Source organism: Pseudopodoces humilis, chromosome 1, assembly GCF_049639895.1.
Source record: "Pseudopodoces humilis isolate 2021_Gansu_Grassland_sample_001 chromosome 1, ASM4963989v1, whole genome shotgun sequence".
NCBI lineage: Eukaryota > Metazoa > Chordata > Aves > Passeriformes > Paridae > Pseudopodoces > Pseudopodoces humilis.
The window spans coordinates 16,464,123-16,608,301 of record NC_142200.1 but is presented as its reverse complement, the minus strand read 5'-3'; positions in this window follow the sequence as shown (position 1 = coordinate 16,608,301).

The window sequence follows — 144,179 nt, the reverse complement described above, 5'->3', positions numbered from 1 at the left end:
ACATCCAATTGCGGTACTCCTTCAGGCAAAGAGATTATTATTTTCTTTGACATATGTGAAAATCAGAAACTGTTTCTTTAGACTACTGAGTCAAAGGAGAGAACCTAAAGATTCAAACTTCAACAAGCTGGCCAGTATTGGGGACAAGCAGTCATTTATCCACCAAGGATGTCCAAAGGAAAAAAAACCTTTTCAGGGTTTATATACACTGCAACACAAAGGCTTCCCATACCCCTCTTTCCTTTGTCAAGTTCAAATTTTTTTATCTTATTGTTTCAGCTACTACTAAACATTTAATCCATCTCTAGTTAAAGAATAACTTAAAGATCGGCTTGTTTAACAATACTATATTAATTTAAATTTTTTACCTAAGCAATTCAATATTAAGTTCTGCAGGTGGATTACATTATTAAAACTTTTGGAGTGTATAAGTTTTGAGATACTCCCTAGTTTTTCTATAATATCTATCTTATTTTATTAGAACAAAGTTATCTATTAACTAAAACTAAGAGCAGCTAAAACAACAGGATTAAAAAAGCTAAAATAGCAAAATCACAGAAACACAAATTTCTTAACTAATTTAAAATACATACATATTTAAAATGCATGCATATTCCAAGTGCACTTATGAATATGTAGAATTCTGACCTTAAGCCATGAGTATTACATTAGCTCTTTTTTGCTGTCTCTTTTATGTTGTTTCATATAGATTTATGCCTTCAATGTAGAAAAGTACCTGAAAAAAATGTAGAAATTTCCTATTGTTTCTAAATTATTTATTTTAATCTTTTATAAAGATCAAATGTGCTGCATATATTTCTTATTATTTAAAAATCCAAAAGTCATGACAAGAGAAGTCTGAAAATCCAATTGTTATGACTCTTTAAGAAGATGACATTTATTGTTTCTCAAACAGCAAAAGTATTTTATGAATTTCAGGATAAATTTGGACACATTGAGATATGAATAAATTATTTCATGTATGCAGCCACATATTTTTTATACTTTATTACATTTTCTTTGCAGTCAGTGTATTTATTCTTTTTTTTTTTTTTAATGTAAGAAGTCTGTATTTATGGCAAATTCAGAATAAATATGGTGTATATAAATTTTGCTAATAATGATCTTTTTTTAACTGTGTCTTTAAATATTTGATTCCAATTTAGTGAACAAAATTACTGTATACCTATGAATTCATTCCAGATTCTTCTTCCAAGATGAGGCACTGTGTTATCCTCTGTCTCATGTCCTTTTGGTCTTTCTCAAATTTCATTCCATACATCCATTAAAGATTTCCTTCCACTTCTAGGTTGCCTTGGCTGGCTACCAGATCCCTAAGAAGTTGCTCTCTCACTCCCCTCTTCCACAGGACAAGATGAGAAAATAGGGTGAAAAACTCCCAGACTGGGAAAAGGAGAGGGAGTTTGCCAATTACCATCACAGGCAAAACAAACTTGACTTAGGAAAATTAATTTGATTTATTCCCCATTAGAAATAGAACAGAATGGTTAGAATGAGAGACAAAGCCAAAAATGTGTTTCTCCCTCATGAATTCTCTTTGTATCCAGTTATTAGAGTTTATTTAACTGTATTTTATGGAATTTATGTTTTGGAGTAGCTACTTAAGTAATTGGATTTTTATTATAAATATAAAAAGTCATAGGGTGCTTGCATTGAAGTCTAGATATTCATCAGACTGGGGAATTCCATGCTCACCAGGCTGTACTGCCATTCTTTCTTAATCTTCATATATCTAAAAATTAAAGCTTACATGGCTTCAACAGTAGAGGACAATATGCAAAAATAACAGCCTAAATAAGGTTTTCCTGGATGAAAATGCATGTACTTTAGGTTTTCCCAAAAAGAATATTCTTTGATCTTCTCTTTTATGACTTTCTCACTGTAGTTTTCTTTACTGGGCTCTGAAAAAAGTTTGAAGACTAAATTCCCCATGGAGCCTGAAAAGGGTGAGTGCTTTGCTGTATTTTTAATCTCTGAAACAGCTGATTGCGAGTCTCACAAGTGCTTTCTGCTGCACAGACAGCTCCTGTACACTAATTCTGCTCTTCTGTCCCAGCCCACTAGGCAATATTTCTGTTTAATCTAAGAGTGCTATATGAGGTCTTCCTAAATCCTTTGATCACCATAAAGAGAAATGTACTATCAAATGTAGTAAAATGGTAATAATGCACGAAGAATACATAGAAAATACAACTCAGTGTATAATGATGAAAGCAATATGCGATATTAAGTTATACACAATTAAAATGATGTTACATTGCACTATGTTTATTTTATGAGTTGTGTGTAAATTATGCATAATCTACAGGTGTGTACACTTTAATTTTCTCCTTTTTCTGAGCAAGTAGATTAAATGCTTGCATATTCACATTTTCACTCTTCTGTCTGAGAACTAAAGAAAGTTTGCCCTCTGCCCCCATTATCTGACACTGTCTCTCACAATTATGTAATGCTACTAAACCATATTACACTATTGCACACAGGAGTTTTCTTTTGGATGAAGGACAAATAGAAAAAAAAAAAAATACCTGACATTAACTTCTCACATTGCTTAGTGCTCCTTTGCAAGGAAGTTTGGTAGATAAGCCACTAAAAAATGTTGACAGTGTTTCAATGTCTTTTGTGTCTTTAATAATGCTTGTACCATCAGACACCTGTGTATATGTATGGTTTTTTGGTCTAAATGTGTGTGTAAGGATTTAGGTTGCATTTGGACACCATGCATTATTTATGTTCACCTCAGATTTGTGTCTAATTTATAGAATTGCTTAAACATGTCAGTCTTTCTAAATTACAGAGTTAGATAAAGGATTACTTGCTTTATGTTAAGAAAACAAATTCCTCCTGGAGATGAAAATAGCAGCACAAATCAGGAAGGGTAGGGTAAGAATTGTGATTATAGGCTTCTAGACTCTTATTTATCCCACTTCAGGACCCTATTTTCTATTTTTTGTACAAGTCTAATACTTTGAAAATCCTGCTGCTTTATGTTTTTTTATGTTCAAGCCTGAGGTGGTAATAGTGGAAAACCTCTGGCAGGCTTTAAAAATATTTAAATTTTTTTTCACATTTTGAACGTTATCTGATCTAATTAAATGTCGAGCTTTTCAAAGCAAGGACTGCACTTAACCATGCACCCAGTACAATGGGATTTCCAATCTTAGCCTGAGTTTATAGACAATGGTATAATAAAAATGATTAAGAAGAGTAGAAGGTTTAAGTAATGCTGATGACATGGCTTTGATGGCTTCCCTGGAGAGATTATTCATCACAGACTAATGACATCATTAGGAGGAAAAGTTTCTTGTTTCAGTATACAGCCAACAAAATTTTGATTTGATCAATACAAAGTCCAAGTGGCTGTAAACTGTGATGGTGCTGTTATGACTCTCTCTGTGAGTCAGGATTGGATGGTCACCTAAGCTCAGGGAGAAGAAGACACAAAGTTGTACAAGTAACTTCACACAGAGAGAATTATAAAATTATTATCCTATTCATCACATATGCTCATTGGAAGTGTTAACATTACTTTATTACTATATTCTGTCCATACCAAAGTTGTTGGTTTTATTTTGTTTATTTACACTATTTGCATTAAATTGGTAGAAAAACCTTGTTAATTTTGCTAATTCATGCCTATATTTGAGGTATGATTGTGTTGTGGTAGATAACAAAGTAGCTGTATATACAACACCTTTGTGCTTCAAAATATATTTATAATTTTTAATATATTTTTAAATGAAAACATTGTTTCAGAGAGGTTTAAAAAAATCCCAAATCTTGGGGGTGTGGGGAGTAGTTATCAATTATATTTTTAATGGAAATCCCAACAACTGAAGTAAAGTCTTAAAGTCTTTGACCTGAGTGAATTTTTTTTTTTTTTTTAATGGAATTTTCTTTGAGTGATATCTGAGTAATGGTGATGGAATTGGGCCTGATGCTTATCAAAAGAATATACTGTAGCAGTTAAAACAAATAGCAAGACAGACAGAAAGATAAAATTCTTCCATTTCATGTGTTAGTCAGATTGTGAAAATTAAGTTTTATCACTACAATTTTCCTTCTAATCTTTAGATTCTAGAGATAGACATATTAAAAATACATGGATTCAAAACTACTGTGTGTCGTTTTTAATTCAGTGTCTTCAAATATAATTATAAAAATCTATTTTAGGTTTTTTAAAGTATGAAATCACAGAGACATTCTTACTTTATGGAAAAACACCACATATTTTAAAAGTATATAGTAGTCAGATTTACTTTCCTTTTCTTTCACTGGTATAACGAAATTGACTGTTGAAAGAACCAAAATTCATAGGACTTGATTTGGTAGCACATGGAATGTTACATTTTTGCACCCAGAAAATAGCTACTTACAATAGTAATCACCTTATTTTAGAAATGAAAATTTAGGCAACACTATGATAATCTCTCTTGTCTTCTCTCAGCAAGTTGAATACAAAATTACACCTTCTGGTGAAGCAAGAAGAGAGTCTTTTTGAAAGGCTGGTAAATAGAAATTTAACCTTAATAGAAAATAAATCCTGTGAAGAATTAAAATTTTATAATTCCATGGCCAACAGCTACAGAAAGAAGTAATCAGGAGCTTTCATAGCTAAAAAAAACTCTGCCTAGATATGTACCTAAAGAATTAAACCTGCTCTAATGTCTAGCTGGTGGCCCTTGTATTTATGGAAGGGACACTCTTGTTTGATAGGTAGAGCAAAGTTGAATATAAAAGAGAAAGGAAAGGTTGTTGATAGGAATTATTATTTAAGTGTATTTGAACAGTAAGAAAAGCAGAAAATCAGAAATGTATCCAGACCATTTTGGTTCCCAAACTGTGTTGATAACGTTTCATGAATGTTGCGATTGTGTAAGAGCCTTCTGAAAAAAGTTCTTTTTGGAAGTGAAAATGTGACAATCTCACACCAATGGTGGATAGCCAAAGAAATCTATTATAATAACAAAAATAAGGTTTTAAGGTTCAGTCTTCCATAACAGACATAACATAGTCTTGCTCATTTTTATATTGATGTTCAATACTTTGATTTCTGGTATTGAGGAAATAACTAGAAAGACATAGTAATTCCTTTTGTAAATTTGAATATGGTTTCATTAATAGATTTTGAAGATATGAATATTTTGATGTATGGTTTATATGAAAGCTTTCGGAATAATGGATACAAATGGCTACACAAGCATAAACCAATTATATTTTTTAATTACTTACCTAAGTCCTATTAGTTTCTTATGGCAGAAACAAATATATGACCTTGGATGGAAATATATGGGAGCTACATGAGAAAAGGTTTATGCTTTTGGCAGATGCAGCTAGCCTGTTCATTTAAATGTGTGTTGAGAAGATAAAAGTTAAGTGTCAATACCAAAGTTCATTTTAAATGTAGTTTAAGTGGGGTTATATTCATATGAGCAACAATTAAAATAATTATTCATTAGTCAGTACTTTTTAAGTAAAGTCATATTGCAAAATAGAGTGCTATCAAAATAAAATTATCAACAGAAGTAGATTTAAAAACACTCTTCATATTAGTAAAAATAATTTTTAATATATGTGTGGTCTTCATTATTTCAGAAGATTAAAAAACATGTGGAGGAATATTTAAAGAATGTTAAAGTGATACCATTAGTGTCTGTAATATGTCTTATCCCTGTCAAGTTGGAGAAGCTTAGAATGCAATTACATTAGAATTTTTCCTGATAATGTTAGTATAATGTTTTACATTAGTAATAAAATATGAAATTGATATAATCTGGTGACTGGAACAAATGAAATTAAAATATAATAAATTAAATTTATCTACTTTCATTTAACAGTCAACAAGCAGAGAGTGTTTCTGTTACAAAACAGGCCTTGAAATTTCTAAACTACCTTAGTGGAAAATTTTCTCATCATTGTGTCTTTGTTCATTTAAATATATAAAAGTTTTCAGCATTAAATGTTTTATGCTAGAAGAATATTTCCAAAACTTTTATTCTGTTTTAGTCAACACTGAGAAATTTTGACTTGTTGCTCTCATTAAAAAATATTCTTCAGAATGCACTTTTTTTTTCTCTGACTGGTACTATCTGCAAATAAAAATTGTTGAGATTACTGTATCAAAGAGAAAATAAAGAGAAAATGGGAACCAGAACTAGTCTACTCTTGAACCCATATAATAGTACACTGTCTACTACAAGACCAAGACCATGTCTAAGGTCTTTGTATTGTTTGTGTTCTTAAATGTATTCCTATTTTTGTCCCTGATGCTGCACAACTTATACACATTTCCAACACTCCCAAAAAAAAGGTAGATTCACTATCGGAAACCACAAGGATACATGTGATATTACTCAATGTGGCCAAGAAATCCTTAGAGTTTCAACAAAAGACAAAGATAATGCACTGATTTTAAGAGGTGAAATTATAAAGCAATTAAAGCAAAAGAAAACTGCATTATATATATTTGAAGACAGAAAGGAAGGCACATTTACACATTTCAACTTTCTTAAAAAAAAAAAAGATATTTGCAATACAAGCACCACCAAAAAGGAGTTACTCTCACATGTAAGTCTATCAGCGGATAAGAGAATAAAATAAGGAGATAGCCATGCTACACATGCTTTTTACTTCCAATTTTTCTTTAGTTCTTAGATTGAGATGGTCATTGAAGAGGTAGAAGAAGCATATTCTTGATGTTAAGAGGACTTAACTAGTCAAAGATGCAAAGTCATACTTTGATGTAAAATTTAGGTGTTTTCTGATTTATAGCTTTACACCTTCTAATACAAGTTGGTTGGAACATCAAATGAACCAAAACTGTATTATTGTGGTATTTCATAGACTGATTATTTAGCAGAATCACAGAATAATCTGAGTTGAAAGGGACCCACAAGGACCATCAAAGTCCAGCTCTGGGCCCTACACAAGACAGGCCAAGAGTCACACCATGTGCCTGAGAGTATGGTCCAAACACAATATTAAACATATCAGTTCAAAATATCATGAACAAAAGAAGAATGCTTATGCTCTAGAAGGGTTGTTCTCAGAATAAAGGGAAATACATAGCATCGTTTTTAAAATTTGCTGGAAGTTCATAAACCCACTAAATACTAACACCAGCTCATATGACAGAAGTGAATCCTCTGAACACTGCTGATATTGGCCCCTGCCTGTTGCATAGCCAATAAAAGATATCCACTAGATAATAGGGTATATTGTGAGATTTTTGGGTTTCTTTTCACCCTAAAATTCTTTTGCTCTTCATTATAGTTAAATATGAATACAATTAACTGAAACATGAGGGGTTTTATTGTTGTTTTTTTTGGTTTTTTTTTTTAATGCACTGTGTGTGATCTATTTCATCAGGGAATGAGACTGCCTTATATGTACCTGTAGATTTTTCTTACAGTGAGCTTATGCTAAAAAAACCAAAAAGTTTAAACAGCTGTGATTCCTGCATTGTATAGATCTCTCAAAAAGTAAAATATTTTTTAAAAAAATACTAAACTCCCTTGACATGGAATTTTGCTTTGCTGCAGTTCTTTTCATGAAGGGAATGACCTTGTTACAATTGTCTTCAGAGACAGGGAACTTTGTGACCAAGTGATCTCTTCAAATATTAAATTCCTGTGGAAAATGAGAATTTTAAACTTCAGGAAGAGATGTAAACAGATGCCAGCTTAGTAGTAAATCAAATGAGTTTTTGACCTTTACCATAATTTTGGCTGAATCATCTTTCTGTAAAATGATATTGCAAATTATATATTTAAGAGTTGACAGACAATGTGATGTAAAAAGTGCAAAGGCTTGAGTGATAATGGAGAATGAGTAGATATGACCAAAAAGTATGAATTCAGGGAACTATCAGTATGTGCCACCAGTTAGCCAAAGCATTTTAAAAAATGTTTATATGCCTTGATTTTAATAGTGAACTTTGTAAGTCAACCACTGAAATATGGAAATCACAGAAAATTAAGGCTTATGTGAATAATCATGAAAAATATGTTCAGATTTATGCTTATGAGAACAGTTTCATTAATCCCAGCAAAATAGAAATTCTAGTGATTGAAATACTGGTGTAACACCCTGATGTGGTATTAGGAACTAACCAAAAATTCCCATTCATACAGAAATTTATAGATAAAAAAATTATAATTATTTCTTCTCTCTCTGGCAAGTTGCAATTGCAAAGAAGTTGCAACTTGCAATTAAAGCAAGTTAATTAAGTTAATTAAAAAATTAACTTGCAAGTAAGAATCAAATAAATATTTTTAAGGTGTTCAAAATATCAAATATTATCAGGGTAAAAATAATAGTTTTTTTTTCTTTATGCTAAAACTCATCCTGATTACTATACTTTATATTTTGCATATGACACTTGGTTTGCTCATTCAAAATTAAGTGTCTGCTACAAGAAATAGCAAATAATATTTTATTTTTTAATTTCTCATTTTTGTTTACAACTCTGTAGTACATTGATAGATGCAATCACCTTCTTCTTGAGCTGAAGAATCCTGGTTTTCCATACATTTATTCTGTACTTCTGAAAAACCTTATCATGTTGTTTTATCTTGTGTATATTTTGAGAAGGTACTATAGCTTTAGACAGCAGAATATCTTTTTCTATACTCTGCTTAAAGAAACTGAAATTTTACCAAATATGGAAAGAATTAATATTTAACTTCCAATAATTCTTTCCAGAAATGGTAATATCCTCACGCCATATTTAAATTCTTATTGAATGTCTCAAAGGTCTAAAATAATTTTGAATTCTTAACAAAATACTATATTTTTCTAAATATTTATAGATTCTAAATATTCTATTCTACCTATCTGCCTTCTTATTATATTTCTGATTTTCCTATTGAAAAATCACACTTTTTTTCCTATATTTTCCAGTTCTTCTTCAGAGAAATCATTTGAATGTGCATGCATGGGTATCTATTCCTGATGTCCACAGTATCTATTAAATAAGAATAAACAAGTTGATGATATTTTTAAATAGTATTTGTTCCAAATAACTTCTTTTCAGTTTATTCATCTTCATCTTCAGGAAGATATTATTCCTTAAGATGGTACTACAAAGAAAGCCTCTGGAAAGAAATCGCCTTTGACTTGTTTGTATTAAACTCCAAGGTGAAGAAGTATTTTAGATTTTTTTTCACCCATTTCCTTGAATGGTCCTTTTCATCAATTACCCACCAGCCCTCAATTTCTCTCAAGTGTTTCTTACAGAGCTGTGAAAAAGATTTTTCACATTCCTCCTACATCTTCTGGACTCAATTTTTACAGTTTTACTGTTGTCAGAAATTTCTTTTTTTTTTTACCTTTTACATGGTTTGGGAATGACTTCCACTTTTTGAAGGACATATTATACTTCTAATCTTCCCCTTTATTCTGCTATGTAAGCTTTTATTTTGTCCCTTTACTTTTCCTCTGAACTTCTCTTATGGTGTGTCTCAAAAAGATTCTCTTATACTTCATTCTGCTTCTTCCAGATTTCCCTGTGAGGCATTCATATTTTAACTAAGTTCCCGTTCTGAATTAACTATGAATCCAGTCATTACCTGAGACAGTAATAAGTTGTAGTGGTCTCAGCTTATGACATATTTTGACTAGTCTAACTATCTCTTAAAATCTTAAACAGATATAAAATTAACTAAAGTACCTAATTGCAAATTCTTTGCTATAAAATTAACCCAGATTCAGTTCATTTTCTATTTATAAAAAAGATTAAATATATGCTGGAGTTTTATTAGGGTGATGCAGGAGGAAGACAAAGGCAAGAAAGAGAAGGCCAAGCAAGGCAGGGTAAGCAAAGAACAAGAAGGTAGCTACTGTTGAGATTAATTTTCGTCAAAGCAGAATACATTGGAGCATTTTTGGTTTGTAATTTGAATCACTGTTATAATTCCCATATATTTAGCACTTTTTTTTTTTATAGTGAAAACAAATTCAGTTTCTCACTGTCTTCTTCTGAGAAGCTCTTTATCCTAAAGAGAAAATCTAGGAAAAAAAAGAAAAAGTTGGAGGAAATGGAATAGATCTTTTTTGCCTGCACATTGCATACTTGCTTAAACAACTACAGGTCACCAATGTGCTGACTTAGCACCTCTGCTCAGGACAGTCTGCTCAGGGACAGCTGTGAACCTACATCTGCCCTCCGTGCCTGTAGTTTCCTCATACCACCTCAGCTTTTTCTTTGTACTTTTCTGTCTGACAGATTAAGAAACAGCAAACCCCATTTTGCACAGCTTGATTCACACAGGACTCTCATTACCTATTCTCACATGTACACTCCCCTTATTTATTCTGTCTTCTGAGGAAATATCAGAGAAATGACTCATGCACAGAAGGGAGCACCCATCCAGCTATTCTGGAGGGAGCTGATAGACCCACTACCTGTTAAATGATCAGCTCAGTTGCAGTTGCTTCAATTCAAGAATATAGTCACAACATGTGGGAAGAATCATGAATCAGAAATTACTAAATTCAGAGCTATTACCATGAATCATGCTGTCACCTCAGTGCAGGAATTGTCATTCTAGTGCTGCTCCCAGCATGCAGAAAGAGAGTGAGCTGTATTAATTTAGAAAAAAAATGCCCTTTGCAGAGTGTGATTTTCAGAAATATCTTAGACCAATAGGTGCCACCATTGCACTGTGACAGTCACACAAAGTCTGAAAGAAAAAATGAGAGGAACTCTTTTGTTTCATAGTTCAGAAAATGAATTTTCTGGGGGAAAAAGTAAGGCTTTTTTCCCCCTTGGAAAAAGCAATTTTGGAAATGTAATTTTGTTGTTGGGATTCTTCCTTTCATTTCTTTTTCTTCTTGTCTTATTTTTTCTGATTTATTCTAGCCACAATGTCACAACCTTGACATTTCTTTGTAATTGTTCAAAGCCTTTGATCACAAGTATCCAGATGAATTAAGCTTTAGTAAACTGTGGATGTGCCTTTGTGTCATTTTGCTGCTGAGCCAACACTACCACAAAATAACTTCATTTGATTAATTTCTCATTCCTTTGGTGACCTAAATAGGGCTACTCTTACAATCCTTTATTGGATTTTTTTTTATGGAAGTCACACCAGATATACTGTTGCAAGTTACAAGGTACCATGGAAAATTCTGTTGAGAACAGAATGTTTTGATATTGGTATTCCTTTGTTCCAAATGTAATGAATGGAAGTATGGGTTTTGGATATATTACTGGCTTCTGTGCCCATACTAGATTATGTTTCAAAGCCTCTGAGTACTGCTGTTTACTAGGTAAAGATTGAAGAGAACAGCACTCTTCACAGTTAGAAATTCTGGTACTTAATTTTCCACTTAGATGACTTAGATGACTTTAGAGTGTACCATATTAAATGCAATTTATTTTCATATTTGTAGGCAACTGTAATATAATGGTACTGAGAAATGGCTTATACATATATGCTTGCGCAGCCAATTTAGATGATAAGGGAAGTTTCTTATACTACCCAACTTACTTGTCTGAACCGAATTTAGTTTGAATCTCCAAGATGAGAAGAAAAATCCATAATCAATATCTTTTCAGTTCTGATCTTTCAGTTTTTAACTCTTCCAGATGAGTCAGTAATTATTGAAAGTTTGTGTGTAATTGAAATGGATATAGAAAATATGATAAAATAACTTCACTTTGTAGTAATTCTAAAATAATTTGCTAGCAGTAAATCAATACCAGTATGACCTGAATTACACCAAACAACATAAAGATGAAAGACTTGCCCTACTTTCTTTAGTTATTTAGTCTTATCTGCATGAATGCATTTTATTTGGTTTTATTTTGCTTAATCCTGTAATGTGTCACTAATGTACTAGTTGGAATGCCCCACTCAATCACCTTCACATTGCAAAGGTATCTGGGGAGCCTAAGTTTTTCCCAGTAAACAAACCAGTTTTTCCACCTTTTCCATGAAATCATTGTCAGGGAAGAAAAACAGATCTATAAGGTTCCACATCTTAGTGACTCAATGCCAGTGTGGTGAGGAGTGGAAACCTTAAGAACACCCTGCTTTATTTGCTGACAACAGTCCAAAAGAAGTGCTTGCACACATCAGGGCAGCATGATGTCTGGACCACTATGCATTATTTTTAAAAAAGAGTTTAATTAATCAAAATTCATTTCTGCTATACCTCGGCCTTATCCAAAATAAGCATGCCATATGTTGTTGGTTGCTTTTTTCCCAGTAATTTTATGCTAGCTCATGTATCTCTGCATTGTTTTCCTTACAGAAGGCTGCTTGAAAATATGTGCAACAGTAAACTAAATGGGGTAAAGAAATGTGCTGATACACCATTGTTTTTATCATTTGCTCAACTACAAATTGGCAGTTTTGGTCTTTGTCATCAGTACAGCAGCACCCCCCGAGGCAGTGTCTGGCTGCAGCCTGGGGGTTAGCTCAGTGTTGTGGTTTGACCCTGGCCAAACACCAGCCACCCATGAAAGTCCCTCACTCACTCAGTCCGCTGCCACAGATTGGCAGAGGAGGGAAAAATTTAATGAAGGGTTAATAAGTTGAGATAAGGACCAGGAGAAAACACTCCAAGGGCAAAACAGGCCCATTCTAGAGATACAAAGTGAGTTTATTACTTACAAAATCAGAGGAGAATAATGAGAAGTAAAATAAACACTTAAAGAACACTTTTTTCCCCAGCCCTACCTCCTTCCCATTTGTCAGGTCATCACCCAAGGTTTTCTTCGGCTTGACTCCAGGAGAGGAGTCCTTCCCCTGCTTCACCGTGGGGTCCTTCCCACAAGAGACAGTTCTCCATGAACTTCTCCGGTGTGGCTCCAGATCTTATGAGCAGCAGTCCTCCCAAAGCTGCTGCAACATGAATTCCCCGCACAGGCAGACGGTCTTTCCAAAACTGCTGCAGCATGGGTCACTTTTTCACGGGATGCAGTCCTCCAAGGACAGGCTGCTCCAGCCTGGAAGCAGGGGGCCTCTCTCTCCACCAGGTCTCCCACTGGATCACAGCCTCCTCCAGGCCTCCACCCGCTCGGCGTGGGCACCTCCCGCATGGGCTGCGGGTGGATCCCTGCATCCCTCATGGATCCCTGCATCCCTCATGGATCCCTGCACCCCTCATGGATCCCTGGGCCGCAGCTGCTTCACCACGGTCTCACCACGGGCTGAGAGGAATGTCGGCTCCGGCGCCTGGAACTCCTCCTCCCCCTCCTTCTCCACTGACCTTGGTGTCGCCGTATTGTTTCCATCACGTGTTCACACCTCCTCTTCTTCTCTGATTAGGAGAAAAACCTGACTTTGTTCTGATTTCCTTCTCAAATATATCATCACAGAGCCGTTACCAACCTCTTTCATTGGCCTGGTTTTGGGCGGCAGCATGTCCATCTCCAGAGCCATCCAGGATTGGCTCCATTGGACGTGGGGGAAGCTTCCAGCACCTTCCCACGGGAGCCACCTCTGTAGTCCCCCCGCTACCAAAAACCAGGCTGTGCAAAACCAACACCCTCAGAAGGACCATCAAACCTGGGAGAGAGAAATCCAAGTCTAAAGAGAGGGGAAACCTGAAATGTTTCCACATTGGCAGTCAGACTTTGGTTACAAAACATGTTTTTATTTCATATTAAATACTCATGATGCACAAACCTTCCTTTGTTTCTGTCAGCTAATATTTCCACTAAAAATACAGGTAGCTTTTGCTGAGGAAATTTCAGAATCTGCATCTGTCTGTCAGCTCATACATCAGGAAAGGCAGGCATACCATCAGTAAGTGACAGAGAAGCTCAACTCAGATGCAAAAGGCAATCTTAGAAGAAAAGATGTGTCAATGAGGTGGGCAATCAAGATTATTTAATGTACCAGGCTGTCAGTTCTCAGTGAAGTTGACTAGACTTCTAACTCCAGGATAAGGGTAATAATGAAAGAGACCCTAAACATACCAAAACACCTGCTCTGCTTTCCAGTCTGTGCTCTGGCCAGGAAAACCAATTCCACTGCTTTCGTGCTCACTCTTTCACACAGACTTTCCTTGATTTGCATACAAGAAGCCATCTACTTTTTCTAAACCGTCAAGACTTTTCTAAAGTATTGCAGGGGTCTGCTTTGGTCAATCATTTCAATGTTTTTTCTACTAATTGCAACATATCATAAAATAGTAAGCCAGAAAAATCTACAGTGTGTTTCCAAACTCTTCTTGCAGTAAACTCCATAACAAATCCAGATCTTTTGTTTGTTAGTGTTTTACAGCACTGAATGTTGGTGCAGAACAATTATAGAAGCCTCTCTCTTCTCTTTCAGCAACATAATTATAGCTCTTCTGGAACTGTGTTTTACGCCGAGGATTATCAGCTCCGGTTCCTAAAGAGACAGTAAGGTTAAAAATAAAAGGCTCTTCTAAAACATATCTTCTGAAAACAAAAAGAGACATCTAGAAACAAAAGTGGTAAAATATTTTAAAATAAATATTACAGATTCTTGTAGCTCATGGATCATCATTTTACAGAACTTTGTGATGCACTTTTGATTAAAATCACTGACATCATTGATATCACTGAAACAGCTGTCATATAAAAATAAGTACATCAGTTTTCTGGACTTCTCAAGTATGTCCTTCCTCTTGCATGTCTTTGTGATTACCAGTATTTTGAAGGAATCCTCTGCTACTTTTATCAACATCTTAAAGAGAAGTATTTAAAGAACATTTTTCTGCCATTTTTGGAAAGTTTTCTCTCAGACTACAGCATAAGTGGAAAGATTTGCCAATTTCATTTTTTTTCTTGGAAAAGATCTTAGTTAATGGAATGTTCAGATCTCGTGTCTAATTGCTTCTATATCTCTGCATCTCTCACTGTCTCTTTTTACTTGGACCAATTTCAGGAAACATTTGAGCAAATGGTCCTTGTCATAAAGAAGATGTCATCTGATGTCTAAATCAGAATGCATGTATAGCTTTAGTTGAGTGGAAATTAGTTGGGTGCTTAAAATAAGCTAACTGATTAAAGACTTATTTTGTGTCTATATGGTCCAAACCAAAATCTATCCTTCTTGTCCACTTAAGATATATGAAATCAGAATGTCTATTGTACTGCTATTCAATACCACATTTCTTGAAAACCTTCCTTATATTTAACTTCCATGTATGGATGGTCCCATTGAAATCAGAGCATTTGATCACATGGCAATGTTTTATGAAATATTAAGTGATCTCAGATCCTTTTGTATTTCTAGCATATCAGGATATTGACAGTCGAATGATTGGTTTTAGTACACTTGTTTTTCCGGTTGTCTGGGAGAAATCCTAAATGAAACAGCAAGAGTCAATGCAGGTGCTCAGTGTGGCATCTCTCTCTTTCACTGTAATTATAGATTAGGTGTTTCTTCATGTGTAAAAATCTCTATAAAGAGGTTTTTATAAGAATTCATTCAGGGGTTTTTGTTTGTTTGCTTTGGCTTTTTCTTTTCTTTCAGGATCTTTAGATAAGCCTTAGGCATCAAAAGATTCTGTGTTAAGGATACTTCCATTCACAGTCCCTTCATATAAATTATAGATATTTTTTAAAATATATTGTTTTATGTTTCAACAAAGGTGAAAGGTATTTCTGAAAAAAAAAATCATTATAAGGGCAATCATTGCAATCATACGGCAAAAATGGTTTGCTGCTGGTTGCTGATAGCTGATTAGAGTTACATGAAGCATGTTCTTAATTACATTACTAATTAAATTTTGTTCAGTAGGGTTAACTCAGGAAATTTAGGACAGTGAGTATTCATGAAACTTTTCTGTTTTAGAGCACTTCAGTCTTCAAACCAGAGTCTCATAATGAAACTTGTAGAAATTTCATTTTTAACTACACTCTTTGTAGTTTGGTAGTTTTTTCTGAAGCTCTCATCCAGATATTGGTCCAAACTTAAAGTTCACATCTCTTTTTAGCTCTACTACAAGTGTACAGCAGTATTACAGCAGCGTAGAGCCTTCTGACACCCAGATCATCCTGAGATCTGACAGCAGCCTGAGGCTGCTGAGCCAGCGTGGGGGAGACCCAAAATAAGGACTTGGACCTGTTGGAGTGAGCCCAGAGGAGGGGCAGAAGAGGATCAGAGGGCTGGAGCACCTCTCCTATGAAGAAGTCTCTTTGCTGGGGAAGTTGGGGTTACTCAGCTTGGAGAAGAGAAGGCGCTGGGGAGACGTTAGAAGTCTCCCAGTACTTGAAGGGGGCCTACAAGAGAGTGGAAAAGGGGCTTTTGAGAAGAGTTTGTAATGATATGACAAAGGGGAATGGCTTTAAACAGAAAGAGGGTAAAATTTGATTAGATATCAGGAAAAAATCTTTGCTGTGAGGGTGGTGAGGCACTAAAACAGGTTGCCTGAGAGGTTATGGGTGCCCCATCCATGGAACTTTTCAAGGCCAGGTGTGATGGGGCTTTGAGCAACCTTGTCTTGTGGTTTTGTTCCCTTGGCTGAATACCAGAAGCGAAGTCATCTAGTCCATGAAGACACTGTTTGGCATTTTATGTAGAGATTTCACTGACTGATTCACTTTTCCAGTATTGCTACAAGAAAATATTTAAATAAATTATACCATTACAAATAGAGGGCAGATGTTTACAGACGATGTTTACTTCATACAACTTACAAGAGGAGAGTATGATTGAAGTTGTAAAGACTGGCTACCAGTCTAAAAAAATAAGATTCAGAATTTTAGCCTCTTTTACATTTCAGATATTTTATATCTGATCCTAGAGAAACAGAAGAATAGAGAAGAATTAAGGAAATATTTTATTTGTTTTGGGCAAATATTAAATGAGCAGAGTGAGATTCATAAGCCTACTCATAAAAAGTTTATAAAAAGTAAGAATAAGTGTCTTAGATTTAAATATATCTTCCTATATCCCTCAAAAAATCTTTGCCATGGAACCAGCTAGAAAAACCAAACAAAGCAGCAGGTATTCCTCTGTAATTAAAATCTGCACGCTGAAAATTACAGAGCAGTAACAGTAATGAACAATTATGCAATGAATTGCTGCTTTGCATAGCTGAGACACAGAGCTCACAAACTTTTACTAAATCAGTTCATGAGTCAAAGAGAGTCCAGGTGACATTTTTCATAGCTAGGACTGTGTATGCACCAACAGTGGAAAATCTGGCATGAGCTCAGATGTCTCAGAACAATCTACTTAAAGTGAACAGAGTGAAGTAAAAATGTTTTGATGGAGTGCTTTGATTCTAAAAAGAAAACATTTCAATGGTTCAAGAAATACTAATAATGTATTAATTACATTTTACTAGATTAATAATTATTTTTGAGAGACTGAGGCCCCCAGATTTTTAACTGCACAAACATGGCTAAAGGGAAAAAGGAACAGACTATTATTTATGCCACCAGTTCCATTGAACCAGTAATTCACCTAACTAAGAACTAACACTCACTGTTGGGTCAGTTAAAGGAATTGTGATTTGACTAGGTAAAAAGGAAAGGGGAGGGGAAGTGGAACACTGGTTGTAAAAGATTTGTATCTATATCTAAGCTGTTCACATTTGAACAGGCATGAAGGAATGAGTCGTAGATGCATTGAATCATAGAATGGCTTGGTTTAGAAGGAATCATGAAGATATCAAGTCCCTTGCCATGCCCAGGGACACCTCCCACTAGCTCAGGTTGCTTAAAGCCCTGCCCAGCCAGGCCTTGAACACTTCAGGAACAGGGCATCAGCCCTGTCATAGCAAATAATTTCTTGCTAACATCTAATTCAAATGGCTCTTTTTAGTTTAAAATTGTCCCCTATTGTCCTATTGCTAACAGTCCATATTAAATAATTGTGCTATTCCACTGGGACAGTGCTTTCCTATAGGAAAATGCTGTGCATTTTACTGTCCTGTATGGCAATTCCCTCTGCCCAGTTAAGTGTGAGAAATAACAAGTTCCCCATCTGAACCCGTCCCTGCACATTCAGGTTAGTCAGGATTGATCTACACAGTGTATGACAAGAAGAGTGAGGCAGCTGTCCTCACGTACATGCCAAGTCCCCAGCTCCCAGACCTAGGAAAGGCAATACCTTCTGTGCAAGCAGTCCTTCTGAACAGATGTTGTGCACCCTGGAGTTCCTTGAGTTTTCTTACACAAGGAGTAATAAAAGCTTATCTCATCTTCATTCCCTTGAACTCTCTGCCATAGAAACACCATGTCATTGGCTTCAGGAAGTTACTTGCTGCAGTTTCTAAATTTATAAGAAATACTACATCAAAGAACACAATAAGGGACATCAGTTTGGAGGGGTTTTCTTTGGTATGTTTGGGGTTATTCTGGTAAGTTGGTTGATTGGTTGACTGGAGTTTTTTGGTTATATATATATGTATAAATGAAATGTTGATTTCCCTTATGGATTGATTTGGAGACTACCTCAAGAGGTTCTAGCTAGTGAGTTCTTGCTTTGATTTTTTTTTTCCTCTGTAGCAGATTAAGTATTGACCAAGGGATTTGATAAGGAAGATAATGAAATTCAGTAGAGGTCTGTCAACCTGAACTAAAACTGTATTGTTTAATACTCCCTCTTTAAAAGTAATAAAGATTTGATTTTTTCTTTAATTGAACCTTCTAAATTGAAATATGCACTGATGGTTTAAACAGTTTCAGTAATAAAATCATCAGTCTCAATAAATGTAATTGTTGTTAACTCTGTGAATTTTATAGGAGCACCAGTTTTATGTATTTGTATAAATATTTTTACATACTTTTTGATGTATAAAATTTGAAAGTAATTTCTTTAGTGTTCTAAAAACACCTGAAGTAATTTGATTTTTTTTATAACGTGACTAAGAGCATATCCAAGCAATGATGTGTTACATACAAATACATCATGTTATATATGACTGTCTCAGAGGCAAAGCACTGTCAGGAGATCTAGACAAGCTGATTGATAGCAAAATAAAACGAAGACTTTTGTGCCAGATCGGCATTTCATGGATTTAAGGTGACTTTTTTTTCCCCTTTCTTTTTAATTAAAACTATGAGACAAAAGAACAATGTACCCAAATTGATTGGGATTTCATTGGACACAGAATAGATACAAGATAGTCTGGTTTTGCAAAAGATATTACTTTTCAGTTATCCAGATGAAAATTATTTCTCATCTGAAAGTGTATAGCATTTGGCAGATAATTTTCAGTTTTCTGAAAAAACATCCAGTACTAGACCAATTACTCAAATCTAAACACAAATTAGTGAAAAGATTGACAGAAACCTGCTTGGGGAGAACCACTGCTGGTGCCAATGACCTATGAATTGATACATAAGTAGCTGATTTATGGTTTTGTGCTTTTTATGACTTATTCAAGTCTTAGAGACTGATATATAAACTTTTTGAAAGCAATTTTAAATTATCTCAAAAATGCTATCAATGTCAGCAAGTTCTCCACATAACTCATTTCAGATCTCTGCTCATTGTTCTTTCCTTTCTGGGACTTCCTGGACCTGATTTCCAGAAACCGAGATGTGACTGCTTAGACTGTAGTTTCCCCACAATCTCTGTCTTTCCTTTTTTTAAAAAAAGGTGTAAAGATATCAGCCAGCTCCATCAGCACCTGCAACTGCAAACCATCCTGTGCTGTGGGCTTGTGTTAGACCAAGTGGGATAAGTGATCTCTCACTCTGCCTTGACTTTGACTTCCACAAAGACACAAAGGATCAGGAGCCTCAAAGATCTAGGAATAAAGCTTTCAAAAAACCCCATTTTGTACCTCAGCTTTCTCTATCACCAGGTCCTCTTCTCACTAAGCAGTGGAGAGCAGTTAGCTCCACATTCCTTCTCCTGCCAGTGAATTTCCATAAGCTTGTCTTCCTGCCCTTGACATCTGTTCTGAGTGCTAACTCTCACCCTATTTTGGCATTTGGGTCTCCAACCCAGCACATACAAGCAAGGTCTCTTTGAAACCACTCAAAGTGGCCTCCACCCCTCCTTGCACCTTCTTTCTGCATCTGAGCTCAGTCAGGAGTTCCTTGTTTTTCACCAGTGATTTTCTGCCTCACCTGATCAATGTCAGAAGGAATCCTTCTGTGTTTTGAGAACATTGTCCTTGGAATTAACCACCTCTCTGGTGCCATTTTTCTTTTCAGGACAGTCTCCCACAGGATCTCACTAAGCAGAGCACTAAACACACTGAGACCCTCTCCAGAGGCTTCTGGCTGTAGATCTGCTATTTTTCTTGCCCATTTTTCTCAGGATCTCAAACAGCATTGTCTCATAGTAACTGCAGTCAAGGCTGTCCTCAGTAGGCGCTTCACCAATCAATTCGTCTTTATCCATGTGAAATAAACCCAGCACAACTACTTCTGTAGATTCCTGGCATCAAAAAGATGTTTTGGCTCTCAGAAGAAACTTTGTGTAAAGTTCTTCTCTCAAAGTTAGCAAGCCAAAATGGAGTGTGTATGTCTGTGTTAGTTGTTAATTAACTATTCTCACAAATAATTGCCAACTTGTTTGTGAGCCACAAGACTTTGCTGTACCTGACATTCTGGTATTAACTTATTTGTATGATTGTCTTTCTTCCAATAAAGAATCAAATAAGAATAAAAATATTTAAGACATTTAAAATATTTTTTTTTTTTTAAATAAAATTAATTTGCTTTTCATAAAAGTTTAAGAAAAAGAGGAAAAAATGTAAGCATGAAACAATTAATTTCTAATTTTTACACTATTTTCAACATAAATATACAACAACAACAAAAAATCATTCTTGCACCTTTCCTCCTAGGCATAATTGTTTCAGATTGAATATGGAGAGGATACTTTGTGTGGTCTTTCTCATATTTTTTTATGCTTACTGAAATATGCATATGAATTTTTGACCTTTAAGTATAGAGCTGTATTAATGTAATTTAATTTTCAAAAGAATTTGCATTTTAGATGTTAGCAGTGCCTTATGAAATATTTGTACTCCACAGCTATCAAAAGTAAGGTTTTTTTTGACTTAGAGTGAATAGAAAGAAGGTCAAAATATACCTTCCAAATTAAAAAAAAAAAGAAGAAAACCCAAAAACCCTTAGAATTTTTCTATTCTATTAATACTGTTGAAAACAAAGTAAAAATCAGTGTTTTTCAGGTGTTTTTAAATTTATACTGCATATAAGCTAAGCTGGAACTTTAAAAAGGGTGCCATTTGTACAAAGCTACCTTTTTATAACTTTTTCTACTGAAAGGCTTAAGAATTTTAACAGTAAACAGTTAAATTAATTTGACTCAAGGCCCTTTTTTTTTCTTTTGGTTATGATGGTAGACAGGTTCTTTTCCTTCCCTCTTTAGGAATAAAGTTGAAACTTTCAACATTCAGGATTTATTCAAGTAGAAAACATTGAATAATATGTAAGAAATCCTGAGTAACATCTGTGATTTAGTCAGTTTGCTAATAAAACATGACAAGGTACATACAGAGTGTCTACTCTCTAGGAACTGTCTGGACATTAGATATTGCATGAGCATTGGACATAAATAATAAATCTTTTGGCTTTGCTTCACTTTTCCATGTAGCCTTGCTTTTCTTCATTAAACCGACTTTATCTTAACCAATGAATTTTTGATCTTATTTTCTCTGCTGTCCTGCAGAGGAGGGCGAGTGAGAGAGTGGCTCAGTGGGAACTTAGCAGCCAGACAAAGTCAACCCATCACACTAAAAAGTAAAAAAAAGAAAAAAAGGGTTTTAATAACCCCATACATATAAAAGAGATTATAATGAAATTATTAAATTAATGTTGATAGGTCATGCAGTAACACAAAATCTAAGTAACACTTAGATCACTTAAACATATATTTCGGTAAACATTTGTTAAATCCTTTCTTTAAAATATACACTGATAAAGCTTTAGCAGTTTTCTATAACCTGAACAGTGGTGGTGGCGATCAATTAGGTGTTGGATCAAGAAGGCATTCGTAATACATCATCATAAAAAAAGATGCCTTAAAATTAATTCAAAGAATTTTTTGCTAAGATGGAGACAAGTGAAATTGCTTTGATTCTGATAGCATTTTCGTGAATGACAGAGTTAAATTTTTATGTTCTTTATATGTATAGATTTAAATATATATATAATTTATAGAAAATTAATATGCAGAGTTTATGTGCAGTTAATATTTTCTGAGGAAATGTATTGTAAATCTATATGAAACCCTTAGTAACAAGTGATGATAGGAAATACTAAACAGTAGTTAATTAGATTACAACTATTGGCAACAAAATATTATATAAATTCAGAACCAGAGTTCCTGTCTACTTGCACATTTTATAAAGTGTGTATTCATTAAAGCTCTTACTAAAGCATAAGAAAACTGCATCTATGAAAAAAGATTTTGTTAAACAACTATTTAAATGTTCGATTGTGTGTCTAGTCACATGTTAATCCATTAATTTCTTAGTACAAACTTTATATTTTCTCTTTTTTCTGTTTTTATTAGGTTGAAATGAGAAATATCTAATACCGTGGGATACTTGTCTGTCCCATGCATGCTGTAATAAATATTTGCATAGATAAATAATTTCTTCTAAGTCTCATGAGATTTTACCTCTGCTTCAAATATGCAAATGACTGTATAAGGAATCATCAGATCAGTGTGCTTCCACCATTTCCTGAAAACATGTCTAATTCATCCTTCCTAATTCCTTTCCTCAGTATGCACAAGATTTCAGTCAGCATTGCAATTCTATCATGGCACTCCATGAAACAATGAGAATAAACTCTGCTTATAATACATTGCACTTCATACATCAAAGTGCAGTTGAGCTTGAGCACTTTTATAGAAAGGGAACAAAAAGCTGAAGGTAGTGGCAAAGTCCCTCATTATTTAAATGGCACAGGATTAGGCCACTAGTGGATTCTGCATGTTGGAGTTTATATGTTGTATTAAAACTTGTTAATGATTGAATTTGTAAAAGCCAGAATATCATGAGAAGAAAAATTCCAAGATTTCAGTCAATAGATTTATTTTATAATTTGGTGCCAAAACATACAGTAACAGTTATCTGTTCAGCTGACCAACAAGAAAACTCTCCCACCATTTAGGAGCTGAAGATACAGGCAAAACACATGAAATTCCCATAAGTTTAGTAACTTCTTAGTGTGTTTAGATAGAAGCAATGCCCTGTCAGAAACTACATAATATTAATACTACGTGACAAATTGTAATTCATTGTAACGGGATGTGATGAGCTAATAAAATACAATTTGTAAATGTGTATTACCTATGGCAAACTAAGTCCTGTCAAAATGAATGAAAATTAAAATATTTGCCTGTCACTGATGAATAGAATTTATTTTTATGCTATTTCTTTCTGAGATGTAAACACATTGGGGTACTGACAAAGTAAGTCTAAAAACTATTTCTGTCTAAAGATGTGGAATTTAGAGAAAGAGCAAAACAGTTTGGAGAAAGTTGGAATTCATGAAAGGGAGGCACAGGATGAAAATGTTGCACTTGGCTGGCTGAGGTCATATATGACACGGCATAACCTATACACCTGCACTGAGATGCTACTGAGTTTCTCATATCATGCCTGAATAGTGTCCTCAGAAACATTGTTGTCAAAAGAGATTCAGCTGAAATAAAATGTTGATTAACAGACATAGTGACATTTTCCCATGAGTAGAACCTGTGGCAGTTCTACGTCTGGATGGTATTTGGAAAATATTTAAGCTATTTTTCAAGTTCATCTCCAGTTGAAGATGAATAATGTGCTAACTATAAAGGATTGCTGGAAGCTAAGCCCTGGGGCTGCTTGAGAGCACAACTTGAGCTCATAGTTAATCTGACCAGACTTCCAAGTAAGGAACAGGTATAGGAAATGGTTTCTGAATATTGTGTGCTTGGGAAGATCACCATGCATGCCAGCAAATCTGACTGCTAGAAGCCTTTGCCCACTTCCCAAAATTTAATTCTCTGTCACTCTCTTCTAAATCCTCTAAAACTTTATGCCTAAGCTCACACACATATTGGTGTGCACACTTAAGCTGCTCCTTTTTCTTTCTTAAGTTCCAGCCAGCATTGATCTTCTATGGGCTTCATATCATACTTGCTGTTTTATTTTAGCTTTTGTGGCAAGTGAGGTTAATTTTCCCTACTAAAATATATTTACTAAGACATTCCTTACACATTTCTTGTGTCTAAAGGAATTATGCAAAATTAAGAATCATAGTAATGATCACTGCATATTGTGTACACATATGTAAGCAAATACACACATACACATGTACAAATATATGCCTACTATGGTATCTAACTGCTTTACTAATGAAAGATCTCTTATCTTCCAAAGAGATCCAAAAGACCCAAAGAGGGAACACAGTTTCCAGAGATGAGTTTTTTAAAGTAGGGAAGCTGAGTTGCAGGATATGGTTCATGAACAGGGCTGGTCTTCCCAGGAAAGTGCCAAAACAGCAGATGACTACATACAAAGTGAATGATCTAGGCTGGAGGTGCCATACCACTCATAATCAGGAAGGATAAAAATATTAAACCTTCAGTTAAAACACTTGAATTTCCCACTTGACATTTTAATTTGATCTTCCCTAGTACAAAATTTGGTTGGTTAAAACATGGAGATCCAAAATACTGGAATGGGAAAATCTTTGACATACCTCATGTATTCCAGTCTTGGTCATCTTTTTTCTCTGATGTTACAAGTAGACTTACAAAACTAATTTCACAAAATCCCTTTCTAAGCTTAATAATTGTGCATACATTTGAATTGTATTCTAAATTCTTTGTAGTTGTATGGTGTATACTTTTGTGGAAGAGGTTTTGATGGAAGTTTTGAACTCTGTATCTACTAAAAAGCTGATTTTGATAAAAGGGCATAATTTAGCTAGTACACACAGTAAGTTATTTTCTTTGCTTTTTCGTTTTAGAAGAGAGTGTTTCAGAGAAATTTTGAGAAAGACTGACTGCTGTTCTGTTTACAAGTAAATAGAAGTAAGAAGCAACCTCGTGGTAAATGAACTCTTCTCTGTGGTCACCAGCAAGAGAACCAAAAGGAATGGCCTGAATTTGTGTAAGTTTGGATATAAGAAAAAGGTTTTTCACCCCAGAGGGTGACTGGGCACTGGAACAGGCTCCCCAGGGAAGAACCAAGCTTGAGACAATTAGAGAAGCATTTGGAGAATGCTCTCAGGAACATGGAGTGACTCTTGGGGACTGTCCTATGTAGGGCCAGGGGTTCGACTCAATGGTCCTTGAGTGTCCCTTCCAACTCAGCTTATTCCATGATTCTAATCTATTCCATAATCTATTTGAGTTTAAAGATTAAATGAGAGTACAGAGAATCAGAAACTAAACATCAATACTGTGTCATGGTAGTGAATAAAGTTTGAACTAAACTGAAATTTAAGGGAGAAGAATCATCAGATTAATTAAAAGTCAGATGAGCAACTCCTGAAGAGCAAAACATTGGAGAGCTTGTCTAAGTAATCTTAAAGTAATTAATACTGAAATTAATATTTAATTTTTTCTTACACATGGCACAAAAGCACTTTTTTCTTCAACTGGCCCTGGCCACTATCATCTCTAAAAGAGAAGATGAACACTACAAACTGGACTGAATCAGGCCTGCCAGTGTATGAGACTGTCTAAATGTGTGAACACTTCTTCTAAGGAAATATTTCACAGATCTCATCCCATGAGTGTGAACTTCCTTGCAACTACTAGTCAGTCACTAAAACAAAAATTTTGAAAATATTTAAATTATTTTGTCCTTAATCAGGAGGAGTAATAAGGCAATCAAGACAAGGTGAGCATGAAAATGCATAAAATGTGCTGATATACTACCAAATTATTTGACTTAATAAAAATTAAGTTTTTATTCCTACTGAAATTCTTTGTGCTTTAGTATTAGAGTTACAATGGAACAATTGTGTTAATGTTCATGGTCATTGATCTTTGCTTCACTGGAAAAACAGCTATGGTAAGAAATTTATGAAAATACATCACATCTAAAAATACAAATTAAATCTATTAAACTGCAAATTAAACTTCCATTCATAACATCACAACAGATTATTACCTATAATTTCTGCGTTTTAAATGTCCCAGAGTTATGTCCTGGCAGAATAAGACTTAGAGTGGAGAAAAGACCATAAAGCGAAGTAATAAAGAGATAAAAATTGAGATGTGCTATTGAAAGTCTAGCAGAATTTTAATTATTATGACATTAATACCATATAATGGAAAAAGATTTCTTTTCCTGATTAAAAATTTCAAGTGGAGTGATTAGGAAATTTACAAGTTACAGACAAACAGGGTTTTTAGTTTGGGGTTTGTTTTGTTGTAGGGTTTTATTTTTTTTTTAAGTGAAGTCTCCCTATGAAATGAAAATATTTTTTATTCTATGGTGAACATCTTGTTACATGTAGATTTCTAATTGGAAATAAAGGAGCCTTTATATTCACTACATGAATATTCATTCTTATCATATCTAATTTTTTGGAGAAGACAGTTGTAATTTTATGAATGTGTAATCCCTACATCTGTTAAATTGTGATTGGTTTCATTATGTGTGACTGATTTGTCATCCACAAAATTAAGCAATATAACTTCCTTAACTGCTATTATACTGAGATTGAAATAGTTATTTACCATCACCATTTACTTTAGGCTGTAGTATATTAATGGTCAACACTTCTAATTATTTTACGTTGCACTCCTGGTTTTGGCTGGGATGGAGATAATATTTTGTCCTAGTACTTGACTGGTATTAAACTACAAGTGCCTTTTCATAGATTTTACTTTATTTTGTAATTACTTAGCTCAGTCTGGTGAAGAAAAATGAGTGGGAGCCTTTCTTTTAGGACAACTCGAGAAATAAACTATACTGAAATAGAACTGTGGTAAGAATTTGCAGCATAAATAAGGGCTTCTTGCAACATAACCATAGACGGCAGAAAATAAAGCAAAAAAAAATTTAAAAAAATATAGTTTTTAGCAGGATGAAGAAGGGAAATGAGATTATTCATAATGTACATCAATTTTTCCTTTAAATTACTAGAAAAGACCCTGGAAAACAGTACAAGACTTTTACTATCATTTATGAGCAGCATATTTTGAATATGAACTATAGTACCTATTACAATATTAAGAGAAGAGCTATCTTTAAAAAGAAAACACACTTCAGCTTCACATTTTGTAATTTATCTATGGACCCTTTCCCAGCTACATCTCCTATGAACATAGGTTTGTTTGTTCAATTTATTGCATTCTTCACAAACAGGATCTAGTACTTCCAGCTTTCACTTGGGATTCCACAGATGGGCTTAACTTGCCACTTCTGCCACAGATTTCCAGTGTAATGTAACACAAGATGACTGCAAGAAGTGAGCTGAAAGTGATACCTCTCTGTGCTTCTTGGAGAAATGAGGTTCCCTGCTCTGCCACTGTGTGTGAGGGGTAGAAAACATTGTCCTCTCCTCATTCCACTGGGATTTGGGAACCAAAACACACCTTACAGGAGGACTCAACTTTCATGTTGCTAAAAGTGAGATGAATTCTTGGTTCTGTCATACAGTATCATAGACAAGGTCATTCTCAGACCAAGGAAATATATTTGAAATAGAATATTAGGACACACTTCTGATGTTTGCAAGAAAAATTGAAAGATAATGATCTTTAATGATTTTCTTTAATACTGAAGGAAGACTTTCAAAATCCAAGAAATCTTCAGGCAAAATAAGGGACAGAAGACCTTACTTTGTGAGCTAAAAATGAGAAAGGATCAGACTTCCTCTTCCAGATAATCTTATTTTCTTTGACTTTTGTTTCTTTTATTTTTTTATGTAGAGACAGTTCTAAGTCAGAGGGGCTATAGAAAGTCTTGTGAAACAGCTTGCATTTAGATACCTTAACATAACAAAGAACCAGTTTAAAACTGTAAATTCCATCCTTTCGAGTTTATATTCAAGTGAAAAAAGAATTTGTGAAATGAAAAATGGGGATTATCTTAAATCTGTAGAACTGTTTAAATGCTGTTATATTTTGGTCTAAAAATTATCAAAGAAAATTAAGAATACATGTGACTAACCAGTGTCAATAGCATACAAAGTTTAATTACCTCACCCTGAAGTACATCAAATATCAAATTCAATTAACAATGCCATCTGAAAAATGCTTTCATAATTAATTTCAAAAAATTGACTTATCTTTTAATAATAGTTGATGGTTAGGCATTCCAAAGGCCAGTGGGAAAGCATTGCCTTTTAATGAGGAAAATTAAAGCAACATTGAATTTAGTAGTGCTATTTTTTTTTTCTTTGAAAGGTCTTCTACAACAAAATAATAAATTTGAGCAGAATCATAGAACAATCAGACATGAGTCAAGGCTTCTTTGCCTAAGACACAAAATAAATGTAGTCTGTTCAAATTGGACAAAGTAGTTTTCTAAGTTTTGACTGATTTCAGAAGACAGATATTTAAATATTACTGAATCTATTGGAAGTGTCTTGGACCGTTTTTGAAGTAGAAACCCTTCAGAAAAACCTAAAGGAAAAAAATGAACAAATTCTAGTGAATTTAATTCTAAGTAAAAAAGAAGTCATACATGTACAATGGATGTGATTGAAAAGAAGTTAAGTGTAAGGGGGGGATCTTTAGGGTTTTTTTGGAAGAAACACCTTTATAACAATTTCCGCCCTTATAGCTTTTATTGCTGAGCAGATGTCACAGGTATGAAATATCCCTTTGGTCAGTTTGGGTCAGCTCCCCAGCAGTGTCCCTTCCCATCCTCTACTCCACCCCCAGCCTCTCCCTGTTGGGGAGGGACTCCTGGAGACACAGCCTTGATGCTCTGTGAGTGCAGCTGAGCACCAGCCAAGACACTGTCGTGTTATCAACACTCTTTTACCTACAAATGCAAAAGAACGGTGATGTAAGTATTGCAGTCTTTGGTTTTGGTTAGCTTGCAACCTAAACAGCAGCCTACAAAAAGTTTCCCTGTTTTTACATCCCTAGAACATTATATTATCTCACATCAATTATATACTGTGTATCATTTAAAGTATTTTAAAATTCTAACATGAAAATTGCTATATGCTCATTATCATTACAAAAGAGGAAATAACATGTTATAACAATTTAAATTCAAGGAAGGGAACTCGGCATTTGTGGTTCTTGTAAAAAATCTTCTTTGGATAATAATAATTTTTATCATAGCTGTTATTTAATGTATTATATGCCATAGCTTGGAAATGTCAAGTGATACCATAATAAATTGCAAATCCACTCAAATTCTACCTTTTACAAAGTGGTTACTCCTCCTCAAATCTGAAATATGACTAGATAATATAAAGGAAATGCTGATATCCTTTAACTACAGGCTGGGAGAAAAAATCACTGAGGATTTAAGGAAAACAATCCTAAGGAACAAGATCCAAATGCTTTTTTTTAATCCTCAGCAATGTGTTTGTATACCAAGGCTAATAATTTGATTTATGTTGTATTTAAAAGCAAAGAAGATGACCTTGAAGAATTTGGACCCAAGTGAGAGGTAAAGCTAAGATGAACATTCTGTAATAGTCTTGCAACAAATCCTTTAGTTTAGAACAGTGCTTTATTCTCTAATCCATTGTTCTCCCTGCATTCACCTCTACTTTAGTTAAAAAGTAACCGAACAAAAAAAATCCAGCCATAAAAGAAGCAAAAAAAGCCAAACATGAGACTATGAGATCAATCCTATAAATTTCTTGTTAAGAATAACTAGAAGACATCAGAACTGTGAAAAATCCTTTCATTAGCATTCTTAATTGATGAACTTAACACGTAGTCCATACCTTTTTTGTATGCACTGCACATAGTACAGCAGTGATGCATATTGAGAAGGAAAGATATTATTTACCATTATAAAATGTCATGTCTTTTCCTGTCAAAACTCTTTGCCCATCTTTAAAGTAATTAGTTTTGTCACGACTATTCAGAAGTCATTAACAGAAAATTCTGGCTGATTAAGCACGTCCAGGGCCAAGACTCACAAATAGTGATTCCTCTGATTTACATGGATTCCCAGAGTAAATGTTTATCTGATACTGAGCCAAATTGCCTACATCCTTTGAATTATGTTATTAAAGATTACTTTCGGTCTTGATCACACAATTTCACTGCCCTTATAAAAAATGGGAGAGAAGGCATAAATATTACTTACCTGTGGGGACCAAAGTCTAAATGCATTTTAGCCATTGTTCAAGAGATAGCATTTCCAATTGCTCTTGTGTTTCCTTGTTGGTAGGAGAGAAAAATCTGACAAATTAGCACAAAACCTGTTTTTTTAAAAAAAGGGCTCCCACTCCACACAATAAACCAAGAGCATGTAGTCTCTGTTGAGTATTTTCCTTCTTCCCCATCTACCGATTTCATATATTCTATTGACGAGCCTACAGAGAAATACTGGTTACACTGCATTTCTTACATTTTGAAAACATCTGCAAATTAACCACTGCCAAGGTTAAGAACATGTAAGTGTAGTCTGCATTCAAAAAAGGGGAAAACAAACAAGGAAACAAGCTTCTATGATGGGAATACAAAGGTTAATTCTTAGAAATTAATTTTCTTCTGAAATTCATATCATTACTTAAATTGCTTCTTTCAACAGATTGTTTTCTAGATTTTTCTACAAAGGCACATGAGTTCATTAAGAGATAAACTTGAAAACTATCTATTACATTCTGTGTGTGTTGTGGAACTGTTTGCTGATTAAGCTGAAATTAGGACTTTTATATTCAAAAGTTGCTTCCAGCCAGACAAAGAACATCATGAATCATTCTTAAATTGTGGAGGTGGTGTTTCTACGTATTTTTAATTATGTTCTGTGATGCCTTATCTATAGGAAGAAATACCAATCAAATTCTATGTGTGTGGGAAATGCAGACACTGAAAGCTCTCAAGGCCTTGAGCATACAGGCTCAGAGACAGAGATGGATACAAAGTTTGACCTAAGACCTTGGAAAAGGTTTGAAGATTCGGAACAAAAAAGCTACACATACATGAAGTGAGAATGTGGGTTTGTAGTTTAAGCAGAAATACGTTCTAAGCAAGTAGAAATATGCCTCATGTAAGCGAATAAATATGTTAAGCAAGATAGTAGAATATTTTAAAGTTTTAACAATAGTACATATTATAAAGTCAGTTAGAAACTAAAGATGTAGCACTGTAAGTTTCTGTAGTGTTACATGATTGGATGAGAAAAGATGCATTGCAGTAGAATCGTGTGAGACGAAGCAATGATTGGTTTATGAAGATGCTAGTGAGCATTGTGTAAGCTGTTGATTGGCTAAGAAATTTATAAAAGACATTTAACTAGAGTTAGGATGGCTTCTGATGTGATGGCATTGAATGCAACACCTTAAATGTCTCATCTTTCCATGAGATTGATTATGCAATAAAACACCTTTTGTAATGTCTCTCAGTTGACCCCAGCTACTCTGTATCCCAATATATGTGCACTGTTATGAATCACCTAATAATTTTAGTCTAAATATTTGTTAAAAATGTATTTCTCTGTTGTGAGTTTATAAGATTCCAGCTTAGTATTACAGATAATGTATTAATAATGCCTGTTTTCTATTAAACAAAGGAGCCAATAAATTGCCTTTATTACTGTGAATAAGATAAAAGAGTGAGGGAAGCTATATAGTGAAAATCATGCTGAACAGAAAGCTTTTAAAATGGCACTGGCAATGCAGCAATGGAAGCACGCTGGGATTTGGATTAATATTCTAAAAGTTAGAGAACACAGGTGGAAAATAACATTTTGAAAGATTTCTACTCCCATTAGACCTGTAAAGTTAAAGAAGGTTTGAGAAGTTTTGTACATTTGGATAAGCAAAATGTTTAAGACAATTTCCCATGACAGTTTTGCTCACAGCTACAAGAACATGACAAATAAGTCATTCACATGGTAGTAGTGATGCAACCTAGGAATAAAACAAAATTCTCTTTCTGTCTTTCATCTTCTTGCCAGACTGAAACACAGTTTATATACTACCTTTTTCTAAATTTTTTTTCATAAACCTCCCAAGACTTAGCTCATATCAATTTTCATTAAAGTGATAGCTGTTTTGTTAGAGTAACATGAAAGTGTAAGTAAAAATAACTTGAAGATTATGTAAATCAGGGCATTTTATAACGAATATTTCATATATAGAATGAAACTTAGTCTCTCTTAAAGCAAATTATTAAGGACCATACATTTGATAACATAAATATGCACATTTATATTGTTGTCAGCAAAACAAAATTTAAGTTATTTACAATAGCAAAAATGGTCTTTCATGTTAGTTTTTGAACACTTTGGAATTTTTCATTTCCTGACTACTGTCTCTGTCAGCATTCTGGAAGTGAAAGAGTCAGAGAGACATTGCTTCAGCATCCAACCAGATGTGTCTTTCTCTTCTGAACTTAGTTTTGTGAAGTGTATAAAAGCAAATAATAGAATCGATTACTCAGCTCCATAATGAATATTCATTGTGCATTGTTTGATTGCAGCCCCTGGCAGGAAGAAATAAAAATAGTACAGAGGCCTTCAGAGGATATATTTTCACTCATTTCCATACTTCTCCTTTGACATCCTGTACTAGTTTCACTGCTGCTTCAAAGAGTGAGAACATTATTGGGGTTTAGATAAAGAATCTCACTCAAAATCTATTGTGAGATACTGGTGTGGTTTCAGTTTAACAGCTTCGAAAAAATGGGCTTTCTAAGCTTTAGTTCATTTTATGAAAAAATAAAATGCAAGACAAACATTCAAAGTGGTATTCAGTACTATTACAGTAAATTTTGAAATTTTATTATAGTTGTATTGAACAAATAAATTACTAAATATAACAAATAAATATATAAGCAGTATAAATAAATATAATATATAAATAAATTTCTGAATTTAACATTAATCACCATGTGATGTCAGGTTAAAAACCTGTGCATATTTTTTTTTTTCTTGCTTTTCCAGAAGTCCATTTTGTGACTTAACATTAAGACAATAAAATCCATGTTTCCACATGTGCAGGCAAGCTACCTGTTTAAGTTCCCATTATAGCCAACTGATATTTAGTTGGGTAGTTAATGTAATTTAGACTTGCACAACTTGTCTCTTGCACAGGTGAAGGTTAACCTCCATAGTAAATTGGATTAACTTCATGAGCTGTCATTTAGAGGTGATGAACATCTGTATTTCCTGCTTTATCTCATGCTTTCTTATATTTAGGCAGTATTGTAATCAGAACCAGAATATCTTAGTGCTAATATCTTAGACTAAGATATTCTCATTTCAAATGGTAGTACTCAGATAAATATAGAAAATGTGGAGATTGACACAGAAAATATATTTGTGATATCAGAGGTGATTTATCTACCTTGTGGAAAAATGGAATAAGATTGCCTGTAGACAGCCTCTAGGCCAGGAGATTGCTGGTGTGTGTCCTGATGGCAATACTGAATTGTCCTTTAGAACCACCAGCAAGGCACGAGACATGGATATAATATAGCAAATTCCATAATTTCCCTGAAAATTCTTTAAGAAGATAACTTTATGTCATTGTGAGTTTTTCTGCCCACTTTTCTGCCCATTTTCTGCCCTTTCTTATAAGGAAACCTAGAGAATCACTTTTCTCTGTTATTACATTTCTACTTGTACATCCAAAACATGTTGTTATTTGTGACCTGACATGATTATTTAATTTGTGATGTAAGATCAGTAATTTTGTAAAAAATTGTATTTTTCATTCTAGAGGATTCTGTACATTGTTCAGCTAGTTAATTGTAAACATGTAGAGATTGGTAAAGAGCAGATTTCCATGTATAATGTGCAGCATTAGACCATATTAGTCCTACAATTCATTGTATCCCAGAGGGCCCCAATTCTGTGTAATTTTATTCTTACTGGAGTCCTCTTACTTCTTTAGGATAAGTCTAAAATATTCCTAATAAGATCTGGAAATTTGTCATACTCATTTTGATAAAACAATTTACATCTGCACAAGGGAAAATAAGACCAGGTGAGGAAATCATTCAATCATCCATTTAAGATGATAAGAAATACATTGAAATCAGTTTGCTCCTCAACTACAACACTGCAGATACTGAACAGAATTATAATCTCAAAGAAACAAAATATATTTTGCTATTAACTAGCATATATAACCAAATGTCTTTACCCATTGCCTCAAAACTTTCCAGTAAGCTGCTAACAATATACAACTCTTTGTTACCTTTCTCTCTACATCCTTACCTGTATTTTTCAAACTAAAGCAAGAAAAATTGAGCTCTTATTTATGTATTTTATCTTGAGTGACTAACACTTTTCTTAGTGATCTGAAAGTGTTCTAGCGCTGCTAGGTACCCCATATTCTTTTGTCATGGCCTGGACAATGGTCTGGGTGCCACAACCTTCTCAGAAAAGTATCCTTAGAAGGACACTCTCAGGTGCACAGGTACTGCCTGCCCTGCCAAGAGCTCTCAGCTCTGAGCCCTAAAGTGGGCTGTTGAGTGATTGCAGCTCTTTGGGATACAAATGAACATGGACACCCAGCTTCCATCTGGAGTTCCTCAGGAGGCTTTATTCAGCTTCTTCCTCAGAGGGGTCCAGAGGGGACAAGCGCCAGGGAGTCAGATGGAGCAGGGGCTTATATAGGAGGATCAGGACCAGTCAGCTAAGGGTTCAGGGGTGGAACAAAGGGGAAAGACCAATGGGATACATATAATCTGCATGAGTTACACAAAATTTGCATGGGCTGCAAGGCATGCTGGGAGGGCTGTCACTGTTGGACATGAAATGATTGACATGGATGCAGCTCGAGGTGTGGTGAAAGAAGAATTCTTGCTTATTTGTTCTTTCAGTATTTATAGGTTTCCGACCACAACCAGGGATTGGACAGTCAGGTTACCACCTTCCCAACTGCACTGGCCAAGAGAGACGTCCATCAAAAGGCATATCTTTACTGGAATGTATAAACATCTATGTTTATAGTTACTTTCCTGGGAAAGTGGCTAAAACTGGTGAAAAACAATATTGAAAGGCCTGGTTCTCATGGTGACAGAGGGTGACTGCTTTTTCCATGCCACAAATGCAAAGGCTATTGGCTAGGGTTTCTCCCCCGGGGGAGTGTGGCAAGTTGGAGCCAAAGGGCTTTCTCTTCAGAGGAGTGGTTATGTTGTTGGCTAGATCATTTGCCTCCACATTTTTTCTGCTTCATCAGCTCAATTTGTGACTCAGGGTTGTAGCATTGTTACTGAGTCTGTCTTTTAGTTTCTTGGTTGTCTCTTGGTTGACAGAAAATGACATGAGCTGGCAATGTACACTTGCAGCCCAGAAAGCCAACTGTATTCTGGGCTGCATCAACAGGGATACGGGCAAGAGGTCAAAGGAGGTGATTCTGCCCCTCTACTCAGCTTTTGTGACACCCCACCTGGAGTCCTGCATCCAGCTCTGGTGTCCTCAACATAAGGAGGACATGGAACTTCTGGAGCAAGTCCAAAAATAAAATTTGTAATCTTTGCTACAGTACTCTGGTCAGAATATTGTGGGGTTTTTACCACCTGAAATTTTTCACAAAAGCTATAAAAATTCTGCTAGAACATTACTTTTAATAGACAAAAGTATACACTGATATATTCATATATCAGACACAAGGGGATTGTTGGAGTTTCTGTCTATGACCATTGTTACATGTCAGTGAAGCAGTGAATGAATTAAAGAAGTGAGCATGGAATAATGAAAACTAACTGTATCCTGGGAAACTAACTAGGGATATGCATACTATTAAAAGTTAAAAGATTAATAGCCTTATTGTGTTCCAATAATCATTGAAAGGGTTTAGCTCATGACTCTAAAGACTCTAAGGAAGTTATTGTCTCTTCAAATTGAGTACAATTTGTTGAAGAAGTAGGAAATAATAAGGACTAGCAAGAGAACACAAAGACCAGTAAAAAACAGGGATGAAGTAGAAAGATAGTTTTATAATTAAGACTTTAATTTACAACCAATAAGGTGAATCTTGCACTTGTCTCTTCTGTGAGCTCTGGGACAAATTATTCCACATAGTACTCATCTCAGCAAATGCTATCTGTAGTCATAATCAATACAGGGAAAGAGGTGCTGAGTTTATCAGAATGCTTGAACAGATGTTTATGGTCCCTAGATGTATCCCTTTGGCTGTAGAACCACCTCATGATTAGTGATGGCTTGATAAAGCAGCTTGGTGTGTCTCCCAGAGAGCACTTACAGTACTAAGTGTAGCAGATAAAAAGACAGGCTAGGATAGCAGCCAATCAGAGTTCAGACAACTAATTAAATATAGTGATATAGGCACTTAAACCTAAGACCTGGAGTTCACCAGACTTCAGGCTGCACAGTCTGAGTGGTATAGCTAATGCTTCTAAGACCCCAGGCATAAAACTGGAATATCCAGCAGTTTGCTATCCCGTGGGGAAGAGCAGGAGAATCAGTAACCACACAGTGGTAATCAGTATTAGAAACAGTAAATCCTACTTAATGTTGATACAGTAAGACTCATAGGCAAAATTTTTGTCTAAGAGAGGGTGGAAGAAAATATAAATCCAAGGATTAGGATGTTTATCTTAATCCATACCAGAATGACTGGTAAAAAAGGAGCAGAATTATCATTAAGTGAATCTACTGAAAAATAAGTAACTCTCATCAGTGAAAGCAGCTAATTATATAACTTACAGTAAAGAATAAAGAGCTGTAACTTTGATTTCTCCAACTTTTCCTTTTCTTTTTTTTCTCCCAAGGATAGCTCTGCAAAGCCATTAATAAGTTTTTGCTTGCATAAGCTGCCTAAGAAACAAAATGTCTGACCCACAAAACATATATAACATTTACAAATGGCTGCAACCTAATTCAAGCCATGAGAAGTTAAAAAAGCATTGGGTTTTGTTTAGTGGAACTGAAATCCCACAGGATTGCACTGAGTTTCCAAATTTCTCCAGCTGTTCTTTAATGAATAGCTTCCTTACAAGGTTTCTGCAAATCAGCACATTAGCTAAGTGAGCTCTATGAGTCAGCAAGGGGAGGCCTGGACAGTAGTTTCTAGAGCTGCTAATAGAATGTAGCTGCTTCCAGGAAAACTACTTTTACCTTTTTGGGATGTCAATAGTCCAATAAGCCTGGCAGTGAGGTGGACAGCTATGTCACAAGGGAGTTGCTCTAGCCATCCAGAAACTTGGGAGATGCTCAGTCAAATCTGCAGACCAGGAGAAAAAAGAGGCAGTGGCTAAAGAAACCTTGAAACTTTCACCTGTGAAATGCATTTAACTAAATATTGGCCTGCAAACCTGCTGGTGCAGGTAAAGCTGGTGCCCTGACACCTGGGTGTGCTGCTCCCTGGGACCTCTGCTGCTTTGCTCGCCAGTGCTGTGGTCTTTTTGGCTGGTTCACAGGATGAACAGCTGTGCTGTGCACAGGATTGGAGAGACAAACAACTCAGCAGATGGGCAGCAGCAGAAATTTGTAAAGTGAGTTGTAGGAGCATGGGAAAATCACTCTAAATTTATTTGGAAGACAGGAAACTGAATGATTTGATTCCTTGATATCCATATGAAATCTTGATGTGATTTACTTCCCTGAGATATTGCATTTCTGTCAATAGTTTTAACCAGCTCTAATCACATGACCTATTCAAAGAAATGAAACATTTTTCTTGCTCTACAAAGATGGGCAACAGAATAGCTCATACTTGATATTATTATGCATTTTTTAATTTATACTTTTAATTTAAAGAGTCAATTTAGTCTTGCAAGAAAAACAAACTAAAAAAAATGCCACCAAATGTCATATAATTTGGGGCTATATCCAATTGAGAAATCCAACTCAGCTGTTAAGACTGGCAGCATCCATTCTCTTGACCTTTCAGTCAAGGGCCCATGTCATTTTCTTTGACCCTGGAGATTTCTAGGCCTGGGAGGAAGTTTGTTTCCTCTCTGTTGTAAAATATCACTCTCTAGCTTTGGGGCTACATTGAAAATATACTTGTCCGATTTAACACTCAAAAATGTTATTGATTTTTTATATTATTACTGACTAAAGTATTTGCTGCAGTTGGGGGTAGAAAATAGCTGCTCAACAATGGAACCTGGATTGATTTTCATTCATTAACTTTGAAAGGACATAAACATCCTGAACAAAGCATTCATTCAAAATTTATCACTTCTCCTTATGTTTTAATCATGCTTTAGCAACGTGATCTTATTCTTCAAGAAAGTCAGTAATGAGATAATGAATTAGAACACCACTAAAAAAAAATGCATTGAAACTTCAGCAGATTATTTAGCCCTACCACAATGAAAACATTTTAAGGATTTACACTTAGACACAGCACAATCTTTCATGTGCATATATATATAAATATGCACACATATATGTGCATGTATGGAAAAATTAAATCCAGCTTCTTAATTTCTGTTTGTTGTGATTAGCATGGACTTTAATTTAGAATAATTTCATGTACACACACACACATATATATATATATATATATATATATATTACAATAATTTGTCAATAATTACAATAATTAAAATAATGTATCTTCTAAAATATTTTCTAAAATATTTTTCAAATCCTTGTATGGGGAATTCACACAATTCTCTTTCTCTTGTGGACCATAAACTGACTTCTGGTTAGATATTTGCTCTTCAGGGAATTGATATTTTTGTCAAAAAAGAAAAAAAACCCAGCAAAACTCTTTTTTGTTGCAAGTTGTTCATTCAGAATTATTATTTGGTTAGGTAGCTGAGCAAACAGGGTTGAAAGAATCAGATCCATCCACAGTGGTACCGTATAGTTTTATAAAAGTCTTTAGAGATGGAAATATTATTTTCTTGCTTTGCAGGTATGTAGATTTTTAAGCTTTCAGAAAACAGAAAATGAAAGAACATAGGGAACATACATATTAGGGAAAACACTTATAAGAAGTTCTTTGTACCTTCTACACACCTAAATGCTTTTTCAACTACAGCTCAAAAAAATGTCTTTATGCTGAATCATACAACAGTGTCCAGTGAGATTACTGTTAAATCACTCTAGATTTCAACTATAGCTTGATGCCTTATCACACAGAGAGAACAATTTTGTGAAAGTAATTAATTGATTCAGAAGCCCAGAATTTATTTTTCAGGATGCTAAGATGGTCACAAATCACTTTTGGAAGGTAATTAGACAAAATCTTGGGTGAGAGATGAACTCAATCATTCTTATGTAATACAGGTATGAATGTTCCTGAAAGTAAAGCTGCCAAAGGCTGGGAGAGAGGGAAATTACAGCAACACTGCAATGAAGATTTGTTCTACTCTTTTGGCTTCCTGTTTGGAAGTACAGCTTAACTTATCAGAAAAAGAGCTTCAGGATTATTTTATCTGGAAGCTTTGCCTTCACACTGTAGTGGTAACAGTGTACTGAGAAATGATCAGCCTGGAGGAGCTCCCTTTACGTTGATGGTAGTGAGGCACTTCAGAAATACCAATCACTCATCTGAATTTTTTATGGCTTAGTTTTTCGACATTTCTTATCTATGCCAGAGTATACGGCTCATTTGACAAAGATGAGAGGTAGAGATTACGTGACCTGAGGTGTGCTCAGGCATTAGCATTGTTTTGACAACTCTGCAGAAGATGTTACAGCACATAAAAGCTCTAAAATATATTGGCAACTGGAGAGAAAAGATGCCATGACCTGTCAGCAGATGATGGCTCCTAAGCCATTCTACTAAATCCTGTAGCTCAACAGCTGACAGTTGAAGCCTTCTGTTGATTTTTATGAAAAATGTTGCAATTGTACTTTCAGAATTCATCCGTTACTCATCCCTGAAGTAGCAAAAACCTTGCAGTGTACTTCTGTGCTGTCTATCTTATTCTATAAATATCTCTACAGGGAGACTATGCATCTATGAAAAAATAAATGATAAATAAATGTGAATAAAGAAAGTGAAATGAAATCTTTTAAAATTCTTTAAGTAATATTCTTCAAAGGAAACTTTTGGGTTTTAAGAAATTAATAGTAATGAGCTGTCTGTCTTCACAGACTTTTCAACATCTGAATCTTCCTTTTAAGGAAATTCAAGATATTGAATGCAAGTCAATTTATAACTCCATCAAACTCTAACTCATTGACTTTCCAGACTATAAATGTTTGTTCAGGCAGCAAAGACTTGTATTATTTCTACACTTCTGCAGAAAGATGCTGCTTTTTTACCTGAAGAGATCTCAGTGTTCTGTCTTATTTTATGAAGTAATAGGATGTGAAATAATTCATGTCTGGGAAAGAATTTCCTGTCTGGATCTGCTATGTCAGGATAAGATGGCTGTAGGCCTAACCTCCCTCCTAAAAGTTGGAAGGAATTTCCCAGTGCCTAAAAAGGAAATGCAAATGGAACAAAAAAGGCTATTCTGATAGCTATTTTTAAAATGCCCTCTGTGGTTGTGTACATCTTCATTTTCATAAGTGCATCCACATACCCTGCTTAACAGCTGTGTCAAAATTTGCAAGCGTGATATCAATTTACACATACAAGACTACTTTTTATATTCAATAAGATGAAAATAAAAAAATCAAACTCCAGATCAGTGAAAAGAAAGACACAAATAACATACAGTTCTGAATTCTCCCTTATTTTCTTCAAAGCTATGATTCATGAGGCTGACAAAGACTCCTGTCTTCTTTTTAGCTCATTTTTATTATTCTGGCTTTTCTAGGCTTTTGACTAAGCTTTCTTTCAAGTACAAAAATATAAGATAAAAACACTTGAATTCAAACAGTTCTTGAATTGTTGTGTTTAGTCCTTTTTGGGACAAATAAAAAAATAAATCTCCTGTGTAAGTTTTAGGTAGGCAGTTGGAAATTTTCCAAAGAAAATATTATTTTTTAGAATACACCAAATTATCAAAATGTTGAATTCCATGGGAGTCTCTCGATCAGCGAGACTTTGCTTGTAAAATACAATGTTTCCTTAGAATTATGAATTAGGCAAGTAACTCAATCTTCAGGGATCATCTGTAATATTTGTCACACAGAGTCAAGAGTCTATTTTAAAATTCAAGCTACAGTTTCATACCCTACCTCACCACCTTCAGCATACCAGCTCAGGTGTGCTGAAGGCATAGAGTCTCTCCCATTTCCTCCTCTTCCAGTGTCTGTCAATAATGAAGTATGCTTCAGAGTAGAAACTTCTGTTTGATCTCTCCAAGGCTGTATACATGAGACTTTGATTTATTTGTTTTCCTTCCAACATGAATAGTAAATTTTTGAAATGTTTTTACCCTCTTAATTTAATCAGATGTAATTATTTAAACAGTCCTAATATTCTCACTCAGTCTTTCTCTTTAGTGCTACATAGCTCTTTCCAAAATTTGAAAATAAATTCTGAGATTCTTGAAACAAATTTGGACATTAGGAAATCTAAAATATCCTTCTTTAATCTCAGTGGCTTTTATTTTAAAATATTGATCTGAAAATTTTTCAAAAACTTTGTAAGAATGAGAAAATTTTAAAAAAGTCCTTGCTATTTGTGCTATTTGTGTCCTTATGGCTTCAGAAGTCTGTTCTACAGTATTTTTATTCTCCTTTTTTTTTTTTTAATATAAAATGCAATAACTTCCCTTTTATTTTTCAAATTAAAATAGATTAACCTTTAGACACAGAGCCATTATGTAAAATTGTAGAACCATGGAGCCACAAAACAGCGATGCTGGAAGGGAATCTGAAGGTCATCCTTGGTCTTCTAAAGCAAGACCATGTAGAGTTGATTGTGACCATGGCCAGATGGCTCTTGAATATCTCAAAGGAGAGAAACTCCACAAGATCTCTGGTTAATCTGTGTCAAGAGATCAGTCACTGTCACTGTGTTTTGTGATGTTCAGAGGGAACTTCCTGTGTTTCAGTCTACGCCCTTTGCTGTCACTAAACACACAGAAAAGAGCCTGGTTCCACCTTTTTTGCACCCTCCCTCCAAGTATTTATAAGGTCCTTTGCTATTTTAAAAATCCCCCTGCTGCACCCCCGGGACTCCATGTTCCCTGCTGCGGTCCATGGTGGGGGAGTTTTTATAGCAAGGACTATAGATAACAGAAAAGGAGGCTCTCTTCCACTGGGACAATGCCCCAGCTTTAATCAGAACTCGTCCAGGACAGAAAAGAGGAAGAATGGTCCCTCTTTTGAACAGAGGGAAAGGGGGTAAACAGGTTACAACCAATCAGGAAAAACTAAGGGGAGGAGTCGGGGGGAAGTACAGATCAGAGGGGAAACCTCAGGAATAAACCATGTGACATAATGCAATACAACAGTCCTTCCTCCAAGCCTTCTTCAGAATGAACAGTCACAGCTTTCTCAATCTTTCATCATATGAGAGATGCTGCAGTGCCTTGGTTGTCTTAGCGGTTGGACTCTCTCCTGTGGGCCTGTCCTGTACTGAGGAGACAAGAACTGGACACAGTACTCCAGGTGTGGTCTCACCTGTGCTGAGAAGAGGGAAAGGATCACCTCAATGAACCCAGTGGCAACACTTTTCCAGGATCCCATTAGTCTTCTTGGCTGCAAGGGAACGTTGCTTGCTCATGTTCAACATGGTGTTCACTGGGACCTCTAGGTCTTTTTTGGATAATCTGCTTTCCATACAACTGCCACCTAGCATATATTGATGTTTAAGGGTGTTCCTCCCTAGGTGCAGGACTTCCTTCCTTTCCCAGCTTAAAACTCGCAAAGTCTAGGTTTAGAAAAAAACTATATAAATAATGGCAAATCAAGTATCTTTTCCTGGATACTCCAAATAATGAAGATGCATAAATCAAAAACGCTGCCTGGGAAACTGATCGTACGTTGTGTCTATGCACATAAAAAACTGCCTGGGTAGACTGGGAAAACCAGGGAAAAAAGCCTAAGAGAAGTGTTCACCAAAGAGAAGTGGCCCTGGAAAGAGGGGACCTAGAAAGACAGTGGTGAAGCCACTGGCTGGAGAGAAGATCCTGGGGGTGGAAGAAGTGAGTGAAATTGAGGAAGACACATATAGATGAGTAGAGGGTGTAGCTGAGGGACTCTGGCTGGTAACACCTGGGACTGGTGACTCCAAGAACTGACAATCCAAGCAAAATCCAACACAACTTTGGGACTTTAAAATTTTCACATATATTTGAGCTAATTTTTTATGCAAACCAAATAAAGTAAAAAATTGATAAAAGTGTTACAATTATCCTTGAGCTGGTATGCTACCGAAATTAAGAAAATAAACATTTGACCAGTGATAATGTAAAAAACAGTGTTTATTTCCCTATCTTTACTGTACTGATCCATCCAGAAAATTACTATTTCATAAAGAAGGAGATTTGTTTAACAAAATACTGGCCAATGTAATTCAAATGTATTATTATGATAGTTGATGACAGTAACCTGACATGAACAAACAAATGGTTTTGTTGTTTTCTTTTATTGATAGTTACTAAGTAATCTAATGGTGTAACTCTCATTGTCTGAAGACATCTAAAAAGTAATTTGGCTTTTTTGGCTTCTTGGGCTTCAGGGACTATGGCTACCTTGGTCTTTTATTCCAGCACCATGTTAGAATTGACAACACTTGTCTCTGGCAGATCTATAGCATAGCAGGTACTGTCAGCCTTCGTAAGAGAGCTCTAGAAAAATAAAATTCTCAGTGCTATTATGCAAACAAGTTGTGCTTCCAGATGAGATCACTGAATCATGAATGATTTAGGTTGGAAAAGACCTTTAGCTTCATTAAGTCCAGCCATTAACCCAGCATTGCCAAGTCCACCACTAAACATCTTTACATACCTCCAGGGATAGTGACTCAACCACTTCCCTTGACAGCCTGTTCTAGGCTTGGCAATCCTTTCAGTGAAGAGTTTTTTTTCCCAATGTCCAATCTAAACCTCTACTGCTCTAACCCATTTTCTCTTGTACTAGAAGTTACCAAGAATTTTGTACCAGTTTAGGTACAAAGAACAGATAATGCATTCCTTGGAATGATGCAGTATATCTTGAGGATGTGTTATCAAAATGTCTAAATACTCTCTAAAAACACATCTAACCAGTCAACATGACATAATAGCTAGTGTCACTCTGCATTTCTTCTTTTTCAGAAAATAAATGTAATCTGGCAGGCTAACAGGCTATTCTACTCTTCCTGTATTCTGTATTTGGAAAGACTACAACTGAGAACTAAAATAATCTTCCTTCATAGACCTGTCACATAGAAAAAAATAAATAATAGCCAACCTTTTATATTCAGTAAATGATATTTCTGTTTTCCAATTATCATACATCTGTCAATCATATTTCTTAGTTCTGACTTATGGCACAAAACTTATTGATTTAAAAACCTATATTCATGTAATATCCAAACTTAACATTAAAACTCCTGTTATTTCCAGCTTGTCTTAATAGTCCTTCCTATAGAGCAATCAAAAATAACTTTATATGTATTATCTCTAATCTTCCTTCCCTCATTCATTTACTTCTCTCTTTGTAAGAAACACTAGAAGTATTTTCTGCACTCTCATAAATTTATAATCTCATCACTAACTACACTATATGATTTCCAATTTTCAACAGAATTTTTGTTTTCAAGTTTTACAATTTATTTTTGATAGATAAGTATCTGAAAATCTTTTCAAGAAGATGATTAGAAGTAAATGATTGTTGTAAAATATATAATTTATTGAAATATTTCTGTATAATGTCTTATACTTCTTCTGAGATTATAATTTTGTGTTTAATAGAGCTATCTTTATAATGCAGTTAAATGGAGTGAAGTGACTGGTTTGGTAGAGCCAGAGTGCAAAAACTCCCACATCAACAGCAGAAAGCTCAACATTTTCCACAATGCTCTGTCAAGACTATAATACTTCATTTTTCAGAGCATTCCAGTAAAGTTGCCAATTTTACTCCCATATCTCAACAATCAGTCAAGAAGAATCTAGAGCCGTGAATTGATATTGAGAAGCAGAGGACATGTTGTTTTTAAATTGAAGGATAAAATATTTCTATCTGAATTGGTCCATCTGAATATGGCACAAACCCCATGTAAACCACATATATCCAGAGATTTCCATCCAGCAAAGCAAACTCACCTTTCACTCACATGTCACTCATGTTTAATGTGACATTCCTTAGATTTCATTACATTATTAATTACAATTCATGACAACAGGGCACGTACCACCTGCATGGTTGTATAAGCTGTAGTAGGATATGCAGACCACACAACTATTACAGACTAAATTCTTGGATTAGTGCTCAAATAAATCCAATCACACTTCTCCATGCTGTAACCTCCATAATGCCATTACAGGGACATTTCCTACAACATGTATTAATTGCAGAAATACTGTTATGCATGTGTTTGCTTTTCCATTTGTATTAGATATGCTTCTGAAATTGCATGCTACACCTGGCTTTCCAAGATATCTTGAATGAATTTCTCTCACAGTAAGGGAGATACTATAAAAAAATATTTGAGGGGAAGGATGTCAAGATCTAAAAGGTTGTGTCCATACAAATGCTTATGCCAGTTTCAGATCCCCAGAAACATCTTAGTTGTCTCAAGAAGTTGGGTGCACTGTCCCCTTTCAGTTCTAGCTTCTTTTGGTAGAAAACCCAGGCAAGCAGAAAAACAAAGGAACAAACAAAAAATTAAAAGGAGAATTAGTGCTCCATTTCTCCAGTCTCTGTGGTAGGGAGAAAAGCATCTTAGGGTCTATTATACAGAACTTCTATTCCATAAAGTAGTTTTGCTCCACTTGTCTCCTTGCTTGTTGCTTATTCTCTGTGTAGATTTGGAAACAATTTTGATGTTAGCAACATTCCCCAAATAATGACCTGGCTTAAAGATTCTGTCAAAAGCTTTTCAGCTTTGGAAGAAATATTCTAAGACACAGTTATCCAGAGTTAAAGTGAATTTTTTTTTTGTGTAGGCAAGCATTCACACCTATAAAGGAGGTCAGTCCAAGTAAATCCAATTCATGTCCTAAGTACTAGAAAACTTAAATGAATCATTCTAAACAATGAAAAAAAGATGATTCTAACTTTGCCAAGAACAGCTTGTTCTTATTACCAGCACTGAGCTGACATTGTTTCCAGATTGTTTGGGTTTTTTGTTTTTTTTCATCCTGTTTACCTAAAAACTCATTCAGCCAAAAAGTTCCTTTGATTTATTGAAACACTACAAGAAAAAAAAAACAAAAAAAAAACACTGAGCAAATGGTAAAAGTAAAGGAAAGTTTCAGAATGTGGTTATAAAACCACTTTTGCGTTTCCTTGATTTTCATGGTCTGATACTTGAAATAATTTGTTGCATGTTAATGAAACCAAGAGACGTGGGTTGACACTGACCAAATGCCAGGCACCTGTGAAAGCTGCTCTCTCACTCCCCTCTGCAGCTGGGCAGAGACAAAATTTAGTGTATTTAATGTTAGTGGATTGAGATAAGGACCAGGAGAGGTCACTCACTGAATACTGTCAAAATAGGCTCAACTTAGAGACATGAAGTGAATTTATTACACCAACAAAATCAGAGCAGAATGAGAAGTAAAATAAAACTTTGAAAACACCTTCCCCTCACCCCTCCCTCCGTCCAGCTCTGACTCCTAACCTAGCAGCAAAAGAAGGCAGGGAATGGGGTTATGATGAGTTCATCACCCAAGGCTTCTCCTGCTGCTCTGGGAGAGGAGCCCTTCCCCTGCTGCACTGTGGAGTCCCTCCTACGGGAGACAGCTCTCCGTGAACTTCTCCAGTGTGAGTCCATCTCAGAAGAAACAGTTCTCAAACTGCTCAGGGGGGGCCACTCTTCCATGGGGTGTAATCCTTCAAGCACAGATTGCTCCAACAGGGCACTCTCTCCATGAGTGTCCCACAGGGTCACAGTCTCCTTCAGGCATCCACCCGCTCTGGTGTGGGACTCCTCCATGGGCTGCAGATGGATCTCTGCATCCCCTTGGACCTCCATGGGCTGCAGGGGCACAGCTGCTTCACCATGCTTTGCCTCTGCATTGGCTGCAGAGGAATCTCAGCTTTGGCACCTGGAACACCTCCTTCCCCTCCTTCTCCGCTGATCCTGGTGTCTTCAGAGCTGTTCTTCTCACATGTTCTCATTCCACTCTTCTCTGGCTGTGATTAAAACTGGGCAACAACTTATTGTTTTTCTTTCTTCTTAAATCTGTTATCACAGAGGTTTTACTACCATTTCTAATTGTCCTAGCCTTGATCAGTGCCACATCCATCTTTGGAGCCACCAAGGATTGGCTCTTCTGGACATGATGGAAGCTTCTAGTAGCTCACAGAAGCCACCCCTGTAGCCCTCCCACTACCAAAACCAAGCTATGCAAAACCAATACACAGAATAAAATGATACTTGCAATAATAAATTCAGTTTGTTTCTGTTGATGTGAGTGAACTCCATTTAAAGCTGTCTAGTACAAAGTCTCTATTACGCCTGGTGTGACAACTGCAAGCAAACAAAAAAGAACACTTTTTTCCCCTCTCTCTTTTTTCTTTAATTTGTTCCTATGTCTGACCACACAAAGAATATACAGAATACAGGGCATATTCTGACACAGCTTGAATTTTTCCCTTTGGCTACTAATGCACTTTTAAGATGTGAGTATTTCTTTTTATAGAGTTTAACATTCCTTGTGTTTAAATTCATGTTGCTTCTAACCTTTCTTTCCTTTTCTCACTCTCCATAAATTTCAATTCTTCAGGTCTTCCTCACAGTGTGATTTATCACCAGTGAGAGAGCAAAAGATTCTTGGTATGTATAAAAATCACTGTTTACCCATCTACACATTCTCATCAGAATTTTGTTAAATTTAAAAAGAGGAAAATTCTATTCCAGTGAACTCTAGGAGATTTTTAGCTAGATTGAATGAGTCTATTAGTAACATTTCCTAAAAATAATTCTTATGCAGTTCTAGTGAAGCAATTAATTTATTTTTTTTTATTGACAAAAGTGAAGAAACTGATAACTGTTTGAAAGTGTATTGGGTTTCCATGGCAAGGTTTTGGTAGTGGATGAGATGAAAGTTGGTTTTCCTGAGAAGCTGATGGAAGTTTCCCTTATGTACAGCAAAGCCATAGCCAGCTGACTCCAAGACAGATCTGCTTTCATGGAGGGTGAGCCCATCAGTGGTGGTGGTGGAGCCTCTGGGAGAGCGCATCTGGAGATGGAGAATATGTGAGAGAAACCCCTCTGCAGAGACCAAGATCAGTGAGAGGGGAGGGGAACGAGGTTCCCCAGGCTGCAGAGCAGAGATTCCCCTCCAGCCCAATGCACACACCATGGAGTGGCAGCTGTGGCCCTGCAGCCCATGGACATGTGCAGTGGAGCACAGAACCACCTGCAGCCCCTTGAGGATCCCACACCATAGCAGAAGGAATTTCCCAAAGGAGGCTGTGAACCTGTGGAAAACCACTTTGGAGCAGGCTCCTGGCAGCATTTGTGGCCCTGTGGGGAGAGAAACCCACCATGGAGCAGGTTTGCTGGCAGGACTTGTGGCCCTGTGGGGGACTCATGCTGAAGCAGTTCATAAGCAAATGCAGCCCATAGGAATTACTTACACAGGAGAAGCTCATGGAGGATGGTCTCCCATGGGTGAGGCTCTGTGCAGAACAAGGGAACAGAGGAAAAGTACTAATACAATTTGCTTGAAGCCAGTTAAAGAATCTTTCTCAAGATAAAAAAGAATCCATCTAATTACTACAGCCAGTTTGCATCAGGAGTAAAGCTTCTGACAGGAAAAAACTAAAATAATATAATCGGCTTTGTTGCTCTTTCTCTGATCCTGTGAATTAAGCACTAGATGGAAATATCTATTTGTTTGTACATTTTAGTGAGTGTGTGGGAAGTACTGAATGTTTTTTATTCCCTTAAGAGTGCCTTTTACCTCTATTTCACTGATGTTCTAGTCTTTCAGCCACACTGGGTAAAATTAAATCTAGAATATAATAGAAACTTTTATATTTATATTTTGTGAAAAGAAGAAGCTTTTAAAAAATAAACAGTTGTTATTAAACTCTGTATTTTACTATGTGCAGCATAATGAGAAAGAGGGCTTTTTAAACAAAAAAAACCAAATTATACAGAGGTGTGATAAACTTAGCAAAATTTTATTCAACAAAAGAAACAAAACCCCAACTAGAAGCAGGACCCCTGAGATAAGATCAGGGATCTGACCCAATAATCAGATCTGTTCCTACAAGCAGTCCACCAACTGGGTCTTTCTCAGGCGACAGAGTCCTTTGGAAGACCTGGAACTTGGTTCTGGAACAGTTCTTATACCGTCTGCTTGCTCAGATTTGGTGAGTTTTTCAATCCAGTTTGACTGGTCCAAACACAGTCCTCTGATGGGTCTCTAGGATCATACAATTTCTACCAATCATTTCTGAAACTCATGTACAGACTTCGTATTCCATTACATTGTGCTTTATTTGCATTGGACACATAACTTTGAGGATTTATGCAAAACAGTTGGCTATAATACTATAATATAATTTTCCATAATTTTCTATTTCATTTGGTGTTAAAGAGGTTATGTAGATCATCTCAATTCACATGCAAACCCTGAAAGTTGAAAAATTGCAGTGAAACCTTTGACACCTATTCAAAGTTTCAATATATGGTATGAGAATAAATTATGAATCTGCATGAGGTGGGGGACTAGGGAAAAGAAATGTCCACCATGAGTTTAAATTCTTGTCACTTCCACATCCTATATTGGACACTTCAGGCCAGCAGTCAAGTGTGGCTGTTGTATTTTCAAAAAGACATTGATGGTTGGCAAACAATTCCATTTGAACCAAATATATAATGATGTATATTTATTTTTTTGTACTGTTCAAGCAGTGTTTTAGCTTATTGGCTTGTTACTAAACCAACCATAATTTAATTTCTTTCCCAAAGCGAATATGAAAACTGGAACTAAGAATTAAACTTTTGACAAGTTTTGCCTATAATATTTACTAATTCTATTATTCAAATTATGGGGGAGAGGAGTATTTTATTTTATTCTAATATTTCTTATGCATAAAATCTAATACAGAGCTGGGGCTCTGTTTCTGATTTTACAATTTTTATGCATTTGAAATGCTGAGAAGTTCAACAAGGCTTATAGACACTTGCAAAGTTTGACCTGTTGAAAGTAGGTTAGTGTTCATCCAGGATAAGAACATACACATGGACATCTTTTTAAATGCATATTTAATGAATAATTCAAACTGCATTTTACCCTGAAGTCCTCATATAGCAGAAATTAGTCCTCTACTTTTCTTTAATTTTGCCAGAACTTTTAGAAACCTAAGGACTTAATGACAGTTTTGGTATAATTTTCTCAGTTAATTTATAGACAAAGCTGGAAGGAAACTTCAAATTATTAAACAGTCCCATTTTAACCATTGGTACTTTATAATAACAGAGTGTACAACTGAAATACTATCATACAGTAAAATATGTTTCTTCCCCATAACTCAGAATCTGCAACTGAAGTAAAAGAGAATTCCTACTATAGGGTTTCTCAGATTTTATACTTAATCCAGGATACAGTTAATTTTTGATTTTTTTTTCTCTTGAAATCTCTTGGCAAAATGGCCATGTTTGACATACTTGAACATTTCTATACCTGTTTATCAACTGTTGTCTTTTATGTACACCAGCAACATATAAGAGTCACTGAAGGACTGAGGAAATTCAATATTCAAATTTATGGTTAATTATTATATTCCGAAACTTATATAGAAAATAAAGTTGATAAAGGTTTCAGATGTCATAGGATATTGAAACTCATGATGATTCAAGGCATTTTTTCAGAGTTGGGTGATCTAATTTCATTTTCTTCTCTAGCATTGCTGTTTTGAGCATTCCAGTTTAGTTTATTTCTAATTTTAACAGCTTTTTTTTTTTTTTACCCCTGAAAACTCTTTCATGATTTGTTATATTTTTATGAGAATTTAAGCTTTCTATTTTAAACCCAAAACAATTCTAGCCCCTTCAGGCAAACTTGAAAAGTAAACATTAGAGCACCTAGAAGTTTAAAACATAATATGTAAATAAAAGAAACCTCTCACATACATGATTTTTCATTTGTTCTACTTACAGTTTTCCAATATTACAGGTTCATAAAGCTGTGGATGTTTCTCTTTCTCCACTGGTACAAATATAGTAATAAACCTACTCCTGGGAATTGAATTTGAATACTTTCATACATCTCCCACAGGGACTCATTTCTTTCTGCCTTGAAAAATGTTCATTCAAGACCAATGCAAAAAATTATAGAATCTTCATTATAATGTGCTTATTCGTCTTTTGTATCAATCAAATATAGCTGTGTCATTTCAAAGGGAAGGTAAATGAATTTAAGTGAGAGTATAACAGAAAGTTCCTTATTTATGAATGTAAAAGATCAATCCTCAAAAATGCAAAAAATGTTACCTCTTTCAATTATTCTATTCAATACATTTAAATAAATAATAAGGAAAAAAAAAGCTTTTCAAATAGAAATATTTCAAGCATGTAACAACTTGGAAAAATGTTCAATATCACTCTGAAATGAACAATTACAGTCCTACAACAAAAACTTCTTGTTGACCTCATCTCATCTAATATCAAAAGAAATTAGGGCACCCATGTACATGACTACCATAAAACAAAGTTGTGATTTTATTCATATTTCAGCTAAGGCAGCATTAAATGAGTTTTGTTGGGTTTTTTTGCCAGTTTGGTTGTGGGGGTTTGGATTATTTGTTTGTTTTAAGGATTTTATGGTGGTAACCATTTATACACAATATCTGTGGTGTATTACAAAGGAGAATCCCAATCTAATATTCTTCCCAATAGTGCAGGATGGACAAGGCTACTTATTGAATCAAAGATTTAAATCTACTTTTCACTTCAATACCTGAAAATGACTGCTGTAAGACCTGTGAGTACAATACATGATGGAAAAACTTTTTGACAACAGAAGAGGATATTCTATCTTGAGATATGTTCCACGTTGTTACCCTCAGTTTCAAGATGTCTGTATAAGAAGTGTTTTTCCCCTATTCTTTCTTTCATTGCCTGTTAAGATACAGGTTTATCAGACATAAACACAGAAAGCTTGGCAAGGAAGTTGTGAATGGCTAGTTTTTTGAATGGGAGGCTATATTCTGCTTTAGAAGTATTCTAATTTTTGGCAGTTATTAATTTTCCTTTCTACTGCAGAAATAAAACGATAAAATTAAAGTGGTAACAGGAGGAAGTACATAGGAAATCTTATCAAATATTTATACTAAATACTAGAGCCATGGTAACTAAGCTTCTTAGTCTAATCTTTCCCTAAGAAGTAATCTCCAAAGCTACTGTTGTTCAGTAGAAAAGGCAATGTTAAATATAGAAGTACATAGCTTTGTTTGCATGTTGACAATGGTTCTTAAACCCAAATCTACTCAGCCATGCATCTTCCCCTTCTCTTATTTATTACTTTATTTATTTATTTATTTATTTATGGTGAGATACACAATATGGTTTTATTAGTTTCAGTAGAAGTGATTACAAGTACAGTTAAATTCTTGATCTCAGATATATAAAGAGATTTTTCCTTCATTTGGAAAGGGTTTCTCTAGATGTGTTTACATCAATCTCAAAGCAGAACAACAAAAACTTTGTATCTGAAGAGGATTTTTCAAGAACTTACACAATAAAACCTAGTATAAGTGAAAATAAACCAACAGTAGCCTTTTAATATTGACTAACTTTTATTTCTGGGTTTTTTGGGGTTTTTTGGGTTTTTTTTAACCTTAGGGTTATCTAATATTATCTAGTCTATCTAAGCATTATCTAATCTTACACTTCCAAGTTACAAAATTATATGTGAAACTTCTCATCTTTCATATTACATGCATCAGAAAAAAAGGCAGAGTAGACATGGAAATAAATTCTGTACCTACATTTTGATAACTACCAATTTTAATGTGCATTCAGTTAAGTTATAATTAATAATAATTTTTTAAATTTTTTTTTCTTATTTATTGGGAAAAGTGTTAGTTTTTTCTCTTTCTAAGTTTGATTGCAAAATCCTTTTTCTTTTGTAGTAGGACATAAATTAATGATCTTACTGTCTGTTTGCGGTAATAACACAATGTGGTTGCTTCATAAACGTGGTTAATAAAATCACCAGATAAAGTAATTCAACAGCAGGGTATTATATTCTTGGTTAGTCAGTTATTTGTTTCCTACTGTCATATCAGTAATTTACAGATGATTGTTGCATTATTTCTTTCACAGACTTTATTGGGGACAAATGTCTCTACTGAAGCAAATACAGGAAAAGTTGGAAAATATATTTATTTTCTTATGAGTTCCCTATACATGCAGAGATTTGATTATTTCTTTTTTCTAAATTCAAATACAAGTACGCTTCTCATTAGTTAAAGTTAAAATGTGATGTGAAAGATGGTATGTCTAGTTGTGAGAACTTCCTTGGGGAACTGAAGTCAGATATCTTAAATTTTCCTGAAGTTTTACTTATTTTCTGTCGTTTGTGGGATGGAAAAAAGACAGCAGGGACTCTATATTTTTCATATATATTTCAATCATTGAAAGTGTATTCAGTAAATCATATTGTGCTATTTTTAGAACTAGCTTGTCTTGAGTTCTCATTAAAATTTCCTTTTTCTCTCACTTCTCTTATTGTTATTTATTTGTTTATTTTAAATTTGCTTGAGGTGCTAGGATTCCTTGGAGTGCGTTTGCCAACACTTTGGAATGTGTTCTTTAGTGTGAAGCTGTGATATTTTATTGTAAGAATTCATTTTCACTTTTTATTCTTTCATGAGACATTAGGAATATTTATTTTTATATAACTTGGTTGTGCATATAGGTCAAGACTTTCTTTTCCTTTATTCAAATCTGGCTTTCTTTTTTGGCAATTTGATTTGACTTGTGGCTAAAGCATGTTTTCCCACTTAGTTGTCAACTCTGCTTTGTTTATTCCTTCCTCTGCATTAGCCTAACCTTAGAGACTATTCCACTTACTTTTACCTTCACACATGAAAACTTTAATATTATTACTTATTCTTTAAAGCATTGCACACTGACAGAGTGGAGATCTAGCCATTAAGATAGGAAAAAGAAAAGAAAATTAATAATATTTCCCCAATTCCCCAAAAATATAAGCTTAGAATTCATTTGCAGAACTAAGATGGCATGATTCTAGCACATGCTCTTTGACATGTCTCAAGTAAAACTGACATTTCAATAGGGTTTTTAAGCTTTTTGTCTTTACATTTTAAGTAGAGCTATCATGTGTATCTGTCCATTAGTAACAATTATACTCCCACTGCTGAGTCACATGATAAGAACTGTACAATATGAAAGACTTAATGAAAAACATATTACTTCAAATTTCAGGGAAAGGTCATTCTGTTTATTTGAAGGACTGAAGATAGATTTTCTTTCAGTATGTTCCTATCTTGCCCTTTAAATGGTATCAGAGACAAAAAGTAAGATTCTTCTTCAGAAGAATACAGTTAAAGTCTATAAATGGATCTTACCTTCCATTCTAACAGGTTTTAAGTTAGGAAGACTGCAATACCAGCAGATTTTCTGCTTTTTTTTCCAATGAATAGTAATAACCCAGTGGACCTAATTCTGTCCCTATGTATACAGCTGCAACTTTTTGTATGTAATAGCATATAAATCAAAAGGACAAGCTATATTCAACCTCAATTTGGAACAGAACCAAATACAGAGATGAAAAATAACTTGTTCAAAACTCCACATTTCCCATACTTGATACCTAAAATAGACAGACTAAAATATTTTAGTCTATTATTTCCCAAACTAAGAAAGTAACACAAGTAATAATCTGTCATGGAGTGAATGACCCACTAGGATGTCCAAGAAGTATAGGATAGATCCAAAAATGATAACTGAAATTAGACATTACTACTTATATATTCTAATTTCGAATTTATTCCATAAGATGTTCTCTTATTATGAAGGATGAAGAGAGAAAAGTTAGAATTTTATGTATTCAGATAATGAAAAGAATAAATATGCACAAATCAGGAAATTACTATCACATTTCTTATTTGGAGTTCTTTGAATCATTCCAGAGATGGATTAAGGTAAAACAATCTAAACTTCTAATGGAAGTTACTATTTTCTTTCTCAGATTCCAGATGAAAGGTACTAGGATGTCCACAGAGTTCAGAGGTTTTAAGGAAAGCTAAATAACAATTCAGAAAAAAACCCAAAAACTAAATAACTCAAATTAATCTATCAGAACAGTATATAAGAAGACCTCCTGAAATTCTTCACTTGATAGATTTATCTTTCCAAGTCTGTGCATCTCCCCTGACTTACCTGGGGTTGTTTCAGACTGCTCTTGGTTGCAGTGCTATGGTCTGAGCAGAACCCAGGGGAAGGGGGTGTTGCTTTCTCTCCTGTAGCAATACCATGGTATCATACCATATATAATATACCATGTATAATATACCATGGTATAATTACCCTTATCAGAGCCAGGAGGGATCAGCAAGCAGCGATACTGAATACCTTTCTACAGATTCAGAGGTGGCTATACGTGCAAGATGCCACCCAGGAAAAAAATCTACTGCTTTGCTGACCTGAGAGCAAGACTGGGAGAATCCAGCCAGGATGACAAGTGACACCTATCTTCCTGACTCCATAGAATCTGTCATTAAACACAAGTTTTTATCTGTTTATTATATATGGCAGTAGTTCATTATTAATCTTCAGACTCATTTATTAGAAATTTCTTTTATCAATTAAATTTATCAACAAGACTTGTAATAAATATTTTCTTATTTGTGTTATATGCCTGAATTGAAAAACTCTGAAATATGACCAGCCACTGAAATTAAATAAATATAGTCATCTTGCAACATGACACAAAATATAGTTCAGTTGTTGAGGGTGGGGGGGAGGTTGCTGGATTTTTCAGTAAAAATCCAATTGACAATGTATAAAAATATGTCAATAGTGAAAGATTATGATTGAGGCCTGTTAGATAAAATAATAAGAAAACCCTCCTGTGTTTCAGGAGGTTCCACCTGAATATGAGAAGAACTTCTTTATTGTGCAGGTGACCACACACTGGAAGAGATTGCCTAGGTAGGTTCTGGATCTCTCTCTCTTTTTCTCTCTCTCACTAGAGGTATTTAAGAACTGTCTGGACAAAATTCTGTGGAATGTACTCAAGGATAGGATGGAGCTGGTGACCCTCTCTGGTCTCTTCCAATTTTAACCATTCTGATTTGCTTCTACAGAAAGACATATTTTGATCTAAATTCTTTGAAACCATTTCCATAAGGTTTTTCATTCTTAGTACAATTTTTTTCAGGTTTATGTCAAAATAAATTAATATTTCTAATTGGTTTTTTGTAAAAAAACACTCTATTTTCTATTTTCTGGTGTCATCTCAGATCCGGAGTTTTTCAGGGAAAAGAAGAATGGATATGAGAATATCTCACTCAAAGATATATCAGTTTTACATCCAGATTAGTCTCTACAGTCTGCCTTTGCTTCATATTTTGTGTTGATGCCTAAAGATATTCTGCATTCTTTTCAGTGCAGCCATCCAGTGTAATCCTTCATTTTAAGACATTCAGTTATTTTTTTCCATTATTTTTATTATCATAAAATTTCTTTCTCAGGTCTGTGTTTTATCACTATAACAACAAGAACAAAAAAGATGTTACCTCCTCCAGGTTTATCCTATCACATTTTACATGGAATTCTTGAGATTCCATAAATTATTATAAATTAACTTAACATTATTCATAATTCTTTATTCATAGTTCATAATTGTTCTGTCTGTTCAAAAAAAAGTCAATTTCAGATCTAATTCTGTGCCATTGATCAACATTAGCAAATTAGATATAACAAAATTAAAAAAAAAAAAAGAGGAAAAAAATCAGTATTAAATAGAACATAGCTTTTTTTGTCCTGTATTGTAAAGACATAGCGGTAAAAATACACATTAAATTTTTGAATAAATTGTTTGGTTGGGTTTATTGGTTTTTTTTGGGTGCTTTATTTTTGTTTTGAATTTATTTATTTATTTATTTAATTTTTGTAATGGAAATCTAACTTTGCATGAGTATCAATATTCCTCAACAAAATATTTTTTTATGTTTGAGATGTTTTTTAATGGAGTGAAGAGAGAATATTGAAAACAGGAAATGGCTGTTTATGACTAAATAAGATATATTTTGGATGAACGTGAAATACAATCTCTTTAGAGACAGGTGAAAAATTACCTCAGAGCAAATAGAGCTGATGTAAGTTTTCACTTTTGATTGATGAAAAGCTCAAGTAATCTTGATTCAGTTCTAAACTGGAAGTCATTTAAGTCTGTCTGCTCTGCCAGTTTTTTATTTGACCAGAAATTATCTATCAGGAAACAAGCAAAAGTCACAACTCTTACAGGCACTCCTGGGCTGCCCGAGTTAAGGCTGGTAATCCATGACTGTTGAAATGTTTGTTTTCACCAGAACAGATTTCTACTTTAATTTCTTTATTACTTTATGATAAAAAAGTTGTCTATTTTCTGAGCCAAGCATAATCTGTTTAGTTTTAAGTAGGACTAATCCAACGTTTCTAAGGAAGTTAATTACTGCTGTTATAGTTACTGACACAGAAAACATCTCTTCTTTATCTAATTTCCTCTGAGTTGAGGATAACATTGAAAATAATAACTGTTCTTGTTTGCTTTGGTCCCTACTCTTTGTATCAACTACATAGCAGGAAGAAAAGGTATCACTTTGCTATCTGGAATGTTCGGGAATAATGTGTCAACATTTTTTGAAGAAAATATTATATTTATTCAGGTGTTTTAAGATTTCTTCATGTTATTGAAATAGACTTTGCTATAAAATACAGTATTGCCATGATACAGAATTCTAGGATTTTGAAATAGAATGTGATTCAATGACATTATCTGTGTAAGCATGATACATGCACAGAAAACAAACCTTTTATTTTTCATGAATACTCCTGCTATTTTAGAGCAGTCTGTTAGTCTGTTTCTCTTAGGACCACACATGACCATATCGCCAAATTTAATTTAAGATTAAATTCCATAATTTTTAATAATTTTAAAACTCCCTCCATATCTTGGCACAAAAACTTGCTTGGCATAACCCCTTTAGTTTATTGTTTCCATGCAGGTTTTATTAGAAAATTATTTTATTTTTTATTTTATTTTATTATATTTTCCCTACTGGTTAAATTTAAATTATAAATTAGATTGCTTAGTTACACACATAAAAATACAAATCAACCAGGGGTGGTAGAAAATTTTGCCACCTCCAAATTAATGATAAATTGCTTTATAAGTAAAAGGGAATTTTTTATATTTAAAAAGAAAAAAAAAATTACTACAAACCACTACATTTATTTCTACTGTAATTCCTGTTATTTTTTTTACCTAAATCATTCAGAAGAGAAAGTGATTAGTGAGTACTAAAATTTGCTGATATAATATATATGATATAATGTGTTTCAGGAGAACCAAAACACAAGATCTGGAAGAATTTCCTGATACTGAGAAACAAGTTAATTAATTTTAAATAAAGAAAAAAATGTATTTGGGGGATGGGGGAAGGAGGAGGAGGTTGGGACAACCCCACAAACTCATTATTTACTATTTTGCAACAAAGCAATTGTACATATGCACAAAGATAGTTCCTGAACTATTACTACTTAGAAAAACATTAGCAACACAGAATCATGGATTTCTGAATATATATAGTCAAACATTGGTGAAGATCAAAAAGAGAAATATATTACTATAAATTAATAAGAAATTAACTGTAAATAAAATAAAAGTTGTAAATTTATGTAAATCACCCACACCTCTAATTGTACAATCTTTTTGGCCTTGTATTCTTGAAAGGAGTTAGTAGTGTTGGTCTTTAGAAATATTCAAAGAAAGAAAAAATAAATTATTTGAAATATGAAGTAACTCAATGTAAAAATAAACTAAGCAGTAAAGAAAAAAAATTGAAGTAAAGGTTAAGCTACACATCTAGAAATCATGATTTGTATGGAGAGAGTGAATAGAGAAATGATTACTCTTTGACAAAAAATGTTGGGCACCCTGTGGAATAATCAAACAAAAAAAATTATTCACACAGTACATAATTAAAGAAGGAGATTCAGGGCCAGAATCTCTTATGGAAGCCTGAAATTTTGATTAGGTCACTGATTAGACCAATTCATAGAAAATAGGTGTATCAGAGGCTATTCATCATGCCGGGATGCGTGCAATCTCCTGCTGAAGAAGATTATGAGGCTGTGGAGCATATGCCAGTGAGTGCCAACTATCCCCCTATATTTAAATTGGTTTTTATGTTCTTTTCCTAGCCACCTGGTAACACATAAATTCTTATTGTTTTCCTTGGAAATAAGATAGTCCTAGACATTTCAAATAACGTAGAATGTGTCCTAAATTGCAGGTAGTCTTGGCTCCTTGGAAATTATTTTTAAAACTTACTTCTACCCAGCTCAACTGTTTTTTAAAGATGGATCCTATGCTGGGAACACTGGGATTCTCCCTCATTAAAATTTTAAAAGATATATTCACAAAAAATCTTTTCAGAATATTTTTGTCTGGGGAAAGCATGGATAATAGGAGTGCACGTGACAGTATGAAGTTTGACACCAAAGATCTCCTCAAAACAGAAAACATTCCAACTGCAGCTGGTCTCATTATTCAGACCTGGTAGTGGCTACTTTTTAGGGTGCATAATGTAGATTGAGCTCAATCATGCATGAAACTAGATGATTCTACTGGTTTGGATGGCATAAGTATTCAATGCATTCAGTAAATTGCAATAATTAAAAATTTTAGTCATTGATACTTAACCTTGTGACTCATAGTAAATTAGTTATTTTTCTGAGCTATGAAAGTTTTTAAATTTATAGAAGCAAAAAAAAAAATGTTAAAACATCATTTAAGACTAAAGAGTTCAATATAAAAGTAAAAAAAAAAAGGATAGGTTTATATGGCAGTAACAACTGATGACCTCACAAACACTTTTAATGTGCCTTCTTACAGGATTTCATTTCTTACCTGTATTTCATCTATTAACCTCAAGTACTATAGCACTGCCAGATTTCCTAGGCAACAAAATCTAAACTGATTGGTAGTTTTATTTTTATTTTTTTGTAAAGATGACTTATTTCATTATTAATAAACCATCGTCCTACCAGGAGAGAGGGTTTTAAAAGAGTCAATAGCCTAAGTTCTTTTTTGCTGTTTTTCATCATGAGCCCCATTACGCTTTTGTAAAACCAATGATTTTGTGGAAAAAATACTCTTGAAATGTTACAAGGTGGAAAATTACTACCTGCTTTTAATATCCAGCAGAAATAGCTTGATTTCTTTGCAGCAACCTGGTCCACTTACCATCTGTTAGTCTTACAAGCAGAGACCAAGACACAAAATGTGTAGCACACGTGTGGTAACTTCCAGATGAAATACCTTTGTTCTTTATTTCTGTTAACACCAACAAAGATGCAGCATTGTATTCCTTCAAATTCCTCATCAAAATTTTCAAAATTTTTTGTGCTGACTTTTAAAAGAGATCTTGACAAAGGTGAGGTGATCTATATGCTCAGACTGCTTCCTGACAAATATGATGTCACTCTTCCACTCCAGTCCATTCTATTGTCTTTGCTATCCTCTCATAAACTCATTGTTAGAGCTCTTTTCCATTACTGTGTAATGTCAATTGTCTTTGACAAAGCAGTTTCTGTTCAGATGGCCTTGTTTCCATAGTTATAAGGCAAAAACTAAATTTAGTCACCCTCAAAGTCTTAGGAAAATAATCTAAACAAGTGGGGGTACGGAGTTTTTCTAAATATAACCTAGTTAGCTAAAGGTGATCTGTTGTGGAAATAATTAATATTATTTATTAATCAGAAGAAGAGAATCTCTTTGTTATAAAAAAAGTCTCAAACACAAAAAGGAAATAACTGGTTTTGAACACTATGTCATTTACACAAAATAATTAAAATCAATTCTGACTCGTGTCCCAATCAACCTCAATATTCAAGGTTAAGATCTGATAAAAATGTAGTCTGCTGGGTTTATATTGTCAAAATTATCAAAATTATTATATATTATCAAAATTATTATGTTGGTAACTTTAAATATTTTGTTTCAATTTATTTCCACTTTTCAAAGATTCTACCAATAATATTATGGACCAAGAAGTTCAATGCCAAATTATTTTATATTGTTTTGCTAATAGTGTCAAAGAAAATAATTGCTTTCACTCATTTTACCTTGGTTGTTTTCCAGGTGCCCACCAAGCCACTCTCCACACTCTCCACACACACCTCCACCTTCTGAGACTGCACTGTAAATGGTTAATGGCTCAAAACAATTGTGGAGGTGCCAGGGGGCTTTGCTGAGGCCAGGTTTGCATCCCTGAGGGGTGAGAAGTCAGTTTTTGGGTGTGTGCTGGCAGTTCCCACAAGACAGAAGGGTCAATCTTTGACACTGACAAGAGGCAAATCCTGCAAAGTGGAATGGCACCTTTCATCATGGTGATGGTCCTCGCCTATACAAGTGCTTAGATGCAAAATTCCTCTTCTCTCCTCCCAGGGGAAGGTTTGATGGGGCACAACTGACTCAACTGCTGATGTGAGAAGCAGCTCTCATGTCTTAAAAGGTGTCAAAAACCATTAAAGTCCCCTAAAATACCCTCAGGCTCTTCCCTGAGGCCTTTCACCAGAGGATTGCACATGATCCAAGCCCTGCAACAGATCCAGAATCTATTGCAAAAGACAGTGCAAAACTCCTGTACCCTTAGGGGAAGTGCCTGAGCGTTCTTACCTATCCTGAATGTGAAACAAGAGACCTCTTTTTTCTGCTAGTAAAGCTTATGATAAACAAATATTGAGAATATTTGCATGTCCCACAGGTTTTATTCTAGCTTTTTTTTCCTCAGTGAGTTTCATATTGAAATTTGAGACAGTGTCGCAAAATCTACACAAAATTTGTTTAATAGGTGATCAAATTTAATTTGTTAGGAAAGTTAGTGTCCTGGTTTAATACACAGCTTGCTTGAAACATTTTAACCTCCAGTTAGTGTATGCATAGTTTATAATTCAGTCAAGGATTTCAACTCTTTTAGTAAGAAGCATTTCTATGCTTTTATTGCAAATTCTGGATATCTTGCTGATATGTGCACATGTATTTATATAATGATACATTCTTCATGTCTCATAACATCTGAAAGCATCTGAGGCACTAATATATTTTACAGTAATAAATATAACCCAAGTCATGCATTATTTCTCTTGTAGTGCTAGGTCATCCTGCTAGGTGAAACTTAACAATGCAAGTTCATTTTCATCAGCTTATTTATATTCATTTTTATTCCTGTAATGTAGCAAGCTATCGACTGTTTTTTAAATGTGAGGAGAGAACTGTGTTCTCTTGAATTAGTTAGAAAAAGCACAAGAAGAAATACATTAAATTAACTTAAACACTACAGTACAAGTTAAAAAAATTAATAACATCCAAAACAATAATACTTGGTATGGCATCATTTACATGACATTTATAGCTAAGGGTTCTCCAGGGCTATATAACCACTATGTAGAAAAATTGTAATACAAGTTGTATTATACAATTAATCATATTTTTGAAAACCTGAAAGACATTTCATTAAATATTTTTACCCTGTAATACATAAAAGGGTTGGTTATCTATAGTTTTAGGGGTTTTATGCAAATATGTGTAGCTTTGCATGTATACACATGTATTTCTATCTTGATATTAAAAGAAATAGAACAGGTTATTTTTGCAAATTATTTAAACATTCACAATTAACATTATACTGTGTTTAGGTATACTGCTCCTTCACGGCCAGAGCTCTAAGTTGCCTTTTGGTGCCCTAGGGAATTATTTTATTTACCTAATTATTCATTTGTTTGAAGGAAGCAGGGAGAGAAGGATCACTTATTTACTCTCTTTAGTTTTTGTTTTTTTCCCTACATACTGGAGACACACAAAGATCCAACCAAGCTGTGTTGTCATGAAGCTAACAAATGGGATTCCATTGCTTTACAGCTTTTTATATTCTGTAATTGTTTGTAGTCCTTCTCCAAGGTACCAAATTTGAGTGGTATGTCTGCAGCACACAGGGAGGTATGAGGAGGACTGCACCCATCCAGAGCTAAGTTAGGTATGAGGATGTCAGATGTGAGAACAGGGACAAAGCTGAGGAGCATGTTCTAAGATGTGGGAGAAGTTGAACAGCCCTTAACCACTGCTGCTCCATGTCTGCTACAGAGACCAGACACGAGTCTGATCCAAAAGTATTAGTAAAATAAATACTAAGACCACTATGGGGGACCAGTAATTTGATTTTATACTAAAATCTGTTGGAAATGTTATAATTTTACAATGCAATATTTTTTGTATTTTATTTGCAATTACAAATAAATGCAGTGGAAAATAGATTTTTGGGGGATATCAATTTAAATTTTGAAGTAACTTTGGAAACAATACAAAGCTAGAAATTTGAAACAGAATTGTAAAATTAGTGTGAACTGAAGGCAAAATTCACATTTAACTGCCTCTTTGGCTCTGCAATTTAGATGGTTCTTTTTCTATACCTATTTTTGCTATGTTTAATTTAAAATTAAACAGGAAAATATGAGCAATATTTCTCATTTTCTTACTCAGCAACTGAAGGAAAAATTACTTTGTGTTAAATCAGAATTTCCTTACTTCCATGTTTTTGCTGCAAGAGAAGGCTAAACTATCTCAATGATGACCCAATCCTTTTGATAAGTTCTTTTAGTAAAAGATGACCACTACCTCAGGACACAAAGCAGGGGAAAAAAGTAGAAATTGGCAAAGAATGACAAGAGAATTAGCCTTTCATTCAAAGTAGAGCAAATTTGTGGAATAAAGTATCAAGTATATCTGAAGATAATGGAATTTAAATTTAAATAGATAATACATAATGACATATAGTATGAAGACCTTATAAGCAAGAATTTTTGGAGTTAAATTAACATCAAGAATAGAGTTATAAGCAAACCTTGTAGACTATCCTAGATTTGTATTGTGATTGTAAGAGTTGGGTTACTTTACAATTCCTGTTGTTGAAGCAGAAGGACTCAGAATATTTAACTTTGAAAGCTTTATTTAAAAGTGGTATTTATGCTTTTATCAATGAGCCTTTGCCATTCTATTGGCATTTTTTTTGCCACAAACATTTTGCGGTTTGCTTTTGAATATAAGCTCCATATTAACTTATAGATATTTCCTGAATATTTTTATCTTAAATTCTGGATCAGTACAGGGGTTACAATATGCTTTTGCTACAAAAATATAGCTCTCATTCATTAACTCATATGCTAGCAAACTCTAGAGTCAGTAGAAGTCCATCTGTTCTTTGTTCAGATGCAATGGCTCTTTGAAGTCTCTTTGAAGAAGTGGTCTCAGCCAATGCTAATCTGTTTCTAGAATTACTGTATAGTACAGATTAAATAGCTTGGAAATCACAGAAAAATGTCCATGGTGTGGCAGGATGCATTCAGTTAGAAGAAACCTAGCGTCATATTCTCATTCAACACTTTCCTATTGGAATCAGTATATCTTTGCAGACGAAATAAGCATAGTGTGTCCAAAACCATTGTACATAGGATAGTTAATTGTAAAGCTGAAACAGGAAAAAAATGTCTCCACATTTTAAAAAACAAATTATTCATTACATTTTTTCATATTTGAATAATTGTATTATTTTTGTTGGCATATAATGTCAATTAAAAATTTTTATGAAAACCATGTTCCCAGTTCTAGATAATTCCTGCATTGCCTTGCTAGCAATGGAAATACATCTTTCTTGCCTTGAGTTGAATCACTGTGAGCTCCTGCTTATGCACTGTGTGACAGGAAAGATGCAAACTTGAAACAAATTTGAGTATAAGCATTTCTGGCAAGGTGGTAACTTGTAATAAAGCAAATAATTGTTTTGTTCCTCTTGACACAATAAAAATTCTAAGTGCACATATGTACAGGCACATATGTATGCAATGCCACTGGTTATGGTTGCAGCCTGCATACTTAAATGTTAAGAATATTTCTATAATCACACTTGGATTCTACTGCTAGACTTTTCAAGATATCAAGTATTCATTGCAGAAAGTAACTCTCACTTTAACTGAGACTTATTAAGCATTGTGTCAATTAGGAATGAATTCAAATCTCTCTCCTTAGACTCTCAGTGAATACTCATTTTCAACTGAGCACTATAAACTCTTCTGGGTAATGAAACTATTTATTTAGATAATATGAAAGAATAAATGGAATTCAGAAAGTAAATAAAATGGAGCAGGAGAATTAAACAGTGTTGGCTAATATCTCTCTTTAGTACTGAAGAGACACAAGATGCATATTATTGAACTGCTTCCTCATTGTAAGATTCCTTATCAGCTCTAAAATCACAAGCCAAACAAGATTAAAATAAGAAGTGGTTACCATTTATTGAAGGTCCTCCAGGTGCATTTATGGCAGAATGCACATGTGATGTGGGGTATTGACATTTTTATGTTTGGCAAATCAGCATAATTGACAAGAATCAACAATGTGTAGAAGTTCAGTTAATGAAGAAATTGCCTGTCGTTTTGGCCCCCTAGTGATGCCTCCCCCCTTGCTTCTAGCCCCACACACATTGTTTCTGTCTAAACTTGTTCACTGAGACAGTAGGATTAGAATAGGATTGCAGGAATGTGTTTGTAAAAAAAATACTGAAGTCATCTAAGAAACCATATAACTGTACAATAATAGTTTACAGAGCTACGAATACATGAAAAATAAATAAAGGTACAAATCTCTTGGCATCATAGATATCTTCTGGAAAACAGACAACTCAACTTTTTTTACTTTTTTTTTTCTTTCTCTGTTAATACCATTAAAGGCATTTGCAAGGGTTCAGTGTTTTATGGACTTTATGTAGAGATAAATCATAACATCAGAGAGTTGTGTTAAAGAAAAAAGTGAGGCGATTTTAAGAAATAAATCATGAACCACTCAGCCTTGCTTTCCAAAACAGCCTTCTTAATGTTGTTATGGTTGACATCCATTTACTATGTCAACTCTCAAGATTCAGTGCATTTTATATAAATAATAGATAATAATGAATACAAATTATTGTGACATCTTAATGTGTGGAAAATTAATATTTTAGAAGTAAGAATGTACTCTGTAGCAATGTTGAGAAGTTATTTTTAAATATAAAATTAAATTTAGAGAAAAATTAAGCTTTCACCCCTTGTAATACATATGTCATAATGAGAGTATTCAATACTCTTTCTTCTAAATATTAGGTTAACTAGAACTAGGAAGGCTTTCATAGTGTGTAGGATTTTTTTCTTTCTGAGTAAGATTCATCCCTACTCCCTAGCCACTAGTCAACTTTTGTTTCAGTTTCTTCTGTCTACTGGAATGTCTATAAAACTGTTAAGCATGAATTTTACACTAGAGAGCTTGAGATCATATCTTGATGATTAAAATATTCATCTGGAATACAGAAACCCAAATTCAAACCAACAATTCTCTTAAGGTCTGATAAATCTTTGACTCAGAAAGGAGGACTTGTTAATTGACATTTCTAGGATGCTTTTTCCTCATTGCAAATTCTGCTTCTTTCAGATAAAGCTGCTGCATTTTTTTTCCCTGCACTTTATAATATTCTGAAACTCTTATTGCCTTAATGCTTCATGTATTCTAAATCTACCACATTACAAGTAGCTGTGGTAAAAACAGCCATAGGGAGTTTACTAGATGTGGTCTTCCAAATTTAAGTCAGACAATCTGCCCAGAGGAATATGGAAACATGTTCTTGTGGTTTATCTTGACAGAAGATTATCTCTCTCTACAGTTGTCAAGAAAAACTTACAGCATTAAAAGGATCATGTCTAAAGAAAGACAGGCTGTTGCATGCTTTTAGGGGGTTTATGATTTACACACACATGTGAACAGGTCACTTCATCTACCACCGAATTCCATGGTCTCTCTGGCAGCAGGACTGGGCACTCTGTTGTGGTCCCAGTTGTCCAGGTGCCTCTTTCCAAGAGACACACTCACACCCCTGGCTCCCAGGCCATGCCTGAATTTGCTGAATTGCCTGCCTGGTCTCTGCTAGCAATCACAGCCTGACTTCTGTCCCCACACTCACTCCAGGCACCTTGGACACACAACAGGCTGCTCCCTCTCCAGGCCCCAAATATGCTCGAGTGCATAGGAGAGAGACTTGTCTCAGCAAATGAGTTAGAAATGGTGTTTAATTAGAAAACAGAGCAGACTGCACTAACCAGGGCAGGGCACAGTCAGACAAGCATTCTGGCCAGCACAGTGTTTACAGATGGCCAGACCTTTTTTTATCCGCTTGTGCCTTTATTATCCCTCATTTGTTCCTTCACAAGGTTTCTTAATGCCATGGTGAAAGAAATGCAATAATTAGTAAACTTGTAGCATATTTATTATGACAACTTAGTGTAGAATAATTGTACATAATATCTAAAATATATTATTTATTTCAGCTAAAAATCTAAAAGGTTTTCACAAAATAAAAATAGGAGAATAAATATAACATATTGGTCTTGACTTGCCAAACTTAGCTTCAGTAGCTTAGCAAAAGTATTAAGAATATATTTGCATGGAATATTGTTTAGAAATGGTGGCTGGAGAAAGACTTTAACATTTGGTCATTACAAGCATTTTCAGTGAAGATTGAAAGAGAAATCAAACTGTAACAGTAAATATCTAGTGTATTATCTAACTCCACTAATCTGTTCTGGTCAGCAAGGTATGTAAACCAGGAGGACCCCAAAAACTAGTGGCCAGCCAGACTCACTTCCACCTCTGGGAAGGTGATGGAACAGGTCATTCTGGAGGTTATCACAATGCATGGAGTAGAAAATAAGGTCATCAGGAGTAGTCAACATCACACTTGACCAATGTGATATAATTACACCTTCTTCCACTAAAAACTATGTATTTCAAATTTTCCTTGGTAATTTCTATGGAGCAATTATACTTAGAATACTTGATATATTTTTTGGGTAAGGGAGTTAGCCTTTAATTATTTTATATGTTCGTTCATGATAAATATTTATAGTACATTTACAATGCAAAATTATGTTCTTGCAAAAATAAATCAAACACATTGGCAATTTTTTAAAAAGCAGCAACAAGGGATATTGTGTATCTAAATGTACAAAGATTCATAGTGGTTTGGACAAAGGTAAAAAAATTTTACTCTTAAACATATAGAAAAGAAGGAAGGAAAATGCATTGGGAAAATATGCAGGGATTTTAAGGAACATTTTCTGCTGACTTTTAGGGGCAAGTTTTAAAAAAACAAGACAGTAAAATTAATGGCAATTCATTCCCAGAGTGAACAGATGAACAAATAGCTTAACCTAAGTACAGGACAGTTAGGTGATCAGAAATCTTGGAGAGACGATGAGTGGTGACTTGCATATTGGCACAGGCAGACAAGCCTAAAACTTGAGTCCTTAATTTTTCCTACCAGTAAGAGATTTTGCATTGCATGGGTGCTGTGCACTTTCTGATTCTTCCTGTGACTCTCCTGACAAATTCCAGGTTGTCACGACATTCTGTATGATATAAACCCCAATCCTATGAATGAGATTATAAATTTGAAAATGTACCGTTATGAAACCACTTGTGGACTTTGAAAACCATCTTCCCTTGCTTATACTGTTTAAATATTCAATGTATATTGTGCAAATATACAGAGAGTAGGATTTTTATATTTTTGTTTTTTAAAAAAACAGTGCAATGACAGATTTATAATCCTCAAGTGAAATTGATGCATCAAATAAAACAAGTTTTACTGAATTAATTAAACACTTCGCATTTATCCATTTTCTGTCATTTTTATGTGTTGAAGCAATTTGAACATATATATATTATATGTGTATATAAATGATAATAACATTAATCTTTTTTGGGGTTTTTTTCTCTTTTATTTTTTTTCCCTGTGAAATATAAATCAAAAGAAAATTGCAGAATACCAGGTGCAAGTTTTTCTGAGAAGTCTCTTACCAAGTCATCCTGAAATTTTGTCTCTCAGATAAAGGTCAAGGACAGAGGAAGCAGTAAGTTTGCAGTATGAAAGCAATCAACCCTTACTTTCATTTAAAAGCAGGACACCTTTAAAAAAACATTAATAGTAGCAGTTTGTCACAAAATCAATGGGTCTGATTCTCTTTTCACTAGCACAAATATAGATTGGGAGTAAATCCAAGTTTATGAATGAAGTTTTAGTTGCATAAGTGTCAATGTATGATGACCCTAGAGGACAAAATTATCAACTGGTTTCTGTTTGCATGACTCCAGTATCACTGTCTTATAAAAATAAGTGCATGTATATGTTTATGTATGGTTAAATTCTAAATTTATTTTTATCTATATCCTAAAATAAATCAATTTCTGAAAGCATGAATTTCCCTCAGTATACAATTTTAAAAAATACTTAAATTTTTCTGAAGTTTAGATTTTTCTACAGGAATTTCTATATCTAAATTATGAAGGTATATTTTATCAGGGTTTGGGTGTATTATAGCTCTACACTTAATAGCATGATTATAGCAATGTACCACATTTATAATCAATTGTTGAATAGAAACCAAAGTCTTACTGAAATAAAGTGATTTTGCCTTTTAAAACATTGTTGTTTAACCTGGTTCTCCTCCTCTTTGATGTCTTTTTTTCTCACATTCCAAGATCAGGCCTGTGTAAATAAAGCTGCAAGGACCATGCTCTCAGATCATGACAAGAAATGATAGTTTACTGATGCACATCTCATGGATTTCTTTAGACCAGAGACATATTGTGATAGGTACCATGCTCAGGCTTCCAAAAACAATGCTCCAGAACTAAATTGTTCTTAGTAGATGCCTCCAGGTCTGCAAGGAGTACTATATTGATAGTCCCAGGGCTGTTAGCTTTATTGAAATTACTGTCTTAACAAAACTCAAAATTTGACAAAACAGTCTTAATGACTTTCCTGACATCTTAGCAGCTCACTGAGTAGGTGTTGGTTTTGGCTTACATGTAAAACTCAGCCTGAAAAACAAAGCTGTTCACAATAACTTTTTTTTTTTTTCCTTTTAAACAAAGAAACCAGCAGACCAATGACAGTACTGAAAGAGAAATGAAAACAAACAAACAAACAAACTAAAACCAATTTAAACTTTCCTGGTGGACCTGAACCAAAACTCTTCATATGCATCTTTGTGGTCAAATCAGCTGTTACAAGAAAACAAACACACAAACAAATAATACAATGAATTAAAAATAATAATAACAAAATGATCCACCTTTTAAAAATTATTTTGCTTCTTGTTTGATATATTAAATACAAGTATTAGTATGGATGCTAAATCTGAACCAGAGTGCCTGCAGAAATTACAGGCCGCATAGCTCCTCAGTCTTGCCTGAGAAAGTAGTCTGGGAAAAACATGAGAAAGAATTAAAACAATCCTCAGGGACAGAAAACAGCCTTGCAGGTGTTGTTTTCTATCCCTTGTTTTCTTTGCAGGAGAAAGTCAGGGGGGTGGTGAGCCCCACTGACCAATGATGGTGATGTAGTGGTTTACTAACCAATAAGAGTTTCCTTTCTGTACTTTCCACGTATCAGTCTATAAAGAGACCTGAAGCAATAAACTAAAAAAATTCTCCTGTTCTGACTCCATGAGAGTCTGTGTCGTCTCTCCTTGCCGTTCCTAATAGAGCGACATATTAGACCTACAGTCACACTCTTTTCCAGAAGTTGCCACTCAGAGAGGAGAGAAGGGCTTCTCACCAACTAACTTCAGAAGAGGAGTGCAGCAGATGACATTCCAAACAAAAGCAGTTATGATTAAGCCAGGGTACTAAATGCACTAATATGAAACACAAAAGAAAGTGTTGCAAATATGGTTATATTTTGTAGTACTGTTCTGTAACAAATTAATCTTTTATATGGTCAGGTTTTACAGAAATGACAGAAGTTTAATGTGAAACAATTGCTCTTTTTAAGTTAACTTGAAACATAAAACATCAGTGAGTAAAATTTTTACCTTTTCATCTTCATCTTTAATTCAAAACTAAGCATTTTGAAGTATCAGGTGATTGGGTGTTTGTTTATTTTTGGTTAGGTTTTCTTCATTCTTTTTCTTGTGGGAATGGTAGTGTGGGACATCAGAATCAAGAATTCAAGACTTCATACTCTTGTAAATAATTTTTATCTTTATTAAATTTTAACTAAATATGTGTTTGTATGGCCTGTGTGGTCAGCCTAAATATGTCACAAAACACTAGAGAGTCATTACCTTTCCTTACTTCAAATAAATGTTTATCTTTAGATGATATGTTGCAAGATTAAAGTTTCTTATAGACGCTCTATTTTCTCTCCTGAACCTGAAGCAAAGTCATGCAAGCTTATAAATATTCTTTGTCCTGTTGAAGTCAGCATTAAAGTTAAGTATATCTGAGTTTCTCTGCAGGAATGATGTTTTGGGAATTATCTTGATACTTTGTACTGGTGGTCTGTTGCATTGACCTGCAGTGACACTGACCTGACGGAGAGCCAGGGAGATGCAGAGTTTCAGCTGCACTGAACTCGTTATGGAGCTGTAGGGGAGCATCTCCTGCTGCTTTCCAAAAGCTCACGTTGCCTTCAGTGGGACCAGAATATTTTTCCCAAAGTACAGGCTATTCAAGTGAAAACAAAAACAAGAGTAAAGACTCTAAAACTTAATCTAAGGCTAATATTTCACCAACAAAAATATTTTTTATCAAATCTGTATTTTAAACAATGTGCATTGAAACTTATTTGTATTCTAATTTTATTAGGTATGGTATGTCAGCATATTTTTTAAATGGAGAAAAATATCATACACTCAATATTGCCACGGTTTTATCATTTTACTTAATTTGCAAAGCAAGTATGGTTATAGATGACTTCTTGATATTCTTTTGTGCTTCCACTGCTTTTAAAAATCTGAATTCCAAGTACCTTGCTTGCACATAAAAGGCATTTTTAATATTAATGTAATTCAATGATAATTTATTTTAAAGGTTAAATGTTACTGCTCACTGAGTTCTTGGTAGGCTTCATGGGGTGGAACAAAACCCACAGCATAAATTTAAAGAAAGATGAACTCTTATTTTGATCTGTACACCATTTTTCAATTTAATGCCATTGCATTTAAGAAAATAGCAACACAAATCTTAAGGTGAGAGATATGATCCAACTAAAATTAGAACAATATTGTTCTTGTTATCTTGGTTTCCCTTAGTAGTTATTAAATTACTATTTCATACTGACTGAAGAATTTTCTTGTATAAAATAATATTTTAGGTATTGCTGGTTTTTCAGGCTAGGCAAACACCCTAGTCCAGGAGCCAGCCCGTGGCCTCTCTCCCAGGCCACCCTGGCCATTCTACCCACAAGACATCAATATGATGGATGGCGAAGCAATGGCGTTTATTGCAGGGGAATTTGACAATTTATAACTTAGGGTCATTGTGTTACTCCCATCTGCTCACGTCACACCTAAGTGCTATTGGCTAATTACAGGAGGTTTTACTATCCTAAAAGAGAGGGGTTTTTGCTAACTTTCCGTTACATCCCGAAATCTTCCGCATCGCCGGGCCTTAAACTACAACAAGGTATCTTACTAAGAATTTTCTCAATGGATATTATTTCAAACATAGTTTATCTGACCTTGTTCATGCAAAAAGGTTTTAGATCCTCTTGGCTGCAAATAGATAGCTTGCGTTTATCTTAGCACCCTAATTATTTTTCTTTTATTTTCTTAATGAGCAGGAATTTTTGAATGTGTTACCATAGTGGTAATAAATAAGTGAGATCCCACCTAACACCTAACACTTTAACACACTAAAGTGGTGTTAATCACTGTCATACTGTCCAATGAATTGTAACATTCAGATATTAAACTTTACAGTTTAAAATTCTCTGGAAGGTAATATACACACAAGGGAAAAAAAAAAAAAAAAAAAAAAGAGGCTATCCTTGGTCAAAAGAAATGTGTGTAGTGACAGTTCTTACCTGTTGTATGTTCCCATCAAAACTTTTGCTCCATAAAGACCTTTTCTTCCTGATCTTTGCAGAACTTTACTTTGGCTCCTATGAGTTCTGAGCAGGGGTGTCTATTTTCAGTTACCTACCATATGTTTCACTCCCACTCTTTTTTCACTCCCACTCTTTTTTCACAAGACTATATAGATAAATAGTAAAAAATACATAGTAAAAGTAAGAGAAGTATTTCACAATTATGAAATTCACAGAGTACATGATTAGCAAGAGAGTACCAAATCCTAAGAAGACAAAGTGTAGACTGGGACTGTTGCCAGTTCATTTTAAAGTCATTTTATTGCCAGACAAAAGTATATGTCCATTTTTTAAAATGGAATAATCATGTTGTCGTAACATCTGACATACAATTGCAGACATTTTCACTGATTTTGCTTAGTACCTGTCTATTCTTACATGGCAAATTTTGGCCAAAAGATTCATTCTATCTGCCAAAATAAGAAATTTCCCTTCACTTCCAGGATAGCAGATTTGCTACTCTGAACTTCAGTATAGCAAATTTTAAGCTGTTCCTATTCAGGAAGCTATTTAACAGAGTATCCCAGGAGTATGCTTTTGAGATCTCAGGAGTCCACAAATGTTGGTCAGTCTTTAAGAACCCATTTTAGAAGCATAGGAACAGTTAATTCCGTTGTGTCGTAAGTCAAACAAGCAGAGCTCAAGGGCAGCTTGGCAGGCTAGGAAAGTCCTCATGAAGCTCAAGGGAAAGAAGGGACTGTATGATCTTGGGAAACAAGGGAAGAGAGGCAAGGCTTCACAGGGAGAGTAGGGAGTTGTGATTCATTTATGCAGGGAGAAGACATAAAAGGCCAGTCTCAGGGTCGAGACTGACCAGTGCTGAGTCAGATAACAAGGGTTTTATTAAGTATGATTTTAGCTTGATGTGGTCTGAAAAAAATTGGATGTATACTTGATATTTTCTTATGATAAGGTCACACATAGCATAGCAGTGTGTGTAGTTTTTCTGGATTTTAGTAATGGTTTAGTTGCAATGTCCCTGACAGCATCCTTTTAGTCAGTTACCCAACTACAGGATGAGCTGGTACATGGTGCACTCACTGAAGAACTAACTGAGCAGCAGGGCTTAGGCTAAAATAAGTTTGCTGATAATACTACACTGGGAGGTGCTATTGTCCCTCTCAAGTGACAAGAGGATTTGAAGAAGGGTCTAGATGGTTTGGAGCACTGGGCTATGATTATCAGAAATGAATTCCACGATACTTAACAGGATGGTGGATTCTGAACTTAGGAGGAGGTAACACTGGACACAAGTAGAAAGAACACTGACTGGGGAGAAGCCCTGAAGAGAGGGATCTGATAGTGCTGGATCCAGGGTAACAGGGTCAATAGATGTCAGCAGTGTGCCCTGGCAGCCCAGGGGGCAAACTGCGTCCTGGGGTGTATTAAACCCAGCATGAACAGCTGATCAAATGGGGTGATTAAGCTGCTGTATTCAGTGTTGGTGCTGCCACAATTTGAAGTGAACAGGCTTTCCCTAGAAGTGGTCAGCCAAACTCCCAAACTAGTCAGTGATGAAGAGGCATTTGGATCATACTCTTGATAATATGTCTTAACATTTTTTAAATCAGTCAGGCAGTTGGATTAGATCTTCCAACTGAAAGTTAAGTCTATTCTATTCTATGCAATTCTATTCAATTCTATTCTAATTTTCATCTCCAGTCCAAATATGATCCAGGAAAATTTTATGGGAAGCTGATTAAATTTTTCAAAAGATGCAAACTGCTCCTGATTTTCAATCAGATTGCCCGTCTCAAGCATATCACTTGTGTTGGATCAAACAAGAATGGGCGAGCAAGACAGAAGTTGCACTCATTACTCAGAAGTTGAACTCAGAGTTCCCATACAACTCTGCATACTGCCTGATACTAACCTTCTTAATTCAACAGAAAACTAGTTTTAATTTATTAATTTCAAAACAAGCCAGACTAACTCTCCAGAGGTCAAACCTTTAGATAGTTGCAGGGGCAGCAATAAAAGTTTGCAAGCAGCAGTAGTTAGAAGACAGCAAAATGCCCTTTTCAGCAGCAGATTACACTGAAATAAATTGCTTATAACAGAACTTCTCTCAAAAGATGTTTTTCAATCTAAAACTGAATTCTTCTGTCACTCTTGAATTCTAACATCTTAATTGCAATGCTTTATAGCTGAGTAAAGTTATCAGTTATCAGATCAGCTATCACCAGCCATGAGGATACATCTAGAATGTCTGAACACACTGTTGTCCTTTTCCAGTCCTTGTCATGAGCTTCTTCATTTCACTTGTCAGATTCAAAATTCTGTATTATTATTTCAGTCTTATCTGAAGTCTGAAGATATAAACAAGGCAGACACAGGGTAAAACATACAAGTTTGAGTGTAGGTTCTTTGGATGTGAAACAGTAGTAAAGCAGACTCTTCAGCATAGCTGTTCAACAAAGCAAGTAATAAATTTTGGTAGCAATAGTTATTAATTCAAGAAGCTAGAGAAAATTTAGTGTTTTCCCACTAAAATATTGGCTCTTTCAAAATCAACAAGGGCATAAATTTAAAAAAACAATAAATATTCAAGGTCATTATCTATAATCCTTTAGCAATGTTATTAACAATCTTGCAATGAAATCAATAGGAGCATTATCTACAGAATAAGCAGGCAGGAAAAACAAAAGCAGAGACAGCATATTGAGTTTATTGCGGCCCTTCATACATGTCTTTATCTCAGTACGAAATTATGGTCATATCATTGAAAAATCTGTAATACAGAATAAGGGGAATGAAAAATGGAATTTCAAATTTAGAAAATGCTACCAAACACTCTTAAATAACAGACCAAAATTGTCTTTTACTGGCTTCCAAACTGATGGTTATGTCCCTGTCAGAATAACCCTCTGGAGATATCTTTGCCTTGTCATTTTGTGGGACAAGGATATACATTCCAAGATTGGAGTTCAATCTTACCTTGCATCTGACAGAATAGGACGTCATTTTAATTAGACACATCCTAACTGGCAGATGCAGGATTGATCAGGAGAAAAACACAAAGCTGCTGCACAAGATTATGAAAAACAAGTAAACCTGAAATGTATGTTCAATGTTTATATCCATCATCTGTCTTTTCTTATTTCAATTCTTCCTTTTCTACTTGTGTGAGTCCAACAGAATGGAATCCAGCTTTGGTCTCCAGAGTCCTACCTGACAAAGAAAACTGTTTACAAGGGGAAACATACACCTTTGAGCCCCTCTAACTTATTTTGGACTACACAGCCTGCCTGTATATTTTAATATTGTTTTAATCCTCAGCTTATTTAGGGAAGTGGTTCCTTAACTCCAGCTTCTAACCTATTCAATTCAGTTTTTTTCTTACAGAAATTTAACTGGATAAGGTACTGTGTTTCCTCCTTAGCACAAACATGGAACCTACCAGCACCTAGAAAAAAGTTTATCACTGTTCCAAAATCTCTAAGAGGACTGGCTTTTTGTGTTAACACCTTATTTGGAAAAATATTAATAATCACAACCTAGTTTATTTACATTTGTTGATTTTAGGACTTGGGTTGTGTTTCTTTTATATTTTTTTTATTGAAAGTCAAAGAGGTACTTTTCTTTTCCTGACAGGAAGCCTTGATTTCTCCTATGATACAAGAATGTTTCATGTGAAATGCATAATAGCCCTTCACACAGACTTGAGATCTCTCTAAACCTACATAAAGTCCCTCAGTGATGCTGAGAAACAAATTCTGAAGATCTACTGACCTCCCTGAAAAATTTGCTGTTATCTAAATTTTAAAACTCATGAAGGCAGGTACAGCATACTAATGTACCTTCCTATAAACAAAATAATCACTCTTCAGTGGAGTAAAAAGCATAGAAGTTAATGTGCCCTCAGGAGTTGTCACATACAGGCAAGCTACTCCCTGGATAGTCACATTGTTTGGTGTCTGTCTCCCAGATTTCAGCGAAGTGTTCAGTTTTCAGTTATTGTATTGAGCACTGCCTTGCTGCCTGCTAGATAATCATCTCCTGAAGGTACACTGCACAGTCACCCCACAGCTGCTGGTTTGTTCATTACTCAGATCTATCTGTTAATCAGATACTAAGAGCAAGGCTACAGCAAACATGGTAGAGAATTCTAAATAAAGAAAAGGAAGTCCTTACTGCCTCTTCTCCATGTTGTTCTAAAAATTTACTAAAATTTACTGAAAATTTTGTTGTATTCCTCAGCTGTCCTACACACTCCAATGAGAACTCTATAAAAAAGCCTTTTCATTTATGATTTTTTTAGCCTATGGCATGAATAAGAATTGTAATATGATTTCTATCTAAAAGAGTAATGTAATTGGAGTATTCTTCCTTTTCTGCAGAAAGATCACACACTGCACAGGACAAGGCAGCAGTTCAAAAAACGTAACAAACGTATGCACCATGGTTGAGCACATGCTCTGAGATAAATTTCCTTCATGTAGAAGTAATAATTTGAGAAGTAGCATGCTTTGGCAGTAATCTCAGATGCAATTGCATCAGAGCAGTTACACTGCAGCTTTTGCTTCAGTGCACCTCAGTTTTAGATAAACCAATTAGTGTAGACATGCCCCAAGAGGTAACCATATGGTAACTTTGTGAGGCTACATGAACTACATAGTACAAGTTTCAAAAATTCAAGCCATTCTTCAAGTGACAGCTGTGTCTTTATTTTTAATTGTCACCATTACCTGCATCATCAAATGTTCCAGGCTTCAGGTGCTTCTGCTTGATTTTATGCTGCTGTTTGACGTTATTTGTGCATGTAAAGCCACGTGTAAAGGAAGCTGAGGGACAAATAGATATTTCATTTAAATTAAGGAAGTTAAATACCTGTTAGTTTCTTGTTATTAATATTAGTGGCTTTGAAATAATCACCTCCCTTTTATTGCAGCAAAAATAAAATGAAATTTAAAAAAAATGTCTGGCCTCTAAATCAACCACATCCAGTGTGTCCATTAATTCTGAAAGAGATTCTACACACACCACTTAAAACACAGCATTCATTTCCTTGACTGGCAACATCTCCTTTCAAATTCTGTGTGGTTTCCTATGTCTCTATGACATTTAAAAGCAAAAATGGTTGGACAAGAAATTAGGGGCTTTTATACTTTGACCTTGATAAGAGTTACAGTATTCTCTAAAACTTCAGAAGCTGTAGTTATTACAATTTTTTCTATTTTTGGAAAAGTCAGTTGGAGAATTTAAAAGGCAATTTTTTATTTGAAAGCAGTCCGAAAGAAGCAGATAGATGTGGTCACAAAATTATGGCAGGAGCACTCATGATAAACTTATGGAAGGGTTTCCTGAAGTTATATTTCAATAAACGGGGGAACAAACAAAGAGTTTCTTCTTTGAATTTTCAGATATCCACTGATTTTAATATCTCTATGGTTTGAAAAAGATACTATATCTTTTCAATTGTGAACTAATTCTAAATATCAAAATATCTGTCAATGTGATTGTCAGTATTGACCAGGAAGAAAGGGAGGAGTTCTCTACTTCTTCCACACTAAAACTAAATATTTTATCTAATTCTTGTGTGTTTTTATTTTCCTTTTTCTCCAGACACTGAATATTAGTCATGCTTTATAACAATACATATACATCTGATCTGATTACTCTTTCTATCTTCATTGGATTGCTAAGATAATTATTTTGAAAATAAATAAAAGAAGTTTTTAATCTCCAGCCCAGATTGCCACTTGGGTGCCACTTTGCCCCCTTCTGTAATAAAGATTTTGTAAAAAGCAAACCAAAATAGCTGACACATAAAGACTAATGCCTCAGAAATTAAAAGGAAATCTTTAATTGAAGAGTTGTAATTTTTTTCTATATTACTTATAGTTGATATCTTAAAATGTTTCATTCAATACACGCAAATAACCTTGTGGCATAAAAGAGTTGCTATGAAATGTCAATTTTTGCTAGATACTAATAATGTCTTAGGTAGTTCATAGACCATTGCTTAGAAAACTGAATGATATATATGAGTGTTCTCATAAAAATCATCCATCAGTTGAGACTAAAAAAATTATATCTCTCTCTTGTTTTGAAGAGATGATATAAAACATCAGTAGCACTAGATTCCTGGGAGTTGCAGACCATCTCACTTTGCTTTTTTTTAAAGTCAGATTCCTACCTCCTTCTGAAAATTTCAGGTATAATTCAATATGCAATTTCCTGAAAAATACTTTTTTTTGCAGAATAGTGTAAAAATGCATCTAAATGTCTTCAGAAATTAGTATGTCACAAAAGATGAATAATGATAGAACATGTGATAATATTTTTTTTTCTGTTTTAGCCACCAATATTCAAATTGTATACATATATATCTGCTGCAAATTCAATATTGTAGGATTATACAGACTTTTTCCAGGAAGAAATGTGTCTGTAGGAGATAGAAATTTGATAGGAAAAAGAAATTTATAGTTCTTTGTGTGCTGAATCATTGATTTTGACAACAAAACACTCGTGAGACATCCTCACATGTGGACAACATGAAAATATATATTTACATATAAAGTTTAGAATTGTGTAAAACCCTGTCCTTGATCCTTACAATAAAAACAATTACATAAGTAATAGATATAAAATACACATTCATAAATAACAATGATTTTGTGCCATGGTTTTAAACAGTGTTTGAGGGAGACTATGGCTGGTATTCTACAGAGCTTCATATTTCTTCCACTTTTTCAGTTGAGGTTTCAAGCTGGGAAAAATTCTGGAAAACTTACCACTTTTTGTGTCTAATAACTCCCTGTTATTAATGGATGAAAGCAAGAGTGAAGTGAAATTATGAACAAGCTAAGATACAGCTTCAGAGTTGCTATCCCACAGGCAGATGATGTTTCTCACTTATAAGAAGGAAAAGAATGAAGCTGGGTCACAAAGTTTATAGAAATACTATAATTGGAATAATGTGAGGCAAAGCTGGAGTGAAAGCATGCAGTTTTGTAAGAAATAACTGACTCCTTAAATGATCACAAGACAAAATGCAGCATTTTATAGTAACAGCTGCTTGGTGGTCTTTAATGGCCAAGATAAAGTCAGTTTATGAACAAAGGAGATACAAAAATCCCACTCTTGTCCCCATAAACCCTTTTTCCTCTTTGAAAGTTTATCTTTCCTACTAAAGGTTCAACAAGCTTCTCTACTCAGACTTGAATATGTCCAGAATCAATACTTAAGGACATTCAATGACTTTACTAAACATCAAGAAAATCAAAGCAAATAATATGGAAACTACAGGAAGACATGCCTTGCTCAGCAGCTGAAATCTGAGGTGTGAAAACAAGACTTCTAAGGAAACTGGAAGAAGTTCCAGTGTTTTAGACTGATATGTCCATTTGCACAGAGACTAAATTTATAAATTCTCACATGTTATTTATATCTTATCTTCACATGTGATTATTTATCTACCTAGCTCACTCCTTGGTCCTTCACTTGGCTATATTATATAATGCTATGTCTCATCCCATTTTGGTACAAGCCAACTAGTTTCCTTCAAAATAAGTCTTAATCAGGATGCTTCTGGAGATGATTCAGACCTGAGGGTTCTTCTAGTAAACAGTATCCACCAGACTTCATGTCTTTACCCTGGAGAGGTCTCTAGTTCTGTTTCAGCAGCTGAATTACCAGTTTCTTTCTGCCTTCATGTGATAGGCAGGCAGAATATTACCCTGTTCTGTAACACAGTCTTCCACTTATTTCAAATACTGTAGACACACACATGTGTACACAGATTGTTTCTTAGGACCCCAGGAGGACCAGATCAGATGCAGGAAAAACCATTAATCATATACTATATCATGTGACCAATTCACCACAGAAAATTTATCTCTGATGAGTTTGGACATCACTATTTTTAATACTGGGAACACTTTCTGTCGAAAACATGGAAAGACCTCAATAGAGACATACTGTCTTCTATTATCTCTCAATAATTTTTAATATACAACTTTCATAGAGATCTTAAATTCTTGAATTTATTTTTTGGCATAAATAATCACATAGAATTGCAACAAAAACTGAACTACTGGAAAAATTTCTAGTTGAGGTCAATGCCTCTTAGAAGCCTGAAAATCTTCAGAACATGAAGGAGGTATTAATATTCACTTAAATTAGCATAATCCTTAGTCATAAATTGTTAGACAGTTTTTTTATCATAGAATAATAGAATCATTTAGGTTGGAAAAGAGATCATGGAGTTCAAGCCATTGACCCAGCTAGAATAATTTAGGTTGGAAAAGAGATCATAGAGCTCAACCATTGACCCAGCAATGTCAACTCTACCACTGAGCCATGTCCCTAAGTGCCACATTGACATGTCTTTTAAATACCAACAGATATGGTGAATTCCCTGGGCAGCCTGTTCCAATGCTTGACAATCTTTTCAGTGAATAAATTTTTCCTAATATCAAATCTAAACCTCCCCTGGTTCAAATTGAGGCAATTTCTTCTTGTCATATCACTGATCACTTGAGAGAAGTGTCTGACCCCCACCTCACCACCACCTCTCCTCCTTTCAGGGAAATGTAGAGTGATAAGGTGTCCTCTGAGACTCCTCCAGCCTAAACAATTCCTGCTCCCTTGGCTGCTCCTTTTAAGATTCGTGCTCCAGATATTTTACCAGCTTCACTGCCCTTCTCTGGACACCCTTCAGCACCTAAATGTGAGGAGCCCAAGACTGAACCCAGTACTTGAGATGCAGTCTCACCAGGGTCAAGTACAAGGAGAAAATCACAAATAAAACATTTTTTATATAATTATTTTTCTGAAAAATTGAATGTATTTGGAACCAGTGGTGAATATGAGGATTTAACAAGTTCTCTTCACTCTGAGAATGTAGTGTAATAATTTGAGTTAAAACCAGCTATCCCTGATGTAGGATTAGGACTCTGGTAGATTCAAGGATGTTACATTTTTTCCAGATTTTCCCAGTGTTTTCCCCCAGATAAAACAAGCTATGGCACAGACCATCTTGAGAACTGATGTTAATAATAAGAAAGGAATAGCAGCCAGCTGTCACACCATATTAGATCAGATTTGTGCCTCTATTCCCCCTGGGAAATGTCCTGAATCATAATTAGTACATAATCAGTTTATGGTTTTAATTGAGTAAAAGCCAGGTAGCTAAGAATCACAAAGTAACATGTTTTTTTGAACTTTAAAAAATAAAAAAAATGAGAACATTGATCAAACTGGCCTTCTGTCTGTTAAATGAAAGCCACCAGTTGCTTATGAAACATCTTTTTTTTCAGGCTCTTTCAATATTATATCTATCCACATATTTCACAAAGCAGTAGTTTTAAAAACTGAGTTCCTTCCCTCAAGAACTGTCAGTAACATCATAAAAGGAAATAGAATCAGACAGTAATTATTTAAGTATGCTATTTTTTCCAAGAATGAAAGGAAAATGCAGGATTTTGCTACTAGTTTCAAAAGTTAAGTCAGTAACAGGAAAAATGGAGAATGCATCAGATGTCCAAAAGAGTCAAAGGGTGTTATAATGAGTTTATTCCACACTGTACTCAATATATATTTGGTCACTTGTCATTTAAATTACACATTAAAAAATAAAATTATTATATTATCTTAATCTAGTCTAACTTAATTAAGAATTTTTTAATATATTATGATAAAATAACAGGAATTCCAGGAGGACATTGCATATGTGGAACATTATGGATTTAATGTGAACAGTGACTTTTTTATTGCTTAGATTCATGTGTTTTTAAAAAAAAATCTCAAAACCTATAATAGGAAGCAAAATAGTATAATAGGCACTAAATATTTTAGTGTTTTCCCAAGAGACTTATTAATTTTCAATTTTGCAAAAATACCAGTAGGTGTCTCTATTGTTCCATTATTTCCAGAGTTTAAAAAGAAACCCAAACCAAAAGTGACAAAAAAGCACCATCACCACCACAACAACAAACCACACCCCACAGCAACAACCACCGCTGCCTGCATCACCTCACAACATAGCATTTCATATCTGGAAAAGACATGTGAGGCTTACAGAGAAAAGCTGGTGATACTATGGTTCCTCTATCTTACTGTTTTCCTGTGGGAAATAAAACTTAATATTAGGTCATTTTTATTAAAGTATTATTACCATTGCCATTTGGATTATAATTATGAAGTATTTCAGTTGGGCTTGTTTTCCTGGAATTTGTTTGTTGCATTGCATTGCCACAGAGTCATGTCCAGGGAGGTTGCAGCCACCGGTGACCAACGTGGGAAACCAGCAAGACAGGTCTCCGTTTGGTTAAACTCGGGAATCCATTTATTGGGGCATCACCAACACCGGAATTATCCCTGCATAAACCAGAGATGAAGAACCCAGAACAAAGGCAGGGTGGTGGGATTTATGGGGTAGAGCAAGGGTGGAGGTTAGGGTGTGGGTCCAACTGGGACACAGCAAAGGAGAAGTCTCAGGGGCACAAACCAATAGGGGCACAATGGGAGGGGCCACCACAATAAATGCAGCATGCATTAGCAACATAAGGGTAGAACATCTTCAGCTGACACCTTACAAGGGACCTGGGGGTGGAGTAACTCCCCCCAGGCCCATAGGGCACACCCCCAAGGCATGGGTGGGTGGTGGAACCACTCCTCCCAGGACTTAAAGTCATGCCCCTCACCTTAAGGCTGTCCATCTAAAATCAAATATCCACCTCTTTGGGAGAGGCCACTTCACATTTGTTACTCCTTGTTTTCTAAGAAGTTTGGACTTCATTAAGGCTTGTGTACCAAAGCCAAATCTGGTGAAATCTCTCCTTAAGGTCATGCTCATCTCCAAGGCTTCCTGCTAGCTTGGTTTTCACATAGCAGATCATCAGCAAGTATATTTTTCAATTTTTAAATTTTATTCTTAACATAATATTTAATAAAGTCTTAATAACTGAAAAAATTAAATCTATTAAAATAATTTAATTTTATTATTTCAATTTTATATCTTTAAACTTTTAAAGAATAAGCTTTGATAAAGTTCTCTGAACAGAATCTAAAGGGACTATGGCTTAAGAGTACTCATAATTATTAAATCTTTATACTACCTCTACGAAAAACTTATTAGTGCCAGAAATAAGGAGCTGATGGAAAGATGAAGGCACAGCTCTTCTGAAGAAATTCTATTTGAGGAATGGACAAGAAGCAGCACTCAGTGCCACCACAGTGTCAAGTAATGTATCATCACTTTAAAAGAAATGAAAAAAAGAACTAATAAACATAAGGTGAATAAAATGGAACTCAATTGCTTTGTTCTAAATAAACATGACTGAAAGTCCTAATGTAGCTGGCCAAAGCACAATAATGCAGTTTTTCTACATTCTTTCTCGGCTTCTTTTTGACCAGATATCTCCCCTGAAAACCTAAAATACTGTAAGAAACTACAGGGGAAAGGAGAACAAAAAAAAAAAAAAGAAAAAAAGAAAATAAAAAGAAAAAAGAACTTATATTGGGAAAAGGTTAAGTGTGCCTTGATACAGCATGGAACTTCAAGAGGGAGTTTAAAAATAATCCAAAAACCCTATTGAGGCTCAGGGCAGCACTGTACTTCTCCCTTCCCTTTGTTCTGTTTATCTGCTTTCGTCTACCTAGAAGTAGTCTGCTTGAATAGAAAGCAGAGGTACCCCAGATAGTATTCATGCTCTAATATTGCATTTCTAATTTTCTCTAAGAAAACAGGGATGTTATATTTATTAGATAAATATATGGGTTCTTGCTAAATATTTGTTTTGGTGCTTGGGAATACCATGAAACTCAAATTTTAAATCAGAGAGTATTTCAGGAGAAGGTCTGCACACAGTTACTGTCTCCAACATTTTGTCATTGGCATGGCACAGTGAAAGCAAAACATCAAACAATCAGCAGTGATAAAAGACAAAGAGTGCAAAGTACAAAATGTAACTTAATCTCCCTCTCACATAAAATCACATCCTGAACTAATTTAAATATTTTAGTTTGGTGAAAAATGTCTTATTCTTAGCTTCTCTTATTTGTGAAGCCATTTAGATACTTTATTTAAATTCCTGTATGTTTTCTTTTATTACTAGAGAGAAAAGGAATAGAAAAAGATCAGAAAGAAACAGAAACATAAAAATACCTTATCTACAACTATGTTTGCCTATATGTCAAATGCTTAAGTTTCAGCAATTTACTTACACAAGGCACAGATAATTTAAATGATGAGTGGATATAGCACACCATAAGCAAAGGAACAAAGCACAAAATAAGAAAGGAAGAAAGAAGACTCAGGATCAATTAATTGCAATATCTAGGAACAAAGGTAGTAGAGCCTTAAGGTCCACTCTGTCTTTCTAAATCATAACACAGTCATCAAAGAGTGTGATAGTCAGTGACATTGCTCCATGAAGTGTCAAGTATTTTTGCTGCCACCAGAAAGGCAACTGCTTCAGTTTGAGCACTCAGGTTCTCATTTGGTGAACTTGTGATTTTTAGCAGTACCTTGTATGGCTGGCATTTGATTTTGACTGACACTATAAAAATATAAAATATTCTCATACTTTTGGCATAATCACAGATGCTATTAGGAATAAACAGCATATATATGGATATTTATTATAACAAAAAAAAATTCTTTGGATTTAAAATGAGTTGGGTTTTATATATTCAGAATCACATACAAGCTCCTAATGAACCCATATGATAATTAACTGGAATTATCTCTACCTCTTGAATTATACAGCAGTGTTTCATCTTAACATTAGAGTTAGATTCTAAGAAAGATTCAAAACAAAAAAAGGTCTTAAATCATCATCTTAAATTACTTCAAGTATAAGAATATTGTCACACTATTTCTTTTATTACTCAGTCCATGAAATGAAAGTCAAAATTTTCAAATATAATTTATCCTTGTTAACACTTTCTATGAAAATATTTTTACTAGAATTATACAAAAGAATAATTTCCATAATAAGTGGGAATATTTTATGTTTTAAAGAGGTGACCATAAATCATTCTTAATATCTCAAAGACTGCCAGGAAGGATGACTATTGTTGGATTGTGGCAAAAAAAGGTAGTTAAGACATGGGACCTCCCAAATAAGCATTCAATACTTTGGAGCCCTATGAAATGATAAAGTGTACAGTCACAAGTTTATAAATTTCTATTCTTATTTGTTTATAAATGTCCCCAGCTTTATTAAACTGGAGATTCAGTATTTAATGCTGTATAGATTTTTAAGTCCAAAATGAGAAAAATATATGCTGTCCTTGTAACATACAGATGTGACTGTACAAACATATACACTACATGCAGAAATTATTTCCACAGCTGAATAGACACTGTATTTACTTTCCTTTAGAAGGACATTTTTTTTCTATATCTACATTTATTCATATGGAGAGAAAATAATTACTTCAGTAGTTAACTTTGTAGTTAATATTCAATACAAAATGGAATATCTTTTTATTTTAAAAGTTCATCAGCTGGAATGTACAATATTTTTCCATATCTTGCAATTTATTTTTTTTACAATGATTAAAACAAAAGAGATGCTTAAAAAGCTATGACTAAACTCCAAGTCTGTACTCATGTTTTGACTGCCCCGATCCAGGCTTAGCACCCTGTACTTGGACTTTTTGAACTTAATGAGATTTCCACAGGGCCACTTCTCATGTTTGTCCAGGTCCCTCTGGATGGCATCCTTTTCTTCCATTCTTCAACTACACTGTTCAGCCTTGTGTCATCTGCCAACTTGCTGAGGGTGCACTCAGTCTCACTCTCTGCATCCTTGATGGATACAGTGAAAAGCACCAGTCCCAGGACAGAGCCCTGAAGTCCTATCTCAATGCATACATATCTCCAACTGGACCTAGACCACTGGCCACAACTCTCTGGCTACAGCCATCAAGCCAATTCATTATCAATTGAATCCCTGTCACTCCAATTTTGAGATAAGTATGTCATGGGAGAGTCTTATCAAAAACTTAACAGAATTCTAGACACATGACATCAGTCTTCCTTTGTCAGCCATTGCTCCATCACAGAGAGCCACCAGATTGGTCAGGCACAATTTGCCCTTAGTAAAGCCATCCCAGCTACCTTGAATTACCTCCATGTCTTTTATGTGCCTTAGCTTATCTTCTAGAAGGATCTGTTCCACAATATTCCCAGGCACAGAGGTGAGGCTCACAGGTCTGTGGTTCCCCAAATTTTCCTTTCTCTTCTTTTTAAATATCACTAGGTCTTTTCCAATACAATGGAGAGTGGCTTGGCAACAATATCAGCCAGTTCCCTTAGGAGCAAGTTTCACAGACTCTGCTTTATGAATACTGAACTGATTGCTGGGAGGTAGGGGGTTGAAAATATTTATGTTTGTGATAAATGGCATCCTTACACCTTTTACCTTTTTTCATCCACAACTTGCTGCAGAAGTGCTATATATTTCTGCAAAGGGACTGGTCAGCACAAAGAACGTGTCTATGTGCTTCACCTTCACTGTTGCTGGCTGTCACTTCACAGGAACCATTGCAGAGTTCAGCCTTTCCCCTGGAAACGCCCTGCAGCCTGTGGGGCTGTAATGTCAGAACACATGTAGGCAGCAAGAAGGGAATCAGCTCCATGAATCCAGATTGTCACATCTCTAAGGGAAAAAAAGAAAAAGGAACTGATTGTAGAATGAAGTGAATACAAAAAAAATTTCCCCAAAATAAACCAGTAAACAAATGAAAAAACCCAAACAAAAACCCATTGAGCCAAAATACAGAGAACATAACAACAAGATGACCTTTTGAAGACTCTTGACTGTATGAATTTAATTCAAGAATGAAGAACATTGAAAACTTTTAAGCTAAAAGTTAAGATAGAAGGTAATGCCTTTCCCTGCAAGTGCTTCAGGGAATTAAATGTATACTTGCTCCCTCTAGAAAGAATTTCTGCGGCATTTACTCATACGAAAGCATTTTTACTAGGTCTCAGTTTTACATAAAATACTCTGAGTTATAGAAGTTAGATCATGAGAGATCAAATTTAGCCTAACAATAGCCTGGAAATATTCTAGAAAAAAATTATAGAGATGGATAACTGACTGAACGTCCTGTTAATGGATGTTTCAGTGTGTGGCCACTCCACTACCAGACTGTTTAACTCTTCTTTTCGGGAGGTAACAAGGCAGGACACGACTAGCAGATCTTGCAGTAAAATGGTAGATATTTTTATCTTCAAAATACTGGGTAGTCTGAGTACCACTTACTGTTCATCTTTCCCTCTGAATCTCAAAACATTGTTCTGAAAAGACACATTGTGCTAGGATTAGAACAATCATCACATGATCAGAACAATCACTTTTCAGGAGGCTGAATGCATAAGGGGGCTGACTTAAGTGAAGCCACAATTTTGGAGTATTCTCAGCTTTTTCCTACCCCAGAGGTACCACTCTTTCAGATGTGCCTCTCCAGAACTACTTCCTTCTACTCTGAAATGTGACCTCCAGGCTGATGACAAAAATTGCAAGTTGTTGAAGTCTGAGAGCTGATCCTATCCTTAACTTAATTGCTGACTTGTGTTTTCTTTGCAAAACCAACAATCAGCTGTTACTTACAGAAGGAGAAGATGAAAGGAATACACAGGGACACACAGAAGACTTCTGTAATATTAAAGGAGATGTACAAATTATGCAATAGAGATAATCAGTTCTGCTAGAAATGCTAAACAAAAATGTTCCTTGCCATGTGTGGCTAGGTAGGCTTGGATGTGAGTGAGCTCTTTGGCTGCCCTTAATGCGGCTACTTGTTTCACATGAAACTGTACTATGGCATATGATATTAGAAAGCACTGAGTTTGATATCCCAGCCCTGAGCATTAATATTTCATGGTTGTATTGAGATCTACAAAACATTTACAAAACCCCTACATCTACATTATTCATAAGAGTTTAAATAATATGCATTATGAAATATTACTTTGATTTTTGCTATTTTTGAAAAGAAATTTTGGCTAAGCTAATACATAAAAAGTTATCATGAGATAAAGATGTTTACAAAATATACAGTATAAGAAATATTAAATATCTATTTAACTCTAATACAATCTATTCTTTACACTTCATCTAATTTCAGGCACTGAATTTTCTTCCTTGTTTCTTTTGAACATGGACCCTCATCTTCCGTGATTTGGATTCTTATTATTATTATTTTATTTATTTTCTGTAACAGTTTTGAGAAGATTCTATTTTCTGTGGCATGTTGAATGATGACAATATCACATGGGTACTTACCCAATTCCATTAGCAATTTGCTTCCAGCACAGTATCACTCACTTTTCTGGTATCACACTCATTTTGTATTTTTAAGCATTTCATCAAGTTTGTGGCAATCATACTGTGCTTTTATTGCCTAAAATATACTCTACTGTCAAATCAAAACGTTTCTGAAAAACAGACAATTCAGCTAGTTGATCTACCTAGAATAAAAGAGATGTATCAATTCCATCTGTAAAAAGTCTTTGCTCTTCTGTTAAATTAATACTTTCATTATTACATCTCAATGACTTGTAACATCCTATCTAACAACAATGACAATTCTTGTAATAATAGGATATTAAAAACCTTTTATCTAGCCAGCAGATTACAAGATTAACTCTGTGAAGACAGAAACTTCCCATTGGTTTTTTACTTGACCAAACACTTTCAAAGGCAAAAATAATTTCATTGTTTATTTCTCCCTTCTGAATTATTAAAATAACATGACAATGATGGTATCTATTTTGGCTGTTGTGGGTTACTTTTTCTCAAGAGAGGAACCATAGTTTTTTTGCGATATAAATTACTGCCTTCAAGTACAAGGGGCATTTCTAGCAACTGTCATTTTTTGATAAATAGGAATTTTTATTTAAAATAAATATTTTTCAGACAGAACCTTGAGTCGTCATACTTTCATGAACAGGAAGTGAATAATTCTTTAACAGCACAATATACACATATTTTTGGAAGAATTTAAATTCTTTATTGTGTCAATTGATAATGTGAATTATTCTCCATAAAAAATCTTCAGGTTGCAAATAGATGAATTAAAAGAAAAATAATCAAAAAATCTGCATCCTATAATAATTAGATGCTAATTTTAATAATTGGAATAACTATAAGAATAATTTGAGGTATTATTTCATAGTATTTATGAGTGGAATTCACTAGCAGTTGTCTTCATCTCAAGCAGTGTGTTCAGCCTGCCTTTTTACTTAAAGAAATAAGCATGTCTGAGCTACAATACTTGTATTTTAGAGTTTAGAAAACACTTCATATTAATTATGAAAATCATGGGAGATCTAATTTTATTTTTGAAATACAAGTGTTGGGGTAAATTCTCTTGTGTTTTGTTTTAACTTTTTCCATTGTGTTGTTTATTTCTTCATGTGTTTATTCTCTTGTTTAGTTTGTTGCGTTTTGCTGGTTTTGTTCAATAAAATTAGAATTAATAAATAGAAACACTATTTTACATCCTGTTTAATCTATCCATAATAGGCCAGAAAATTTTAAAATATTCACATACAATTCTACTGTGGTTTTGTTTTGTTTTGTTTGCCTAAGGTTTTTGTTCATTTTTTTTTTTAATTTTCTTTTATGGGGAATGATACAATGAAATGTAGTTTTAATTTTGATCATTCTTCTTCTCGTGATTAACTGCTTGCATGATGATCACTTAAAGCCTAGGAGATAATTTTAGGTGCTATCTTTTCCATTTACTTTTCCATTTATTTTCCTTCTAGAATTTTTCAAAATTATTTTTTTCAGTGGCAAGAAAGGTAGGAGGAAAGAAAAGGAATATTATTTCCATCCTCCCAAACTTCATGTAAGAATGTTCCTAGAAAATTGTCTATATGTTACTTCCAAAAACATGGAATGGAAGTGGATTACTTATGCATATGGAAGCAGTTATTAGTTTTATCCTTATGAGAAGAAAGCAGTAAAGCAAGAATGAATGTCATTCAGAAATATTTAAAGTTTAGGAAAAAGAAAGAAAATGGGAAAAAAATATAAGCAAGGCAACAGAGGCTGAAGAAGACATCCTTCTAATGTGCAAAACTGTTCTACAAATAACAAAGCTATTTTCTTTTCTATTCACAAGCAATTTTGGCAGTTTCCTGTCAGACAACATTCCATTTACCGCTTTTATCATAGGAAAGGAAAATGACAATGTTGATATAGCACTCAGAAGAGGTGATATCTTGCAAGGACAATATCCTGCTTTTATTCTTCTGCACAGGAGAAAAATATATTAGAAGTCCTTCCAGTACATGGAAAACAATCAAATATTGAATCTCCACTGAAAGATAAATTTCTGGGCTGTACTCCTCCCTCTCTTCCATGAAAAAGACCCATGAATAGCTGAAATATCAAAAAATGAACCCTGCAATTCCTGGCTCAATATATAAGTAAGACATAATCAGCAATCTTAAAACCCCAAGAAAGTGCCATCATCTAATATTTTTCAGTGCTAAAGTTAGACTAGATTTTAGTCATGACTTCGGACTAGAAAAATTGATATATCCCAGGACTATGGATTCTCATTAAAGCTGCCTGTCAGGGCAGGTTTAGGATGGGTATTAAGAAAAAATTCTTCCCCCAGAGGGCAGCTGGACACTGAAAGATCCTCCCCAGGGAAGCGGTCACAGCACCAAGCTTGAGAGAGATTAAGAAGTGTTAGACAACACTCTTAGGCACATGGTGTGGTTCTTGGGGATGGTGCTGTGCAGGGCCAGGAGCTGGACATTCATGATCCTTGTAGGTCACTTCCAACTTAGCATATTCTATTATTCTATGATTCACTATTAGAAACTTCCTAGTTTTAAAACTTACAGTTTGAATCCAGTTGATATCTCTTTTTGAAAATTATATATGCTATGTTTTGATCCCCCAATCAATTATTTAGAAGTGGTCAATGTAAATAGTTTTAATTTTTAGAAGAAATTCCCAACTCATACCTATACATTTCATTGTCATAAAAGTAGAATAAGGTTGTTACAAAAACTGGTCTCTGTGGTCTTCCTCAAAGTCTCCTGAACAATGAGCTAGTCTTTAGTGCTGAAGTGTTATCTGAACCCCTGCAACCTACATCAAAGCCATATACTAATGCAGATCTGTTTTCTTTCCCTCTAGCTCTACTGAACATCAAAATAATCTTACTTTTGTTAAGTCCTTAAACTTATCTATAAAATTGATCAGACATTGAAGCAACAAGAGAGTAAAAGGTGATTTAGAATTTACTAGAAATATACTTGGAATAATTCTGTGAATTAGTAGAAAAAGATTCTCTGCAAGACTTTAAGATACAGTAGAGTCAAAGTAATGTTGAAGTGAAATTGATTAAAGTAAGGAATATTACAAGTTTTGACCATCTCTTCCTCAGAAAAAAAATCACTAAAAAGTCATAGATCATTGTCTCTGTGTTTTAACTTTGTTTAGAAAAAAATAATCTAAAAGTGGAATTCAAGTGGAGGTGCATACTCCAGTGAAGTGTATTAGAAGATTATGGCATACACTGAATAATTCTGTGACATCAGTGTTTGTCACAGAAATCTTTAGAACAGAATTCTACTAGAATGTTATTGCTTCCTGACAAGGAAATAATAGAAATACTTTAGTTACATATTGGTTAATTTTTTTAATTTTCGATATATTTCTCACAGAATAATTCATAGTACACATTTTTTCAGAATTATTTTTTATCTCTTTAAAACTCAGTAAAGATTTTTTTTTTTTTTAAGTGCTTTAAAAATTATTGAAGATATTTGTGTGTCTCCTGTTTGCTCCAAGCAAATGGCAAGATTTTGTTAGCAGCAGAACAAATAAAATACAACTGGAAGAGTTATTTAGTAAAATAGGAGAAAATGTCCATTAAGAATTCTTGTGATCAAGTTTGTAATTAATATTATGACAGGTATAATTTTAAATACCTTCCCTTGGTGACTGAATTCAGAAAATATTTGTAATATATCAGAGTTTCAGGCATTGAGAAGAGTAATGAATACAATGTGCATGTGTTTCTTGTCTATTAATTTATTGATTTCATTAGATGCATGCTACAGGGTTATTTTTTTAAACATCTAATTAAACTAATGAATTAAATTAAATACTCAATATTTTCATCTAATATTTTGGGGAATGCTCTGTAGTAGTTATATGATTTCAAGAGAAACTATTTGACAATACCCTAATTAACAAAATGCAAGTGACATATATTAAATAAAGCTCCGAAGGAATACTATTACATATTTTGACACTATTCTTTCAGACTTGTGTTTTCCTAAATACCTTCTTTACATTAGTATTTACTTTATATACATTAGTGTTCACTTTTGTCTCACAAAATTCAGCTTCTTTTAATCAAAATAAGAATTTCATAAATTTTTGTAGTATTTATTTCATGTTTAAAAAAATAAACACTATTTAGAGTATTGTGTATTAATGAATTAATGGTAAGATCTGTGCTGCTGTAAATATGCCTGCTCTTGACTCTGAGGTATGAACTTGTGATCCATCACTATAGCGCTAACCATTATAACAACAACTGATGAAAATATCTGCAAGGAAGTAAGAAACTGAGGCTGCTAAAAAAATAACCAACTGAGAAAATTAACACACAAAAATAAACCATGTAACTTTTGCAGTAGCAAGAGAGCTATCTGTTTAATCAAATAGGAAAGGTTGACTAAAAATCTAAACCTCCAAAAGAGGTTGCAATCTATGAAACCCTTATCCAATATATATTATATATCATATTATATATTGTATCATATATTGTATCATATATTATATATTATATCGTATATCTGTTCTAATTGGAAGCACCTTAGAAACTGTATGCAGGGTTTTGGGGTCATTGGGGTGGTTTTTTTTTTGGAGATGGAGGAGCCTTTACAAGCATTATTTATCGCATCAAATAATTATTACAAAATATTCTAGGAAAGAAATATAATGATTTATCACCCAGGGACTGCAATTTTTGTTAGGAATAAGTGGTATGAAGGAAAAAACCCCAAATACTTTAACAGCTTAAAACATCATGACCTTTGTCCAGAAAAATGCTAAACAAAGGCACTTGTCATGAGTCCCAACTGAAAAAAAAGCAGTTGACTATCTTTTTCAGTTTTCAGAAACTATGAATTTGTCACATTTCCCACTCAGAACACTATGATTTGAGAGATGTAGTGTTCAGCCTGAGTTTGCCCTCTGCGATTTTCCTTCAGATCATCAGGGATGAACTAATAGCAACTATGAGCAAAGGAAACTTTTTATTATAGCAGATACACACCTTCCTATATTCGTCTCTACTTGAACTGGAAGACATGAAAATTACAGGATATATCTTGAAAAAATTGCTGTTGAACCAGGGAATGTTTTTATTTCTGTTTTATCTATGCTGTGCCTACCAGACTTTGGGTGGTATCTTGTAAGTGTAATAATCCATTTGCAGTTTCATGCTGCAGCTACCTGATAGCAGTGGTAGTTGGTAGATGACTATCAGGGCTTGTACTTGCAACGTGCTCCCTTGTACTTTGCAAACACTAACATTTCAAGAGCTGCAACATTACTTAATTGTGTTTACGATAAGGACAGCAAGCAGAAATTGCTGACACCTTCCATTCTCAGACATTTCTTCACCTGATAAGAACTTTGCTACATTTCAGGACAGAATTTCTGTGGGATACACGTTTTTCTGAGCATAAATTTAATTTTCATAATTTCAGCAAAGGCTGTTTAGCTAGACTGAATTTGGGACAAATTTTCCTATGTAAAAGACATTAAAAGATTTCAGAATGATTCTTTGGGTACACGCTTGAAATGGGTGCTTGCATGTCTGGCTGTGTTTCAAAGGAATGGTGCTTAGTAGAGGAAAAATATATTTGCTTATACAAAATCCAGTTATATTTGACCAGGTTATGGCCATCAAAAAATGCAGTTGCATATTTCATTTATCTGAATATTTATGGGTAGCTGATTTATCCTTGATGTGTTATATTCTTGGTGGAGCACATTACCAAACCAGCTTTCTTCTGAACTGCTGCTTCTGCCTGGCGTGCAGCATTGTGCATAAACCAGGAGAACGGAGAGCACCGGTGTTCCCAGCACCCTGCCTTGCTCAGGCAATGCAGCTGGAAATGGAGGGAGTGTTCAGCTGGAGTACAGAGGGGTAAATAAAGAGCATGGTGATTGTACTTAGTTTTGAGCTGAGGTGACCTTTTCACATTTCTGAATGCAGGACTGTGCAACCTTCATGTTCTTTAAAAGTGGTTTAGTCACTTTTCATGATCATGAACTCTGCCAATATCAGTGAGTGGTGCATTTCTAATTATGTGGGTTTTCAAAGTCACATTAAAGCTTTTTAGATGTCAACTTGAAAGTAAATGAAAACGTAATTTTGGCTTTCCACTACACTCTGCATTTACAGCTCAAGATATTAAGAAGCCTATGCTAGTAACACAAGAACATTTTTTTTTAGTGTTAAAGAAAATACATATTTAGATGTATTCTGCCTTGCTTATGGAATACTGGGCACCTTTATAGATCTTTATGGTCACCCAGCTCCACTGATTTAAGAAATAATTTTGTTGCCATGATGAGGCAAATTGAGTGAGACTGTTTACTGAGAAACACAGGTTTTAGAATTTCAGAAGCAAATAGACGTGTAGTTTCCTTGACAAGGGTGGTACTGAGCATGCATTTCAGCCTGTGCTGAAGTATTGTCCACACTGCTGTGGTAAGGTAGTCTTGTGGGTTGGGTCACTCCATGACCTTGGTATTCACTCTGAAAACTGCCATAAAGGTCCAAGGTTTACCAGTTTTTACCAAAATGCAGGAGACATTCTCCCCAAAATCCTTTTCTTCATTCCTCCCAGAACTCTCCTAGAATTTTGCTGTACCCAGGTTGTTTGTTTCATTTTCTGATGCCACATTTTCTCTCATACTGACGTTAGATTTGGAACATGTCTGTTTCCAAACACATAGAATTTTAATGTTCTGTGTATACTTCTATCATGTTATTATTCTGTCTATACTTCTATCACAAAAGCTTTATATCATATAGCCAGAAGGAAAAGTGTTAGCATCAGTCTCAGCTGATGTGTGTTTATAACATCATCAAGAAGTATTCTATCATTCATACCATTCTTATCCTCAGCTGTGATATTCATACCAACCAGGTTTCCTCTTGGGCCTTGCCATACATATGACTCAGCTTTACATTTGCAATGGTGCATGACAATTTTGGGCATTTCCTTACAAATCTATTGTTCCTAAATTGCTGGCATGGACACTATCTAATCCCCAGGGTGTGATGATAACAATGATAACAAAGGCAGTGACAAAGAAAGCTGTACAATTCTTACCTAAATTCTCAGCCTCCTCCAGTTCTTGAGATGATAATTTGTTCTGTTCCAGTTTACTAACACAGTGCAGAACAAACAACACAAAATCTACAGACTTGTATTTCTTGAGTGTTTTCACTTGATGTGCAGAGAGGTCACCTTGTAGTCGAAGGATTATGGGCAATGTCATGTTCTGACCCCGTTTTTTATTATCTTTTTCTTATCTATTATTTAATGGGATCATTATTCTGTCCTCCCTACAGAAGTGTACTAAGCCTCCTGGGCCCAGAACAGGTAGGAAATACTATCAAGGATAAATGAAAGAACAGCAAGAAATTATATTTTCATGCATGAGCACTTTATTAAAAAAAAGCTCTAAAAGAATTCAACATCAATACAAAGATGAAAAACACTCTAAAGCTATATCCCACATCAAATTCACATACATGCATGTGTAAAATCCAGCCAACATTAGTAACCATATACAAACAGAAAAATCTTGCACACTCCTCTTTCTAAACTACACAATAAAAAAAAGTCAATCAAAACTCAATGGACTTTAAATCAATCTGGAAATGAAACAGAAATGGCCTGGGGGTTCCACTGTCAAAACCAGTATATGATCTTCATATTTTCTGCAATATTGTCAGTCATTACAATGTTCTCTTAACTTATCAGGGTTCTGGCAGAAACAATTAATTACTCATGTGCCTTCTGTGGTCAAGGTAATCTCTAAGAGCCTTTTTAATCTTCTTTTGAAATGAAACAGATATTAATCTCTGGAATATTAGAAACCAGTCTGTATGCACAGATTCTTGACTTGTGCCTCAGCTGGTATTTTAAACCCCAGAGCAAAGCTGAAAGACGTAACAGAAATATGAGAAAATTCGCAAGCTTGTTTTCAGATGAAGATTTCAGCAGTACTTACAACATAAAATCATATTCAGAATGCTGAGAAAGGAAACAGTTTTTGTAACATCCTACTGATGAGAAAAGGGAAAAAATAAACCAAATACTTTCTCACAGTGGGAAAATCCTTCCTTGACATTTTTTCAGCTCCTTATTGGGTAGTAATTTCTGCAAAAGAACTTTTAACTAATACCAGAATTTAGCCCTTGCAGAAATAAAAATGTATCTTCCTAAATAGTATCTTAAAGCAACTTAATTAGACAAATTATTGCTTGACTATAAAAATGAAGACTGATTTTTTTTCTTCCCACAAATACCTGCAAGAAATATATACTTTAAAAATGAAAATGTTGTTTCTATTTCTTCTTTTACCAACAACCCATGAAGGAGCAGATCCGGGCAACACTGTGCTGTTGGTCTATGTGGCTTAATATTGTGATTCAGTGCCTTATTCTGATTACCAGCCACATGAAAATGCTGATCAGTCATCATCTCTTGCAATATCAAACAAAATTCCTGTGACTCAATGGGATGATCCTCTTTTCATTTACTGAGAGGGTAACATTCAGTAAAATGAGAAAGCCTTTCCTATCAGACCACTCAGTTCTCTCTCTCATCACATGTGAGGCTATTAGCATTTACCACTTGAAGGTAAGTGATAAAGACACTGTTTCAACCAGGAAAATGTTGAGGCAAAGTAAATCTTGAAAATGGAATGATTTTGAACTAACTTTTTATAATCATCAATGAGCTCTTAGTCTCTGAAACATGCATACGGATTACTAGTTTTACATATGTTATATCCTGGTTTGTTGACTCTATCAAATGTAGACCCTCATCTGTCATTTAACAACCATCTGGTGTCTGTTGGCAAAGCATCACTTCATCATCTGTAGAATATTGTTCATGTGAGGGCTCTAGTCCTAAAGCAAATCTGGAGATATTCATAAATTCAGCATGACCAGGTCTTTTCTTTTTTCTCTTGCAGATCTCAACTTTGTGGATTATTATTGATATACAAAGTGTCATTTTCAAGCAGAAACATATTTAACTGCCTTTCAGACCCTGAGGCTTGAAATTAGATACGTATGTCCATATTTAGGTACACAAGAAGTCTGCTCAGGATTAAGAGAACAAATCAACATATGTCACTCACATAGACTCCAGCCCAAGTTTTCAGGTGCTCATCTGTCCACACTGTGCTCAGCAAGTCTGGTAGGTGTCTGATAAGATAATTAATCTGTAATGCTAAATGTGAATTGAAAGTTGTAATTTTAAAGAGCAGCTCTTAAAGCTATTTGTTGTACTAATTTTCCCTACACTAACAGCCTTTGACAAGTGCCTCTCTAATTTTCTAACTGTTGCTTTGATTTTGTATTGCTGTCTAATAGAATATCAGTAAGCCATCAGATTCAGTGGAAAGGAAACTATCGCCTCCCAAAATTTGATTTGATGCCAAATTTTGAAATTTTTTGCAAGTAAGACAATTATGCAGATTTTCTGCCAAGTGTAGATTAATGTACAAACATTCTGAAATAATATCACTGTTATAATAAAGGAGAGATTCTTACTTCAGATTATTTTTTAGATGTTTGGATAAAGTCATTGAATGCATTGGGGATTTTTTTGTTTCCATTCTGCAGCCTTTGGTTGAGAGTTGCTGGGATTTTAAAGCACAATCACAGTCTATTTTCTCCAGCATGTAATTTTCTCAGAAAACCTTGGGCAACTCTGTTGATTTTTCAGTTGTTCTTACTGTGCTCAAAGATGACAACGTAAGTGCTTGCAGGCAGACTCAAGGAGTTGTTAACCACAAATTATGTCATGTGGAATTTTCTAGCTTTGGGAATATGCAAAAATATGTCTTAGGTACATTTGAAACCTATTATTTGTCACATTCAATATTCTTCTGAAAAATGAATTATTCTGTTAGCTATTCAATGCCTGCAGTTCTTTGTCTTTCGTTCAGATATATAACATAATCAGAACTCAGTTGTCACTAGTAAGCAGATGAATGTTTGTATGTGGGTTGTAACTCTAATAATGTGCCTACCCTGCAGTCGAAAGGACTTGTGCATGGGTGGTGCTGTCATTATCGTATCTATAGAAAAATAAGGCACCATATGTACTAGCTGCTCAAATTGATTTAGCAGCTTCTGCTGAGTTTGGCTACAGTACTATGAGTAGTTAGGTGAAACAGTTTAATTCTTATTCTTAGCTTATATCGTTCTGCCACCTCAATGTACTTCCGTACTAAAGGTTACTAACTGCACTTAAAATTACTGATTCTCAATGCTTAAACTCTCTTGGGGTGGAATACAAAGACATCTAATTTTAAATAGCTAGAAAACCTTTTAGTTCTCCTCAGTTCTTATGCTTCATTTTCATGTTTAAAGTTCTCAGAGAAGGTTGTCCTTGGTAACTAAGACTTTTCCTAAAAAATTACTTTTTCTATCCTTATCTGCTTAAAGATATATTTTTTATGTGTTTAGTGCTAAGGTAGTTTATAACAAAGCAATCACCAAAAAATTGTGGTTTTCCAAAATAATTTCATGAATATCATGAAGAAACAAACTGTTTCAGCATTTTTTCCTGAATGACTTTTGGCACTGCATTGTCCTGCTTGCTTTTGAATTAGCTAAATACTGAATAAGAAATTAAAAACTTCTTGTTAAATAATGTCACCTGGTATTAAGTGTTCAGAGGCTGGAACATTATTTGCTAAAGCAAAAGTTTGGGTGAAGCTAATTAGGAACACAGTGCAGGAGTGGACTTGAGGTCAGCCTCAATACGAGTCTTGCCAACTTTCCTCATACTTATTTAAGGCTAGGGCAATCTATCTTTAGCTCTGATACAAGGTTGCACTGCTTTGGATGTGAAGGGAAACCTCAGACAACAAGGCACATTTAGATACAGATAAAAATGAACTCTCATTTCTTAATCCACTCCTGTGAAATGTGTATGTTTCGTGGCATTGTACACCAGGCTGCCACACCTTTTTTTGTTGTTTGCTTGTTTATAACTACTGTAGGTGACCATCTCTAAACTGAGACGATGATTTAGACTTCCTCCTGGAAGGACTTTCTGGGAAATTGATAAGGGCAACAATTCCAGACACAAAGTCAAATAGGATTACAGACACACTGAATCCATGCTGTCTTTTGGCTTGGTCTCAGAATTTGAATCCTTTATGATCTGAGTGATTTTCCTGAGCAATAGCTATACAGATGCAAAATTTTACCTGGAATTTATGAAAGACTAAATTGAATCTTCTCCTTTTGCCATTTTAACTATTTGAAATTACATGTTCTGAGTTTATTAAAAGGAAGTATCATCACTCATTCTGTCCATAAAAGGCTAAAATATGAGTTTGAAAACAATCAGAAACTTTTATGTATCTTACATATACATGTGTTACCTAGATGTTGTAATTAAAATATCCGTTATCTCACAAAAATACTAAAATTCTATATGCCTTTGATTGAGTTCTCACTAAACAACCAGCACACCCATACTCGTATCTCTGCTGTTTTGTCACAAAGTGGAAACCCTTCTGCTGCTCTGTCACCATATTCAACATGGCTGCAAACCAGGTCCTGTATGCTAATTGGAGACTTATTAACTGGATTGTGAGAGCAACTGTTAGATTTGAGATTTAAGTAGAATTGTGTTGTATCAGATCCTATCTGTATCCACATCGAACCAGCAGCTGGGTGCTCATTTGTTACCTCTGATCTCACAGTGATGAGAGATTTCTTGGGAACACCCAGAGAAACTATTTTTGGGTGTGCAGAAAAGCTTTCGCTCAGAAATATCTATTGTGTCTGTGACCAGCTGTGGAGTGAGCACAACCAAACCTAATCCTCCTGTAAACACCCTTCCTGGCCAGTCTGGGACCATGTCTGACCCTGGTTTCCCTCACAGGGCCCGTTCCTGACCCCTACATGTGGGCTGCCATCCCTGCCTAGCTTCATCCTGTGCCCGAGGAATGCCTGGGGCTGGGGCTGTCCCAGCGCCCCCAGCTCCTTGCCTCTGCCTGAGATGCTGGGAATGGCCTGGGATGCCAAATCCTACCCTGCTCTGCTGACTTGGGCAGATCCTGCTGTCCCCAAACACCAGAGAGCAGCTGTCCCATGAGGCACCCTGACTTCAAGAATTTAAAAGTGAAATGTGTTAAAGTTCAACCCAACTCTGGAAATGCAATTGTATTGAAAGTGGTGAGTATTCAAATTTGGTTTGCTTGACGCTGGTTTTTTGGAGTACAGTGTTTTGGGTGAAAAAGTATATAGGAGCTGAAGAGGCTCTCAAGAGAAAAAGTGACATTATTCTGATGAGAAAAGTGTGAAATGGCTTTTAAGGTCTAATTTCTGATTATGGGGGGTGCTAACTGTACGGAAGGAATGGGTCTGACAATTGCATTGTTGTAGGGTTTGACAAAGCATTGCAGGAGATCCTAACTGTGCCAGACCTTGTTAGATGTGCATGCTGATGAACCAATTTTCCATTCTCCATTTAAATTAATGCTTTCAGACATTTAAAACATAAGCAAAGTTGAGGGGACATGACACTGTACAGCCTTTTTTGTCCTGACAGAGCTTGTGAAAAATTCTAGTCAGTTTTGTAGAGGCCTAGTGCTAATTCTTTCTCATTCGTTAACTAAGAAATAACAGCTCATAAGTGCTTTTAGACATTCTCTCTGCATTAATGTGGTTCCCTGACTACTCTGTAATGTGTCACTTTCTAAGACTAGAGTTTCCTTTGGGTTATAAAATTTCATTAATGGAGAATTTGAAATTATTCTCTTTACTTCTTCAAAAGCTTTTTCCTGTATTTCTGTCCATTCCCATATGATGACTTTAAATTAGTTGGATCAGAAGCTCATGTTCTTTTTTTCAGAAGTGATTAAGAAAGTCCAGCACTATCCTGAAGATTCTTTGACTCTGACATATTTATGGGCCTAAGCAACTTTATGATTTTTTCCAGATCACAGTTTAGTCATTTTTTGTCATCAAAAGTATGACATGAGGCACTTTTTCTTACTAAGCCAAATAAAGTGCAACTTCAGGTTACCCAGATTCAGTTTAATATTTTTCTCTTTCTTAATTTCAGTTTCTGCCCATGACCTGTTCTCAATTAATAAAAATGTCAGCAATTTTTTGTTTAACAATCAGACAGTCCTTCTTGACCTCAATTTAGTTTTTAACAAGTGATTTCTCACATATATTATGCTTTTAACTACACATAATTATGCAGTATCTAGTAGAAAAATAATAATCCTAGTGAAATGGGCTCTGTAACTTCTATTTCTTGTTCAGTGATCTTGAATGCAAATATGTTATTTACAGTCTTATGGTAACTTTAACCCTAAGGATATACCGTTTGACTAGTTTTTCCTCAAAGTTCATAATTCTTTTTCTTTCTACTTTTTAAAGCTTTACAAATAATCTGATTTCTTATAATTCAATAAGCATCACATATACTTCCACCTATTATTCTATACAGAAAGAATCTGCATCTTGAAAAGCAATTTTCACCTTACTTTAGGCCATATCACCAGTTTATTTTTTCATGTTGCAGATACTGATAAACATGTGGAGTTTAACTTTCGCCTGCACTTTTTAAATACTTTAGGTTTATGATATAGCAATGATGGAAACAACATAATTTTTATTTCCTTTATCCCCCAGATCCCCTTATATTTTTAATGTATATAATGGCTTGTTGTGAATGAGTGGTGTGGCAAATTAAATAATCACTGTCAAAGGTATTGGCAAAAAGCAGGTTTTAATATAAAATTGAGATTGTAGTCAGTGCGGAATTTAGGTGACTTCAGTTACTAAAATGAATAGATTATTATATACTTACTGCAGGTAGATTATTGTCTTTTGTATATGTGTGTGTTTCTATAGAGATGACATTCCCTTTCTTAGTCCAAACATTTTCTAGAAGACCTGGATGAGGTTTAATCTCAGTCAAAACCACACATATATATCATTCCAATAAATACTGCCTATGTTTAAGAAAGATTTCAACAGTAACACACAAAAGGAAAGAATTGTAGTAAATCTTCCAAGTATCCTGATGATGCTGAGCACTCACTATGTATTTCTACATAGTAAATGATATAGATATTCTAATTTATACTTTGTGAAAATCATTGCTAGTTACACAGAAATTCTTTTGGCAATTGTGTTTACAATATTAGTTTATGCACCCTTTTTAATAAGCTTGGAGAAAAATCAGCTCTCATTTCCCTACTTCTTTAAAAACTGTTTGAGTTGAGATAATCCATGGCTGCTGTTTGCTATTCCTTCAAAGAAGCTTAGAGTCCCAAAAAGTGAGTTGTTCTGACTCTTTCCCCTGAGCTACTCTCAGTAATTCTTTTTTTCAGTTGTAGATTGGTGTATTCATAAATTTTAACTTTCCACTTAACTTGTGAAGAAAACAAATGCAAAATTAGGACTATGACATTCCTTTAATAACTGTGTCACCTTACATTGAATAGGAATAGTTATAGCCTTGAAAAGAACATCACTGCATTTTTCTTTCCCCTTCATTTTGCTGTTGCCAGTGCAAGGATGCACAGCTGTCTCATGCTCAGCTTGTTCAAAAGCCCATCTTTACCTCTCTGTAAAGCTCCTCCCCAGCCAGTCAGGCCCCAGCCTTTATTAATCTGTACTAATTAGGCTCTACATTTGCCATTTTTGAACTTCAGATGTCAACCTATTTCCCCAGATGACGAAATCCCTCTGAATAGCAGACTCTAAAATATTAACCACTCTTCCTGGTTTGGTATTATCTGTAAATCTGAGTGTCTGCATTTCTTCACCATGGAGATCAGCAGTGCTGTCAAACAGTATCAGACCTAGCATCAACCCCTGAAGAACAGTGCTGTTAGCTGAGAGTAAGCTATGTATTTAAATAGTGGCATAATGACATTTTCCTCTCTCTCCCCTGCTTTCTTTCTCAATGTTTCTTAACAATTGATTTTCTATTTTTGACTTGTTCTCCAGGTCCAGCTTACATTTCATGGATTTAATATTCATCCAAGAACTTTGCTCCTGAGTGGTTGCACTCAGGTCACACTGGTTTTACATGTGCGCAAAAAATGTTTTGGGTTTTTTTTTTTTTCCTCCATATACCTTGAATCTCACCTGCTATATCAATGACCAGTGACTAAGAGGTGTATGTACTGTTAAAGTCATAATTTGTTTTTGTCCTCACAGAACATGTTTTAATGATTCATATCTGCTCAATTACATAAACTCTTGTGGAAAACTTCTGGTTACTGTCAATGCTGGATGAACAACTGAACATTTATTCATAGCTCCTTTTTCTTGTCTCTTATCCAACTGCTTATTGAAATTTCTTCCTACTTTTGACTTTGTTTACAAGCTTCTTTTTGTCCTTTATTCTTCTGTAGAGCTGTTGAATCTAAGTGATTCATCCCAATTATGACATTGTATACTTCTACAGGATTTTGAACAGTATTATTGTTTTGCATCAAATCTGTAGTAACTTTCTTACTGGAAGGGCTTCCTGATTAGCTGATCCTAGAATAAACATAGTTTTAGTCTCTTAAAAGGTTATCTGTTTTAATCTCCCACACTGACATTTGACTAATTGATAGGAAGATGCTGATGCTATCCAGAAAAGCTTTATTTCCTGTTCTCACTTTCTTGTCTGAGAATCTGGTAATCAGTATGATTATCCTGGTCAGACATTCTCTAACAGTTACCTGAATGTACATTGTCATTTAAGATTGGTATTTTTGTCCATTAAAATTCTGTTCTGAATATGTTAATCTGTTTAAATTGAAGTTCTCTTTCTTGTCATACTAGGCTTTCACATTCATCTTTGCATTTACCATCCCAGTGGCTGTCAACAAATTACTGGAGTATCTATTTCATTAATATGTTCATCTAGGGCAAGATATTTCAGTTTGTTTTTTTCTTGTTTCCTCAGACACCTAATTCCCTTAGACATTTAATATTGTTATGGAAACACACTTGTCTCTGATTTGGCTTGCTTATTGACATACCATTTAAGCAGCAAACATTATATTTCATATTTTCTCAACCATTCTAAATATTTTTTGTGTGTTTTATTTCAGAATGCAGAAATCCTTATGCATGCAGTTTTGGATAAATCTTCCCAGCTGATTATTTTCTACACCTTTTAGACTGTTACCTTTCCCAAACTCAGCTCAGTCAAAATTTCCTTGGTTTTAAGCACCAATAGCTTTGCTCTCAAAATAATGATGTCAAATGTAGGGCTACAGTAAGAATAGGACAAGATTTGTAAGATGAGAAGTCTTCTGATTGAAGTGCATTATACATATACACATATGCATACAAATAGCACCAGTCCTGTATCTCTAGAGCTAACATGAGGGAAAAAAAATGTTCTTTATAATATATCTTATACTGATTTATTTTATTTTATTTATTACATGATATCCCAGTGTGCATGGCATAGAGGTAAGAAACAGATGGCATAACATGTACTTTTGTGTATCAAAATATCATATTTGACTTTGGCCAAAATATTTTGAATAATGTGCTGTCTATATTTTTTCATTTTTTATTTTAGGTGTTGCTCTTTTGTATTTCTGTTCTTCATTGCTTTGTTATACTTCTCAGTTCACATGGACCTACAGTGTGGATTGTGCGATATTTTCAATTGCATTCACAACTGAAATTCAAAAAATCTGCCTCCTTCTCTAAAGAAATATTATGCCCTTGAGGTGAACCTGCAGTCCATAGACTTCCCTTCTCCTGTGAAGATTTCTGACAACTTACACCACATCTTGACAGAGCTAGATGGCTCAGAATACAGCTTGCATTAAGACTAGTCAGGATTTAGGTACTATTTGCTCCTCTACTTAATTTTCCTGAAAGATTTCAGTCTACAGGGTTTTCTAGGATCATGTCAAAACATGACATCAGGACCAAATACTCTGAAAAATACAGTGATGATTCTGCTTTCTTTTAAAAGCACAAGGAAGAGGTATTTTTTTGATGTAACTCCTACTATAATACTCAGGTTTATAGCCTGCAGACCAGTATATACAGCATTGCCATTACTAGGAAAAGGCCTGATTTTTGCACTGAATTTTTTTTTGAATTTTTTTTTTTTTAGTTTCTTTGCCTGCAGCAGCATTTTTTTTTACTCTTTTTTTCTTTTGAGTGCTTTTGCTTATCTTTTTATGGTATAATCATGATTTTTTTATGAAGTAATAAGGTGTAATTTTTCTGTAGAGAATGAAATATGAGGCCTTGATAATAAAAGTGAGAGACACTTCCATGATGCAGAGAAGTATAAAAATAAAATGATAAAAAAAATGTACACTTAAGATTGAAGCTATGAAAAATTTAACAGTGGTTAGCTATTGTGCAGATTTGGGAGTTGGACAGAACAGAGCTTATAGTAGTTAAAAAAAAATCATTATCTAAAATATAGAATATATTCTTTATTTTTAAATATATTTGCTACATAAATTTCTAGAAGATAGAAAAATAGTCTGAAGTGGAACCACAATAGAGAAGAAACCATCAGAATCAATAGCATATTTCTTCCTGACAAAAGAAAATAAATTCCATGATTAATATTACGATACTCCAGGAGAACAGGGGAACTGTGTAGGGATTAACAGCAGACAAAAGGGAGAACTAGAAAATTTGTATATAATAAATTTTAAGAGTAGTAATAATAATTTTTGGTCTAAGTTATTTACATAATTTTGACTATGAATGTTAAATGTTAGCATCATTTTAACTGGATTAACCATACAAAATGTGGTAAATTAGTTATTCCTTTGAAACTTTAAAGAGACTAGTAGTAAATTTTTGATGCCTCTTGAAAATCATATTCCCTTATTTGCACATAAAATGTTTTTGAGGGTTACAGTGTCAAAGTAGGATACATACATGAGTTTTCTCCTCCACCTGTAAAATTTATATCTTTACCTATAAATAGTTACAAAGTCATTCAGGTTGAAGCTGTTTCAGTTTATAAGAATTAAATTAGGATTAAATTAGGATTAATTAGAATGAGTCATGTATCAATTGACACTAATTGGAACAAGAGTATTGTAGTGTTAGATGATGTCCAACTTCTGTTTCTCTTCCCTTCATCTCAAACTTAGTGCTCTTAGTTCTCAAACTCTCCCTGTCACCCCTGTCAGGTGTTGCTTTTGTATATCACAAGTAGAAGAATTTGTGTTGGTTTTTACAATGGTGCTTTGGAAAGGTTGATTTTGTCTACTCTACATGGAAGTTTTTCCTGAATGACCAAAAATTGGTGAAGGAAGATGGATGGATTTGGAGCATAGGGAAGTGCCTTGCCACATTGGAAGTTTATGGATGGCTTACTGAGGCAAGGATTACACTCAGACTTTCTGAATTCCAGTTCAATTCTTTAACATAAAGTGATTTATTTTATTCATCTCACCAAAATAGCTATGAACCAACTCTTTGGTTTTTGATATTTTTTGATATTTCCTTCAAGGATTGGAGGGATGGGGGGAGGGAGGTGGAAAGGGGGGAAGAGAAAAAAAAAATCCCAGGTATGTTAGAGGCAGAATACCTTATTAGGCTTACAAAATTATATAATGTCTTCAGATGGCCTAGATATATATATTCTTCTTTTTTGGCTGGAGTACTATCCTTTTTGTTGTCATGACTGAATCTCAGCCATGTAAGATGTGTAAATAGAAAGCAAAATGGGATCTAAAAAGACCAGTGCTGACAGCTTATGGAAAAAGTAGGAGCTAATGCAAAAAGTAATATATTTACTTCATAATGTCAAATCAATAACATATAGATGTCTTTAAAGGAGGAGCTTTGAAATTTCTTTTGAAAAATAATTTTGTTACCTTGAAGAGTGTAAATTCATTTGAAATAAATTATTAATTGTGTAGGGTGCTAGAAATATGAGAAAAAGCAGATAAAAAATTAAAAATAACCTTATCTTTATTCAGAGTGATACAACAGCAGCCCTGGTTAGCCTTTCAGCTTTATTATGCAATAAGTTTTATAAATAACTTATGGCCAAAATATAATATAGACTCTTGTCTTTCTGTTTCACTCCCTTGACTTTTGATGAGCTGTCTTTCTACATCTATGTTTCATGACATGTACCTCAGAAATGGTCTCCCACTTAAAGCCTAATTTATCCTCTGGCAAATGCCCATTCTTCATATTAGCTTCCTACGGTATTAATTATTTTCTTTATTCCAGGTTATTACCCAGAGACAAAAATGTCTTATTTTTGAATACTTTTCAGCACAAACTCTTCTGTTACATAAAAATAATTTGAATTTACAAGTTTTGGACTACAATATTAAATGTCAGTATTTTCTATATCTAGATGTATTTTGATGCAAAAAATATTGAGAAATTTTTTTTTTGTTCCATTAAAAATAAATTACTATGTGCGCTGGGTAGTATAAATTATCAGTGCCGTGATTTGGATGCAGATGTTCCAGTTGATTAAAAGTACATCCCACTGCACTATGTTATATTCCAAGTTTGTAAAATATAAGACAAAGTGAGATTGCCTAGATTGCAATTATGTAATTTCTGTAAGAATTAAGGAAGGATATGAAATAAATTATTGTGTTTGTAAAGGACTGTTCCTACTGCTAACATAAGATTCTTTAGAATGGGACCAGAAAATCAACAACAATAATAATAGTAGTAGTAATAATAATAATAACAATATTATTATTATTATTAATAATAATAATAATATTAATACGAGTAGTAGTAGTAGTAGTATGTGTTCTGTTTCCTTAATACACCTTACTATTTCATGTTGGAACATTAGAGAGAAGGCACATTGCTTTTCCTCCTTTTGGAATTGATATGCACTCCTTTCTCCTTGCAAGTACTACTACTGCTTACAGTTTTCCGTGTTTCTAGTGGGCCTCTCTGTAAAGAGAGACTTCTGAATTGGTAAGCAGTAGGTTAAATTTACTATTTAGGCATAAAAAAATCTTTTTATACTTCATATCTGAAGGAGTAGGAAGAATAACATGGAGATGCTAAAGAGAATTTAGTGGTGGCAGTAAATGCTTTTTGATATAACTTGACTATTATCATTGTTTACTCTTTTTCAGTCTCATGAAGATGGTTATATTTCACTGTGTTAGTACTATAGGTAATCCATTTATTATATAATGTAGTTAATCTTAAATAAAGAAAATTTCTGAATGACTTTCTTTTTGTATTTGAGGATTTGAGCAGTGATTTTTGGTTGTTATTGCTATTTTCTTGTTTTGTTTCAGTTTTTTGGTTTTTTATTCTGGTCCTCCTTTTCAAGGAAAGTATCTAATCTAAGATTAGACTAGATTAGATTAGATTAGACTACACGATGGCAGAAAAATCTGAATATCTCTTTATGAACTGGCTAGCAACAATAATTCAAATACCTTACTATGTGGGTTTTAAGACCTCAGTATTTCAAAATGTCAAGTGGAAATGAATCATAGTGAGGGGTATCCTCAGCAATGAAAATGATGCATCATCTCTCTGATAGTCCAACGTACTCCTCCTTGCTTGGGATAAAAGTCAGTGGAGTTTCATTACTAACAAACCCATTCCAGGATATTTCATCCTCCTGATAAAACAAATGAATTGAAAATTACAGGTTTTTATTTTGCATATAAAAAGCAATTCTTTGGACTTGGAAAATTAGCTAAGCAGACTACTCTTTAAAATTTTGATACATTTTTCATTTTGTCAATGTCTGATACCCATCAAGTGCCAACCTCGTCCTTTTCTCCAGACATGCAATGTTGCTGTATTTCATTATCTAAAATTTCAAGACCATATCTGTGATTTTGAAAATTTGACAGAATAATGGAAAACTGTTCAGAACATTAGCAAAAGTGTACTACTTGTAATTAAATACAACATCATTCTAAATCAGAACTGCTTGCTTTAACATGTTACAGTTTTCCCTAAATTAGGAATTTAAAATTTACTTCCAGTCTTGGTTCTGGCCCAGATCAGTGTGAGGGAGCATGGCCAGGACATTTTGTTGTTCAATAACACATTACATCATTGCCAGAGGTGGGGAAGATGGATTTGCTCACTTCTGGGAAGAAGAGGCATCCCCTTCTGGGGTAATAAAGCCTGGCAGTGAGGGGAACCTCTTCTCTCTTTTTGCATAATTCTGTTAATAATATTGTTAATAATTATTGTTAATAATATTGCTGTTACTATTTGTTTTCTTATCTCATTGCTGTTTTCAGTAAATTGATCTTATCTCAGCCTGTGATCTTTGCCTTTTGTGCTTGCAATGCTCTTCTCCAGCCACGTTCAGGGGTGCAGGAGGGTGAAAGAAGGGGTGGAGAAGGGAGAAGAGGGGGGAAAGGGAGTGAGCGAGCAGCAGTGTGGTTTGAGAGGTCTTGGTGCGAGAACTAGATTAGGGAATACCATTCATAAACCATGATGCTTCCTTATACCTAACTCTTTTTTTTCCCTGAAGATTAAGTCACTGATAAACATTTGGCAAAATATTGAGGATTCATATTCTTCATTTCTTTTTTTTTCCTTTGTGTAATCAAGGAAAAGTATTTTGGAGTGAGGAGGTGAAGAGGATTTAGCCAACTAGGTATGCACAGTCATCGTAAAGATGAATAGTTGTCTATTTTTAAGAGCAAGTCAAAATTCTAGTAAAAATTTTAGCTTTCAATGTCTGACAGAAAAGTGAAACTTCAAATATTTATAGGTGGCATGGATGGTTAAAGAAAAAACCCAAAAAACTACAAGAGTCAAACCTAAATACTTCATTTATCAGATCTTTTGTGGAGCCTTTTGCTGTCATTGATTCTCTCTGAGCACCCTGTCTCTCAGGCTCTTTCTCTGAAAGAAATCCATATGTTGAAGGATGTTAACTTTTTAAATCGTTCTGTTTTTTGATTAACTACAAGAGTACCCTGCAGGTTCTGTCGTTCTCTTCTAAAAATTACTTCCATTTTGCTTTATTTGGAGAATCTCTTGCCAGCTCTCTTTCACCTCTTTGGTAGATTTGATGCCATCTTTCACAATCCTTAAAGCCAATGTCTCAGCAATAGATTAATGTTATCTTTTCCTCCTCTTTCTTTACCCTAACATTTTCCCCTTTATGTATGCATCACAACATGACATCAATGAATTTAATCTTGTATTTTAAAACAACATTGTATATATTTGTTAATGTTATGAAAACTTATGACTGAGATTCCTCAGATAAAATCAGTGATTCCAGGCTGAGGTCAAATATGTCTATATGACCTTGATGACGGGTATGAATGAAACCATAATATTCAGACATCTGTGTATTACTCAATTTTTCTCAAAGCATGTACAGATATACTGGAAAAGACTTATTGAAGAGTATCATGTGGCTGAAACTCACAGATGGCTTGATATAGTCTAAAATGTGTTATCAGGCCAAACATTTTTCTCTTTATGAGACATCAAAGAGAGAGACACATAATGCTTAAAGAGATGGATTGGAATTCAGTACTGTTAAATGCCACAACTGCATACTTCAGAGAAAACACTGGTTATGTTTCCCTCTGCAGAAAAGAGTAGAAAAGATGGAATGATCAAAACATCATCAAAAAGAAAGTGAAACAGAAACCCAAGAACTATTTGTAGTGAAAACACTGCTATAGATAACTTTCTTCAAAATAATGTTAGCACTAGGATAGCTAGTCCTATCAACATGATAAGATGTAGTGTTTTAGAATACCAGAGAAGGGGAAAAAGATACTGTCATTTGTCTAATTTTTTCTGATTTTCAGTTCTAATAAAAATAGCTATGATTTGAGATCTCTGAACACTGTTGCAACATTCTTTTTGCCTGAAACATTACTCAGTAAAGCAAGAGAGCTATATGAACAGGTTTCAGATTCCATGTCATTTCATATCAGCTGCAGCTGTGTGTAGAATGCATACTGGATGCCATCTTCCATAGACGCTCACTTTTTACTCATTCTCAACAATGCTGTAGGGAATGCAAGACCTGCATGTTAAATGTCCCCTTCACTGGCAGACAGCGTGAAAGGAAGAGAGGAATATTTCATGTCTTCTAAATGATCAATAATTTGGTCATACTTTTGGAAACAATATAACTTTTGGTGATAATAATAATCTTTAAATATTACTTTTTAAAGTACAGGATTTCTTTCCTAATTCTATTCCATTTTGCATGTTCCAGCGTTTATATCAAAATAGCTACAAAACATTGTAAAGGCAATTTCAGAATTGACAGGATTTTTGCTTCCCCCCCTCCCCTCCCCCCTTTTTAGGCTTTCTGCCTGACATACTGAGTGCACAAAAGTAGTAGTTTGTTTCAGACTCCTGTTACTAAAGTACTGTGGGAGTAGTTGTTCATAGACAATTTTCTTTAAAGCATGAGCTTGGGTCAGGAGGACACATTGTTGATTCAGTGGACATTACTTCAGCATTTCGGAAAAATACAAAATAGTTAAAATAGCCAAACAAAAGTCTTCTACAGACATAATGATCCTTGAGCATTCTTAGTGTTGTGAAAAGCAGTGGCTGTGGATCACAATTAAATATATATGTATTTTTTTTATTATTTATTATTTTATTAAATTTATATTTACAAGATAGCATATGTAGTGTAATAAGCAAAAGAATTTTGTAATTTTACAAAATAGCTGTTATTAATTGTTGTTATATTTATTGTTATTATTATATTATTATATGTTATATTATTGTTATTATTAGCGCATGATCATGGATTGTTTATTGTAATGTAAATTACTTCCTTAGAAAATGTTGAGATATCTTTATTTCTGTGAGAGCACCTCACATGGCTTTGGCTATCCCTGGTTTTCTTTAGAATTATCTATATATTAAAAGAGCAAGACATGATATCAAAAATTTCTACAAAGCTTAAGATTCACTCTACAATCTAATTTTTTTTTCCACTGGGAAACAAAAAGACATCAAAGAGAAAATGTGGCCTTAAACATCACATTCAAATTTTCTTGAAACTACTTCATTACTCGCCAGTTGTTACTACTTCATTACTCCTTCATTACTCCTACTACTAGCAGGATCAGATGCAATCTCCCCAACAGGAAACTGGGGTTGTTTAGCCTGGAGAAAAGAAGGCTCAAAGAAGACCTTATCACTCTCTACAACCATATGAAAGGAGGGTGTAGCCAGATGGGGTTGGTCTGGTCTCTTCTTCCAACTGACCAGTGACAGGACAAGAGGAAATGACCACAAGCTGTGCCAGGGGAGGTTCAGGCTGGACATAAAGAGGAATTTCTTCATGGAAAGCATTACTAAACACTGAAATGGAAAGCCCAGGAAGGCGGTGGAGTCTCCATCCCTGAAGGGGCACAAGAAATGACTGAATGTGCCAAGGTCTAGTTGGCAAAGTGGTGGTCGGTCAAAGGTTGGACTTAATGATCCCGAGGTCTTTTCCAGCCTAAATGACTCAGTGATTCTGTGATCTGTACTCCTGATGCTGTTACAGTGGTAGTCAAGGGTAGCTCTCACTGACTTTACAAGCATAGAACTGAATTTCCTAACTACAAGAGAAATTAAATAATGTGTGTCTATGACTCTCACAACTGTCTCAATAGTGTCTCTAATTGAGAAGAGGATCATGAAGTACTGCCTGCAGTATAGGCTTTTTCCTTAATTCAGAACAGAGTGCTGTCAGCTCTACACTGTATGAACTCTTTGCTACTTTAGAGAGTTTGGAAAGTGTTTTGTTTTCCCTTTTTATGTATAGCTAAAAGTAAATCTCTTCTGCTGTATAATTTAAATTTTTGTCTGCCAGAATTCAGTTAGCCTGTTTTTGATAAATTCAAATTTTCATTTACTCTCAAGTTCTTTTTTCAATTTTTTTTTTTTTGGTTTTTTTTTTCAAAGAAAACTTGTTGAATTTTTCAGTTGGTTGGTTGGTTGGTTGACTTTGTGTTTTTTTTCTGAAGATATTTCACTCAAGGGAAATCTTCCATTGCACACAGTAGCATAGTGTTTATTTTGTTGTGCCTTATATAGCCATCTACCACTGTCTCAGAAGGATTTTTATTCTAAAGCTTTCTCATAAACTGACAGGAATTGCACAATATGTAATTCATGCCCTTATTTTCATTTTGTAAGAAATATCTAGACATCTGATAGCATTTTGTATTTTATGCTAGTGGATCACAAACTGCTTTATAAACAAATAGAATACTACCAGTTTAATGCCCTATAGTAATCACTTCGTCAGCATTGACATACTGCACTCAGAGGTAAAACAGACCATTTAGAGTAAAAGTTGTAAAATACCACTCAGTAATTACCTCAGGATGATTTACCATAAGTACGCACACTTTCACTGACAGGATTAAATTTATTATAGCATTTGTGCCCATATAAGTAGGATAACATCATTACCCAGCTTGACTCTTTGTCCTAAACACAGATTAGATAATCATGTCATGTGGATGTTTGCATAGTTGATTTGAAATAAGATACTGCTAGTAGTCCTCTGTCACCATGTGCCATGAATGCAATGTTTTTGGATATGTGGTATATTTTTGCACATCTCCCATACCAGTCTGGCATCAAAATATAACTCTTGACTCTCCAATAGACTACACAAATCATCTTATTCTCAAAGATGCTTTCTTGGCTTGCTATCACTACATTTAATATAAGATGTCTGAAAGCTGTGAAATTATATACTTGAAATTTTCATTTATCACTGATAGAAAGAAAAAGTATAATTAACTTCCTTAAGTTTCTTGAAAGAGAAGAAGATGAAGAAATGAAGCACCTACATTGCAGAGTAATACTTTAAATCACACTGAACCTGTTTATCTTAGAAATTATATGAACATATGAGTTCATGTTAGGAGTAGGCAGAATATTTTCCCACCCACTCTTCATATTCAGATTATTTTTCAAAGAAAGTTAACTGCATGTAGAGAGTAGGTGCACCCAAATGCATATCTCAGTAGGAATGATCAAGATACTAGGACATCAGGACACCCTCACTGCAGTTGGTCTGTAGTCCAAGCACCCATTCTGCAAGGAGAGCTGTAGGATATTGGTCCATCTGGTAATTTAATTATGGTTAATTACACAGTCCAGTAAATGTTGTTCCTGTCAGATGGCTAAAATTTCCTATCTGGCATGAAAAGCTAAATATGATTTTTTAATAACCTTATGCATCTAACAATTTACCAGTTTCTACTATTGAAAATGCTATGGGTTTTTTTTCACAGAGCACTTGTTTCCCATGATTTTGGCTACAGCTTTTTTTCCCTTTTTTGGGTACTGTGCCAAATTCAGACACACACAGTTTCATAAAAGAATTTTTCAGAGCAACAGTAAAGAGAAAAATTGTAGAGACATTTTGTTTAAAATTAATAAACAGTAGCCAAAGAAGAAATTGTTAGCATACAATTTGCACAATTGGAACTGTGTAGCTCCAGAAAGCAAAGTTGAATGTAGGTTGGTTAATTTGTTTTCCAGTCTGACACCAAGCATTTGCGAGTAGATGAGGAGTGGATTTATGTAATGTTTTTCCAGTTTATGAGCAATAGGTTATTATTTAAATGCTAAAAGCCTAATTTCATTATGTTGAAGCAATATTCTATGTATATTGAATTTGGGAACTTAATTATATCATAGTGCTTTAAGAAAAATAATTTTCCTTTTTGAGTCATTTTCTACTGAAAAAAAAATTACCAAAATTATACATAAAGAGGATTTTCTTTCTTTCCTAAATAGCATATCTGTCTGGATTACTTTTTTGGGCCCTCTGGTAAAGTCAAGTGTTTTTGCAGCTGGTGCACTTGAAGTAATTAAGTGATGGGAATTCATCTTACCAAAAGAAAAATGAAGCCAATTAAGAGAATAAAAAGTTAATTTAAAATGTCATCCTCCACACAGTCAAATGCTAATGTTTTGTCGTGCAGAACCACTACAACTTGAAAGAGATGCATAGAAATATAATTATATCAGCTGAAATTATTTTAAATGAGCTTAGAGAGCTATTTCTGTTTTATATCTCTTTATAAAAAATAGAAGTCTTGTTATTCAATAGCAGTTATCTTATTATCTTTTTTTTTGTGAATTAATTACATGTGTCTTACTCTGCACAAACAAGTAACGATGCCTGCATTCCTACAATCTCTAATAAAGGAAGTATTCTTATGTTGCACTGCACATGACAAAAGACTTCATCCTGAGATATTTTACCAGGAAGTTCAGTAATTGAACATGAAATAAAAAAAACATTTCTTGAGCAACCAAAAAGTGGAATTCAGCACAAAAATATTAAAATGCAAATCAGCTTTTAACCAAGAAGGTACATTAACAATATATGAACAGTTAAGAATGTTTGTTTAATGTATTCTGGTAATGAAATTTATATGTTTGTGAAGTACCAAACAAATCTCTTTAATTATTTTAATAAGAGTTAATAAAAAATCTGATGTTGGGGAAGGATCATGGGCTTTGGATTGGATTGATGGTATGAACTTTTTTTGATCTGTTGATGTCATTAAGAGAACAGAGACCAGGGGAGTGCAGTTTACTTATCACAAGGATGTATACAAAACTAACATTTTTAAATGTAGTTTTTACATATGCCTGGGGAATTTAGTGTCAGCTACTCAATAGATACTTAAACCCTCTCTACCCTGTGGGATGTTGACTCTAGAGAGGAACTGCCCATTCTTCCCTTTAGAACAAATAGAAACAAGTCTTGGAATACATACATATTATATATGTGTGTGTGTATGTGTATATATATATAAAGCAATTGCATTTCTTCCTAATCAAACACTGTAAATGTAAATTAGAAAGACAGGGTTTTTCTCTAGTTCACCTTCTGACTGCAAAAAATGTGAGCATACTGAACATGGAGATGTTCTCCTTTTGACAAAAAAAAGGTCTTGCAGCATCTGGCAGCATATCTGTGTCCCACTTTTGTACAGAGTTTCTTGGTGCCTTTGGACAAATGTCTGTATAGAATATCCATTATTTCTTAAGGTGCATAGTCTTTGTTATAAAGAAGGGTAAAAAGTTCTATAATCAAAATTCTAAAAGGCACAAAGTTTATGAATTCATTTGCTGCACCATGGCTTTATGAATTCCCTGTTCAGGTACTGAAAGTGCTGCCTGTTCTACCTGTCCCTGCCCAGCCCAGGACTCCTCTCACACGGCCTGGGGTTAAAGACCCCTTTCCAGTGCCCCAGGACCCTCAGCCCCTGCCTCACCCTTGGGCCTCGTCCTTGCCTGACCTCAGCACATCTGCATCTCCAAGGAGTGTCTGAACCCTGGGGCTGGGGTTACCCCAGTGCCCCAGCTGCCTGCTCCTGGCTGGGATGCTGGGACAGACCCTGAGATCCCACTGTGTGTTTCCCTGGAAGCAGCCATCCTCACTGAGCCCTGGCAACCTGCTGTTCAGCTGTACAGAGGACATAAAAACAAAATTCCAAAGATATTACTAAGCTGCTTGGAAAGTTTAAATTATAATCATAGGTTCTATGTTTTTAGTCAAATTAATAGAATAGTTTAAAATATAGTCATCTTTGAATGTGTTTTTCAAAATACGAATTCCTGAAATTTCACGTCTGACTATTTTTTCTTTTATAGAATTTTCATTGTTGTTTATTTGATATTAAATAGAAACCAGTACTGTCTAACATGGGCTAAAATATGTGTACCATTTTCTAAACAGAATGGTTTATTTTTCATTGAGAACATATTTGAATTGCTGTTGGTTAAGGCTTCTACTTTCTTCTCAAGCCTGAAGTGTCATAGGCCGATTCAGGTAGCTCTAAGTAGCAGCAAGTATCAGAGTTTGAAAAATCACAGGTTGTTTAAACTATGTAATTACAATATAGTTTAAAAAATATTCAAGTGATTCTTGATGGATTAAAATTAAAAGATGCAGAATAATAGTCACTTGACATTAAATTTCACATTTTATTTACAAAAGTTTGGGGCTAGGTTTTGTGGTATGTTTTGGGGATTTTTGGGGGGAGAAGGACGTGAGAGTGGATTTGGTAGTTTTTTTACTGCAGCTTTTGAGCAGGGAAGATTTCCAAAGCATTGTATAAGTAGATATGAAAAATATATGGTCAGAATTCCTATGCATAGGAAAAAAAACCAAACATTTTTACTGGTCTAAATATTCAAGTGCATGACGTTGGGCTACTTTTTCCAGACATCATTGCATTCTATTGACAGACCATACCATAGGTGTTCAGATTTTGAGAGTCTATACGGGAACAACTCCATTTAAGACATGATGGGGAATATTTATAAATTTGGGGGGGTTGTGGTTTTTGTTTGTTTTCTGGGGTTTTAGGGGTTTATTGTGTTATTGTTTCTATGGTGCTTTTTTTTTTCCTTTTAATTCTGGTTTTGATTTTGCATTTTCTTCTTTCTGTAATCTTTAAGCCAATTCTGTCTGTCTTCCTGCCATCCAATTATTGCAAGACACTTTGATTCTGTAATTAACAGTAATACTGGTGCAATTATTCATTCTATTAGCCAAGCTCTGTATGTCTTCTAGGATATATAGATTGCAAAGAGCTTAAACAGTAGAGGGGAAGCTCTGCCTCAGTCATCTGTGTCTAGGCAAGCAGCCTCCACTGAAATGGCTTCAACTTCTTTTAAAGCGTGTCACTATTGCTAGCTTTTCTGAACAGAGCCTTGTAAGACTGAATCACAGCTTTTAGATAAATATGCTATTATGACCATTAGTCATGTTCCAAGCACACTTCCTTCTAAATGTGCCAGATAAATCAATGGATCACTGTAAAGTAAAGTAGAATTTGTCTTTATTTTAGATCAGTTCATTTTTTCTAAGATGATATTCTTGAAATCCTCCTCTGCCTTTCCCCCTTCACTATTTCTACATTTATAAGTCTGATCTGGATTAATAGTTGTCATGGTCTTGTCATAAAAATGATTCTCAAAGAGAGAGAAGGGTAGAGATTAATTAATCTTTATCACACTTAATTAACCTCACCTTAAACAGCAATATTAGTCAGCACTTATCCTTGGGAACCGAGACTTAGAAAGCTCTGATTACAGTGGTATTTCTTCCCGATTAGTGGAATGACAGAAAAATCATACATTGAGAAAACATATTCAAATTGATTTCACTTGTGCATTAGTCCATTCTTTGGATATTGTTATGATGGTAAAAGTAATAAGACCATTATTTTGAAAGAAAAAAAAACAAACAAAACTCTAAAGATATTGTCTTAATGTGTCTTTCAGATCTTTGCTATATCACACCTAATTTCAGATAGAAGATAAAATTTTAGAGGAAATCTGCACATTTCATTGGATCTAAAAGAGAGAAAAAATAAAAATCATCATCCACTACACTCTTCCGAAAAAAATCTGACCACCTCCTTTTCAGTGAGTGATCTAGTTCAGAAAGTAATATGTCCATTAACACCAGGCAAATGTGGGTTACACATGGTACACACTTAGATACACTCTGTACATGGCTATCCTTTTAAAAGTAACTGTCTTTTACCAAAAACTCTGTTGAGTGCTTTTCTTTCTCTGATTTCACTACAGAAAGGAAAGATAAAAACTAGGTATGGGTCAAGAATTTTGCTCTGACTGCAAGGTAGAATTAACCTATCTATCCAATTAGAGTTTCAGTGTCTGGAATTTTACTCTATTGTAGTTTCAGCTATGCAATGTCCTTGAAGAACTGCTCTGACAGCTTTATGAGTAATTATCATTGACCCTCTAGTGTTTTCTTGAAAATTAAATTTCTGATCACAATTATCTTCTAAGAACCATTGAAATCAGCAAATTTTGTGTTTGACTGCATTATGCTTTGTGGAAAAGGTGATAAACTCATGTGCAGTAGAAAACATGCAATTACCATTATTGTTAAGATGCTAATTTGACTTTTCTAAGATACAAAGGCATAATTAATTTTCATGTTTACTGGCTCGCATTTATTTCTCTTACATTGTCAATGGAGAATTGTTATACTTCTTTTCAGTATGTTGAATAATAGAATAACAGAATTCTATTAACATAAATATGAGAATTTTTCCAGATTAATGCATTTGAAAAAATATGTCTATTGAATATCAGAACCACTAAGATTTCTTTCTAAGCAAGCTAGGTGATATCAATGAAGAGTGCTTCTTTTCATCTGGACAGTTTATTTAGATGGCAGATTGGTCTTGAAGAGACACTATGTAAAGGATTTTTAATATATTTTGTAATCTTCCCTACTCAAAAGGGCCTATTGAGTTGATACACAGAAAAAGCTATAGTTTCTAAAATATATATCAGCAAACACTTAAATTGTCTGAACAATGTCATTAGTGAAGACTTTACATGATTAGATTTTAAACAAGTGAAGCTTCTTTCATGCTGTGAAAACAGTATAGGTAAATATTCTGAGGAATTGGGTTTGCTGTTATTTTTAAGTCACAAGTTATATATTTGCCTCAACATCTTCTTTTAACTTGAATCAATCTTCAGAAATATTTCCTGGAGGATCTCAGTTCAAGCTTCTTGTTTTGTTCACATTAAGAATGTCCCAGCTGCAATTACTATGCTTGGAGATGAATGTATTCTATAGCAGTCAGCAATAGCTCAACATTTTTTGCAGAATTTGGATGCTTAAGAATAGATGGTTAATAAGGATGGTTAAGAAATTCTGTGAAACTGGGAAACATCTTGATTTTTTCAAAGGGGTTTTTCAGCCTGAATTTTGCTGGGGCAGTTCAGGGATCAGAGCCCATTCATTGATCCTTTTTATTGCTAGTCTTTTCCTGAAGGTCTTAGGCAAATTTTTTTCCCTTTTTTAAAAAGACTTGAGTAGTAGTAAAAATGCAGATAGAACTTATGTCTTTTTAACAAATGGTTAAGACTTCAGAAGTAAGTATGGACTCTATGACCCTCAGCAGAGCATTGGGCTCTGAAAAGAAAGTAGCTAAAGATGAAAATATGATGATCCAGCTTGTAAGATCCAGTATTTTATGTAGAGTCAATACATGAAAACTATTTTCAATCCTGTACATAGGAAGGGAAGTGCTCCACAGATCTGTGCATTGTGTTTGTCAGGCACAGTGGAGATGCAAGGAAGGAATGCAGTCTGTGCTGGCTGCGTTATTTGTCAATGCAAAGGAAGTAACTCATCTAGAGGTTTGCACTTTCCCTTTGGAGAATCAAACATAGACTCATAGAATCTTTAAGATTGTAAAAGACCTCCAAGATTATTGAGTCCAACCATTCACCCATCACTCCATTCATCACTAACCATATCCCCTAGTGCTGCACACATCTTTTGAACACTTCCAGGGATGGGCAGCCTATTCCATTGTCTGATCAGGACTTCAGTGAAGAAATATTTCCTGATATCCAATCTAAACCTCCCCCGGCACTTGAGGCCATTTTTTCTGGTCCTGTCACTTGATACCTGGGAGAAGAGACTGCCCCCTACCTTGCTGCATCCTCCTTTTAGTTGTAGATTTATAAGCTGTTAAATGTTAGCATCAGCATTATACTTTCCACATGTTCTTCTTGCTCACATTTGATTTTTATGGTATTTTTAAAGCAACCTTCTTGTTAAGCAAAAGTTAACTTATCATGATTTAAGAAAACTAATTTAGAACAACAGCCTATCCTATATGAGATATAAACCTCAAACTGAAATTTCAAATCTTAGTGCTATTTTGGGGTTCAGTCATGGTCACAAATATTAAATGTTTCTTTGAAGTTAGAATTAAGTGATAGCTATTCCTTTAAAGCATTCCATCTGGCATTATTTTATAATCACTTGCTCTCTGGTTATTTTTGCCCATTTTGAGAGGAAGTGATCAGATATTGTTTGGAAGGGGTGATAAGTAAGCTGACAGATTTGAACAGCAAAGAGTAGAAAAGCCACAATTTTTTTTTAATGCTTCAGACTAAAACCTACATTTTTCACTCATTCTGTTAGCATGTACCTTTATAAATGTTTCAGTTCACTCACCACCACCACCCACCACCCCTCCCCCTAGCAGGACTGGGGAGAGTATCAGAAGAGTAAAAGTGAGAAAACTCATGGGTTGAGATAAAGACAATTGAATAAGGAAGGCAAAAGCCTTGTACACAAGCAAAGAAAAAAAGTAATTCACAGAACAGTCAGGGACCACAGTGGCTCATCTGGTTCAAGCTTCCTGCTCAAACAGAGTCATCCCAGAGCACATAGCACATGATTGCATCCAGAAGGTTCTTGAATATCTCCAAGGAGGGAACTCTAGAGCTTCTCTGGGAAATCTGTTCTAGTTCATGTCACGTTCACAGTAAAGTTATTCCTCATGTTCAGGTGGAACTTCTTGTGCATCAATTTCTGCTGATTGCCTCTTGTTTTATTGGTTGGCACCACTTAGAAAAGCCTGGCTCTATTCTCTTGATACTGCCCCTGCCACTTCAGGCACTCATAGACATTGATGAGGTCCCCTCCCCACTGCCTCAAGAGTGCCATGCCTTATGCAGACATGCCCAGCTCCCTCTGCTTGTCCTCATAAGAGAGATTCTCCAGACCCTTGGCTAACTTAGTAGCTCTCTGCTGGACCTGGTCCAGGAGCTCTTTTTCACTGAGGAGCCCAGATCTGGACACAGCACTCCAGACATACCTCAGCATGGCTGAGTAGAGGGATAGTGGAGATCACCTGCCTCAGCTTGCTGGCAATACTTCTAATAATGGATCCCAGGATTGCTTTGACCTTCTTGGCCATACTGTTGGTTTATCGTCATAAAACACATTGTCATGTGTTTTCCATCAACACCCCCAGGTTCTTCTTCATGGAGCTGCTTCCCAGCAGGTCAGCCCCCAGCCTGTACTGGTCCATGGGGTTATTATTCCCCAGGTGCAGGACCCTGTGTTTGCCTTTGTTGAATTTCAGAAGGTTCTTCTCTTCCCATCTCTCCAACATATCAATGTCCCTCTGAAGGGCCGCACAGACCTCTCAGATATCAGCCACTCCTCACAATTTTGTCATCCCTGAACTTGCTGAGGAGGCACTCTACTCCCACATCAAAGTCCTTGATGATCAAATTAAATAACACTGAGCCCTGAACTCTGGGGACACCACTAGTGACAGGCCTCAAACTAGACTCTGTACCATTGATCACAGCCCCCTGGGATCTGCCGTTCAGCCAGTTCCCTGTCCCATCCATCCTACTGTCCACTCATTCAACCCACTCTTCCTGAATTTGCCTATAAGGATTTCACAAGAGACAGTGGCTAAAGCCTTGCTGAAGTCAAGGTAGACAATGTCCACTGCAAATGCATTCACTGCTTCCAATGGGCCAGCAACTATTGTCATCCACAGGAAATCAGGGCTCCATCATGCATAACAATGAATTCAGAGAAAACTGACATTACTCCAAATATTCCCCCTTTCTCCCTCTTCCCCCATCTTAATATAGTCTCTCTATAGTTTAAACTATACCAAGTGGTTTATTGATTTACTAATGACATATAATTAATCAGCAATCAGTGAACTATAGATTCAAGACCATTATCAGCAATTCTAAAGGAAAATCACTTACTAGGCTCCCTTGGAATATTTACCCACAATTTTCTCAACATCCTTTTGCTGTTAATCCTGAAAAGCTTTTCTCAGAGGCACGAACACGGTTACTGTCCTTATTTGTACACCCCTTCTGAGGGTGTTCCAGCTTTAGGCAAGGCTATGCATATCCAAACTCCTTATTGATCACCATGCCAGTGAGAAAGCACTCCAGAAGCTCAGGTTCACATCCTCTGAGTATGGGTCTCTGTGTCAAACCCCACCTTGACACTACAGTGTCTGGGGGCAGGCACTTTACATCAGTTGATTGTTTGCAGTGTTGGTAGTGAACAGCAGGTGCTGGTGCTTTCAGCCCAAGATCTCTCCCCACTGTTAAAAAAATATTCATGTTTATTTATGCCTCTTTTCAAGCTGAAGCCTTTGTTTCAAATGATTCTGTGATTCCCCAACTGCTTTTTAATATGATTGATGGTCATCTTCTTTCACATGATGAGGGCAAAGCCCTCACAAAGAACTTTGGGAGTCCCATTGACACACATTGTGTATATTCACATTTCTGTCTTAACATCTGTTGTTATTCAGGCCACAGGTGAGCCCTGAGGGCACTCCACACCAGTCTAAACGAATAAGCCAGTTAGAGAGTAATAAAATGTGACATTTTAAGAGCAGAATACTGTAAAGAGATAGTTCCAAAAATTCAGCCATTCAGAAATAGTTCTAAGAGTTTTTCATGACAGTTGTTGTGGTACAACTTCTCATACTGTATGGAATATCTCTTCCTCCCACTTTCCATTCTTTGGTTTTGCCTATGTCATATTTTTCCATGATGAAGTCAGCTGTAGGCTAGGTTCCACACGTCCTGTTTTTCATTGTAATCTATTTTATTTCTTTACATCAGAACAAAGAGGCTGTAAAGATTCATAAATTCAGAAAAATAGTCATTTTCACCAGTTTACAGCCAGTGCACACAGATAGAATTGACTACAGGTGAAAATCAGTATGATATCCAGCCCAAGATATCTACATCATGCAGCTTAATGCAGTTCATTCCTCAGAGATGTATATCCAGATGAGTACCCAAGATACTCATGAATATATATATATTCAATGAGTTAATAGTCAAATGTGTCTACCTCTTTGAATATATATATGTGTGTGTGTGTGTGTGTGTGTGTGTGTGTGTGTGTGTGTGTGTGAAGTGGAATAACAAAACCTCAGTTTTTTCAGTGTAATTAATATCTTCCCTGATTTTTATACTTTATGATAGGGAAATGAGGAAGAAAACAAAAAGGGATAAAAACCATAATGAGTTATTTTTTCTAAGTCAAAATTACATGTGCTATACTACTTATGATTTCAATTCCAGTTGGAAGAGGAACAAACAGGAGGGTGTCCAAAGGACCTGGAGAAAGCATAGATGTTGCTAGAAAGGGAAAGTTCACAGGAGTGGTATTTAACAAAATGGTTATGAAGAGAAAGAACAATGGAAGAGACAGATTTTCTGGAACATTGTTACGCATTAAATCTGGCATTAGAAGATGCCTAATGTGATGTTGTAAATACAACCATTTCTACAAAAAAGAAATAAAAATCCCCATACAAGTGGAAAGAGGAAAACTGTGACATTATGTTCCCTTCACAGAAAATAAGGCATATGGTTATCTTGAGCATTATGCAGCTCTGCTTTTAAGGCCGGCTGCCAAAATTAACAAAGCTTTTCCTGAAATGTTGAGATTAACATGCTGAACATGCTGGTGACACTGTCTCTTGACCTGCAGCTTTTTCCTTGTAAGCAAGGTTTGTTTTTCCCCCCAGAGGAACTGCAGATATAAAACTGTAATAAGGAAAAGTACTCAACTAAAGAGAGAATTGCTTTTTTGAAAAGTGCAGATTTACAGAATAAAATTAAAGTTGTAGCAGAAATGCACTGTTTTATTTCTACTACCCTCAGTCATGTTTTTTTAAGCAAATTAAAATGTATGCTTTTAGAATAACAAAAAATTGTTGCATATGAAACAATATTCTAATCATTTTAGAGTTATAACAATATATTGCAATAGCAACATATTTGTTTTACTAAATTTAAAGATGACTTTACTCTTATTTTTTCTTTGAATTACATAAGCTGATTTCATTCTAGAAGATCTCTGAATCATCATTCTGAGTTTAGGACTAACAACTTTCTTTTTAGCTTAATTTAGCTTGTTAATTTCTATGCTTCACAATAGCTCACAATAGTTCACTGAAAGGAACTAAAGGGACCAAATTATCTATCCAGCAGATGAGACTGTAGAATTTATGGTAAAGTGACTAGAATTTTACTCTAATTATTTAAAAGAGTTTCTATAATTAATTAAAAACTTTCAAATTAATTTTGATACTAGAATGTAAATAAATAATATATATTTGTTTGTACAGATTTAATGGTCTCTTAAATTGTTAATGTTTGCCATAAAGGCTGCAAAACCTGTGTTTTCTAGGTAAATTCATAAGATAATTTCTTGATGCTGTTCCTTCAAAGTAGATATTTTATGTATTGATGTAGGTCATAGCAAAAGTTTTTGAAACATTTCTAATCAGTTGTTGCTTTTAAAACTGTTTGTCATTAGCTTTAATGGTGTTTACAGAGTTAGAATTTCTGAAAATTAAGTTTTTCAAGTAAAAATACATAAACATTGATCCTGAAGCCTTACTGTCCAAGGAAGGTTTAGAAAAATAACTTCAGTAAGGTAGAGTCATTATTCTACCATCTGTATTCTCAGCATTAAAAGTTCAAGTTTTCAGTGTATCAATTCAATCTTTGAATAGCCTCACTGTGCCTTCAAAAGGATCTGACAAGTAGAAATACTTTTAATGGAAATGCTCACAGTGTTGATGATAAGTAACCATGTCTTGATGGTAAATTAACCCAAGATCAAATAAGAAATAGATTTCTGTGGAACCCATGTGTCCTCATTTAAAACTACACTGGAGTAATTTCATAGCAGACTGCTATGTAGGTGTGCGTCAAGTGAAGCAAAATGAACAGAAGTTAAATACAATTTTTTTTCACGTTCCTTTTTTCCATTATTTTCAAAGCTAATGCCCCTGTAATTAGCATTACCTAATAGATGTTTTCACTGTCTTTCCTAAATGGAACAGAACAAGATTATTTTCACACAAAGTGTGAAATACCCTGGTGTGTGGCCTTGATTAATCATCATTTAAATTCACTTCCTACAGATTTTGTTATAATTTGTGAACTTTGTACTGTACAATCTTCCCCTTTTGAACCAGATCTTTTATTATAGGGTAACTTTCTTACATTGTTTCTTATGTGTAAATCACAGGTCTACTTGATTTCTCTGGATGTGTAGTCAAATAGCTTACAACAATTACATTACAAAAGCCTTCCTAACTACATTTTGATAGATTCACAAATTTTAAGGCCAAAAAGGAAAATTACCCACATCTATTGCCAGTTAGTCATAGATGTTAATAATTACAGCATTATACCTTTACTTTTTGTACTATATCTAATCTGTGGTTTAAATGTTTACCACTGTAAATTCTGCAGCATGACCTGGGTGAGATGTTCCAGTGTTTAATAACCCTCAGAGTAAAAGAAAATTGGAATTTAGTCATGCTTGACCCCCTTACAGGGTTAAAATTCACATTTGCTGGGAAAAAAAGTTCTTAGCAATTTGGAACACATAAACCGTAGTTTTACCAAACTTCTTGACCACATTCCAGGTATTTCTGCAGCTTCCTGCTGAGTGCAAGGCTGAGTATTTGCATGTAAAATTGATTGTACTGGTATAAACATTTTTATTACCAATTTAGTCTTCTCGTTTTTGTTGATCATAGTGATTAATGATAAAAAAAGCCACAGTGAGCAGTATGATGAGAGAAAAAGATGTGTAATTTGTGATGTGCATGTGAAATATCCCAGGTGGAAGCTAAAACTCCTTGCCAAAAGCAGCTCAATCTAATGACAAAATTGTGCTGGAGTGCTGAATTAACAAGAATGTAATCTATTTAGTGCTGTCACTGCAGAGTAGTAAAACATTAGGCTCCAATTCAGCCTCCATAGACTTTCATCATGAGACAAATTGTAGATGTAGTGTATTATTTTTAGCATACTTCTCAGTTGTTCCACTGGTTTAGAAACTGGTGCCACAAATGGGAATGCTGTCTCAGTTGGGCTGTCCTACTTGAGTCTACACTTCTATGGGTTGATTTTCTTATAAGACACTGCATCAAGCTATAAACTCGTTTTTGGCTGCTAAGTTGCTGTCGTTTTTAAGGCTTTGAACAATTCAGGTGTTTTAAAATATAGTTTTCAATTTTAAATCCTTTTGGCTTTCTTCTTATTAACAGCTGTTAGACACTACAGTGTTTTGGATAGAATCTGCAAGAATCCAGGTGTTCAGTATAAAGTAAGTACTATGGCTATAAAGTAATCTCTATCACTAATGGAGTTAGCACTAATTCAAAATTATCACTGGTTTTAAAAGAATGGGTCATGTTACAGTTTCACGAATGTCATCAGAGCAGTTTATAAATGAGTGACAGCAGAGTCACTTTGGTTATATTTTTTAGAAAACCTTTGAAATAAAAAATACTTCAGTTATAAATCATGCCTTTTTGATTTATCGGTAAGTCCAACAACCATTACAGCCTGCTTCTGATTGAGATATATCAAGAAAAATGAAGGAGTGGTTATTGGATCTTCTACCATATCGACTCACTCATAGAATGAGGAGAAAATTATCACTGAAAGAGAGCCCCTAAAATTTACTAGCAAGTAGAGTATTTCACCCAAGGATTGTGGATCTGTATAGAGTGTTAGTATGTTCTCCCTTCAAAGCTTTAATGAACTTTACTGACAGAAAGAAAAATCATCTATCCACCCTTATTGTCTTACTTAACTAACCCGGTCTCCTTCTATATCAAGGTGACCCACTTAGTAGATGACGGAAAGGCTGTGGATGTGTCTGCTTGGACTTTAGTAAAGCCTTTGGCACCATTCTGCACAGCATCCTTTGGGACAAAGTGGCTGCTCATGGCTTGAACACATGCACTGGGTAAGAAACTGGCTGGACAGCAAGGCCCAGAGACAGGTGGTGAAGGAAGTTACATCCAGCTGGTGTCCGGTCACAACTGGTGTTTCCCAGGGCTGTTTCCAGTACTGGGGCCAGTCCTGTTTCAGGTCTTTATCAATGATCTAGACAAGGGGAATGAGTGCATCTTCAGTCAATTTGCAGACAACACTAAGTTGTATGGGAGCGTTGATCTGCTGGAGGAAGGCTCTTCAAAGAGATCTGGACCAGCTGGATTGTTGGGCCAAAGCCTCTGATGTGAGGTTCAACAAGGCTAAGTGCTGTGTCCTGCACTTAATCATAACAAACCCCTGCAGTGATACAGGCTGGGGAGAGTCACTGGAAAGCTGCCTATCAAAGGACCAGGGGATGCTGGTAGACAGTGAGTTGGTTTTGGCTGAGATAGAGTTAATTTTCTTCACAGTGGAACTAGAAATTCTTCTAGTATTGGGCTATGTTTTGGATTTGGGCTTTTGAAAAACAGGACTGCTTAATGACTCAAACAATTGATCTCTTAACTGCCCAGGTACAGAGGCTGAGCACACTCATCACCTCAGGCTACAGCTGGGTGTTGAAAGAGATAACAAAAGCATAAGGAAAGAGGCAAATCCTGTACTGCCTCTTTGTCCTTTCACAAACGACCTCAGCTGTGATAACTACCTTGCCAGGAAGTACTGGGACATTCACACTGTAGCTTGAAGGTATTCATTGCTGCTGATAGGCCATAATGGGCCATAATTGACTCAACTTCACTGAATTAATAGGCAGCTGTAATGACTTAGAAACTGTCAAAGACTCATAAGTGTCCTGTGATCCACAGTGTTCCATGCTTCAGGAGAGGTACCTGGACCTGAGTGAATAAAACCCAGGGAACTTTGCTGTTCTGGTGGCTTTTCTCCACCCTGGTGGATTGACACAGTGATCGGCTTTGACCAAAAGACATTGAAATTGCAGCAATCAAGTCTTCTTGTGGAGATTTATACACTTTTCTACTCTAGTTCCTTTTTTCTTTTAATTTTTTCTGTCAATTTCTCTTTACCTCACATTAGCTGCAAAATAAAAATCCATACTATTGAGTTCAATATATGGTCTTGTTTCATCTTAATTTCAGGCAGAGGTATCTCTAATAATTTTAATAAATCTTAAAAGGAATGAATCTTAAAAAGGAATGAAAGCAATGTAAATGATAGAGATTTTTTTGTTATTGGTGAGTAGCATTTGTACCATGTCAAATTCTTTTCTGCTTTTTATACTGCCACACTAGTAAAAAGGCAGGGAGTGAGTAGGAAGTTGGGTGGGGACATAGCCAAGAAAATAGACCCCAACAGGCCAAAGGGATATTCCAGGCTTTAAATATCATGCTCAATATATAGAGAGGGAAGAATAAGGAAGAAGGTGGAGATGTTTGGAATCATGCATGACAGAGCCCTGCTATCCTAGAGCTGGCTGAACCATGCCAGCTGATGGGAAGTGGTGGTTGAACGCCTTGTTTTGCTTTGCTTGTGTTTGTGGATTTTGTTTTATCTAATTAATTGTCTTCATAGTGACCTGTGAGTTTTCTAACTTCTACCTTCCAATTGTCTTGCCCATCCTGCTAGGAGTGGGTGAGCAAGACTGTGTGATGCTTGGTTGCTGGCTGGAGTTAAATATGACAGACAGACAGCTGAACATGAGCCAGCCTGGGTGATCCAGAAGGCCAATGGTACCATGGCCTGTATCAGAAAAGAGCAGGTCCATGGAAATTATTTTCTGCCTGACCTTGGCCCTGGTGAGGCCACACCTTGAATCGTGTGTTCATTTAGGCCCCTCAGTACAAGAAAGCCAGTGAGGTGCTGGAGCTTGTCCAGTGAAGGACAGCAAAGCTCCTGAAGGGTCTGGAGCACAAATCTTACAAGCAGCTGCTGAGGGAGCTGGGTTGTTCAGCCTAGAGAAAAGGAGACTCAGAGAGTACCTTATTGCTCTCATCAACACCCTGGAAAAGAGGGTGTGGCCACGTGGGGATTGGGCTCTTCTACCAAGTAGCAATCGACAAGACAAGAAAAAATGGCTTCAAGTTGCACTAGGGAGGTTTATATTGAATATTAGGAAAAATTTCTTCACTGAAAGGATTGTCAGTCACTGGAACAAGCTGATCAGAGAGTGGATGGGTCACCATCCCTGGGGATACTTAGAAGATCCATAGAAGTGGCACTTAGGGACATAGTTCAGCTGTGGACTTGGCAATACTGGATTAATGGCTGGATGCAATGATCTTAAATATCTTTTCCAATCTAAACCATTCTGTGATTATTCTTCTGCATGTGCCACTGCTTTTTTTTTTTTGCTTTTTTTTTTTTTTTAATCTTAGAATTTCAACTAAATTTACTGAGTAATTAATATAGGCCAAATTAATTAGGTATTTCAGTAGAAGATCAAAGTAAGACGTGAATTTCAGGTCCTAGACACAGAAGAACATTTCAATATCTTAATTATAAATTCTTATATATCATATTTGGTAGCACACACACGTGTATCACAATGCAGATTGACATACATATTCATATGTGATAATTCCTACACAGTGCCAGATTTCTTTTCTAAAAGCGTACTTTTTGAAGTGTATCCATTCAAATGACATAAGTATTTTCTCTTTCCCAGCTGAGAAACATGAGTATGTTTTTGAGAAATGGAAGATTTCTTTGTATCTATTTATTGCCAAATCTGCCAAATCTATTGACAATCTGGATACTTATATTGTCAGACATTCAGATTATGACTTGACTTCAGGATGAAAATAAAAGTGTCAGTTTGTATATAGAAAAGACCTGCTGTGTTGGGAAAGTACTAAAAAACTAAAGATACTAAAATATCTTTGTCAGATCGCTACTAGTTTGTTTGCCTTGTAAATAAGCACATGCATAGAAATATGGCATTATATACTACATAATATTCTGCTTTCCCTTGTTCTTTTCCAGTATTCTATCAAGATGTCTGGTAGGAAAAAAAAAAAAATATATATATATATAGAAGCTTAGCAGCAAAAGATGTTAGATCTATTTTAGCAAGAGACATTTAGAAAGAGATATTTATTCTGTATCCAAAATTTTAAATTAAAACAAGACAAGTATCAGAGTAATGAATGTTTAGCAAGTGAGTTATACTTGTTGGTAAGAAGCAAAACAGCAGCAGGCAAAAAAATCCAATACTAAGTAATCACAAGATACAAAACTGCTGATCTCACAAACCCCTCCCCACAGGAACAAAGAGAAACTTAAAATGGCAGAGTGGCCCCTCCTAAGATGGCGGCTGCCATGGGCAGCCATATCTAGGGAGACAAAGGGAAAAGGGTGTCAGCCTTACCCCCTCACTTATCTCTCTGACAGCAGCAGCTCTGTTGAGAAAGGTGTCTGGAATGCTCTGGTGGCTGGTTTTCAGTCAAGGGCTGGAACTCGTGGAGAAACTGCCTTTCTCTTGGCAGGAGAAGGCAAGACAAGGAAAGGCAAGGCAAAGAAGCTGAGCTGGAAAGACTTGGTGCCATCTCTCCTTGCTGGAGAGCTGTAGGCACTTGGACATGGAACAGGCACTCATTCTTCCTGGAATGGGGCCACAACTTCAGGCAGGCACTCCTGGAATCTGCCTTGAGTCAGTCCAAGATGCAAGGGAGAAATGAAGGAAAAAAAACCCCAAATATAAGTCTCTGTCTTGAGATACAGCCACCAGGCAAAAGAAAACATGGCTTGGGTATTTCAACTTTTGAATGGGACCGGCAAACCTAGGCCCCAGTGGTTCCATATCCAGCCATAGCACCAGCTCTTAAAGAGACAGTAAGAATTTTGTGCACAGGTAGATATGGAATACAATAGCATTTTGGGTTACCCAGGACAGGCACCTTGAAGATTATCTAGTTCCAAACCCCCTGCCATGGGTGGGGAAACCATCATCTAGACCAGGCCTTAACACCTCCGGGAATGAGACGTATACAACTTCCTTGGACAACCTTTTCCAGTGCCTCACCACCCTAACAGTAAAGAATTTTTTTCCTAATATCTAATCAAAACATTTTGTCTTTCTATTTAAACCCATTAAGAGCCAATGCTCGTGTAAGTAGTCTTGCCCCATCGTTCCTGTAAGTTGCCTTCAGGAACTGGAAGGCTACAATTAGGTCACCCTGAACCACTTTCTTTTCCAGGCTGAACAATCCCAATTCCCTCAGCTTTTCCACATAGAAGAGGTTTTCCATTCCTCTGATCAACTTGGTGTCTCTTCTCCAGATTCACTTCAATGTCTTTCCTGTGTTGGGAAAACAGGATACAATACTTGAGGTGTTTTCTAGCATTATGTAACACTGTGTCATCTAATTCCATCTCATTGTATTTCTCTCATTTTCACTTTATTTTTCCCCTGAAATTCCATGCCTTAAGACTATATTTAAGATTCTCTCTTTTCTTCCTTCCTGGTAGAAATACTGATATATGAAACAAGACAGTGAGGCATACAATTTGTTTTAAAAGCTATTATAGGATTACAGTTTGTAGTTTCTTGTCAATATTATGTGTCAGTACTCAAAATCTCCACTGACATGTAACTTCTGAGAGAATAAACAAATTCTGGCTGGAGACTAACAGCATAAAAATGTCAGAGAGCCTTAACTAGTGTGAATAATTGGGCATATTGTCAGCTTTTTTAATTTTTCAATACATCAGCCATGACTCCATCTCAAGTATATGACACTAAAGCACTTAGGTAATTTAAAGTTACCATAAGAGCAACCTGAAAGGAATCCTAACTTTCTGCCTTCCTGTGGTCTCTGTTTAACAGCTGATACAATGTTATTAAAATTATCAGAGAGATACGCCTCTGGCCGAATTGAGGTGAAAATGAGACCGTATGCAAAGCCAGTAGTGGATCATTTAACTGGAAATGTGAGGTAGGGAGAGATTGGAAAAGAGGGAGGTCTTCCTTTTTTCCCTTTTCAAAAATGGTGCTTAGATTTCCCCCTTTCTAATGAGTGAGAACATCATTGTATTGCGATGATTTCTCAAATACTATGGGTAGTGGTTTAGCCCTCAGGATCCACAGATGCATCCCATCAAGTCATGTAGACTTGTGTGTGGCCTTTCAAGCAAGACAGACGCCCTGGTTCAGAAGCCAGCACGTTGGCCCCCCTTGGCCACTCGGACCATTCTACCCACAAGACATCAATGTGATGGATGGCAAAGAAATGGCGTTTATTGTAGGAGAATTTGACATTTTATAACCTAGGGTCACTGTGTTACTCCCATCTGCTTTCAGCACAGCTAGGTGCTATTGGCTAATTGCAGGAGTCATTACCGTACTCTGTGGAGAAGGGGGGTTACTAACTTTCCGTTACATCCCGAAATCTTCCGTGCTGCCATGACCTACTGCTACACTTGTGTACCTTCATGCTTCTTAGATGTTCTCAAACTTGATTTTCTCCTGCAGTGGGTTTCTATTCATTTTCCCAGTACCTGTCTTTGACTTCTGTGATTAAGGCAGTGTGACTACACCTGCCAGTGAAGACTGAGATATAAAAGTCACTGAGTATTGCAGCCTTCTCCATGTTCTGGTAACCAGGTCTCCTTTTTCCTTCTGTACAGGGTTCATGTTTTCTTAGTCTTCTGTTTATAACTGATGTACCTACAGAAATGTTTTTTGTTGCTTGTGATGGCCCTGGACAGGTTTTATTCTATCAAAGCCTTAGCTTTCCTAACCAGGTCCCCAACTGCTCAGACAATTTTTCTGTGTTCCACCCAGGCTGCCTATCCCATCTTCCACCCTCTGTAGGCTTTTTTTCTGTGTGTGTTTGACTTTGTCCAGGAGCTTCTTGTTCATTCATACAGGCCTTGTGGCATTTTTGCCTGATTTCCTCTTTGTTGGGATGCATTGCTCCTGAACTTGAGCAGGTGATCCTTAAATATCAACCAGCTTTCTGGTTTACCTTTTCCCTCCAAGTGTTTATCCCACAGTACTCTGTCAAGCAGATCCCTGAAGAAGGTCAAAGTCTGCTCTCCTAAAATACAGGTAGTGAGCTCAGTCAGCATCCTCCTTCCTGCCCTAAGGATTTTGAACTCCACCATTTCATGGTCACTGCAGCCCAGGCTGCCAAATACCTGTGCAAAAAAGCAAAGCTGAAGAGAAGTGCTGAGTAAATAATGGACTTTTCAGTTCACTGGAGGATCTCGAAAGAGCAACAAAATGTTTCCAGTAACATTTTAAAGGATTTTTTCTCTAAAATTAAAGTGAAAAAGAAAGTAAAAGAAAAAAAATCAACTAACCAAAACCCATTTGTTTTATTTAAAACTGGTTTCCTTAGATTCTGAATTACTTTAAACTTTTAAAATAGAATGAAAGTTGTCCTCAAATCAAATTATTTTTTGCATAATATAAAACTAGTCTCTTCAATATTTTGGTGGAAGGGATTATATTTTTGATAAATAAATGGGATACTGTCTAAAAATATGTATGCACATACAAGAAATATTACCTAAAGGATTTTAAGAATGATGGCAAATAAATACAAAAATGATAATTAAGAAATTGTTCTGCATAATTTGTCATGATAAATTCATTACTTCATTACCTGAATGTACTTATTTTGTTAAAATATGCAATAAAATACTTTGCAATATATTAAATAAATGTTATATCTCTTTGTACCCATTGCATTCTGCAGTCTGAGATACAATCCAGACAGTAAAATAATTTTCCAGTGACTGAACTTCCAACTGTGATTTGTGGTTTTGGTATTAAGCACCAATCATTTCCTTTTTGCATCCAGATTCTTTGATGCAGCATGTGTAGTATTGATTCAGGAGTTTGTTTTATTTTTGTATGTTTAAACTCACCTGTTCATCTCTGAGTTCAAAGTGGTTTCTTGAGCCTTTCTACTGTGAGGTCCTCACAAAACCAATTGAGATAAAAGATAGTTCAAGTACAGTATCAAGTACAAACAACTCTCAAGCTAATTTAGCAGTAGCTCTACTTTTACTGTCTTTCATTTAGTTCTAATGGGATTGGTCCACTATCATTAGTCAACAATCAATCTAATTCATGAAATCAGATGACCATGGCTTAAATAATGGTACAATACCAATATATTCCTATTGATCTTCAATTTGCAAGATCTACCCAAAATATAAATGTTCATATTTCTTAATTTTAAAAAGGTTATAAAATAAATTTTGAATTCATATGGTCTAAATTTATGTTTCAAGTTCAGATTTTATTTTGAAGAAAAAGATGTTCTGAAGAAAAAAGTATGCAAGATTTCACAGTAGTGTTACGCATTTTTGTATACTCATTTATATTTCATGTCATGTTCTTCTGTTGTAGCCAAGTTGCAACCTGGGAAGCATTTATCTGAATCTTGTAAATCCACCAGCTGTCCAGACATGACTCACTGTTTTTATTAAGGGAAGAAAAGAATCATTGTGAAAGGTAACTCTAATGGTATGCTCTATTTAAGAATTCAGGCTCATTGACATATTTTCTCATGAGAAAGATTTAGTAATATTTCTATGTACTGAAGTTCCTTTGGTTTAATAATTTTTTTTTTTCCTGTAAAACCCACCTTATCGCTGTATCTCTCTTGACCGTAAACTCTAACTTCCTTTTAAAATTCACTAATGCCAGCATGAAGATGACCTACCAGAACTTGGAGAGAAGTGCATCAGTGTTACAATATGCCTCTGAGATTTTTCTACAGTCTATTTGACCACCTTATACTTTGTTTATAATTTATCCTTCTGAATTCCAAAAGCAAGTCTGACTGTAAGGTTACAAGAGATGTTTGGGGAGCAACTGAGCAGGGTTTTTAAAAAAATCAAGGACTTTGTTGCCATGTGTTTCTGCTTGTATTGGACTGCCCTGAGCTTTACTTTTTAATATACTCCATTAAATGTGCCAGACCTTGCCACAAAACTCAAAAACAATTAAAACTCTGCCTTCTCAAGCACTTGTACATGAGGACAGCAGGAGACATGCTGTCTTAAGTAGAATTATGCTCCCCCTTAACTTATGAGTATTTCTGAAAATGCTGCAAGGGCTATGAAGTCCCTTTGGACATGTTCATAAGGGTGATCAGTTTGTAGTAATGTTTATGCAGTATTACAGCATGTTTTGTTGATATGATTATGCTTATTCAGTTTTCTCTTGGGTCCTATTAACAGAGGATGCTACAAAGAAGCCAGCCAAAATAAGTGATATATTAGTTCCTCACTAACCTTGAGGTTAAATTCTAAGAGCTACTGGCATTCAATTCAATACTAATAACAAGGGCTCCTCTTTCATTATTGCAGCTGCAGAAAAAACAAAGCAGATTGGAGGAGAACAGATGCACAATAAAATATCTGTTGAACTGTAAAATACTTAGTTTATCATCTGACACTTTACAAATGGACATTTTCTGTGTTTTGCTAAATTTCTAAAGTAATCTTGTTTCCATAGGTTTTGATTCTTTTGTGTGTTTACAGATATGAAACATACCTGATTTTTATTTAGTTGGTATGTTTTCTTGGTTGTTCAAACATATTTCCCATTCTGCAAGTGGTGAGGAAGAAGGGAAGACATTCACATGGAAGTTTTTTTAAATGTGTGTGCTTCACTAGCAAAAGCTTTATTTCTCCTTAATTCAATAACTAAGAAATAAAGGGAATCTCACAAGCACATCTTGCAGACCAAATGCAAAAATTCTTCAAAGTTTTTTCCATAATTTTGTTCATTGTAATTTAATTTCTGTTAATTCTGTTATTTTATTTGTTTTTCTTAAATCTGCATTTCTGAAGTAGTCAAAGCTATGGGTGTCAAAAATGTAGTTTAACTAACAAAGCAGAAAGATGAATTTCTGTGGGACACCCTAACCCCCCTCCTCCGCTGAAATGCCAAGTGCCAAAAGCCTTATTGGGAAAAACAAACAAGCAAGCCAAACAAAGCTCCTCCAGTCTCACCTCCCCCTCCCCCCCCAAAAAAATAAAAATAATAATAAAAAAAAAAACACCTAAAAAACCCAACCCAAACTTTTTAAGGAAATGAGGTATTTTCATGCAGGATAAGTTCCTTGAAGCTTTTCAGTTTCTGCTGCTTCATCTGCTGCTAGATGAAGAAAGTGTCCCAATTCCAGATCATCTTTGTTTATGTAGCATTTCCTTATGAGAAATAAGAGACAGTTTTTTTGGAAAACAATCAATCTCTTTTTAAATGAAAGGATGCAACATAGAAAAAAAATATCCCCTACAGATGTATACTTATGTAAAGTATCAGCCTAATATTCAGAGACTAGAGCAGGCAAGGTTTTTAAAAGCTCTTTTGCTTCAGAACTTTCAAGGAAGGTTTCAGGATATTAAAAAGAGCTGGTGGTCAGACAGTCAGAAGCCTTCTTGCGTTTGTCAGAGAGGAGAGACTGCATAATACAGAGCTCCCAGTACTGAAGTCGATTTTATTAGCCTCGTCAGCTTCCTCTTAGCACTTCAGGGTAGAACAGCCTCATGAAAGGAGTGAGTAAAGAAAGAAAGGCACATGGTAGGACCATGCATACCTGTTATTAGAAGACTAGAATACTTTTAATGTACAGTAGTGCAAAAAAAATCAGAAGGAATTAGCAGCATGGACTTCATTTTTCATGAAGTACTCACAAAGGGTTTAATCTAAATATTTTTTTAATGTAAAATGTAAGGTCACTGTCAATATTGATAATTCTATTAATTCATCCTCTATATTTTTAATTTCTTCCTTTTTAGCACCAAACCACCAGCCACAATCACTGTTTCATGTCTGAGTTTCAGGCGATGTTTTTTCTGAGATGTGTAAACCGTTTAAAATTTTTAACTATTTTGAGACTTTGTCTTTATGACAAGCATTTTGCTTTCAACTTCCTTAACTACCTGACACTGTCCAGGATCAGCTTTTTTTTAAAAATCTGCTTTTTAAAATTTGCTTTGCAGATTTGATTGGCTGGCCCCTCATTATTTCTTCATCCATTTAACTGTAATTTTAGGTTCTGATTTTGCCCTTTTAAAGTGCAGACTCCTAACAATTGATGTAAAATTATGTAAACATTGACTTGGATTACTGATATTACTTGAAACCTTAGAGTACCCTTAATGGATTTGGAATGAGAACTGCATAATTGAGTGCTATGTGTCTCACAAACACAGGTTATGAGTGGGTGTCTGACTTCCAGAAACACCTGCAGTACAATTGATGATATATACACAGATGCTCATCACTAACCCTTTTTTCCATAACAGTATTTTTCTTTTCCCTTATTTTCATCCATAAATTACAAGACCAGACAGACTTCTGTAGATTCCTTCACTGTATCCTGGTTTAAATGTCTACATATGATATTTCACCTTAAAAACATACTTACAAAATTAATTATTGTAAAAAAAAAAAATTAGTCTAAAGATAAGACAGGCCCAGTTCACTGAATATGTTTCAAGCACATTGAAAGTGATATGAAATTATATAAAAAAATATTTAAGATATTAAATTCCCAGTTTTTATGGTAGCATTCACACAGAGCTGATTAAAAAACAAAAAACAGCAAGAAAATAAAACAAACAAATCAACAAAACCCCTAAACAAACCAATGAAAAACCCAAACTCAAAACTCAACAATTCCCTTCCCCACAAAAAAACCACAAACCAACAAGGTATGCAATTTCTTTGCTTTAACATATAATATTCTGGAAGGGAAACATTTACTTCATGATAGAAAAGAATTTTCCTTTACTCAATTTTTTCTGTGTTAATGATTATTTCATTATGCTTTTCTATACTGACTAGTATTTGACTGGACTTTACATCAGTGCAAAGAATTTTTCTGGTTTTGTCCTCCCATTCAGTGCTTTCTTTCGCTTCTGATTTTACTTTTATTATCACTTCTTGTTTTGAGCCTTGGCTGCCCTCCCTTTTAACGTTTTCTGCAGACTCAGTGTTGTCAGAATCTGATAAATTGGTGTTTCTATTTGGAACATATTCCATATCTTCTCAATCCCTAATCCATCTGCTTACAACAGTGATTTTTGACAGCTCTGTTGCACTGGTGTTTTTGTCAATATTATTTAACTATAACTGTTGACTGGACTGTTTCTCTGCTTCACAGCTTTTGTTATTTTATGATTGTTTTAAGAACTTAAAATTGTCACCCCCGAAGTGTACAATTTAAAGTGGAATGTGTAAATTTTTTCCTATTGCAAAAGCAAATATATTTACACTAATTGATATTGATGCTGTTTACGTTTCAGTATTTATGTCCCATAATATGGCACCAATCAACATTAAACCAGAACTCAAATTACTAAGAGGAAAAAACAGAATAAATTGACTGTCATTCCAGTGAGGTTTTAGCTATGTAAACTGCCAGAATTTCTTTTCTCTAATGCAGGGTGTAATTGTTTCAATCTTCAAGCATGACTTTAATTTTAATTCAGTCACATATTTTACTGTTATAATCACATAAGATCTATGGAACTTCATAAGCAAAAATAACTGCATAAGAGAAAAAACAGGATTCCTGTCTGCATAATGGCAAAAAACTGGATAACACTGCAAAACTTCTAAAGAGCAGATGTATTTCAGTTAGGGTTCCCTTGAAAAAATGTTTCAAGAGGCAGGAGGACCTTACAGGATTGGGTGTGATGACCATTCTGCTCTGACCTGTTTCCAGATACTTAAGGCTCCAGATACAGAACAATACAGTGAAATTACTGATAAGTACTACCTGCTTAATTATTTCTTAATCCCTCTATTTTGTAACATGTTGGTAAATTCTAGAGGATTTTTTAAGCCCTAGAAATAAAAATATATTAGTCTATTAGAAATTAATACATTTCCTTTAGAGCTAAATGTAATTATTTCATTTATTCTGGAACAAAAACATGTCACACTTTCTTACTTTTGAATTATTATCTTTTACTAAACTGCATAATTGTGATTTTTTCTGCTTTAGTAAAATGTAATTGTAATCTGCTATTCAGATTACTAAATTGTTTTTTCCACAAACAGAACTACAGGCTTTAATCTTCCTGCTTTTGATTGTCCTCCAAAACTTTTAGCCTCAATGTAACACCTAGGAAAATAACTTTTCCAATTTTATTCCCCCACTGAGTAGTTTGTCCATATTTATTACAGAGACTGATCTGAAGGATTTCTCTAATCTTGAGTCCAGGGATGTCTGGATCACTGCCAGTTTCACTCTTGATGAATTCAGTTATATATTTATTTTGCTTTAAAAGTCAAATCTTTAGTTTGATGCATTAAAATATTTCTTCTGTCTAACCTTTCGTTACAATTGAAAAAGTTGCAAATTTCTTTTTCTTGGTCTCTTAAAAAAAGCTTTGAGGTGCCTTTTGGATTGTGTTAGAATTCTGTGTTAGTTTGTTTTCTTAGAGCTACCACACACTTTTCATTGAGGCTAATTTATGCTCTTGAGAAAGAAGTTATAGACTACTCATACCTCTTCTTGCATTAGTTAGAAAACACAACCATCCAAAAGGAAGATGGGAGATTGGCAGGGCCTGTTTAGAACACAGGTGAAAGTTTGTAAAATGTTGAGAAATAATTGGAAATCATATCCATGTTTTGTAGATTTATATTTCAGTAGTAATAATCACTCTATTAGAAATAGTCCAGATGAGCTAGAACATAAAAGTAACAGGAACGTGAAGATATAGTAGCAGACTTCTTAAATGCAGAAGACTGCAAAATTTTAATAATTCTGAAATAGATCCCCTTGAATTCAAACAAAGAAAAACAACTGTTTAAAGAAATTTAAGGTTTAATTTAAACTTTGTATGAGGTGTCAGATAAACTCCCTATAATGTCATTATTATATTTATTTGATTAATCTACTGCAATATTCCTTTAAAGCTGTACTGATTATTTATATTATATATAAAATATCAGTACTAGCATGTTATATTTTTCAAGCATTCAGAGGCTCGGCATTATTTTGGCTGCAAATGCTGTGGTAATAAATAAGTTTGATGCAAAAATATGGGGAAAAAATATTTGACAGCCTTTCACTTCCAAACATTAAAACTTGCTAAACAGGAAGTTCAGAATAATGAAGTGTGTTCAGTAATGGGGTTCCAGGGAGCTATTTGAATACTTCTGTCTGCACCTACTTTAACCATGAGTACCATGCCCACTAGGAATGAACTTGTGGAGTGAAACAGAGACTGAAGACCAACATCCAAACCCTCTGTATGTACTGTCTGTGTATATATAATATACATACATATATGTGTATATGAATATGTATATACAGATATATCCACATACATAGGCAGAGCAATTCTCCTGGAGTAGCCTTAGCTCCAATTAAAACTGAAGATCACCACCATTTGGAACACTTTGCTTGCACTTTTAGTTTAGTTACACATGAAACAAATTCAGTTCTTCTAATCTGAACTAGGACTCTGGAATAGATGTATCCTGTGTAACAATATCCTTCTTCTAACAGGCAGTACAGTGCCAGTGTTTTTCTCTAGTAGAATTCTCATTTAAAGAACAGTTGCTTTCAGTTTCAATTTGATAACTACAAACACATATTCACCATTTTTCACATTTGTTGAATACAAAGGGAAATTATGTGAAGCTAATCAATAATTAATTTGTACAAAAAAATACCACAACCTTACAGGGATATACAATTTCTTTAAATATGGCCAGTTGGGATAGATAAGATGTATTTTACATGCCCACTGAAAATCACAACGTTTTTCTCTGCAAATTTTGCTTATAGCTCGCAACTTCCTCTTGTGAACAAGAATGGAATTGTTAACAAAAAACCATTCCTATAATGCTTGTCATCTCTGTGAAGTCTGAGGTTACAATTTTTGGTGTTCTTTAGCCCCTTTAACTAATCAGTTTCAAGTTTTTTTTTCAGATTACAAAAACAGAGCACAGCAATATGACCTTCAAGGAGTTTATCTTACATTGTCAGTTTCTCCTCATGAAGTATATTTTTACTTTCTGTGAAAGACAAAAATCTTTTAAAGGGATATAGGGACATTGGGAAGACCAAAGTCGGCCATTTGGAGAATTTACGTTTTCTTCCATCCCAAGATTTACCTTTAAATAGGAGTTTCCAGTGTCTGATAATTTAATTTTATTTTTAACTGTATTTTTTCGGCACTGTTTCCTACACTGTGTAACATTACATGGAATCCTTATGTGGCAACATATTTTTTACTTCCATTACCTTTGCAGAATCAAGTTCATGAAGATGCTTTTAATCACTCTAAATTTCAGCCTTAAAAACCTTGATTATATCATTGGCCTGTTATTTAATGTTTTGTTAGTAATGCCATGTCTCCTGACATGGAATTTTTTCACATCACACAGACCTACAGGATTTTCACATTATGGTGCTCTCATCTTTTGTTTCCATTTCAGGTTTCAAATTGTATTCTAAATGGACTGTAATTTCTTTGCTTTTTTTTTATTCCTCTTAGTCGTTGTTGTTTAAAATATTAATACTTTCACTTCATTAAATATTAACTTTGAATGTTTTCTTTCTTTTTACTCCCCATATAGCTGTTTGTAGTATTCTTTGGACAGCCCTTTTTCTGACTAAACTTCCACAAATTATTAAAATATTTTCAATCCTTGTGAATTTAGTTTCTGTTTTGTTTAGGTTTTCATTTGTAATGATAATTTTGAACAAAATTTTGGACAGTTCCCTTTTAGTACATGATTTTCATATGGGATTAATCTATTTCACATATTGAACTTGGTCAATTTGATCTCTAAGTTACAGAGAAATAAAAAATTTTGTGTCTACACTGGAAATTCCTTTTATGTCCCTATCTACTGTTTTCTTTTCCTCAATTCTTCAGTCATTCACTTCTAATGCTTTTAGAAGCAATTAATTTATTTTCATTATAGAACAAACCAGTTTAACTTTTATCACCTGTTACTATTCCAAAAGCAGTGGATTTACTCCAGTTGTTGAGTACGCAATGAAACTGAAAATCCTAAATGTCAACATGTTACATTTATAATGGGGAACAAGCTTAACTCAGTCATGAATCCAAGCAAAAGAAAAATTACTCTTGAGTGGTTTTTTTTTAAATTAGTA